Genomic DNA, 139,748 nt, shown 5'->3' on the forward strand with positions numbered 1-139,748 from the left:
CCCCAATCGGAGCTGCGCTCAGAGTAACCCTCGTCTTCGCATTCCATCCAGGACCTCCTGACTGAAGGCACCGTGCCTCCTAGAGGACGGCGGCTTGGGTTCTTACTGCCATGCAAGTCCTGTTCCTTCTTTGGCACCGCCGGCAGCCCCAGGCCCAGAGGAGCAGCTACGGCGTTCCTTGGTTGAGACCGTTCGCTGGATGCGGGACTCCCTACTTCGATAGGTTGACTCAGGGAAGGAAACACAGGGCAACCGGTGTCTCTTGGGACGCCTTAGAAACCACGGGGATGTACGCTGAGTGTGCCCATGAAAACGGGGGCCTGCTGGAACTAGCCCTGCTTTCCCATTTGGAGGGCGGCATTCATGCCTGCCTTGAAGCTCCCTGACATTCCCGGCTCCCGACAGGCCAGTGAGCCCTGGAAGAATGCTTCGGGGAAAATTGTGAGTTTGCTCTCTCTCAACCAGGGGCTTCCGTGGCCGCGGTGGCGGTCCGCATGACAGGCTCTAGAGCTAAAGGGAACCTCAGCGTGAGAACTCGCCTCCAGGTTAGGCCCTGAGTAGCCGTGCAGAAAGGGAGGCATGCAGCTCTTTCCAGGAGTTCTTAGTCGCTTTGCTTTAAAGGAAGTACGCGTCCGGGGACTCCTAGGCCCCACGGGTGTGCATCATTTTCCCTCCAAGGTCACTGAGTGCCTCCAGACAGACACCTGTGGGCCGGCTGAGCAACGTCGAGGTCCATTGGTTGATTGCCTCGGAGGACCCCTGAGCGTGCCGGGTGCTGGGCAACCACACACTGCGCGTTCCTTGAGGAGCGCTACATCTCCGGAGCCCTCGAACGCCCTCAGGACAGCATGGCTGGTGAGTGCCAAGTGCCCAGGAAGACTCTGTCATGGCCCTTTGTGTGAGCTGCCATGAGAGAACGCTGTGCTTGGAACACTGCGAGGCCCGCCCTCGTACCTGAAGTCACTCCGCTGGAGGAGAGAGTCAGCCTCTTAGCAGGCTGTGTGGCTCCCGGCACACCCAGCGTGAACCCGTGCCTGGAAGTAAGGCCCTGATTTGCCGTGCAGAAGCGGAGGCGTGCTGCAGCTTCCAGGAGGCGGTGGCCTCTGCCCTGCCTACCTTGCACGGCAGCACAGCTTTCTGGACACCTGGGAGGCTAGCCGGGGCACCCTGTTCCCGGCAGGAACACTGAGTAACCCCAGGCGCACCTGGGTCTGCTAAGCAACATCCGGGCCCGTGGCCCTTTAGAGCCCCTCTGCGCACGCCGAGCGTAGGGAAACGCACTGCCCTCTCTTTTGGAGCAGCTTGGTTTCCTCAGCACTCGCACACGTTCACGAACACCGTTCTGGCACATGCCACATGGCGCGGAGGTCTTACGCGTTGCCCCAATCGGAGCTGCGCTCAGAGTAACCCTCGTCTTCGCATTCCATCCAGGACCTCCTGACTGAAGGCACCGTGCCTCCTAGAGGACGGCGGCTTGGGTTCTTACTGCCATGCAAGTCCTGTTCCTTCTTTGGCACCGCCGGCAGCCCCAGGCCCAGAGGAGCAGCTACGGCGTTCCTTGGTTGAGACCGTTCGCTGGATGCGGGACTCCCTACTTCGATAGGTTGACTCAGGGAAGGAAACACAGGGCAACCGGTGTCTCTTGGGACGCCTTAGAAACCACGGGGATGTACGCTGAGTGTGCCCATGAAAACGGGGGCCTGCTGGAACTAGCCCTGCTTTCCCATTTGGAGGGCGGCATTCATGCCTGCCTTGAAGCTCCCTGACATTCCCGGCTCCCGACAGGCCAGTGAGCCGTGGAAGAATGCTTCGGGGAAAATTGTGAGTTTGCTCTCTCTCAACCAGGGGCTTCCGTGGCCGCGGTGGCGGTCCGCATGACAGGCTCTAGAGCTAAAGGGAACCTCAGCGTGAGAACTCGCCTCCAGGTTAGGCCCTGAGTAGCCGTGCAGAAAGGGAGGCATGCAGCTCTTTCCAGGAGTTCTTAGTCGCTTTGCTTTAAAGGAAGTACGCGTCCGGGGACTCCTAGGCCCCACGGGTGTGCATCATTTTCCCTCCAAGGTCACTGAGTGCCTCCAGACAGACACCTGTGGGCCGGCTGAGCAACGTCGAGGTCCATTGGTTGATTCCCTCGGAGGACCCCTGAGCGTGCCGGGTGCTGGGCAACCACACACTGCGCGTTCCTTGAGGAGCGCTACATCTCCGGAGCCCTCGAACGCCCTCAGGACAGCATGGCTGGTGAGTGCCAAGTGCCCAGGAAGACTCTGTCATGGCCCTTTGTGTGAGCTGCCATGAGAGAACGCTGTGCTTGGAACACTGCGAGGCCCGCCCTCGTACCTGAAGTCACTCCGCTGGAGGAGAGAGTCAGCCTCTTAGCAGGCTGTGTGGCTCCCGGCACACCCAGCGTGAACCCGTGCCTGGAAGTAAGGCCCTGATTTGCCGTGCAGAAGCGGAGGCGTGCTGCAGCTTCCAGGAGGCGGTGGCCTCTGCCCTGCCTACCTTGCACGGCAGCACAGCTTTCTGGACACCTGGGAGGCTAGCCGGGGCACCCTGTTCCCGGCAGGAACACTGAGTAACCCCAGGCGCACCTGGGTCTGCTAAGCAACATCCGGGCCCGTGGCCCTTTAGAGCCCCTCTGCGCACGCCGAGCGTAGGGAAACGCACTGCCCTCTCTTTTGGAGCAGCTTGGTTTCCTCAGCACTCGCACACGTTCACGAACACCGTTCTGGCACATCCCACATGGCGCGGAGGTCTTACGCGTTGCCCCAATCGGAGCTGCGCTCAGAGTAACCCTCGTCTTCGCATTCCATCCAGGACCTCCTGACTGAAGGCACCGTGCCTCCTAGAGGACGGCGGCTTGGGTTCTTACTGCCATGCAAGTCCTGTTCCTTCTTTGGCACCGCCGGCAGCCCCAGGCCCAGAGGAGCAGCTACGGCGTTCCTTGGTTGAGACCGTTCGCTGGATGCGGGACTCCCTACTTCGATAGGTTGACTCAGGGAAGGAAACACAGGGCAACCGGTGTCTCTTGGGACGCCTTAGAAACCACGGGGATGTACGCTGAGTGTGCCCATGAAAACGGGGGCCTGCTGGAACTAGCCCTGCTTTCCCATTTGGAGGGCGGCATTCATGCCTGCCTTGAAGCTCCCTGACATTCCCGGCTCCCGACAGGCCAGTGAGCCCTGGAAGAATGCTTCGGGGAAAATTGTGAGTTTGCTCTCTCTCAACCAGGGGCTTCCGTGGCCGCGGTGGCGGTCCGCATGACAGGCTCTAGAGCTAAAGGGAACCTCAGCGTGAGAACTCGCCTCCAGGTTAGGCCCTGAGTAGCCGTGCAGAAAGGGAGGCATGCAGCTCTTTCCAGGAGTTCTTAGTCGCTTTGCTTTAAAGGAAGTACGCGTCCGGGGACTCCTAGGCCCCACGGGTGTGCATCATTTTCCCTCCAAGGTCACTGAGTGCCTCCAGACAGACACCTGTGGGCCGGCTGAGCAACGTCGAGGTCCATTGGTTGATTCCCTCGGAGGACCCCTGAGCGTGCCGGGTGCTGGGCAACCACACACTGCGCGTTCCTTGAGGAGCGCTACATCTCCGGAGCCCTCGAACGCCCTCAGGACAGCATGGCTGGTGAGTGCCAAGTGCCCAGGAAGACTCTGTCATGGCCCTTTGTGTGAGCTGCCATGAGAGAACGCTGTGCTTGGAACACTGCGAGGCCCGCCCTCGTACCTGAAGTCACTCCGCTGGAGGAGAGAGTCAGCCTCTTAGCAGGCTGTGTGGCTCCCGGCACACCCAGCGTGAACCCGTGCCTGGAAGTAAGGCCCTGATTTGCCGTGCAGAAGCGGAGGCGTGCTGCAGCTTCCAGGAGGCGGTGGCCTCTGCCCTGCCTACCTTGCACGGCAGCACAGCTTTCTGGACACCTGGGAGGCTAGCCGGGGCACCCTGTTCCCGGCAGGAACACTGAGTAACCCCAGGCGCACCTGGGTCTGCTAAGCAACATCCGGGCCCGTGGCCCTTTAGAGCCCCTCTGCGCACGCCGAGCGTAGGGAAACGCACTGCCCTCTCTTTTGGAGCAGCTTGGTTTCCTCAGCACTCGCACACGTTCACGAACACCGTTCTGGCACATCCCACATGGCGCGGAGGTCTTACGCGTTGCCCCAATCGGAGCTGCGCTCAGAGTAACCCTCGTCTTCGCATTCCATCCAGGACCTCCTGACTGAAGGCACCGTGCCTCCTAGAGGACGGCGGCTTGGGTTCTTACTGCCATGCAAGTCCTGTTCCTTCTTTGGCACCGCCGGCAGCCCCAGGCCCAGAGGAGCAGCTACGGCGTTCCTTGGTTGAGACCGTTCGCTGGATGCGGGACTCCCTACTTCGATAGGTTGACTCAGGGAAGGAAACACAGGGCAACCGGTGTCTCTTGGGACGCCTTAGAAACCACGGGGATGTACGCTGAGTGTGCCCATGAAAACGGGGGCCTGCTGGAACTAGCCCTGCTTTCCCATTTGGAGGGCGGCATTCATGCCTGCCTTGAAGCTCCCTGACATTCCCGGCTCCCGACAGGCCAGTGAGCCCTGGAAGAATGCTTCGGGGAAAATTGTGAGTTTGCTCTCTCTCAACCAGGGGCTTCCGTGGCCGCGGTGGCGGTCCGCATGACAGGCTCTAGAGCTAAAGGGAACCTCAGCGTGAGAACTCGCCTCCAGGTTAGGCCCTGAGTAGCCGTGCAGAAAGGGAGGCATGCAGCTCTTTCCAGGAGTTCTTAGTCGCTTTGCTTTAAAGGAAGTACGCGTCCGGGGACTCCTAGGCCCCACGGGTGTGCATCATTTTCCCTCCAAGGTCACTGAGTGCCTCCAGACAGACACCTGTGGGCCGGCTGAGCAACGTCGAGGTCCATTGGTTGATTGCCTCGGAGGACCCCTGAGCGTGCCGGGTGCTGGGCAACCACACACTGCGCGTTCCTTGAGGAGCGCTACATCTCCGGAGCCCTCGAACGCCCTCAGGACAGCATGGCTGGTGAGTGCCAAGTGCCCAGGAAGACTCTGTCATGGCCCTTTGTGTGAGCTGCCATGAGAGAACGCTGTGCTTGGAACACTGCGAGGCCCGCCCTCGTACCTGAAGTCACTCCGCTGGAGGAGAGAGTCAGCCTCTTAGCAGGCTGTGTGGCTCCCGGCACACCCAGCGTGAACCCGTGCCTGGAAGTAAGGCCCTGATTTGCCGTGCAGAAGCGGAGGCGTGCTGCAGCTTCCAGGAGGCGGTGGCCTCTGCCCTGCCTACCTTGCACGGCAGCACAGCTTTCTGGACACCTGGGAGGCTAGCCGGGGCACCCTGTTCCCGGCAGGAACACTGAGTAACCCCAGGCGCACCTGGGTCTGCTAAGCAACATCCGGGCCCGTGGCCCTTTAGAGCCCCTCTGCGCACGCCGAGCGTAGGGAAACGCACTGCCCTCTCTTTTGGAGCAGCTTGGTTTCCTCAGCACTCGCACACGTTCACGAACACCGTTCTGGCACATGCCACATGGCGCGGAGGTCTTACGCGTTGCCCCAATCGGAGCTGCGCTCAGAGTAACCCTCGTCTTCGCATTCCATCCAGGACCTCCTGACTGAAGGCACCGTGCCTCCTAGAGGACGGCGGCTTGGGTTCTTACTGCCATGCAAGTCCTGTTCCTTCTTTGGCACCGCCGGCAGCCCCAGGCCCAGAGGAGCAGCTACGGCGTTCCTTGGTTGAGACCGTTCGCTGGATGCGGGACTCCCTACTTCGATAGGTTGACTCAGGGAAGGAAACACAGGGCAACCGGTGTCTCTTGGGACGCCTTAGAAACCACGGGGATGTACGCTGAGTGTGCCCATGAAAACGGGGGCCTGCTGGAACTAGCCCTGCTTTCCCATTTGGAGGGCGGCATTCATGCCTGCCTTGAAGCTCCCTGACATTCCCGGCTCCCGACAGGCCAGTGAGCCCTGGAAGAATGCTTCGGGGAAAATTGTGAGTTTGCTCTCTCTCAACCAGGGGCTTCCGTGGCCGCGGTGGCGGTCCGCATGACAGGCTCTAGAGCTAAAGGGAACCTCAGCGTGAGAACTCGCCTCCAGGTTAGGCCCTGAGTAGCCGTGCAGAAAGGGAGGCATGCAGCTCTTTCCAGGAGTTCTTAGTCGCTTTGCTTTAAAGGAAGTACGCGTCCGGGGACTCCTAGGCCCCACGGGTGTGCATCATTTTCCCTCCAAGGTCACTGAGTGCCTCCAGACAGACACCTGTGGGCCGGCTGAGCAACGTCGAGGTCCATTGGTTGATTGCCTCGGAGGACCCCTGAGCGTGCCGGGTGCTGGGCAACCACACACTGCGCGTTCCTTGAGGAGCGCTACATCTCCGGAGCCCTCGAACGCCCTCAGGACAGCATGGCTGGTGAGTGCCAAGTGCCCAGGAAGACTCTGTCATGGCCCTTTGTGTGAGCTGCCATGAGAGAACGCTGTGCTTGGAACACTGCGAGGCCCGCCCTCGTACCTGAAGTCACTCCGCTGGAGGAGAGAGTCAGCCTCTTAGCAGGCTGTGTGGCTCCCGGCACACCCAGCGTGAACCCGTGCCTGGAAGTAAGGCCCTGATTTGCCGTGCAGAAGCGGAGGCGTGCTGCAGCTTCCAGGAGGCGGTGGCCTCTGCCCTGCCTACCTTGCACGGCAGCACAGCTTTCTGGACACCTGGGAGGCTAGCCGGGGCACCCTGTTCCCGGCAGGAACACTGAGTAACCCCAGGCGCACCTGGGTCTGCTAAGCAACATCCGGGCCCGTGGCCCTTTAGAGCCCCTCTGCGCACGCCGAGCGTAGGGAAACGCACTGCCCTCTCTTTTGGAGCAGCTTGGTTTCCTCAGCACTCGCACACGTTCACGAACACCGTTCTGGCACATGCCACATGGCGCGGAGGTCTTACGCGTTGCCCCAATCGGAGCTGCGCTCAGAGTAACCCTCGTCTTCGCATTCCATCCAGGACCTCCTGACTGAAGGCACCGTGCCTCCTAGAGGACGGCGGCTTGGGTTCTTACTGCCATGCAAGTCCTGTTCCTTCTTTGGCACCGCCGGCAGCCCCAGGCCCAGAGGAGCAGCTACGGCGTTCCTTGGTTGAGACCGTTCGCTGGATGCGGGACTCCCTACTTCGATAGGTTGACTCAGGGAAGGAAACACAGGGCAACCGGTGTCTCTTGGGACGCCTTAGAAACCACGGGGATGTACGCTGAGTGTGCCCATGAAAACGGGGGCCTGCTGGAACTAGCCCTGCTTTCCCATTTGGAGGGCGGCATTCATGCCTGCCTTGAAGCTCCCTGACATTCCCGGCTCCCGACAGGCCAGTGAGCCCTGGAAGAATGCTTCGGGGAAAATTGTGAGTTTGCTCTCTCTCAACCAGGGGCTTCCGTGGCCGCGGTGGCGGTCCGCATGACAGGCTCTAGAGCTAAAGGGAACCTCAGCGTGAGAACTCGCCTCCAGGTTAGGCCCTGAGTAGCCGTGCAGAAAGGGAGGCATGCAGCTCTTTCCAGGAGTTCTTAGTCGCTTTGCTTTAAAGGAAGTACGCGTCCGGGGACTCCTAGGCCCCACGGGTGTGCATCATTTTCCCTCCAAGGTCACTGAGTGCCTCCAGACAGACACCTGTGGGCCGGCTGAGCAACGTCGAGGTCCATTGGTTGATTCCCTCGGAGGACCCCTGAGCGTGCCGGGTGCTGGGCAACCACACACTGCGCGTTCCTTGAGGAGCGCTACATCTCCGGAGCCCTCGAACGCCCTCAGGACAGCATGGCTGGTGAGTGCCAAGTGCCCAGGAAGACTCTGTCATGGCCCTTTGTGTGAGCTGCCATGAGAGAACGCTGTGCTTGGAACACTGCGAGGCCCGCCCTCGTACCTGAAGTCACTCCGCTGGAGGAGAGAGTCAGCCTCTTAGCAGGCTGTGTGGCTCCCGGCACACCCAGCGTGAACCCGTGCCTGGAAGTAAGGCCCTGATTTGCCGTGCAGAAGCGGAGGCGTGCTGCAGCTTCCAGGAGGCGGTGGCCTCTGCCCTGCCTACCTTGCACGGCAGCACAGCTTTCTGGACACCTGGGAGGCTAGCCGGGGCACCCTGTTCCCGGCAGGAACACTGAGTAACCCCAGGCGCACCTGGGTCTGCTAAGCAACATCCGGGCCCGTGGCCCTTTAGAGCCCCTCTGCGCACGCCGAGCGTAGGGAAACGCACTGCCCTCTCTTTTGGAGCAGCTTGGTTTCCTCAGCACTCGCACACGTTCACGAACACCGTTCTGGCACATCCCACATGGCGCGGAGGTCTTACGCGTTGCCCCAATCGGAGCTGCGCTCAGAGTAACCCTCGTCTTCGCATTCCATCCAGGACCTCCTGACTGAAGGCACCGTGCCTCCTAGAGGACGGCGGCTTGGGTTCTTACTGCCATGCAAGTCCTGTTCCTTCTTTGGCACCGCCGGCAGCCCCAGGCCCAGAGGAGCAGCTACGGCGTTCCTTGGTTGAGACCGTTCGCTGGATGCGGGACTCCCTACTTCGATAGGTTGACTCAGGGAAGGAAACACAGGGCAACCGGTGTCTCTTGGGACGCCTTAGAAACCACGGGGATGTACGCTGAGTGTGCCCATGAAAACGGGGGCCTGCTGGAACTAGCCCTGCTTTCCCATTTGGAGGGCGGCATTCCTGCCTGCCTTGAAGCTCCCTGACATTCCCGGCTCCCGACAGGCCAGTGAGCCCTGGAAGAATGCTTCGGGGAAAATTGTGAGTTTGCTCTCTCTCAACCAGGGGCTTCCGTGGCCGCGGTGGCGGTCCGCATGACAGGCTCTAGAGCTAAAGGGAACCTCAGCGTGAGAACTCGCCTCCAGGTTAGGCCCTGAGTAGCCGTGCAGAAAGGGAGGCATGCAGCTCTTTCCAGGAGTTCTTAGTCGCTTTGCTTTAAAGGAAGTACGCGTCCGGGGACTCCTAGGCCCCACGGGTGTGCATCATTTTCCCTCCAAGGTCACTGAGTGCCTCCAGACAGACACCTGTGGGCCGGCTGAGCAACGTCGAGGTCCATTGGTTGATTCCCTCGGAGGACCCCTGAGCGTGCCGGGTGCTGGGCAACCACACACTGCGCGTTCCTTGAGGAGCGCTACATCTCCGGAGCCCTCGAACGCCCTCAGGACAGCATGGCTGGTGAGTGCCAAGTGCCCAGGAAGACTCTGTCATGGCCCTTTGTGTGAGCTGCCATGAGAGAACGCTGTGCTTGGAACACTGCGAGGCCCGCCCTCGTACCTGAAGTCACTCCGCTGGAGGAGAGAGTCAGCCTCTTAGCAGGCTGTGTGGCTCCCGGCACACCCAGCGTGAACCCGTGCCTGGAAGTAAGGCCCTGATTTGCCGTGCAGAAGCGGAGGCGTGCTGCAGCTTCCAGGAGGCGGTGGCCTCTGCCCTGCCTACCTTGCACGGCAGCACAGCTTTCTGGACACCTGGGAGGCTAGCCGGGGCACCCTGTTCCCGGCAGGAACACTGAGTAACCCCAGGCGCACCTGGGTCTGCTAAGCAACATCCGGGCCCGTGGCCCTTTAGAGCCCCTCTGCGCACGCCGAGCGTAGGGAAACGCACTGCCCTCTCTTTTGGAGCAGCTTGGTTTCCTCAGCACTCGCACACGTTCACGAACACCGTTCTGGCACATGCCACATGGCGCGGAGGTCTTACGCGTTGCCCCAATCGGAGCTGCGCTCAGAGTAACCCTCGTCTTCGCATTCCATCCAGGACCTCCTGACTGAAGGCACCGTGCCTCCTAGAGGACGGCGGCTTGGGTTCTTACTGCCATGCAAGTCCTGTTCCTTCTTTGGCACCGCCGGCAGCCCCAGGCCCAGAGGAGCAGCTACGGCGTTCCTTGGTTGAGACCGTTCGCTGGATGCGGGACTCCCTACTTCGATAGGTTGACTCAGGGAAGGAAACACAGGGCAACCGGTGTCTCTTGGGACGCCTTAGAAACCACGGGGATGTACGCTGAGTGTGCCCATGAAAACGGGGGCCTGCTGGAACTAGCCCTGCTTTCCCATTTGGAGGGCGGCATTCATGCCTGCCTTGAAGCTCCCTGACATTCCCGGCTCCCGACAGGCCAGTGAGCCCTGGAAGAATGCTTCGGGGAAAATTGTGAGTTTGCTCTCTCTCAACCAGGGGCTTCCGTGGCCGCGGTGGCGGTCCGCATGACAGGCTCTAGAGCTAAAGGGAACCTCAGCGTGAGAACTCGCCTCCAGGTTAGGCCCTGAGTAGCCGTGCAGAAAGGGAGGCATGCAGCTCTTTCCAGGAGTTCTTAGTCGCTTTGCTTTAAAGGAAGTACGCGTCCGGGGACTCCTAGGCCCCACGGGTGTGCATCATTTTCCCTCCAAGGTCACTGAGTGCCTCCAGACAGACACCTGTGGGCCGGCTGAGCAACGTCGAGGTCCATTGGTTGATTCCCTCGGAGGACCCCTGAGCGTGCCGGGTGCTGGGCAACCACACACTGCGCGTTCCTTGAGGAGCGCTACATCTCCGGAGCCCTCGAACGCCCTCAGGACAGCATGGCTGGTGAGTGCCAAGTGCCCAGGAAGACTCTGTCATGGCCCTTTGTGTGAGCTGCCATGAGAGAACGCTGTGCTTGGAACACTGCGAGGCCCGCCCTCGTACCTGAAGTCACTCCGCTGGAGGAGAGAGTCAGCCTCTTAGCAGGCTGTGTGGCTCCCGGCACACCCAGCGTGAACCCGTGCCTGGAAGTAAGGCCCTGATTTGCCGTGCAGAAGCGGAGGCGTGCTGCAGCTTCCAGGAGGCGGTGGCCTCTGCCCTGCCTACCTTGCACGGCAGCACAGCTTTCTGGACACCTGGGAGGCTAGCCGGGGCACCCTGTTCCCGGCAGGAACACTGAGTAACCCCAGGCGCACCTGGGTCTGCTAAGCAACATCCGGGCCCGTGGCCCTTTAGAGCCCCTCTGCGCACGCCGAGCGTAGGGAAACGCACTGCCCTCTCTTTTGGAGCAGCTTGGTTTCCTCAGCACTCGCACACGTTCACGAACACCGTTCTGGCACATCCCACATGGCGCGGAGGTCTTACGCGTTGCCCCAATCGGAGCTGCGCTCAGAGTAACCCTCGTCTTCGCATTCCATCCAGGACCTCCTGACTGAAGGCACCGTGCCTCCTAGAGGACGGCGGCTTGGGTTCTTACTGCCATGCAAGTCCTGTTCCTTCTTTGGCACCGCCGGCAGCCCCAGGCCCAGAGGAGCAGCTACGGCGTTCCTTGGTTGAGACCGTTCGCTGGATGCGGGACTCCCTACTTCGATAAGTTGACTCAGGGAAGGAAACACAGGGCAACCGGTGTCTCTTGGGACGCCTTAGAAACCACGGGGATGTACGCTGAGTGTGCCCATGAAAACGGGGTCCTGCTGGAACTAGCCCTGCTTTCCCATTTGGAGGGCGGCATTCCTGCCTGCCTTGAAGCTCCCTGACATTCCCGGCTCCCGACAGGCCAGTGAGCCCTGGAAGAATGCTTCGGGGAAAATTGTGAGTTTGCTCTCTCTCAACCAGGGGCTTCCGTGGCCGCGGTGGCGGTCCGCATGACAGGCTCTAGAGCTAAAGGGAACCTCAGCGTGAGAACTCGCCTCCAGGTTAGGCCCTGAGTAGCCGTGCAGAAAGGGAGGCATGCAGCTCTTTCCAGGAGTTCTTAGTCGCTTTGCTTTAAAGGAAGTACGCGTCCGGGGACTCCTAGGCCCCACGGGTGTGCATCATTTTCCCTCCAAGGTCACTGAGTGCCTCCAGACAGACACCTGTGGGCCGGCTGAGCAACGTCGAGGTCCATTGGTTGATTCCCTCGGAGGACCCCTGAGCGTGCCGGGTGCTGGGCAACCACACACTGCGCGTTCCTTGAGGAGCGCTACATCTCCGGAGCCCTCGAACGCCCTCAGGACAGCATGGCTGGTGAGTGCCAAGTGCCCAGGAAGACTCTGTCATGGCCCTTTGTGTGAGCTGCCATGAGAGAACGCTGTGCTTGGAACACTGCGAGGCCCGCCCTCGTACCTGAAGTCACTCCGCTGGAGGAGAGAGTCAGCCTCTTAGCAGGCTGTGTGGCTCCCGGCACACCCAGCGTGAACCCGTGCCTGGAAGTAAGGCCCTGATTTGCCGTGCAGAAGCGGAGGCGTGCTGCAGCTTCCAGGAGGCGGTGGCCTCTGCCCTGCCTACCTTGCACGGCAGCACAGCTTTCTGGACACCTGGGAGGCTAGCCGGGGCACCCTGTTCCCGGCAGGAACACTGAGTAACCCCAGGCGCACCTGGGTCTGCTAAGCAACATCCGGGCCCGTGGCCCTTTAGAGCCCCTCTGCGCACGCCGAGCGTAGGGAAACGCACTGCCCTCTCTTTTGGAGCAGCTTGGTTTCCTCAGCACTCGCACACGTTCACGAACACCGTTCTGGCACATCCCACATGGCGCGGAGGTCTTACGCGTTGCCCCAATCGGAGCTGCGCTCAGAGTAACCCTCGTCTTCGCATTCCATCCAGGACCTCCTGACTGAAGGCACCGTGCCTCCTAGAGGACGGCGGCTTGGGTTCTTACTGCCATGCAAGTCCTGTTCCTTCTTTGGCACCGCCGGCAGCCCCAGGCCCAGAGGAGCAGCTACGGCGTTCCTTGGTTGAGACCGTTCGCTGGATGCGGGACTCCCTACTTCGATAAGTTGACTCAGGGAAGGAAACACAGGGCAACCGGTGTCTCTTGGGACGCCTTAGAAACCACGGGGATGTACGCTGAGTGTGCCCATGAAAACGGGGGCCTGCTGGAACTAGCCCTGCTTTCCCATTTGGAGGGCGGCATTCCTGCCTGCCTTGAAGCTCCCTGACATTCCCGGCTCCCGACAGGCCAGTGAGCCCTGGAAGAATGCTTCGGGGAAAATTGTGAGTTTGCTCTCTCTCAACCAGGGGCTTCCGTGGCCGCGGTGGCGGTCCGCATGACAGGCTCTAGAGCTAAAGGGAACCTCAGCGTGAGAACTCGCCTCCAGGTTAGGCCCTGAGTAGCCGTGCAGAAAGGGAGGCATGCAGCTCTTTCCAGGAGTTCTTAGTCGCTTTGCTTTAAAGGAAGTACGCGTCCGGGGACTCCTAGGCCCCACGGGTGTGCATCATTTTCCCTCCAAGGTCACTGAGTGCCTCCAGACAGACACCTGTGGGCCGGCTGAGCAACGTCGAGGTCCATTGGTTGATTCCCTCGGAGGACCCCTGAGCGTGCCGGGTGCTGGGCAACCACACACTGCGCGTTCCTTGAGGAGCGCTACATCTCCGGAGCCCTCGAACGCCCTCAGGACAGCATGGCTGGTGAGTGCCAAGTGCCCAGGAAGACTCTGTCATGGCCCTTTGTGTGAGCTGCCATGAGAGAACGCTGTGCTTGGAACACTGCGAGGCCCGCCCTCGTACCTGAAGTCACTCCGCTGGAGGAGAGAGTCAGCCTCTTAGCAGGCTGTGTGGCTCCCGGCACACCCAGCGTGAACCCGTGCCTGGAAGTAAGGCCCTGATTTGCCGTGCAGAAGCGGAGGCGTGCTGCAGCTTCCAGGAGGCGGTGGCCTCTGCCCTGCCTACCTTGCACGGCAGCACAGCTTTCTGGACACCTGGGAGGCTAGCCGGGGCACCCTGTTCCCGGCAGGAACACTGAGTAACCCCAGGCGCACCTGGGTCTGCTAAGCAACATCCGGGCCCGTGGCCCTTTAGAGCCCCTCTGCGCACGCCGAGCGTAGGGAAACGCACTGCCCTCTCTTTTGGAGCAGCTTGGTTTCCTCAGCACTCGCACACGTTCACGAACACCGTTCTGGCACATCCCACGTGGCGCGGAGGTCTTACGCGTTGCCCCAATCGGAGCTGCGCTCAGAGTAACCCTCGTCTTCGCATTCCATCCAGGACCTCCTGACTGAAGGCACCGTGCCTCCTAGAGGACGGCGGCTTGGGTTCTTACTGCCATGCAAGTCCTGTTCCTTCTTTGGCACCGCCGGCAGCCCCAGGCCCAGAGGAGCAGCTACAGCGTTCCTTGGTTGAGACCGTTCGCTGGATGCGGGACTCCCTACTTCGATAGGTTGACTCAGGGAAGGAAACACAGGGCAACCGGTGTCTCTTGGGACGCCTTAGAAACCACGGGGATGTACGCTGAGTGTGCCCATGAAAACGGGGGCCTGCTGGAACTAGCCCTGCTTTCCCATTTGGAGGGCGGCATTCCTGCCTGCCTTGAAGCTCCCTGACATTCCCGGCTCCCGACAGGCCAGTGAGCCCTGGAAGAATGCTTCGGGGAAAATTGTGAGTTTGCTCTCTCTCAACCAGGGGCTTCCGTGGCCGCGGTGGCGGTCCGCATGACAGGCTCTAGAGCTAAAGGGAACCTCAGCGTGAGAACTCGCCTCCAGGTTAGGCCCTGAGTAGCCGTGCAGAAAGGGAGGCATGCAGCTCTTTCCAGGAGTTCTTAGTCGCTTTGCTTTAAAGGAAGTACGCGTCCGGGGACTCCTAGGCCCCACGGGTGTGCATCATTTTCCCTCCAAGGTCACTGAGTACCTCCAGACAGACACCTGTGGGCCGGCTGAGCAACGTCGAGGTCCATTGGTTGATTCCCTCGGAGGACCCCTGAGCGTGCCGGGTGCTGGGCAACCACACACTGCGCGTTCCTTGAGGAGCGCTACATCTCCGGAGCCCTCGAACGCCCTCAGGACAGCATGGCTGGTGAGTGCCAAGTGCCCAGGAAGACTCTGTCATGGCCCTTTGTGTGAGCTGCCATGAGAGAACGCTGTGCTTGGAACACTGCGAGGCCCGCCCTCGTACCTGAAGTCACTCCGCTGGAGGAGAGAGTCAGCCTCTTAGCAGGCTGTGTGGCTCCCGGCACACCCAGCGTGAACCCGTGCCTGGAAGTAAGGCCCTGATTTGCCGTGCAGAAGCGGAGGCGTGCTGCAGCTTCCAGGAGGCGGTGGCCTCTGCCCTGCCTACCTTGCACGGCAGCACAGCTTTCTGGACACCTGGGAGGCTAGCCGGGGCACCCTGTTCCCGGCAGGAACACTGAGTAACCCCAGGCGCACCTGGGTCTGCTAAGCAACATCCGGGCCCGTGGCCCTTTAGAGCCCCTCTGCGCACGCCGAGCGTAGGGAAACGCACTGCCCTCTCTTTTGGAGCAGCTTGGTTTCCTCAGCACTCGCACACGTTCACGAACACCGTTCTGGCACATCCCACGTGGCGCGGAGGTCTTACGCGTTGCCCCAATCGGAGCTGCGCTCAGAGTAACCCTCGTCTTCGCATTCCATCCAGGACCTCCTGACTGAAGGCACCGTGCCTCCTAGAGGACGGCGGCTTGGGTTCTTACTGCCATGCAAGTCCTGTTCCTTCTTTGGCACCGCCGGCAGCCCCAGGCCCAGAGGAGCAGCTACGGCGTTCCTTGGTTGAGACCGTTCGCTGGATGCGGGACTCCCTACTTCGATAGGTTGACTCAGGGAAGGAAACACAGGGCAACCGGTGTCTCTTGGGACGCCTTAGAAACCACGGGGATGTACGCTGAGTGTGCCCATGAAAACGGGGGCCTGCTGGAACTAGCCCTGCTTTCCCATTTGGAGGGCGGCATTCCTGCCTGCCTTGAAGCTCCCTGACATTCCCGGCTCCCGACAGGCCAGTGAGCCCTGGAAGAATGCTTCGGGGAAAATTGTGAGTTTGCTCTCTCTCAACCAGGGGCTTCCGTGGCCGCGGTGGCGGTCCGCATGACAGGCTCTAGAGCTAAAGGGAACCTCAGCGTGAGAACTCGCCTCCAGGTTAGGCCCTGAGTAGCCGTGCAGAAAGGGAGGCATGCAGCTCTTTCCAGGAGTTCTTAGTCGCTTTGCTTTAAAGGAAGTACGCGTCCGGGGACTCCTAGGCCCCACGGGTGTGCATCATTTTCCCTCCAAGGTCACTGAGTGCCTCCAGACAGACACCTGTGGGCCGGCTGAGCAACGTCGAGGTCCATTGGTTGATTCCCTCGGAGGACCCCTGAGCGTGCCGGGTGCTGGGCAACCACACACTGCGCGTTCCTTGAGGAGCGCTACATCTCCGGAGCCCTCGAACGCCCTCAGGACAGCATGGCTGGTGAGTGCCAAGTGCCCAGGAAGACTCTGTCATGGCCCTTTGTGTGAGCTGCCATGAGAGAACGCTGTGCTTGGAACACTGCGAGGCCCGCCCTCGTACCTGAAGTCACTCCGCTGGAGGAGAGAGTCAGCCTCTTAGCAGGCTGTGTGGCTCCCGGCACACCCAGCGTGAACCCGTGCCTGGAAGTAAGGCCCTGATTTGCCGTGCAGAAGCGGAGGCGTGCTGCAGCTTCCAGGAGGCGGTGGCCTCTGCCCTGCCTACCTTGCACGGCAGCACAGCTTTCTGGACACCTGGGAGGCTAGCCGGGGCACCCTGTTCCCGGCAGGAACACTGAGTAACCCCAGGCGCACCTGGGTCTGCTAAGCAACATCCGGGACCGGGGCCCTTTAGAGCCCCTCTGCGCACGCCGAGCGTAGGGAAACGCACTGCCCTCTCTTTTGGAGCAGCTTGGTTTCCTCAGCACTCGCACACGTTCACGAACACCGTTCTGGCACATGCCACATGGCGCGGAGGTCTTACGCGTTGCCCCAATCGGAGCTGCGCTCAGAGTAACCCTCGTCTTCGCATTCCATCCAGGACCTCCTGACTGAAGGCACCGTGCCTCCTAGAGGACGGCGGCTTGGGTTCTTACTGCCATGCAAGTCCTGTTCCTTCTTTGGCACCGCCGGCAGCCCCAGGCCCAGAGGAGCAGCTACGGCGTTCCTTGGTTGAGACCGTTCGCTGAATGCGGGACTCCCTACTTCGATAGGTTGACTCAGGGAAGGAAACACAGGGCAACCGGTGTCTCTTGGGACGCCTTAGAAACCACGGGGATGTACGCTGAGTGTGCCCATGAAAACGGGGGCCTGCTGGAACTAGCCCTGCTTTCCCATTTGGAGGGCGGCATTCCTGCCTGCCTTGAAGCTCCCTGACATTCCCGGCTCCCGACAGGCCAGTGAGCCCTGGAAGAATGCTTCGGGGAAAATTGTGAGTTTGCTCTCTCTCAACCAGGGGCTTCCGTGGCCGCGGTGGCGGTCCGCATGACAGGCTCTAGAGCTAAAGGGAACCTCAGCGTGAGAACTCGCCTCCAGGTTAGGCCCTGAGTAGCCGTGCAGAAAGGGAGGCATGCAGCTCTTTCCAGGAGTTCTTAGTCGCTTTGCTTTAAAGGAAGTACGCGTCCGGGGACTCCTAGGCCCCACGGGTGTGCATCATTTTCCCTCCAAGGTCACTGAGTGCCTCCAGACAGACACCTGTGGGCCGGCTGAGCAACGTCGAGGTCCATTGGTTGATTCCCTCGGAGGACCCCTGAGCGTGCCGGGTGCTGGGCAACCACACACTGCGCGTTCCTTGAGGAGCGCTACATCTCCGGAGCCCTCGAACGCCCTCAGGACAGCATGGCTGGTGAGTGCCAAGTGCCCAGGAAGACTCTGTCATGGCCCTTTGTGTGAGCTGCCATGAGAGAACGCTGTGCTTGGAACACTGCGAGGCCCGCCCTCGTACCTGAAGTCACTCCGCTGGAGGAGAGAGTCAGCCTCTTAGCAGGCTGTGTGGCTCCCGGCACACCCAGCGTGAACCCGTGCCTGGAAGTAAGGCCCTGATTTGCCGTGCAGAAGCGGAGGCGTGCTGCAGCTTCCAGGAGGCGGTGGCCTCTGCCCTGCCTACCTTGCACGGCAGCACAGCTTTCTGGACACCTGGGAGGCTAGCCGGGGCACCCTGTTCCCGGCAGGAACACTGAGTAACCCCAGGCGCACCTGGGTCTGCTAAGCAACATCCGGGCCCGGGGCCCTTTAGAGCCCCTCTGCGCACGCCGAGCGTAGGGAAACGCACTGCCCTCTCTTTTGGAGCAGCTTGGTTTCCTCAGCACTCGCACACGTTCACGAACACCGTTCTGGCACATCCCACGTGGCGCGGAGGTCTTACGCGTTGCCCCAATCGGAGCTGCGCTCAGAGTAACCCTCGTCTTCGCATTCCATCCAGGACCTCCTGACTGAAGGCACCGTGCCTCCTAGAGGACGGCGGCTTGGGTTCTTACTGCCATGCAAGTCCTGTTCCTTCTTTGGCACCGCCGGCAGCCCCAGGCCCAGAGGAGCAGCTACGGCGTTCCTTGGTTGAGACCGTTCGCTGGATGCGGGACTCCCTACTTCGATAGGTTGACTCAGGGAAGGAAACACAGGGCAACCGGTGTCTCTTGGGACGCCTTAGAAACCACGGGGATGTACGCTGAGTGTGCCCATGAAAACGGGGGCCTGCTGGAACTAGCCCTGCTTTCCCATTTGGAGGGCGGCATTCCTGCCTGCCTTGAAGCTCCCTGACATTCCCGGCTCCCGACAGGCCAGTGAGCCCTGGAAGAATGCTTCGGGGAAAATTGTGAGTTTGCTCTCTCTCAACCAGGGGCTTCCGTGGCCGCGGTGGCGGTCCGCATGACAGGCTCTAGAGCTAAAGGGAACCTCAGCGTGAGAACTCGCCTCCAGGTTAGGCCCTGAGTAGCCGTGCAGAAAGGGAGGCATGCAGCTCTTTCCAGGAGTTCTTAGTCGCTTTGCTTTAAAGGAAGTACGCGTCCGGGGACTCCTAGGCCCCACGGGTGTGCATCATTTTCCCTCCAAGGTCACTGAGTGCCTCCAGACAGACACCTGTGGGCCGGCTGAGCAACGTCGAGGTCCATTGGTTGATTCCCTCGGAGGACCCCTGAGCGTGCCGGGTGCTGGGCAACCACACACTGCGCGTTCCTTGAGGAGCGCTACATCTCCGGAGCCCTCGAACGCCCTCAGGACAGCATGGCTGGTGAGTGCCAAGTGCCCAGGAAGACTCTGTCATGGCCCTTTGTGTGAGCTGCCATGAGAGAACGCTGTGCTTGGAACACTGCGAGGCCCGCCCTCGTACCTGAAGTCACTCCGCTGGAGGAGAGAGTCAGCCTCTTAGCAGGCTGTGTGGCTCCCGGCACACCCAGCGTGAACCCGTGCCTGGAAGTAAGGCCCTGATTTGCCGTGCAGAAGCGGAGGCGTGCTGCAGCTTCCAGGAGGCGGTGGCCTCTGCCCTGCCTACCTTGCACGGCAGCACAGCTTTCTGGACACCTGGGAGGCTAGCCGGGGCACCCTGTTCCCGGCAGGAACACTGAGTAACCCCAGGCGCACCTGGGTCTGCTAAGCAACATCCGGGCCCGTGGCCCTTTAGAGCCCCTCTGCGCACGCCGAGCGTAGGGAAACGCACTGCCCTCTCTTTTGGAGCAGCTTGGTTTCCTCAGCACTCGCACACGTTCACGAACACCGTTCTGGCACATGCCACATGGCGCGGAGGTCTTACGCGTTGCCCCAATCGGAGCTGCGCTCAGAGTAACCCTCGTCTTCGCATTCCATCCAGGACCTCCTGACTGAAGGCACCGTGCCTCCTAGAGGACGGCGGCTTGGGTTCTTACTGCCATGCAAGTCCTGTTCCTTCTTTGGCACCGCCGGCAGCCCCAGGCCCAGAGGAGCAGCTACGGCGTTCCTTGGTTGAGACCGTTCGCTGGATGCGGGACTCCCTACTTCGATAGGTTGACTCAGGGAAGGAAACACAGGGCAACCGGTGTCTCTTGGGACGCCTTAGAAACCACGGGGATGTACGCTGAGTGTGCCCATGAAAACGGGGGCCTGCTGGAACTAGCCCTGCTTTCCCATTTGGAGGGCGGCATTCCTGCCTGCCTTGAAGCTCCCTGACATTCCCGGCTCCCGACAGGCCAGTGAGCCCTGGAAGAATGCTTCGGGGAAAATTGTGAGTTTGCTCTCTCTCAACCAGGGGCTTCCGTGGCCGCGGTGGCGGTCCGCATGACAGGCTCTAGAGCTAAAGGGAACCTCAGCGTGAGAACTCGCCTCCAGGTTAGGCCCTGAGTAGCCGTGCAGAAAGGGAGGCATGCAGCTCTTTCCAGGAGTTCTTAGTCGCTTTGCTTTAAAGGAAGTACGCGTCCGGGGACTCCTAGGCCCCACGGGTGTGCATCATTTTCCCTCCAAGGTCACTGAGTGCCTCCAGACAGACACCTGTGGGCCGGCTGAGCAACGTCGAGGTCCATTGGTTGATTGCCTCGGAGGACCCCTGAGCGTGCCGGGTGCTGGGCAACCACACACTGCGCGTTCCTTGAGGAGCGCTACATCTCCGGAGCCCTCGAACGCCCTCAGGACAGCATGGCTGGTGAGTGCCAAGTGCCCAGGAAGACTCTGTCATGGCCCTTTGTGTGAGCTGCCATGAGAGAACGCTGTGCTTGGAACACTGCGAGGCCCGCCCTCGTACCTGAAGTCACTCCGCTGGAGGAGAGAGTCAGCCTCTTAGCAGGCTGTGTGGCTCCCGGCACACCCAGCGTGAACCCGTGCCTGGAAGTAAGGCCCTGATTTGCCGTGCAGAAGCGGAGGCGTGCTGCAGCTTCCAGGAGGCGGTGGCCTCTGCCCTGCCTACCTTGCACGGCAGCACAGCTTTCTGGACACCTGGGAGGCTAGCCGGGGCACCCTGTTCCCGGCAGGAACACTGAGTAACCCCAGGCGCACCTGGGTCTGCTAAGCAACATCCGGGCCCGTGGCCCTTTAGAGCCCCTCTGCGCACGCCGAGCGTAGGGAAACGCACTGCCCTCTCTTTTGGAGCAGCTTGGTTTCCTCAGCACTCGCACACGTTCACGAACACCGTTCTGGCACATGCCACATGGCGCGGAGGTCTTACGCGTTGCCCCAATCGGAGCTGCGCTCAGAGTAACCCTCGTCTTCGCATTCCATCCAGGACCTCCTGACTGAAGGCACCGTGCCTCCTAGAGGACGGCGGCTTGGGTTCTTACTGCCATGCAAGTCCTGTTCCTTCTTTGGCACCGCCGGCAGCCCCAGGCCCAGAGGAGCAGCTACGGCGTTCCTTGGTTGAGACCGTTCGCTGGATGCGGGACTCCCTACTTCGATAGGTTGACTCAGGGAAGGAAACACAGGGCAACCGGTGTCTCTTGGGACGCCTTAGAAACCACGGGGATGTACGCTGAGTGTGCCCATGAAAACGGGGGCCTGCTGGAACTAGCCCTGCTTTCCCATTTGGAGGGCGGCATTCATGCCTGCCTTGAAGCTCCCTGACATTCCCGGCTCCCGACAGGCCAGTGAGCCCTGGAAGAATGCTTCGGGGAAAATTGTGAGTTTGCTCTCTCTCAACCAGGGGCTTCCGTGGCCGCGGTGGCGGTCCGCATGACAGGCTCTAGAGCTAAAGGGAACCTCAGCGTGAGAACTCGCCTCCAGGTTAGGCCCTGAGTAGCCGTGCAGAAAGGGAGGCATGCAGCTCTTTCCAGGAGTTCTTAGTCGCTTTGCTTTAAAGGAAGTACGCGTCCGGGGACTCCTAGGCCCCACGGGTGTGCATCATTTTCCCTCCAAGGTCACTGAGTGCCTCCAGACAGACACCTGTGGGCCGGCTGAGCAACGTCGAGGTCCATTGGTTGATTCCCTCGGAGGACCCCTGAGCGTGCCGGGTGCTGGGCAACCACACACTGCGCGTTCCTTGAGGAGCGCTACATCTCCGGAGCCCTCGAACGCCCTCAGGACAGCATGGCTGGTGAGTGCCAAGTGCCCAGGAAGACTCTGTCATGGCCCTTTGTGTGAGCTGCCATGAGAGAACGCTGTGCTTGGAACACTGCGAGGCCCGCCCTCGTACCTGAAGTCACTCCGCTGGAGGAGAGAGTCAGCCTCTTAGCAGGCTGTGTGGCTCCCGGCACACCCAGCGTGAACCCGTGCCTGGAAGTAAGGCCCTGATTTGCCGTGCAGAAGCGGAGGCGTGCTGCAGCTTCCAGGAGGCGGTGGCCTCTGCCCTGCCTACCTTGCACGGCAGCACAGCTTTCTGGACACCTGGGAGGCTAGCCGGGGCACCCTGTTCCCGGCAGGAACACTGAGTAACCCCAGGCGCACCTGGGTCTGCTAAGCAACATCCGGGCCCGTGGCCCTTTAGAGCCCCTCTGCGCACGCCGAGCGTAGGGAAACGCACTGCCCTCTCTTTTGGAGCAGCTTGGTTTCCTCAGCACTCGCACACGTTCACGAACACCGTTCTGGCACATGCCACATGGCGCGGAGGTCTTACGCGTTGCCCCAATCGGAGCTGCGCTCAGAGTAACCCTCGTCTTCGCATTCCATCCAGGACCTCCTGACTGAAGGCACCGTGCCTCCTAGAGGACGGCGGCTTGGGTTCTTACTGCCATGCAAGTCCTGTTCCTTCTTTGGCACCGCCGGCAGCCCCAGGCCCAGAGGAGCAGCTACGGCGTTCCTTGGTTGAGACCGTTCGCTGGATGCGGGACTCCCTACTTCGATAAGTTGACTCAGGGAAGGAAACACAGGGCAACCGGTGTCTCTTGGGACGCCTTAGAAACCACGGGGATGTACGCTGAGTGTGCCCATGAAAACGGGGGCCTGCTGGAACTAGCCCTGCTTTCCCATTTGGAGGGCGGCATTCCTGCCTGCCTTGAAGCTCCCTGACATTCCCGGCTCCCGACAGGCCAGTGAGCCCTGGAAGAATGCTTCGGGGAAAATTGTGAGTTTGCTCTCTCTCAACCAGGGGCTTCCGTGGCCGCGGTGGCGGTCCGCATGACAGGCTCTAGAGCTAAAGGGAACCTCAGCGTGAGAACTCGCCTCCAGGTTAGGCCCTGAGTAGCCGTGCAGAAAGGGAGGCATGCAGCTCTTTCCAGGAGTTCTTAGTCGCTTTGCTTTAAAGGAAGTACGCGTCCGGGGACTCCTAGGCCCCACGGGTGTGCATCATTTTCCCTCCAAGGTCACTGAGTGCCTCCAGACAGACACCTGTGGGCCGGCTGAGCAACGTCGAGGTCCATTGGTTGATTCCCTCGGAGGACCCCTGAGCGTGCCGGGTGCTGGGCAACCACACACTGCGCGTTCCTTGAGGAGCGCTACATCTCCGGAGCCCTCGAACGCCCTCAGGACAGCATGGCTGGTGAGTGCCAAGTGCCCAGGAAGACTCTGTCATGGCCCTTTGTGTGAGCTGCCATGAGAGAACGCTGTGCTTGGAACACTGCGAGGCCCGCCCTCGTACCTGAAGTCACTCCGCTGGAGGAGAGAGTCAGCCTCTTAGCAGGCTGTGTGGCTCCCGGCACACCCAGCGTGAACCCGTGCCTGGAAGTAAGGCCCTGATTTGCCGTGCAGAAGCGGAGGCGTGCTGCAGCTTCCAGGAGGCGGTGGCCTCTGCCCTGCCTACCTTGCACGGCAGCACAGCTTTCTGGACACCTGGGAGGCTAGCCGGGGCACCCTGTTCCCGGCAGGAACACTGAGTAACCCCAGGCGCACCTGGGTCTGCTAAGCAACATCCGGGCCCGTGGCCCTTTAGAGCCCCTCTGCGCACGCCGAGCGTAGGGAAACGCACTGCCCTCTCTTTTGGAGCAGCTTGGTTTCCTCAGCACTCGCACACGTTCACGAACACCGTTCTGGCACATGCCACATGGCGCGGAGGTCTTACGCGTTGCCCCAATCGGAGCTGCGCTCAGAGTAACCCTCGTCTTCGCATTCCATCCAGGACCTCCTGACTGAAGGCACCGTGCCTCCTAGAGGACGGCGGCTTGGGTTCTTACTGCCATGCAAGTCCTGTTCCTTCTTTGGCACCGCCGGCAGCCCCAGGCCCAGAGGAGCAGCTACGGCGTTCCTTGGTTGAGACCGTTCGCTGGATGCGGGACTCCCTACTTCGATAAGTTGACTCAGGGAAGGAAACACAGGGCAACCGGTGTCTCTTGGGACGCCTTAGAAACCACGGGGATGTACGCTGAGTGTGCCCATGAAAACGGGGGCCTGCTGGAACTAGCCCTGCTTTCCCATTTGGAGGGCGGCATTCCTGCCTGCCTTGAAGCTCCCTGACATTCCCGGCTCCCGACAGGCCAGTGAGCCCTGGAAGAATGCTTCGGGGAAAATTGTGAGTTTGCTCTCTCTCAACCAGGGGCTTCCGTGGCCGCGGTGGCGGTCCGCATGACAGGCTCTAGAGCTAAAGGGAACCTCAGCGTGAGAACTCGCCTCCAGGTTAGGCCCTGAGTAGCCGTGCAGAAAGGGAGGCATGCAGCTCTTTCCAGGAGTTCTTAGTCGCTTTGCTTTAAAGGAAGTACGCGTCCGGGGACTCCTAGGCCCCACGGGTGTGCATCATTTTCCCTCCAAGGTCACTGAGTGCCTCCAGACAGACACCTGTGGGCCGGCTGAGCAACGTCGAGGTCCATTGGTTGATTGCCTCGGAGGACCCCTGAGCGTGCCGGGTGCTGGGCAACCACACACTGCGCGTTCCTTGAGGAGCGCTACATCTCCGGAGCCCTCGAACGCCCTCAGGACAGCATGGCTGGTGAGTGCCAAGTGCCCAGGAAGACTCTGTCATGGCCCTTTGTGTGAGCTGCCATGAGAGAACGCTGTGCTTGGAACACTGCGAGGCCCGCCCTCGTACCTGAAGTCACTCCGCTGGAGGAGAGAGTCAGCCTCTTAGCAGGCTGTGTGGCTCCCGGCACACCCAGCGTGAACCCGTGCCTGGAAGTAAGGCCCTGATTTGCCGTGCAGAAGCGGAGGCGTGCTGCAGCTTCCAGGAGGCGGTGGCCTCTGCCCTGCCTACCTTGCACGGCAGCACAGCTTTCTGGACACCTGGGAGGCTAGCCGGGGCACCCTGTTCCCGGCAGGAACACTGAGTAACCCCAGGCGCACCTGGGTCTGCTAAGCAACATCCGGGCCCGTGGCCCTTTAGAGCCCCTCTGCGCACGCCGAGCGTAGGGAAACGCACTGCCCTCTCTTTTGGAGCAGCTTGGTTTCCTCAGCACTCGCACACGTTCACGAACACCGTTCTGGCACATGCCACATGGCGCGGAGGTCTTACGCGTTGCCCCAATCGGAGCTGCGCTCAGAGTAACCCTCGTCTTCGCATTCCATCCAGGACCTCCTGACTGAAGGCACCGTGCCTCCTAGAGGACGGCGGCTTGGGTTCTTACTGCCATGCAAGTCCTGTTCCTTCTTTGGCACCGCCGGCAGCCCCAGGCCCAGAGGAGCAGCTACGGCGTTCCTTGGTTGAGACCGTTCGCTGGATGCGGGACTCCCTACTTCGATAGGTTGACTCAGGGAAGGAAACACAGGGCAACCGGTGTCTCTTGGGACGCCTTAGAAACCACGGGGATGTACGCTGAGTGTGCCCATGAAAACGGGGGCCTGCTGGAACTAGCCCTGCTTTCCCATTTGGAGGGCGGCATTCATGCCTGCCTTGAAGCTCCCTGACATTCCCGGCTCCCGACAGGCCAGTGAGCCCTGGAAGAATGCTTCGGGGAAAATTGTGAGTTTGCTCTCTCTCAACCAGGGGCTTCCGTGGCCGCGGTGGCGGTCCGCATGACAGGCTCTAGAGCTAAAGGGAACCTCAGCGTGAGAACTCGCCTCCAGGTTAGGCCCTGAGTAGCCGTGCAGAAAGGGAGGCATGCAGCTCTTTCCAGGAGTTCTTAGTCGCTTTGCTTTAAAGGAAGTACGCGTCCGGGGACTCCTAGGCCCCACGGGTGTGCATCATTTTCCCTCCAAGGTCACTGAGTGCCTCCAGACAGACACCTGTGGGCCGGCTGAGCAACGTCGAGGTCCATTGGTTGATTCCCTCGGAGGACCCCTGAGCGTGCCGGGTGCTGGGCAACCACACACTGCGCGTTCCTTGAGGAGCGCTACATCTCCGGAGCCCTCGAACGCCCTCAGGACAGCATGGCTGGTGAGTGCCAAGTGCCCAGGAAGACTCTGTCATGGCCCTTTGTGTGAGCTGCCATGAGAGAACGCTGTGCTTGGAACACTGCGAGGCCCGCCCTCGTACCTGAAGTCACTCCGCTGGAGGAGAGAGTCAGCCTCTTAGCAGGCTGTGTGGCTCCCGGCACACCCAGCGTGAACCCGTGCCTGGAAGTAAGGCCCTGATTTGCCGTGCAGAAGCGGAGGCGTGCTGCAGCTTCCAGGAGGCGGTGGCCTCTGCCCTGCCTACCTTGCACGGCAGCACAGCTTTCTGGACACCTGGGAGGCTAGCCGGGGCACCCTGTTCCCGGCAGGAACACTGAGTAACCCCAGGCGCACCTGGGTCTGCTAAGCAACATCCGGGCCCGTGGCCCTTTAGAGCCCCTCTGCGCACGCCGAGCGTAGGGAAACGCACTGCCCTCTCTTTTGGAGCAGCTTGGTTTCCTCAGCACTCGCACACGTTCACGAACACCGTTCTGGCACATGCCACATGGCGCGGAGGTCTTACGCGTTGCCCCAATCGGAGCTGCGCTCAGAGTAACCCTCGTCTTCGCATTCCATCCAGGACCTCCTGACTGAAGGCACCGTGCCTCCTAGAGGACGGCGGCTTGGGTTCTTACTGCCATGCAAGTCCTGTTCCTTCTTTGGCACCGCCGGCAGCCCCAGGCCCAGAGGAGCAGCTACGGCGTTCCTTGGTTGAGACCGTTCGCTGGATGCGGGACTCCCTACTTCGATAAGTTGACTCAGGGAAGGAAACACAGGGCAACCGGTGTCTCTTGGGACGCCTTAGAAACCACGGGGATGTACGCTGAGTGTGCCCATGAAAACGGGGGCCTGCTGGAACTAGCCCTGCTTTCCCATTTGGAGGGCGGCATTCATGCCTGCCTTGAAGCTCCCTGACATTCCCGGCTCCCGACAGGCCAGTGAGCCCTGGAAGAATGCTTCGGGGAAAATTGTGAGTTTGCTCTCTCTCAACCAGGGGCTTCCGTGGCCGCGGTGGCGGTCCGCATGACAGGCTCTAGAGCTAAAGGGAACCTCAGCGTGAGAACTCGCCTCCAGGTTAGGCCCTGAGTAGCCGTGCAGAAAGGGAGGCATGCAGCTCTTTCCAGGAGTTCTTAGTCGCTTTGCTTTAAAGGAAGTACGCGTCCGGGGACTCCTAGGCCCCACGGGTGTGCATCATTTTCCCTCCAAGGTCACTGAGTGCCTCCAGACAGACACCTGTGGGCCGGCTGAGCAACGTCGAGGTCCATTGGTTGATTCCCTCGGAGGACCCCTGAGCGTGCCGGGTGCTGGGCAACCACACACTGCGCGTTCCTTGAGGAGCGCTACATCTCCGGAGCCCTCGAACGCCCTCAGGACAGCATGGCTGGTGAGTGCCAAGTGCCCAGGAAGACTCTGTCATGGCCCTTTGTGTGAGCTGCCATGAGAGAACGCTGTGCTTGGAACACTGCGAGGCCCGCCCTCGTACCTGAAGTCACTCCGCTGGAGGAGAGAGTCAGCCTCTTAGCAGGCTGTGTGGCTCCCGGCACACCCAGCGTGAACCCGTGCCTGGAAGTAAGGCCCTGATTTGCCGTGCAGAAGCGGAGGCGTGCTGCAGCTTCCAGGAGGCGGTGGCCTCTGCCCTGCCTACCTTGCACGGCACCACAGCTTTCTGGACACCTGGGAGGCTAGCCGGGGCACCCTGTTCCCGGCAGGAACACTGAGTAACCCCAGGCGCACCTGGGTCTGCTAAGCAACATCCGGGCCCGTGGCCCTTTAGAGCCCCTCTGCGCACGCCGAGCGTAGGGAAACGCACTGCCCTCTCTTTTGGAGCAGCTTGGTTTCCTCAGCACTCGCACACGTTCACGAACACCGTTCTGGCACATGCCACATGGCGCGGAGGTCTTACGCGTTGCCCCAATCGGAGCTGCGCTCAGAGTAACCCTCGTCTTCGCATTCCATCCAGGACCTCCTGACTGAAGGCACCGTGCCTCCTAGAGGACGGCGGCTTGGGTTCTTACTGCCATGCAAGTCCTGTTCCTTCTTTGGCACCGCCGGCAGCCCCAGGCCCAGAGGAGCAGCTACGGCGTTCCTTGGTTGAGACCGTTCGCTGGATGCGGGACTCCCTACTTCGATAAGTTGACTCAGGGAAGGAAACACAGGGCAACCGGTGTCTCTTGGGACGCCTTAGAAACCACGGGGATGTACGCTGAGTGTGCCCATGAAAACGGGGGCCTGCTGGAACTAGCCCTGCTTTCCCATTTGGAGGGCGGCATTCATGCCTGCCTTGAAGCTCCCTGACATTCCCGGCTCCCGACAGGCCAGTGAGCCCTGGAAGAATGCTTCGGGGAAAATTGTGAGTTTGCTCTCTCTCAACCAGGGGCTTCCGTGGCCGCGGTGGCGGTCCGCATGACAGGCTCTAGAGCTAAAGGGAACCTCAGCGTGAGAACTCGCCTCCAGGTTAGGCCCTGAGTAGCCGTGCAGAAAGGGAGGCATGCAGCTCTTTCCAGGAGTTCTTAGTCGCTTTGCTTTAAAGGAAGTACGCGTCCGGGGACTCCTAGGCCCCACGGGTTTGCATCATTTTCCCTCCAAGGTCACTGAGTGCCTCCAGACAGACACCTGTGGGCCGGCTGAGCAACGTCGAGGTCCATTGGTTGATTCCCTCGGAGGACCCCTGAGCGTGCCGGGTGCTGGGCAACCACACACTGCGCGTTCCTTGAGGAGCGCTACATCTCCGGAGCCCTCGAACGCCCTCAGGACAGCATGGCTGGTGAGTGCCAAGTGCCCAGGAAGACTCTGTCATGGCCCTTTGTGTGAGCTGCCATGAGAGAACGCTGTGCTTGGAACACTGCGAGGCCCGCCCTCGTACCTGAAGTCACTCCGCTGGAGGAGAGAGTCAGCCTCTTAGCAGGCTGTGTGGCTCCCGGCACACCCAGCGTGAACCCGTGCCTGGAAGTAAGGCCCTGATTTGCCGTGCAGAAGCGGAGGCGTGCTGCAGCTTCCAGGAGGCGGTGGCCTCTGCCCTGCCTACCTTGCACGGCAGCACAGCTTTCTGGACACCTGGGAGGCTAGCCGGGGCACCCTGTTCCCGGCAGGAACACTGAGTAACCCCAGGCGCACCTGGGTCTGCTAAGCAACATCCGGGCCCGTGGCCCTTTAGAGCCCCTCTGCGCACGCCGAGCGTAGGGAAACGCACTGCCCTCTCTTTTGGAGCAGCTTGGTTTCCTCAGCACTCGCACACGTTCACGAACACCGTTCTGGCACATGCCACATGGCGCGGAGGTCTTACGCGTTGCCCCAATCGGAGCTGCGCTCAGAGTAACCCTCGTCTTCGCATTCCATCCAGGACCTCCTGACTGAAGGCACCGTGCCTCCTAGAGGACGGCGGCTTGGGTTCTTACTGCCATGCAAGTCCTGTTCCTTCTTTGGCACCGCCGGCAGCCCCAGGCCCAGAGGAGCAGCTACGGCGTTCCTTGGTTGAGACCGTTCGCTGGATGCGGGACTCCCTACTTCGATAAGTTGACTCAGGGAAGGAAACACAGGGCAACCGGTGTCTCTTGGGACGCCTTAGAAACCACGGGGATGTACGCTGAGTGTGCCCATGAAAACGGGGGCCTGCTGGAACTAGCCCTGCTTTCCCATTTGGAGGGCGGCATTCATGCCTGCCTTGAAGCTCCCTGACATTCCCGGCTCCCGACAGGCCAGTGAGCCCTGGAAGAATGCTTCGGGGAAAATTGTGAGTTTGCTCTCTCTCAACCAGGGGCTTCCGTGGCCGCGGTGGCGGTCCGCATGACAGGCTCTAGAGCTAAAGGGAACCTCAGCGTGAGAACTCGCCTCCAGGTTAGGCCCTGAGTAGCCGTGCAGAAAGGGAGGCATGCAGCTCTTTCCAGGAGTTCTTAGTCGCTTTGCTTTAAAGGAAGTACGCGTCCGGGGACTCCTAGGCCCCACGGGTGTGCATCATTTTCCCTCCAAGGTCACTGAGTGCCTCCAGACAGACACCTGTGGGCCGGCTGAGCAACGTCGAGGTCCATTGGTTGATTGCCTCGGAGGACCCCTGAGCGTGCCGGGTGCTGGGCAACCACACACTGCGCGTTCCTTGAGGAGCGCTACATCTCCGGAGCCCTCGAACGCCCTCAGGACAGCATGGCTGGTGAGTGCCAAGTGCCCAGGAAGACTCTGTCATGGCCCTTTGTGTGAGCTGCCATGAGAGAACGCTGTGCTTGGAACACTGCGAGGCCCGCCCTCGTACCTGAAGTCACTCCGCTGGAGGAGAGAGTCAGCCTCTTAGCAGGCTGTGTGGCTCCCGGCACACCCAGCGTGAACCCGTGCCTGGAAGTAAGGCCCTGATTTGCCGTGCAGAAGCGGAGGTGTGCTGCAGCTTCCAGGAGGCGGTGGCCTCTGCCCTGCCTACCTTGCACGGCAGCACAGCTTTCTGGACACCTGGGAGGCTAGCCGGGGCACCCTGTTCCCGGCAGGAACACTGAGTAACCCCAGGCGCACCTGGGTCTGCTAAGCAACATCCGGGCCCGTGGCCCTTTAGAGCCCCTCTGCGCACGCCGAGCGTAGGGAAACGCACTGCCCTCTCTTTTGGAGCAGCTTGGTTTCCTCAGCACTCGCACACGTTCACGAACACCGTTCTGGCACATCCCACATGGCGCGGAGGTCTTACGCGTTGCCCCAATCGGAGCTGCGCTCAGAGTAACCCTCGTCTTCGCATTCCATCCAGGACCTCCTGACTGAAGGCACCGTGCCTCCTAGAGGACGGCGGCTTGGGTTCTTACTGCCATGCAAGTCCTGTTCCTTCTTTGGCACCGCCGGCAGCCCCAGGCCCAGAGGAGCAGCTACGGCGTTCCTTGGTTGAGACCGTTCGCTGGATGCGGGACTCCCTACTTCGATAAGTTGACTCAGGGAAGGAAACACAGGGCAACCGGTGTCTCTTGGGACGCCTTAGAAACCACGGGGATGTACGCTGAGTGTGCCCATGAAAACGGGGGCCTGCTGGAACTAGCCCTGCTTTCCCATTTGGAGGGCGGCATTCATGCCTGCCTTGAAGCTCCCTGACATTCCCGGCTCCCGACAGGCCAGTGAGCCCTGGAAGAATGCTTCGGGGAAAATTGTGAGTTTGCTCTCTCTCAACCAGGGGCTTCCGTGGCCGCGGTGGCGGTCCGCATGACAGGCTCTAGAGCTAAAGGGAACCTCAGCGTGAGAACTCGCCTCCAGGTTAGGCCCTGAGTAGCCGTGCAGAAAGGGAGGCATGCAGCTCTTTCCAGGAGTTCTTAGTCGCTTTGCTTTAAAGGAAGTACGCGTCCGGGGACTCCTAGGCCCCACGGGTGTGCATCATTTTCCCTCCAAGGTCACTGAGTGCCTCCAGACAGACACCTGTGGGCCGGCTGAGCAACGTCGAGGTCCATTGGTTGATTCCCTCGGAGGACCCCTGAGCGTGCCGGGTGCTGGGCAACCACACACTGCGCGTTCCTTGAGGAGCGCTACATCTCCGGAGCCCTCGAACGCCCTCAGGACAGCATGGCTGGTGAGTGCCAAGTGCCCAGGAAGACTCTGTCATGGCCCTTTGTGTGAGCTGCCATGAGAGAACGCTGTGCTTGGAACACTGCGAGGCCCGCCCTCGTACCTGAAGTCACTCCGCTGGAGGAGAGAGTCAGCCTCTTAGCAGGCTGTGTGGCTCCCGGCACACCCAGCGTGAACCCGTGCCTGGAAGTAAGGCCCTGATTTGCCGTGCAGAAGCGGAGGCGTGCTGCAGCTTCCAGGAGGCGGTGGCCTCTGCCCTGCCTACCTTGAACGGCAGCACAGCTTTCTGGACACCTGGGAGGCTAGCCGGGGCACCCTGTTCCCGGCAGGAACACTGAGTAACCCCAGGCGCACCTGGGTCTGCTAAGCAACATCCGGGCCCGTGGCCCTTTAGAGCCCCTCTGCGCACGCCGAGCGTAGGGAAACGCACTGCCCTCTCTTTTGGAGCAGCTTGGTTTCCTCAGCACTCGCACACGTTCACGAACACCGTTCTGGCACATCCCACATGGCGCGGAGGTCTTACGCGTTGCCCCAATCGGAGCTGCGCTCAGAGTAACCCTCGTCTTCGCATTCCATCCAGGACCTCCTGACTGAAGGCACCGTGCCTCCTAGAGGACGGCGGCTTGGGTTCTTACTGCCATGCAAGTCCTGTTCCTTCTTTGGCACCGCCGGCAGCCCCAGGCCCAGAGGAGCAGCTACGGCGTTCCTTGGTTGAGACCGTTCGCTGGATGCGGGACTCCCTACTTCGATAAGTTGACTCAGGGAAGGAAACACAGGGCAACCGGTGTCTCTTGGGACGCCTTAGAAACCACGGGGATGTACGCTGAGTGTGCCCATGAAAACGGGGGCCTGCTGGAACTAGCCCTGCTTTCCCATTTGGAGGGCGGCATTCATGCCTGCCTTGAAGCTCCCTGACATTCCCGGCTCCCGACAGGCCAGTGAGCCCTGGAAGAATGCTTCGGGGAAAATTGTGAGTTTGCTCTCTCTCAACCAGGGGCTTCCGTGGCCGCGGTGGCGGTCCGCATGACAGGCTCTAGAGCTAAAGGGAACCTCAGCGTGAGAACTCGCCTCCAGGTTAGGCCCTGAGTAGCCGTGCAGAAAGGGAGGCATGCAGCTCTTTCCAGGAGTTCTTAGTCGCTTTGCTTTAAAGGAAGTACACGTCCGGGGACTCCTAGGCCCCACGGGTGTGCATCATTTTCCCTCCAAGGTCACTGAGTGCCTCCAGACAGACACCTGTGGGCCGGCTGAGCAACGTCGAGGTCCATTGGTTGATTCCCTCGGAGGACCCCTGAGCGTGCCGGGTGCTGGGCAACCACACACTGCGCGTTCCTTGAGGAGCGCTACATCTCCGGAGCCCTCGAACGCCCTCAGGACAGCATGGCTGGTGAGTGCCAAGTGCCCAGGAAGACTCTGTCATGGCCCTTTGTGTGAGCTGCCATGAGAGAACGCTGTGCTTGGAACACTGCGAGGCCCGCCCTCGTACCTGAAGTCACTCCGCTGGAGGAGAGAGTCAGCCTCTTAGCAGGCTGTGTGGCTCCCGGCACACCCAGCGTGAACCCGTGCCTGGAAGTAAGGCCCTGATTTGCCGTGCAGAAGCGGAGGTGTGCTGCAGCTTCCAGGAGGCGGTGGCCTCTGCCCTGCCTACCTTGAACGGCAGCACAGCTTTCTGGACACCTGGGAGGCTAGCCGGGGCACCCTGTTCCCGGCAGGAACACTGAGTAACCCCAGGCGCACCTGGGTCTGCTAAGCAACATCCGGGCCCGTGGCCCTTTAGAGCCCCTCTGCGCACGCCGAGCGTAGGGAAACGCACTGCCCTCTCTTTTGGAGCAGCTTGGTTTCCTCAGCACTCGCACACGTTCACGAACACCGTTCTGGCACATGCCACATGGCGCGGAGGTCTTACGCGTTGCCCCAATCGGAGCTGCGCTCAGAGTAACCCTCGTCTTCGCATTCCATCCAGGACCTCCTGACTGAAGGCACCGTGCCTCCTAGAGGACGGCGGCTTGGGTTCTTACTGCCATGCAAGTCCTGTTCCTTCTTTGGCACCGCCGGCAGCCCCAGGCCCAGAGGAGCAGCTACGGCGTTCCTTGGTTGAGACCGTTCGCTGGATGCGGGACTCCCTACTTCGATAAGTTGACTCAGGGAAGGAAACACAGGGCAACCGGTGTCTCTTGGGACGCCTTAGAAACCACGGGGATGTACGCTGAGTGTGCCCATGAAAACGGGGGCCTGCTGGAACTAGCCCTGCTTTCCCATTTGGAGGGCGGCATTCATGCCTGCCTTGAAGCTCCCTGACATTCCCGGCTCCCGACAGGCCAGTGAGCCCTGGAAGAATGCTTCGGGGAAAATTGTGAGTTTGCTCTCTCTCAACCAGGGGCTTCCGTGGCCGCGGTGGCGGTCCGCATGACAGGCTCTAGAGCTAAAGGGAACCTCAGCGTGAGAACTCGCCTCCAGGTTAGGCCCTGAGTAGCCGTGCAGAAAGGGAGGCATGCAGCTCTTTCCAGGAGTTCTTAGTCGCTTTGCTTTAAAGGAAGTACGCGTCCGGGGACTCCTAGGCCCCACGGGTGTGCATCATTTTCCCTCCAAGGTCACTGAGTGCCTCCAGACAGACACCTGTGGGCCGGCTGAGCAACGTCGAGGTCCATTGGTTGATTCCCTCGGAGGACCCCTGAGCGTGCCGGGTGCTGGGCAACCACACACTGCGCGTTCCTTGAGGAGCGCTACATCTCCGGAGCCCTCGAACGCCCTCAGGACAGCATGGCTGGTGAGTGCCAAGTGCCCAGGAAGACTCTGTCATGGCCCTTTGTGTGAGCTGCCATGAGAGAACGCTGTGCTTGGAACACTGCGAGGCCCGCCCTCGTACCTGAAGTCACTCCGCTGGAGGAGAGAGTCAGCCTCTTAGCAGGCTGTGTGGCTCCCGGCACACCCAGCGTGAACCCGTGCCTGGAAGTAAGGCCCTGATTTGCCGTGCAGAAGCGGAGGCGTGCTGCAGCTTCCAGGAGGCGGTGGCCTCTGCCCTGCCTACCTTGCACGGCAGCACAGCTTTCTGGACACCTGGGAGGCTAGCCGGGGCACCCTGTTCCCGGCAGGAACACTGAGTAACCCCAGGCGCACCTGGGTCTGCTAAGCAACATCCGGGCCCGTGGCCCTTTAGAGCCCCTCTGCGCACGCCGAGCGTAGGGAAACGCACCGCCCTCTCTTTTGGAGCAGCTTGGTTTCCTCAGCACTCGCACACGTTCACGAACACCGTTCTGGCACATCCCACATGGCGCGGAGGTCTTACGCGTTGCCCCAATCGGAGCTGCGCTCAGAGTAACCCTCGTCTTCGCATTCCATCCAGGACCTCCTGACTGAAGGCACCGTGCCTCCTAGAGGACGGCGGCTTGGGTTCTTACTGCCATGCAAGTCCTGTTCCTTCTTTGGCACCGCCGGCAGCCCCAGGCCCAGAGGAGCAGCTACGGCGTTCCTTGGTTGAGACCGTTCGCTGGATGCGGGACTCCCTACTTCGATAAGTTGACTCAGGGAAGGAAACACAGGGCAACCGGTGTCTCTTGGGACGCCTTAGAAACCACGGGGATGTACGCTGAGTGTGCCCATGAAAACGGGGGCCTGCTGGAACTAGCCCTGCTTTCCCATTTGGAGGGCGGCATTCATGCCTGCCTTGAAGCTCCCTGACATTCCCGGCTCCCGACAGGCCAGTGAGCCGTGGAAGAATGCTTCGGGGAAAATTGTGAGTTTGCTCTCTCTCAACCAGGGGCTTCCGTGGCCGCGGTGGCGGTCCGCATGACAGGCTCTAGAGCTAAAGGGAACCTCAGCGTGAGAACTCGCCTCCAGGTTAGGCCCTGAGTAGCCGTGCAGAAAGGGAGGCATGCAGCTCTTTCCAGGAGTTCTTAGTCGCTTTGCTTTAAAGGAAGTACGTGTCCGGGGACTCCTAGGCCCCACGGGTGTGCATCATTTTCCCTCCAAGGTCACTGAGTGCCTCCAGACAGACACCTGTGGGCCGGCTGAGCAACGTCGAGGTCCATTGGTTGATTCCCTCGGAGGACCCCTGAGCGTGCCGGGTGCTGGGCAACCACACACTGCGCGTTCCTTGAGGAGCGCTACATCTCCGGAGCCCTCGAACGCCCTCAGGACAGCATGGCTGGTGAGTGCCAAGTGCCCAGGAAGACTCTGTCATGGCCCTATGTGTGAGCTGCCATGAGAGAACGCTGTGCTTGGAACACTGCGAGGCCCGCCCTCGTACCTGAAGTCACTCCGCTGGAGGAGAGAGTCAGCCTCTTAGCAGGCTGTGTGGCTCCCGGCACACCCAGCGTGAACCCGTGCCTGGAAGTAAGGCCCTGATTTGCCGTGCAGAAGCGGAGGCGTGCTGCAGCTTCCAGGAGGCGGTGGCCTCTGCCCTGCCTACCTTGAACGGCAGCACAGCTTTCTGGACACCTGGGAGGCTAGCCGGGGCACCCTGTTCCCGGCAGGAACACTGAGTAACCCCAGGCGCACCTGGGTCTGCTAAGCAACATCCGGGCCCGTGGCCCTTTAGAGCCCCTCTGCGCACGCCGAGGGTAGGGAAACGCACTGCCCTCTCTTTTGGAGCAGCTTGGTTTCCTCAGCACTCGCACACGTTCACGAACACCGTTCTGGCACATCCCACATGGCGCGGAGGTCTTACGCGTTGCCCCAATCGGAGCTGCGCTCAGAGTAACCCTCGTCTTCGCATTCCATCCAGGACCTCCTGACTGAAGGCACCGTGCCTCCTAGAGGACGGCGGCTTGGGTTCTTACTGCCATGCAAGTCCTGTTCCTTCTTTGGCACCGCCGGCAGCCCCAGGCCCAGAGGAGCAGCTACGGCGTTCCTTGGTTGAGACCGTTCGCTGGATGCGGGACTCCCTACTTCGATAAGTTGACTCAGGGAAGGAAACACAGGGCAACCGGTGTCTCTTGGGACGCCTTAGAAACCACGGGGATGTACGCTGAGTGTGCCCATGAAAACGGGGGCCTGCTGGAACTAGCCCTGCTTTCCCATTTGGAGGGCGGCATTCATGCCTGCCTTGAAGCTCCCTGACATTCCCGGCTCCCGACAGGCCAGTGAGCCCTGGAAGAATGCTTCGGGGAAAATTGTGAGTTTGCTCTCTCTCAACCAGGGGCTTCCGTGGCCGCGGTGGCGGTCCGCATGACAGGCTCTAGAGCTAAAGGGAACCTCAGCGTGAGAACTCGCCTCCAGGTTAGGCCCTGAGTAGCCGTGCAGAAAGGGAGGCATGCAGCTCTTTCCAGGAGTTCTTAGTCGCTTTTCTTTAAAGGAAGTACGCGTCCGGGGACTCCTAGGCCCCACGGGTGTGCATCATTTTCCCTCCAAGGTCACTGAGTGCCTCCAGACAGACACCTGTGGGCCGGCTGAGCAACGTCGAGGTCCATTGGTTGATTCCCTCGGAGGACCCCTGAGCGTGCCGGGTGCTGGGCAACCACACACTGCGCGTTCCTTGAGGAGCGCTACATCTCCGGAGCCCTCGAACGCCCTCAGGACAGCATGGCTGGTGAGTGCCAAGTGCCCAGGAAGACTCTGTCATGGCCCTTTGTGTGAGCTGCCATGAGAGAACGCTGTGCTTGGAACACTGCGAGGCCCGCCCTCGTACCTGAAGTCACTCCGCTGGAGGAGAGAGTCAGCCTCTTAGCAGGCTGTGTGGCTCCCGGCACACCCAGCGTGAACCCGTGCCTGGAAGTAAGGCCCTGATTTGCCGTGCAGAAGCGGAGGCGTGCTGCAGCTTCCAGGAGGCGGTGGCCTCTGCCCTGCATACCTTGAACGGCAGCACAGCTTTCTGGACACCTGGGAGGCTAGCCGGGGCACCCTGTTCCCGGCAGGAACACTGAGTAACCCCAGGCGCACCTGGGTCTGCTAAGCAACATCCGGGCCCGTGGCCCTTTAGAGCCCCTCTGCGCACGCCGAGCGTAGGGAAACGCACTGCCCTCTCTTTTGGAGCAGCTTGGTTTCCTCAGCACTCGCACACGTTCACGAACACCGTTCTGGCACATCCCACATGGCGCGGAGGTCTTACGCGTTGCCCCAATCGGAGCTGCGCTCAGAGTAACCCTCGTCTTCGCATTCCATCCAGGACCTCCTGACTGAAGGCACCGTGCCTCCTAGAGGGCGGCGGCTTGGGTTCTTACTGCCATGCAAGTCCTGTTCCTTCTTTGGCACTGCCGGCAGCCCCAGGCCCAGAGGAGCAGCTATGGCGTTCCTTGGTTGAGACCGTTCGCTGGATGCGGGACTCCCTACTTCGATAAGTTGACTCAGGGAAGGAAACAAAGGGCAACCGGTGTCTCTTGGGACGCCTTAGAAACCACGGGGATGTACGCTGAGTGTGCCCATGAAAACGGGGGCCTGCTGGAACTAGCCCTGCTTTCCCATTTGGAGGGCGGCATTCATGCCTGCCTTGAAACTCCCTGACATTCCCGGCTCCCGACAGGCCAGTGAGCCCTGGAAGAATGCTTCGGGGAAAATTGTGAGTTTGCTCTCTCTCAACCAGGGGCTTCCGTGGCCGCGGTGGCGGTCCGCATGACAGGCTCTAGAGCTAAAGGGAACCTCAGCGTGAGAACTCGCCTCCAGGTTAGGCCCTGAGTAGCCGTGCAGAAAGGGAGGCATGCAGCTCTTTCCAGGAGTTCTTAGTCGCTTTGCTTTAAAGGAAGTACACGTCCGGGGACTCCTAGGCCCCACGGGTGTGCATCATTTTCCCTCCAAGGTCACTGAGTGCCTCCAGACAGACACCTGTGGGCCGGCTGAGCAACGTCGAGGTCCATTGGTTGATTCCCTCGGAGGACCCCTGAGCGTGCCGGGTGCTGGGCAACCACACACTGCGCGTTCCTTGAGGAGCGCTACATCTCCGGAGCCCTCGAACGCCCTCAGGACAGCATGGCTGGTGAGTGCCAAGTGCCCAGGAAGACTCTGTCATGGCCCTTTGTGTGAGCTGCCATGAGAGAACGCTGTGCTTGGAACACTGCGAGGCCCGCCCTCGTACCTGAAGTCACTCCGCTGGAGGAGAGAGTCAGCCTCTTAGCAGGCTGTGTGGCTCCCGGCACACCCAGCGTGAACCCGTGCCTGGAAGTAAGGCCCTGATTTGCCGTGCAGAAGCGGAGGCGTGCTGCAGCTTCCAGGAGGCGGTGGCCTCTGCCCTGCCTACCTTGAACGGCAGCACAGCTTTCTGGACACCTGGGAGGCTAGCCGGGGCACCCTGTTCCCGGCAGGAACACTGAGTAACCCCAGGCGCACCTGGGTCTGCTAAGCAACATCCGGGCCCGTGGCCCTTTAGAGCCCCTCTGCGCACGCCGAGGGTAGGGAAACGCACTGCCCTCTCTTTTGGAGCAGCTTGGTTTCCTCAGCACTCGCACACGTTCACGAACACCGTTCTGGCACATCCCACATGGCGCGGAGGTCTTACGCGTTGCCCCAATCGGAGCTGCGCTCAGAGTAACCCTCGTCTTCGCATTCCATCCAGGACCTCCTGACTGAAGGCACCGTGCCTCCTAGAGGACGGCGGCTTGGGTTCTTACTGCCATGCAAGTCCTGTTCCTTCTTTGGCACCGCCGGCAGCCCCAGGCCCAGAGGAGCAGCTACGGCGTTCCTTGGTTGAGACCGTTCGCTGGATGCGGGACTCCCTACTTCGATAAGTTGACTCAGGGAAGGAAACACAGGGCAACCGGTGTCTCTTGGGACGCCTTAGAAACCACGGGGATGTACGCTGAGTGTGCCCATGAAAACGGGGGCCTGCTGGAACTAGCCCTGCTTTCCCATTTGGAGGGCGGCATTCATGCCTGCCTTGAAGCTCCCTGACATTCCCGGCTCCCGACAGGCCAGTGAGCCCTGGAAGAATGCTTCGGGGAAAATTGTGAGTTTGCTCTCTCTCAACCAGGGGCTTCCGTGGCCGCGGTGGCGGTCCGCATGACAGGCTCTAGAGCTAAAGGGAACCTCAGCGTGAGAACTCGCCTCCAGGTTAGGCCCTGAGTAGCCGTGCAGAAAGGGAGGCATGCAGCTCTTTCCAGGAGTTCTTAGTCGCTTTGCTTTAAAGGAAGTACGCGTCCGGGGACTCCTAGGCCCCACGGGTGTGCATCATTTTCCCTCCAAGGTCACTGAGTGCCTCCAGACAGACACCTGTGGGCCGGCTGAGCAACGTCGAGGTCCATTGGTTGATTCCCTCGGAGGACCCCTGAGCGTGCCGGGTGCTGGGCAACCACACACTGCGCGTTCCTTGAGGAGCGCTACATCTCCGGAGCCCTCGAACGCCCTCAGGACAGCATGGCTGGTGAGTGCCAAGTGCCCAGGAAGACTCTGTCATGGCCCTTTGTGTGAGCTGCCATGAGAGAACGCTGTGCTTGGAACACTGCGAGGCCCGCCCTCGTACCTGAAGTCACTCCGCTGGAGGAGAGAGTCAGCCTCTTAGCAGGCTGTGTGGCTCCCGGCACACCCAGCGTGAACCCGTGCCTGGAAGTAAGGCCCTGATTTGCCGTGCAGAAGCGGAGGCGTGCTGCAGCTTCCAGGAGGCGGTGGCCTCTGCCCTGCATACCTTGAACGGCAGCACAGCTTTCTGGACACCTGGGAGGCTAGCCGGGGCACCCTGTTCCCGGCAGGAACACTGAGTAACCCCAGGCGCACCTGGGTCTGCTAAGCAACATCCGGGCCCGTGGCCCTTTAGAGCCCCTCTGCGCACGCCGAGCGTAGGGAAACGCACTGCCCTCTCTTTTGGAGCAGCTTGGTTTCCTCAGCACTCGCACACGTTCACGAACACCGTTCTGGCACATCCCACATGGCGCGGAGGTCTTACGCGTTGCCCCAATCGGAGCTGCGCTCAGAGTAACCCTCGTCTTCGCATTCCATCCAGGACCTCCTGACTGAAGGCACCGTGCCTCCTAGAGGGCGGCGGCTTGGGTTCTTACTGCCATGCAAGTCCTGTTCCTTCTTTGGCACTGCCGGCAGCCCCAGGCCCAGAGGAGCAGCTATGGCGATCCTTGGTTGAGACCGTTCGCTGGATGCGGGACTCCCTACTTCGATAAGTTGACTCAGGGAAGGAAACAAAGGGCAACCGGTGTCTCTTGGGACGCCTTAGAAACCACGGGGATGTACGCTGAGTGTGCCCATGAAAACGGGGGCCTGCTGGAACTAGCCCTGCTTTCCCATTTGGAGGGCGGCATTCATGCCTGCCTTGAAACTCCCTGACATTCCCGGCTCCCGACAGGCCAGTGAGCCCTGGAAGAATGCTTCGGGGAAAATTGTGAGTTTGCTCTCTCTCAACCAGGGGCTTCCGTGGCCGCGGTGGCGGTCCGCATGACAGGCTCTAGAGCTAAAGGGAACCTCAGCGTGAGAACTCGCCTCCAGGTTAGGCCCTGAGTAGCCGTGCAGATAGGGAGGCATGCAGCTCTTTCCAGGAGTTCTTAGTCGCTTTGCTTTAAAGGAAGTACGCGTCCGGGGACTCCTAGGCCCCACGGGTGTGCATCATTTTCCCTCCAAGGTCACTGAGTGCCTCCAGACAGACACCTGTGGGCCGGCTGAGCAACGTCGAGGTCCATTGGTTGATTCCCTCGGAGGACCCCTGAGCGTGCCGGGTGCTGGGCAACCACACACTGCGTGTTCCTTGAGGAGCGCTACATCTCCGGAGCCCTCGAACGCCCTCAGGACAGCATGGCTGGTGAGTGCCAAGTGCCCAGGAAGACTCTGTCATGGCCCTTTGTGTGAGCTGTCATGAGAGAACGCTGTGCTTGGAACACTGCGAGGCCCGCCCTCGTACCTGAAGTCACTCCGCTGGAGGAGAGAGTCAGCCTCTTAGCAGGCTGTGTGGCTCCCGGCACACCCAGCGTGAACCCGTGCCTGGAAGTAAGGCCCTGATTTGCCGTGCAGAAGCGGAGGCGTGCTGCAGCTTCCAGGAGGCGGTGGCCTCTGCCCTGCTTACCTTGAACGGCAGCACAGCTTTCTGGACACCTGGGAGGCTAGCCGGGGCACCCTGTTCCCGGCAGGAACACTGAGTAACCCCAGGCGCACCTGGGTCTGCTAAGCAACATCCGGGCCCGTGGCCCTTTAGAGCCCCTCTGCGCACGCCGAGCGTAGGGAAACGCACTGCCCTCTCTTTTGGAGCAGCTTGGTTTCCTCAGCACTCGCACACGTTCACGAACACCGTTCTGGCACATCCCACATGGCGCGGAGGTCTTACGCGTTGCCCCAATCGGAGCTGCGCTCAGAGTAACCCTCGTCTTCGCATTCCATCCAGGACCTCCTGACTGAAGGCACCGTGCCTCCTAGAGGACGGCGGCTTGGGTTCTTACTGCCATGCAAGTCCTGTTCCTTCTTTGGCACCGCCGGCAGCCCCAGGCCCAGAGGAGCAGCTACGGCGTTCCTTGGTTGAGACCGTTCGCTGGATGCGGGACTCCCTACTTCGATAAGTTGACTCAGGGAAGGAAACACAGGGCAACCGGTGTCTCTTGGGACGCCTTAGAAAGCACGGGGATGTACGCTGAGTGTGCCCATGAAAACGGGGGCCTGCTGGAACTAGCCCTGCTTTCCCATTTGGAGGGCGGCATTCATGCCTGCCTTGAAGCTCCCTGACATTCCCGGCTCCCGACAGGCCAGTGAGCCCTGGAAGAATGCTTCGGGGAAAATTGTGAGTTTGCTCTCTCTCAACCAGGGGCTTCCGTGGCCGCGGTGGCGGTCCGCATGACAGGCTCTAGAGCTAAACGGAACCTCAGCGTGATAACTCGCCTCCAGGTTAGGCCCTGAGTAGCCGTGCAGAAAGGGAGGCATGCAGCTCTTTCCAGGAGTTCTTAGTCGCTTTGCTTTAAAGGAAGTACGCATCCGGGGACTCCTAGGCCCCACGGGTGTGCATCATTTTCCCTCCAAGGTCACTGAGTGCCTCCAGACAGACACCTGTGGGCCGGCTGAGCAACGTCGAGGTCCATTGGTTGATTCCCTCGGAGGACCCCTGAGCGTGCCGGGTGCTGGGCAACCACACACTGCGCGTTCCTTGAGGAGCGCTACATCTCCGGAGCCCTCGAACGCCCTCAGGACAGCATGGCTGGTGAGTGCCAAGTGCCCAGGAAGACTCTGTCATGGCCCTTTGTGTGAGCTGCCATGAGAGAACGCTGTGCTTGGAACACTGCGAGGCCCGCCCTCGTACCTGAAGTCACTCCGCTGGAGGAGAGAGTCAGCCTCTTAGCAGGCTGTGTGGCTCCCGGCACACCCAGCGTGAACCCGTGCCTGGAAGTAAGGCCCTGATTTGCCGTGCAGAAGCGGAGGCGTGCTGCAGCTTCCAGGAGGCGGTGGCCTCTGCCCTGCCTACCTTGCACGGCAGCACAGCTTTCTGGACACCTGGGAGGCTAGCCGGGGCACCCTGTTCCCGGCAGGAACACTGAGTAACCCCAGGCGCACCTGGGTCTGCTAAGCAACATCCGGGCCCGTGGCCCTTTAGAGCCCCTCTGCGCACGCCGAGCGTAGGGAAACGCACTGCCCTCTCTTTTGGAGCAGCTTGGTTTCCTCAGCACTCGCACACGTTCACGAACACCGTTCTGGCACATGCCACACGGCGCGGAGGTCTTACGCGTTGCCCCAATCGGAGCTGCGCTCAGAGTAACCCTCGTCTTCGCATTCCATCCAGGACCTCCTGACTGAAGGCACCGTGCCTCCTAGAGGACGGCGGCTTGGGTTCTTACTGCCATGCAAGTCCTGTTCCTTCTTTGGCACCGCCGGCAGCCCCAGGCCCAGAGGAGCAGCTACGGCGTTCCTTGGTTGAGACCGTTCGCTGGATGCGGGACTCCCTACTTCGATAAGTTGACTCAGGGAAGGAAACACAGGGCAACCGGTGTCTCTTGGGACGCCTTAGAAACCACGGGGATGTACGCTGAGTGTGCCCATGAAAACGGGGGCCTGCTGGAACTAGCCCTGCTTTCCCATTTGGAGGGCGGCATTCATGCCTGCCTTGAAGCTCCCTGACATTCCCGGCTCCCGACAGGCCAGTGAGCCCTGGAAGAATGCTTCGGGGAAAATTGTGAGTTTGCTCTCTCTCAACCAGGGGCTTCCGTGGCCGCGGTGGCGGTCCGCATGACAGGCTCTAGAGCTAAAGGGAACCTCAGCGTGAGAACTCACCTCCAGGTTAGGCCCTGAGTAGCCGTGCAGAAAGGGAGGCATGCAGCTCTTTCCAGGAGTTCTTAGTCGCTTTGCTTTAAAGGAAGTACGCGTCCGGGGACTCCTAGGCCCCACGGGTGTGCATCATTTTCCCTCCAAGGTCACTGAGTGCCTCCAGACAGACACCTGTGGGCCGGCTGAGCAACGTCGAGGTCCATTGGTTGATTCCCTCGGAGGACCCCTGAGCGTGCCGGGTGCTGGGCAACCACACACTGCGCGTTCCTTGAGGAGCGCTACATCTCCGGAGCCCTCGAACGCCCTCAGGACAGCATGGCTGGTGAGTGCCAAGTGCCCAGGAAGACTCTGTCATGGCCCTTTGTGTGAGCTGCCATGAGAGAACGCTGTGCTTGGAACACTGCGAGGCCCGCCCTCGTACCTGAAGTCACTCCGCTGGAGGAGAGAGTCAGCCTCTTAGCAGGCTGTGTGGCTCCCGGCACACCCAGCGTGAACCCGTGCCTGGAAGTAAGGCCCTGATTTGCCGTGCAGAAGCGGAGGCGTGCTGCAGCTTCCAGGAGGCGGTGGCCTCTGCCCTGCCTACCTTGAACGGCAGCACAGCTTTCTGGACACCTGGGAGGCTAGCCGGGGCACCCTGTTCCCGGCAGGAACACTGAGTAACCCCAGGCGCACCTGGGTCTGCTAAGCAACATCCGGGCCCGTGGCCCTTTAGAGCCCCTCTGCGCACGCCGAGCGTAGGGAAACGCACTGCCCTCTCTTTTGGAGCAGCTTGGTTTCCTCAGCACTCGCACACGTTCACGAACACCGTTCTGGCACATCCCACATGGCGCGGAGGTCTTACGCGTTGCCCCAATCGGAGCTGCGCTCAGAGTAACCCTCGTCTTCGCATTCCATCCAGGACCTCCTGACTGAAGGCACCGTGCCTCCTAGAGGACGGCGGCTTGGGTTCTTACTGCCATGCAAGTCCTGTTCCTTCTTTGGCACCGCCGGCAGCCCCAGGCCCAGAGCAGCAGCTACGGCGTTCCTTGGTTGAGACCGTTCGCTGGATGCGGGACTCCCTACTTCGATAAGTTGACTCAGGGAAGGAAACACAGGGCAACCGGTGTCTCTTGGGACGCCTTAGAAACCACGGGGATGTACGCTGAGTGTGCCCATGAAAACGGGGGCCTGCTGGAACTAGCGCTGCTTTCCCATTTGGAGGGCGGCATTCATGCCTGCCTTGAAGCTCCCTGACATTCCCGGCTCCCGACAGGCCAGTGAGCCCTGGAAGAATGCTTCGGGGAAAATTGTGAGTTTGCTCTCTCTCAACCAGGGGCTTCCGTGGCCGCGGTGGCGGTCCGCATGACAGGCTCTAGAGCTAAAGGGAACCTCAGCGTGAGAACTCGCCTCCAGGTTAGGCCCTGAGTAGCCGTGCAGAAAGGGAGGCATGCAGCTCTTTCCAGGAGTTCTTAGTCGCTTTGCTTTAAAGGAAGTACGCGTCCGGGGACTCCTAGGCCCCACGGGTGTGCATCATTTTCCCTCCAAGGTCACTGAGTGCCTCCAGACAGACACCTGTGGGCCGGCTGAGCAACGTCGAGGTCCATTGGTTGATTCCCTCGGAGGACCCCTGAGCGTGCCGGGTGCTGGGCAACCACACACTGCGCGTTCCTTGAGGAGCGCTACATCTCCGGAGCCCTCGAACGCCCTCAGGACAGCATGGTTGGTGAGTGCCAAGTGCCCAGGAAGACTCTGTCATGGCCCTTTGTGTGAGCTGCCATGAGAGAACGCTGTGCTTGGAACACTGCGAGGCCCGCCCTCGTACCTGAAGTCACTCCGCTGGAGGAGAGAGTCAGCCTCTTAGCAGGCTGTGTGGCTCCCGGCACACCCAGCGTGAACCCGTGCCTGGAAGTAAGGCCCTGATTTGCCGTGCAGAAGCGGAGGCGTGCTGCAGCTTCCAGGAGGCGGTGGCCTCTGCCCTGCCTACCTTGAACGGCAGCACAGCTTTCTGGACACCTGGGAGGCTAGCCGGGGCACCCTGTTCCCGGCAGGAACACTGAGTAACCCCAGGCGCACCTGGGTCTGCTAAGCAACATCCGGGCCCGTGGCCCTTTAGAGCCCCTCTGCGCACGCCGAGCATAGGGAAACGCACTGCCCTCTCTTTTGGAGCAGCTTGGTTTCCTCAGCACTCGCACACGTTCACGAACACCGTTCTGCAACATCCCACATGGTGCGGAGGTCTTACGCGTTGCCCCAATCGGAGCTGCGCTCAGAGTAACCCTCGTCTTCGCATTCCACCCAGGACCTCCTGACTGAAGGCACCGTGCCTCCTAGAGGACGGCGGCTTGGGTTCTTACTGCCATGCAAGTCCTGTTCCTTCTTTGGCACCGCCGGCAGCCCCAGGCCCAGAGGAGCAGCTACGGCGTTCCTTGGTTGAGACCGTTCGCTGGATGCGGGACTCCCTACTTCGATAAGTTGACTCAGGGAAGGAAACACAGGGTAACCGGTGTCTCTTGGGACGCCTTAGAAACCACGGGGATGTACGCTGAGTGTGCCCATGAAAACGGGGGCCTGCTGGAACTAGCCCTGCTTTCCCATTTGGAGGGCGGCATTCATGCCTGCCTTGAAGCTCCCTGACATTCCCGGCTCCCGACAGGCCAGTGAGCCCTGGAAGAATGCTTCGGGGAAAATTGTGAGTTTGCTCTCTCTCAACCAGGGGCTTCCGTGGCCGCGGTGGCGGTCCGCATGACAGGCTCTAGAGCTAAAGGGAACCTCAGCGTGAGAACTCGCCTCCAGGTTAGGCCCTGAGTAGCCGTGCAGAAAGGGAGGCATGCAGCTCTTTCCAGGAGTTCTTAGTCGCTTTGCTTTAAAGGAAGTACGCGTCCGGGGACTCCTAGGCCCCACGGGTGTGCATCATTTTCCCTCCAAGGTCACTGAGTGCCTCCAGACAGACACCTGTGGGCAGGCTGAGCAACGTCGAGGTCCATTGATTGATTCCCTCGGAGGACCCCTGAGCGTGCCGGGTGCTGGGCAAGCACACACTGCGCGTTTCTTGAGGAGCGCTACATCTCCGGAGCCCTCGAACGCCCTCAGGACAGCATGGCTGGTGAGTGCCAAGTGCCCAGGAAGACTCTGTCATGGCCCTTTGTGTGAGCTGCCATGAGAGAACGCTGTGCTTGGAACACTGCGAGGCCCGCCCTCGTACCTGAAGTCACTCCGCTGGAGGAGAGAGTCAGCCTCTTAGCAGGCTGTGTGGCTCCCGGCACACCCAGCGTGAACCCGTGCCTGGAAGTAAGGCCCTGATTTGCCGTGCAGAAGCGGAGGCGTGCTGCAGCTTCCAGGAGGCGGTGGCCTCTGCCCTGCATACCTTGAACGGCAGCACAGCTTTCTGGACACCTGGGAGGCTAGCCGGGGCACCCTGTTCCCGGCAGGAACACTGAGTAACCCCAGGCGCACCTGGGTCTGCTAAGCAACATCCGGGCCGGTGGCCCTTTAGAGTCCCTCTGCGCACGCCGAGCGTAGGGAAACGCACTGCCCTCTCTTTTGGAGCAGCTTGGTTTCCTCAGCACTCGCACACGTTCACGAACACCGTTCTGGCACATCCCACATGGCGCGGAGGTCTTACGCGTTGCCCCAATCGGAGCTGCGCTCAGAGTAACCCTCGTCTTCGCATTCCATCCAGGACCTCCTGACTGAAGGCACCGTGCCTCCTAGAGGACGGCGGCTTGGGTTCTTACTGCCATGCAAGTCCTGTTCCTTCTTTGGCACCGCCGGCAGCCCCAGGCCCAGAGGAGCAGCTACGGCGTTCCTTGGTTGAGACCGTTCGCTGGATGCGGGACTCCCTACTTCGATATGTTGACTCAGGGAAGGAAACACAGGGCAACCGGTGTCTCTTGGGACGCCTTAGAAACCACGGGGATGTACGCTGAGTGTGCCCATGAAAACGGGGGCCTGCTGGAACTAGCCCTGCTTTCCCATTTGGAGGGCGGCATTCATGCCTGCCTTGAAGCTCCCTGACATTCCCGGCTCCCGACAGGCCAGTGAGCCCTGGAAGAATGCTTCGGGGAAAATTGTGAGTTTGCTCTCTCTCAACCAGGGGCTTCCGTGGCCGCGGTGGCGGTCCGCATGACAGGCTCTAGAGCTAAAGGGAACCTCAGCGTGAGAACTCGCCTCCAGGTTAGGCCCTGAGTAGCCGTGCAGAAAGGGAGGCATGCAGCTCTTTCCAGGAGTTGTTAGTCGCTTTGCTTTAAAGGAAGTACGCGTCCGGGGACTCCTAGGCCCCACGGGTGTGCATCATTTTCCCTCCAAGGTCACTGAGTGCCTCCAGACAGACACCTGTGGGCAGGCTGAGCAACGTCGAGGTCCATTGGTTGATTCCCTCGGAGGACCCCTGAGCGTGCCGGGTGCTGGGCAACCACACACTGCGCGTTCCTTGAGGAGCGCTACATCTCCGGAGCCCTCGAACGCCCTCAGGACAGCATGGCTGGTGAGTGCCAAGTGCCCAGGAAGACTCTGTCATGGCCCTTTGTGTGAGCTGCCATGAGAGAACGCTGTGCTTGGAACACTGCGAGGCCCGCCCTCGTACCTGAAGTCACTCCGCTGGAGGAGAGAGTCAGCCTCTTAGCAGGCTGTGTGGCTCCCGGCACACCCAGCGTGAACCCGTGCCTGGAAGTAAGGCCCTGATTTGCCGTGCAGAAGCGGAGGCGTGCTGCAGCTTCCAGGAGGCGGTGGCCTCTGCCCTGCCTACCTTGAACGGCAGCACAGCTTTCTGGACACCTGGGAGGCTAGCCGGGGCACCCTGTTCCCGGCAGGAACACTGAGTAACCCCAGGCGCACCTGGGTCTGCTAAGCAACATCCGGGCCCGTGGCCCTTTAGAGCCCCTCTGCGCACGCCGAGCGTAGGGAAACGCACTGCCCTCTCTTTTGGAGCAGCTTGGTTTCCTCAGCACTCGCACACGTTCACGAGCACCGTTCTGGCACATCCCACATGGCGCGGAGGTCTTACGCGTTGCCCCAATCGGAGCTGCGCTCAGAGTAACCCTCGTCTTCGCATTCCATCCAGGACCTCCTGACTGAAGGCACCGTGCCTCCTAGAGGACGGCGGCTTGGGTTCTTACTGCCATGCAAGTCCTGTTCCTTCTTTGGCACCGCCGGCAGCCCCAGGCCCAGAGGAGCAGCTACGGCGTTCCTTGGTTGAGACCGTTCGCTGGATGCGGGACTCCCTACTTCGATATGTTGACTCAAGGAAGGAAACACAGGGCAACCGGTGTCTCTTGGGACGCCTTAGAAACCACGGGGATGTACGCTGAGTGTGCCCATGAAAATGGGGGCCTGCTGGAACTAGCCCTGCTTTCCCATTTGGAGGGCGGCATTCATGCCTGCCTTGAAGCTCCCTGACATTCCCGGCTCCCGACAGGCCAGTGAGCCCTGGAAGAATGCTTCGGGGAAAATTGTGAGTTTGCTCTCTCTCAACCAGGGGCTTCCGTGGCCGCGGTGGCGGTCCGCATGACAGGCTCTAGAGCTAAAGGGAACCTCAGCGTGAGAACTCGCCTCCAGGTTAGGCCCTGAGTAGCCGTGCAGAAAGGGAGGCATGCAGCTCTTTCCAGGATTTCTTAGTCGCTTTGCTTTAAAGGAAGTACGCGTCCGGGGACTCCTAGGCCCCACGGGTGTGCATCATTTTCCCTCCAAGGTCACTGAGTGCCTCCAGACAGACACCTGTGGGCCGGCTGAGCAACGTCGAGGTCCATTGGTTGATTCCCTCGGAGGACCCCTGAGCGTGCCGGGTGCTGGGCAACCACACACTGCGCGTTCCTTGAGGAGCGCTACATCTCCGGAGCCCTCGAACGCCCTCAGGACAGCATGGCTGGTGAGTGCCAAGTGCCGAGGAAGACTCTGTCATGGCCCTTTGTGTGAGCTGCCATGAGAGAACGCTGTGCTTGGAACACTGCGAGGCCCGCCCTCGTACCTGAAGTCACTCCGCTGGAGGAGAGAGTCAGCCTCTTAGCAGGCTGTGTGGCTCCCGGCACACCCAGCGTGAACCCGTGCCTGGAAGTAAGGCCCTGATTTGCCGTGCAGAAGCGGAGGCGTGCTGCAGCTTCCAGGAGGCGGTGGCCTCTGCCCTGCATACCTTGAACGGCAGCACAGCTTTCTGGACACCTGGGAGGCTAGCCGGGGCACCCTGTTCCCGGCAGGAACACTGAGTAACCCCAGGCGCACCTGGGTCTGCTAAGCAACATCCGGGCCCGTGGCCCTTTAGAGCCCCTCTGCGCACGCCGAGCGTAGGGAAACGCACTGCCCTCTCTTTTGGAGCAGCTTGGTTTCCTCAGCACTCGCACACGTTCACGAACACCGTTCTGGCACATCCCACATGGCGCGGAGGTCTTACGCGTTGCCCCAATCGGAGCTGCGCTCAGAGTAACCCTCGTCTTCGCATTCCATCCAGGACCTCCTGACTGAAGGCACCGTGCCTCCTAGAGGACGGCGGCTTGGGTTCTTACTGCCATGCAAGTCCTGTTCCTTCTTTGGCACCGCCGGCAGCCCCAGGCCCAGAGGAGCAGCTACGGCGTTCCTTGGTTGAGACCGTTCGCTGGATGCGGGACTCCCTACTTCGATAAGTTGACTCAGGGAAGGAAACACAGGGCAACCGGTGTCTCTTGGGACGCCTTAGAAACCACGGGGATGTACGCTGAGTGTGCCCATGAAAACGGGGGCCTGCTGGAACTAGCGCTGCTTTCCCATTTGGAGGGCGGCATTCATGCCTGCCTTGAAGCTCCCTGACATTCCCGGCTCCCGACAGGCCAGTGAGCCCTGGAAGAATGCTTCGGGGAAAATTGTGAGTTTGCTCTCTCTCAACCAGGGGCTTCCGTGGCCGCGGTGGCGGTCCGCATGACAGGCTCTAGAGCTAAAGGGAACCTCAGCGTGAGAACTCGCCTCCAGGTTAGGCCCTGAGTAGCCGTGCAGAAAGGGAGGCATGCAGCTCTTTCCAGGAGTTCTTAGTCGCTTTGCTTTAAAGGAAGTACGCGTCCGGGGACTCCTAGGCCCCACGGGTGTGCATCATTTTCCCTCCAAGGTCACTGAGTGCCTCCAGACAGACACCTGTGGGCCGGCTGAGCAACGTCGAGGTCCATTGGTTGATTCCCTCGGAGGACCCCTGAGCGTGCCGGGTGCTGGGCAACCACACACTGCGCGTTCCTTGAGGAGCGCTACATCTCCGGAGCCCTCGAACGCCCTCAGGACAGCATGGCTGGTGAGTGCCAAGTGCCCAGGAAGACTCTGTCATGGCCCTTTGTGTGAGCTGCCATGAGAGAACGCTGTGCTTGGAACACTGCGAGGCCCGCCCTCGTACCTGAAGTCACTCCGCTGGAGGAGAGAGTCAGCCTCTTAGCAGGCTGTGTGGCTCCCGGCACACCCAGCGTGAACCCGTGCCTGGAAGTAAGGCCCTGATTTGCCGTGCAGAAGCGGAGGCGTGCTGCAGCTTCCAGGAGGCGGTGGCCTCTGCCCTGCATACCTTGAACGGCAGCACAGCTTTCTGGACACCTGGGAGGCTAGCCGGGGCACCCTGTTCCCGGCAGGAACACTGAGTAACCCCAGGCGCACCTGGGTCTGCTAAGCAACATCCGGGCCCGTGGCCCTTTAGAGCCCCTCTGCGCACGCCGAGCGTAGGGAAACGCACTGCCCTCTCTTTTGGAGCAGCTTGGTTTCCTCAGCACTCGCACACGTTCACGAACACCGTTCTGGCACATCCCACATGGCGCGGAGGTCTTACGCGTTGCCCCAATCGGAGCTGCGCTCAGAGTAACCCTCGTCTTCGCATTCCATCCAGGACCTCCTGACTGAAGGCACCGTGCCTCCTAGAGGACGGCGGCTTGGGTTCTTACTGCCATGCAAGTCCTGTTCCTTCTTTGGCACCGCCGGCAGCCCCAGGCCCAGAGGAGCAGCTACGGCGTTCCTTGGTTGAGACCGTTCGCTGGATGCGGGACTCCCTACTTCGATAAGTTGACTCAGGGAAGGAAACACAGGGCAACCGGTGTCTCTTGGGACGCCTTAGAAACCACGGGGATGTACGCTGAGTGTGCCCTTGAAAACGGGGGCCTGCTGGAACTAGCGCTGCTTTCCCATTTGGAGGGCGGCATTCATGCCTGCCTTGAAGCTCCCTGACATTCCCGGCTCCCGACAGGCCAGTGAGCCCTGGAAGAATGCTTCGGGGAAAATTGTGAGTTTGCTCTCTCTCAACCAGGGGCTTCCGTGGCCGCGGTGGCGGTCCGCATGACAGGCTCTAGAGCTAAAGGGAACCTCAGCGTGAGAACTCGCCTCCAGGTTAGGCCCTGAGTAGCCGTGCAGAAAGGGAGGCATGCAGCTCTTTCCAGGAGTTCTTAGTCGCTTTGCTTTAAAGGAAGTACGCGTCCGGGGACTCCTAGGCCCCACGGGTGTGCATCATTTTCCCTCCAAGGTCACTGAGTGCCTCCAGACAGACACCTGTGGGCCGGCTGAGCAACGTCGAGGTCCATTGGTTGATTCCCTCGGAGGACCCCTGAGCGTGCCGGGTGCTGGGCAACCACACACTGCGCGTTCCTTGAGGAGCGCTACATCTCCGGAGCCCTCGAACGCCCTCAGGACAGCATGGCTGGTGAGTGCCAAGTGCCCAGGAAGACTCTGTCATGGCCCTTTGTGTGAGCTGCCATGAGAGAACGCTGTGCTTGGAACACTGCGAGGCCCGCCCTCGTACCTGAAGTCACTCCGCTGGAGGAGAGAGTCAGCCTCTTAGCAGGCTGTGTGGCTCCCGGCACACCCGGCGTGAACCCGTGCCTGGAAGTAAGGCCCTGATTTGCCGTGCAGAAGCGGAGGCGTGCTGCAGCTTCCAGGAGGCGGTGGCCTCTGCCCTGCATACCTTGAACGGCAGCACAGCTTTCTGGACACCTGGGAGGCTAGCCGGGGCACCCTGTTCCCGGCAGGAACACTGAGTAACCCCAGGCGCACCTGGGTCTGCTAAGCAACATCCGGGCCCGTGGCCCTTTAGAGCCCCTCTGCGCACGCCGAGCGTAGGGAAACGCACTGCCCTCTCTTTTGGAGCAGCTTGGTTTCCTCAGCACTCGCACACGTTCACGAACACCGTTCTGGCACATCCCACATGGCGCGGAGGTCTTACGCGTTGCCCCAATCGGAGCTGCGCTCAGAGTAACCCTCGTCTTCGCATTCCATCCAGGACCTCCTGACTGAAGGCACCGTGCCTCCTAGAGGACGGCGGCTTGGGTTCTTACTGCCATGCAAGTCCTGTTCCTTCTTTGGCACCGCCGGCAGCCCCAGGCCCAGAGGAGCAGCTACGGCGTTCCTTGGTTGAGACCGTTCGCTGGATGCGGGACTCCCTACTTCGATAAGTTGACTCAGGGAAGGAAACACAGGGCAACCGGTGTCTCTTGGGACGCCTTAGAAACCACGGGGATGTACGCTGAGTGTGCCCATGAAAACGGGGGCCTGCTGGAACTAGCGCTGCTTTCCCATTTGGAGGGCGGCATTCATGCCTGCCTTGAAGCTCCCTGACATTCCCGGCTCCCGACAGGCCAGTGAGCCCTGGAAGAATGCTTCGGGGAAAATTGTGAGTTTGCTCTCTCTCAACCAGGGGCTTCCGTGGCCGCGGTGGCGGTCCGCATGACAGGCTCTAGAGCTAAAGGGAACCTCAGCGTGAGAACTCGCCTCCAGGTTAGGCCCTGAGTAGCCGTGCAGAAAGGGAGGCATGCAGCTCTTTCCAGGAGTTCTTAGTCGCTTTGCTTTAAAGGAAGTACGCGTCCGGGGACTCCTAGGCCCCACGGGTGTGCATCATTTTCCCTCCAAGGTCACTGAGTGCCTCCAGACAGACACCTGTGGGCCGGCTGAGCAACGTCGAGGTCCATTGGTTGATTCCCTCGGAGGACCCCTGAGCGTGCCGGGTGCTGGGCAACCACACACTGCGCGTTCCTTGAGGAGCGCTACATCTCCGGAGCCCTCGAACGCCCTCAGGACAGCATGGCTGGTGAGTGCCAAGTGCCCAGGAAGACTCTGTCATGGCCCTTTGTGTGAGCTGCCATGAGAGAACGCTGTGCTTGGAACACTGCGAGGCCCGCCCTCGTACCTGAAGTCACTCCGCTGGAGGAGAGAGTCAGCCTCTTAGCAGGCTGTGTGGCTCCCGGCACACCCAGCGTGAACCCGTGCCTGGAAGTAAGGCCCTGATTTGCCGTGCAGAAGCGGAGGCGTGCTGCAGCTTCCAGGAGGCGGTGGCCTCTGCCCTGCATACCTTGAACGGCAGCACAGCTTTCTGGACACCTGGGAGGCTAGCCGGGGCACCCTGTTCCCGGCAGGAACACTGAGTAACCCCAGGCGCACCTGGGTCTGCTAAGCAACATCCGGGCCCGTGGCCCTTTAGAGCCCCTCTGCGCACGCCGAGCGTAGGGAAACGCACTGCCCTCTCTTTTGGAGCAGCTTGGTTTCCTCAGCACTCGCACACGTTCACGAACACCGTTCTGGCACATCCCACATGGCGCGGAGGTCTTACGCGTTGCCCCAATCGGAGCTGCGCTCAGAGTAACCCTCGTCTTCGCATTCCATCCAGGACCTCCTGACTGAAGGCACCGTGCCTCCTAGAGGACGGCGGCTTGGGTTCTTACTGCCATGCAAGTCCTGTTCCTTCTTTGGCACCGCCGGCAGCCCCAGGCCCAGAGGAGCAGCTACGGCGTTCCTTGGTTGAGACCGTTCGCTGGATGCGGGACTCCCTACTTCGATAAGTTGACTCAGGGAAGGAAACACAGGGCAACCGGTGTCTCTTGGGACGCCTTAGAAACCACGGGGATGTACGCTGAGTGTGCCCATGAAAACGGGGGCCTGCTGGAACTAGCGCTGCTTTCCCATTTGGAGGGCGGCATTCATGCCTGCCTTGAAGCTCCCTGACATTCCCGGCTCCCGACAGGCCAGTGAGCCCTGGAAGAATGCTTCGGGGAAAATTGTGAGTTTGCTCTCTCTCAACCAGGGGCTTCCGTGGCCGCGGTGGCGGTCCGCATGACAGGCTCTAGAGCTAAAGGGAACCTCAGCGTGAGAACTCGCCTCCAGGTTAGGCCCTGAGTAGCCGTGCAGAAAGGGAGGCATGCAGCTCTTTCCAGGAGTTCTTAGTCGCTTTGCTTTAAAGGAAGTACGCGTCCGGGGACTCCTAGGCCCCACGGGTGTGCATCATTTTCCCTCCAAGGTCACTGAGTGCCTCCAGACAGACACCTGTGGGCCGGCTGAGCAACGTCGAGGTCCATTGGTTGATTCCCTCGGAGGACCCCTGAGCGTGCCGGGTGCTGGGCAACCACACACTGCGCGTTCCTTGAGGAGCGCTACATCTCCGGAGCCCTCGAACGCCCTCAGGACAGCATGGCTGGTGAGTGCCAAGTGCCCAGGAAGACTCTGTCATGGCCCTTTGTGTGAGCTGCCATGAGAGAACGCTGTGCTTGGAACACTGCGAGGCCCGCCCTCGTACCTGAAGTCACTCCGCTGGAGGAGAGAGTCAGCCTCTTAGCAGGCTGTGTGGCTCCCGGCACACCCAGCGTGAACCCGTGCCTGGAAGTAAGGCCCTGATTTGCCGTGCAGAAGCGGAGGCGTGCTGCAGCTTCCAGGAGGCGGTGGCCTCTGCCCTGCATACCTTGAACGGCAGCACAGCTTTCTGGACACCTGGGAGGCTAGCCGGGGCACCCTGTTCCCGGCAGGAACACTGAGTAACCCCAGGCGCACCTGAGTCTGCTAAGCAACATCCGGGCCCGTGGCCCTTTAGAGCCCCTCTGCGCACGCCGAGCGTAGGGAAACGCACTGCCCTCTCTTTTGGAGCAGCTTGGTTTCCTCAGCACTCGCACACGTTCACGAACACCGTTCTGGCACATCCCACATGGCGCGGAGGTCTTACGCGTTGCCCCAATCGGAGCTGCGCTCAGAGTAACCCTCGTCTTCGCATTCCATCCAGGACCTCCTGACTGAAGGCACCGTGCCTCCTAGAGGACGGCGGCTTGGGTTCTTACTGCCATGCAAGTCCTGTTCCTTCTTTGGCACCGCCGGCAGCCCCAGGCCCAGAGGAGCAGCTACGGCGTTCCTTGGTTGAGACCGTTCGCTGGATGCGGGACTCCCTACTTCGATAAGTTGACTCAGGGAAGGAAACACAGGGCAACCGGTGTCTCTTGGGACGCCTTAGAAACCACGGGGATGTACGCTGAGTGTGCCCTTGAAAACGGGGGCCTGCTGGAACTAGCGCTGCTTTCCCATTTGGAGGGCGGCATTCATGCCTGCCTTGAAGCTCCCTGACATTCCCGGCTCCCGACAGGCCAGTGAGCCCTGGAAGAATGCTTCGGGGAAAATTGTGAGTTTGCTCTCTCTCAACCAGGGGCTTCCGTGGCCGCGGTGGCGGTCCGCATGACAGGCTCTAGAGCTAAAGGGAACCTCAGCGTGAGAACTCGCCTCCAGGTTAGGCCCTGAGTAGCCGTGCAGAAAGGGAGGCATGCAGCTCTTTCCAGGAGTTCTTAGTCGCTTTGCTTTAAAGGAAGTACGCGTCCGGGGACTCCTAGGCCCCACGGGTGTGCATCATTTTCCCTGCAAGGTCACTGAGTGCCTCCAGACAGACACCTGTGGGCCGGCTGAGCAACGTCGAGGTCCATTGGTTGATTCCCTCGGAGGACCCCTGAGCGTGCCGGGTGCTGGGCAACCACACACTGCGCGTTCCTTGAGGAGCGCTACATCTCCGGAGCCCTCGAACGCCCTCAGGACAGCATGGCTGGTGAGTGCCAAGTGCCCAGGAAGACTCTGTCATGGCCCTTTGTGTGAGCTGCCATGAGAGAACGCTGTGCTTGGAACACTGCGAGGCCCGCCCTCGTACCTGAAGTCACTCCGCTGGAGGAGAGAGTCAGCCTCTTAGCAGGCTGTGTGGCTCCCGGCACACCCGGCGTGAACCCGTGCCTGGAAGTAAGGCCCTGATTTGCCGTGCAGAAGCGGAGGCGTGCTGCAGCTTCCAGGAGGCGGTGGCCTCTGCCCTGCATACCTTGAACGGCAGCACAGCTTTCTGGACACCTGGGAGGCTAGCCGGGGCACCCTGTTCCCGGCAGGAACACTGAGTAACCCCAGGCGCACCTGGGTCTGCTAAGCAACATCCGGGCCCGTGGCCCTTTAGAGCCCCTCTGCGCACGCCGAGCGTAGGGAAACGCACTGCCCTCTCTTTTGGAGCAGCTTGGTTTCCTCAGCACTCGCACACGTTCACGAACACCGTTCTGGCACATCCCACATGGCGCGGAGGTCTTACGCGTTGCCCCAATCGGAGCTGCGCTCAGAGTAACCCTCGTCTTCGCATTCCATCCAGGACCTCCTGACTGAAGGCACCGTGCCTCCTAGAGGACGGCGGCTTGGGTTCTTACTGCCATGCAAGTCCTGTTCCTTCTTTGGCACCGCCGGCAGCCCCAGGCCCAGAGGAGCAGCTACGGCGTTCCTTGGTTGAGACCGTTCGCTGGATGCGGGACTCCCTACTTCGATAAGTTGACTCAGGGAAGGAAACACAGGGCAACCGGTGTCTCTTGGGACGCCTTAGAAACCACGGGGATGTACGCTGAGTGTGCCCATGAAAACGGGGGCCTGCTGGAACTAGCCCTGCTTTCCCATTTGGAGGGCGGCATTCATGCCTGCCTTGAAGCTCCCTGACATTCCCGGGTCCCGACAGGCCAGTGAGCCCTGGAAGAATGCTTCGGGGAAAATTGTGAGTTTGCTCTCTCTCAACCAGGGGCTTCCGTGGCCGCGGTGGCGGTCCGCATGACAGGCTCTAGAGCTAAAGGGAACCTCAGCGTGAGAACTCGCCTCCAGGTTAGGCCCTGAGTAGCCGTGCAGAAAGGGAGGCATGCAGCTCTTTCCAGGAGTTCTTAGTCGCTTTGCTTTAAAGGAAGTACGCGTCCGGGGACTCCTAGGCCCCACGGGTGTGCATCATTTTCCCTCCAAGGTCACTGAGTGCCTCCAGACAGACACCTGTGGGCCGGCTGAGCAACGTCGAGGTCCATTGGTTGATTCCCTCGGAGGACCCCTGAGCGTGCCGGGTGCTGGGCAACCACACACTGCGCGTTCCTTGAGGAGCGCTACATCTCCGGAGCCCTCGAACGCCCTCAGGACAGCATGGCTGGTGAGTGCCAAGTGCCCAGGAAGACTCTGTCATGGCCCTTTGTGTGAGCTGCCATGAGAGAACGCTGTGCTTGGAACACTGCGAGGCCCGCCCTCGTACCTGAAGTCACTCCGCTGGAGGAGAGAGTCAGCCTCTTAGCAGGCTGTGTGGCTCCCGGCACACCCGGCGTGAACCCGTGCCTGGAAGTAAGGCCCTGATTTGCCGTGCAGAAGCGGAGGCGTGCTGCAGCTTCCAGGAGGCGGTGGCCTCTGCCCTGCATACCTTGAACGGCAGCACAGCTTTCTGGACACCTGGGAGGCTAGCCGGGGCACCCTGTTCCCGGCAGGAACACTGAGTAACCCCAGGCGCACCTGGGTCTGCTAAGCAACATCCGGGCCCGTGGCCCTTTAGAGCCCCTCTGCGCACGCCGAGCGTAGGGAAACGCACTGCCCTCTCTTTTGGAGCAGCTTGGTTTCCTCAGCACTCGCACACGTTCACGAACACCGTTCTGGCACATCCCACATGGCGCGGAGGTCTTACGCGTTGCCCCAATCGGAGCTGCGCTCAGAGTAACCCTCGTCTTCGCATTCCATCCAGGACCTCCTGACTGAAGGCACCGTGCCTCCTAGAGGACGGCGGCTTGGGTTCTTACTGCCATGCAAGTCCTGTTCCTTCTTTGGCACCGCCGGCAGCCCCAGGCCCAGAGGAGCAGCTACGGCGTTCCTTGGTTGAGACCGTTCGCTGGATGCGGGACTCCCTACTTCGATAAGTTGACTCAGGGAAGGAAACACAGGGCAACCGGTGTCTCTTGGGACGCCTTAGAAACCACGGGGATGTACGCTGAGTGTGCCCATGAAAACGGGGGCCTGCTGGAACTAGCGCTGCTTTCCCATTTGGAGGGCGGCATTCATGCCTGCCTTGAAGCTCCCTGACATTCCCGGCTCCCGACAGGCCAGTGAGCCCTGGAAGAATGCTTCGGGGAAAATTGTGAGTTTGCTCTCTCTCAACCAGGGGCTTCCGTGGCCGCGGTGGCGGTCCGCATGACAGGCTCTAGAGCTAAAGGGAACCTCAGCGTGAGAACTCGCCTCCAGGTTAGGCCCTGAGTAGCCGTGCAGAAAGGGAGGCATGCAGCTCTTTCCAGGAGTTCTTAGTCGCTTTGCTTTAAAGGAAGTACGCGTCCGGGGACTCCTAGGCCCCACGGGTGTGCATCATTTTCCCTCCAAGGTCACTGAGTGCCTCCAGACAGACACCTGTGGGCCGGCTGAGCAACGTCGAGGTCCATTGGTTGATTCCCTCGGAGGACCCCTGAGCGTGCCGGGTGCTGGGCAACCACACACTGCGCGTTCCTTGAGGAGCGCTACATCTCCGGAGCCCTCGAACGCCCTCAGGACAGCATGGCTGGTGAGTGCCAAGTGCCCAGGAAGACTCTGTCATGGCCCTTTGTGTGAGCTGCCATGAGAGAACGCTGTGCTTGGAACACTGCGAGGCCCGCCCTCGTACCTGAAGTCACTCCGCTGGAGGAGAGAGTCAGCCTCTTAGCAGGCTGTGTGGCTCCCGGCACACCCGGCATGAACCCGTGCCTGGAAGTAAGGCCCTGATTTGCCGTGCAGAAGCGGAGGCGTGCTGCAGCTTCCAGGAGGCGGTGGCCTCTGCCCTGCATACCTTGAACGGCAGCACAGCTTTCTGGACACCTGGGAGGCTAGCCGGGGCACCCTGTTCCCGGCAGGAACACTGAGTAACCCCAGGCGCACCTGGGTCTGCTAAGCAACATCCGGGCCCGTGGCCCTTTAGAGCCCCTCTGCGCACGCCGAGCGTAGGGAAACGCACTGCCCTCTCTTTTGGAGCAGCTTGGTTTCCTCAGCACTCGCACACGTTCACGAACACCGTTCTGGCACATCCCACATGGCGCGGAGGTCTTACGCGTTGCCCCAATCGGAGCTGCGCTCAGAGTAACCCTCGTCTTCGCATTCCATCCAGGACCTCCTGACTGAAGGCACCGTGCCTCCTAGAGGACGGCGGCTTGGGTTCTTACTGCCATGCAAGTCCTGTTCCTTCTTTGGCACCGCCGGCAGCCCCAGGCCCAGAGGAGCAGCTACGGCGTTCCTTGGTTGAGACCGTTCGCTGGATGCGGGACTCCCTACTTCGATAAGTTGACTCAGGGAAGGAAACACAGGGCAACCGGTGTCTCTTGGGACGCCTTAGAAACCACGGGGATGTACGCTGAGTGTGCCCATGAAAACGGGGGCCTGCTGGAACTAGCGCTGCTTTCCCATTTGGAGGGCGGCATTCATGCCTGCCTTGAAGCTCCCTGACATTCCCGGCTCCCGACAGGCCAGTGAGCCCTGGAAGAATGCTTCGGGGAAAATTGTGAGTTTGCTCTCTCTCAACCAGGGGCTTCCGTGGCCGCGGTGGCGGTCCGCATGACAGGCTCTAGAGCTAAAGGGAACCTCAGCGTGAGAACTCGCCTCCAGGTTAGGCCCTGAGTAGCCGTGCAGAAAGGGAGGCATGCAGCTCTTTCCAGGAGTTCTTAGTCGCTTTGCTTTAAAGGAAGTACGCGTCCGGGGACTCCTAGGCCCCACGGGTGTGCATCATTTTCCCTCCAAGGTCACTGAGTGCCTCCAGACAGACACCTGTGGGCCGGCTGAGCAACGTCGAGGTCCATTGGTTGATTCCCTCGGAGGACCCCTGAGCGTGCCGGGTGCTGGGCAACCACACACTGCGCGTTCCTTGAGGAGCGCTACATCTCCGGAGCCCTCGAACGCCCTCAGGACAGCATGGCTGGTGAGTGCCAAGTGCCCAGGAAGACTCTGTCATGGCCCTTTGTGTGAGCTGCCATGAGAGAACGCTGTGCTTGGAACACTGCGAGGCCCGCCCTCGTACCTGAAGTCACTCCGCTGGAGGAGAGAGTCAGCCTCTTAGCAGGCTGTGTGGCTCCCGGCACACCCGGCATGAACCCGTGCCTGGAAGTAAGGCCCTGATTTGCCGTGCAGAAGTGGAGGCGTGCTGCAGCTTCCAGGAGGCGGTGGCCTCTGCCCTGCATACCTTGAACGGCAGCACAGCTTTCTGGACACCTGGGAGGCTAGCCGGGGCACCCTGTTCCCGGCAGGAACACTGAGTAACCCCAGGCGCACCTGGGTCTGCTAAGCAACATCCGGGCCCGTGGCCCTTTAGAGCCCCTCTGCGCACGCCGAGCGTAGGGAAACGCACTGCCCTCTCTTTTGGAGCAGCTTGGTTTCCTCAGCACTCGCACACGTTCACGAACACCGTTCTGGCACATGCCACATGGCGCGGAGGTCTTACGCGTTGCCCCAATCGGAGCTGCGCTCAGAGTAACCCTCGTCTTCGCATTCCATCCAGGACCTCCTGACTGAAGGCACCGTGCCTCCTAGAGGACGGCGGCTTGGGTTCTTACTGCCATGCAAGTCCTGTTCCTTCTTTGGCACCGCCGGCAGCCCCAGGCCCAGAGGAGCAGCTACGGCGTTCCTTGGTTGAGACCGTTCGCTGGATGCGGGACTCCCTACTTCGATAAGTTGACTCAGGGAAGGAAACACAGGGCAACCGGTGTCTCTTGGGACGCCTTAGAAACCACGGGGATGTACGCTGAGTGTGCCCATGAAAACGGGGGCCTGCTGGAACTAGCGCTGCTTTCCCATTTGGAGGGCGGCATTCATGCCTGCCTTGAAGCTCCCTGACATTCCCGGCTCCCGACAGGCCAGTGAGCCCTGGAAGAATGCTTCGGGGAAAATTGTGAGTTTGCTCTCTCTCAACCAGGGGCTTCCGTGGCCGCGGTGGCGGTCCGCATGACAGGCTCTAGAGCTAAAGGGAACCTCAGCGTGAGAACTCGCCTCCAGGTTAGGCCCTGAGTAGCCGTGCAGAAAGGGAGGCATGCAGCTCTTTCCAGGAGTTCTTAGTCGCTTTGCTTTAAAGGAAGTACGCGTCCGGGGACTCCTAGGCCCCACGGGTGTGCATCATTTTCCCTGCAAGGTCACTGAGTGCCTCCAGACAGACACCTGTGGGCCGGCTGAGCAACGTCGAGGTCCATTGGTTGATTCCCTCGGAGGACCCCTGAGCGTGCCGGGTGCTGGGCAACCACACACTGCGCGTTCCTTGAGGAGCGCTACATCTCCGGAGCCCTCGAACGCCCTCAGGACAGCATGGCTGGTGAGTGCCAAGTGCCCAGGAAGACTCTGTCATGGCCCTTTGTGTGAGCTGCCATGAGAGAACGCTGTGCTTGGAACACTGCGAGGCCCGCCCTCGTACCTGAAGTCACTCCGCTGGAGGAGAGAGTCAGCCTCTTAGCAGGCTGTGTGGCTCCCGGCACACCCGGCGTGAACCCGTGCCTGGAAGTAAGGCCCTGATTTGCCGTGCAGAAGCGGAGGCGTGCTGCAGCTTCCAGGAGGCGGTGGCCTCTGCCCTGCATACCTTGAACGGCAGCACAGCTTTCTGGACACCTGGGAGGCTAGCCGGGGCACCCTGTTCCCGGCAGGAACACTGAGTAACCCCAGGCGCACCTGGGTCTGCTAAGCAACATCCGGGCCCGTGGCCCTTTAGAGCCCCTCTGCGCACGCCGAGCGTAGGGAAACGCACTGCCCTCTCTTTTGGAGCAGCTTGGTTTCCTCAGCACTCGCACACGTTCACGAACACCGTTCTGGCACATGCCACATGGCGCGGAGGTCTTACGCGTTGCCCCAATCGGAGCTGCGCTCAGAGTAACCCTCGTCTTCGCATTCCATCCAGGACCTCCTGACTGAAGGCACCGTGCCTCCTAGAGGACGGCGGCTTGGGTTCTTACTGCCATGCAAGTCCTGTTCCTTCTTTGGCACCGCCGGCAGCCCCAGGCCCAGAGGAGCAGCTACGGCGTTCCTTGGTTGAGACCGTTCGCTGGATGCGGGACTCCCTACTTCGATAAGTTGACTCAGGGAAGGAAACACAGGGCAACCGGTGTCTCTTGGGACGCCTTAGAAACCACGGGGATGTACGCTGAGTGTGCCCATGAAAACGGGGGCCTGCTGGAACTAGCGCTGCTTTCCCATTTGGAGGGCGGCATTCATGCCTGCCTTGAAGCTCCCTGACATTCCCGGCTCCCGACAGGCCAGTGAGCCCTGGAAGAATGCTTCGGGGAAAATTGTGAGTTTGCTCTCTCTCAACCAGGGGCTTCCGTGGCCGCGGTGGCGGTCCGCATGACAGGCTCTAGAGCTAAAGGGAACCTCAGCGTGAGAACTCGCCTCCAGGTTAGGCCCTGAGTAGCCGTGCAGAAAGGGAGGCATGCAGCTCTTTCCAGGAGTTCTTAGTCGCTTTGCTTTAAAGGAAGTACGCGTCCGGGGACTCCTAGGCCCCACGGGTGTGCATCATTTTCCCTCCAAGGTCACTGAGTGCCTCCAGACAGACACCTGTGGGCCGGCTGAGCAACGTCGAGGTCCATTGGTTGATTCCCTCGGAGGACCCCTGAGCGTGCTGGGTGCTGGGCAACCACACACTGCGCGTTCCTTGAGGAGCGCTACATCTCCGGAGCCCTCGAACGCCCTCAGGACAGCATGGCTGGTGAGTGCCAAGTGCCCAGGAAGACTCTGTCATGGCCCTTTGTGTGAGCTGCCATGAGAGAACGCTGTGCTTGGAACACTGCGAGGCCCGCCCTCGTACCTGAAGTCACTCCGCTGGAGGAGAGAGTCAGCCTCTTAGCAGGCTGTGTGGCTCCCGGCACACCCGGCGTGAAACCGTGCCTGGAAGTAAGGCCCTGATTTGCCGTGCAGAAGCGGAGGCGTGCTGCAGCTTCCAGGAGGCGGTGGCCTCTGCCCTGCATACCTTGAACGGCAGCACAGCTTTCTGGACACCTGGGAGGCTAGCCGGGGCACCCTGTTCCCGGCAGGAACACTGAGTAACCCCAGGCGCACCTGGGTCTGCTAAGCAACATCCGGGCCCGTGGCCCTTTAGAGCCCCTCTGCGCACGCCGAGCGTAGGGAAACGCACTGCCCTCTCTTTTGGAGCAGCTTGGTTTCCTCAGCACTCGCACACGTTCACGAACACCGTTCTGGCACATCCCACATGGCGCGGAGGTCTTACGCGTTGCCCCAATCGGAGCTGCGCTCAGAGTAACCCTCGTCTTCGCATTCCATCCAGGACCTCCTGACTGAAGGCACCGTGCCTCCTAGAGGACGGCGGCTTGGGTTCTTACTGCCATGCAAGTCCTGTTCCTTCTTTGGCACCGCCGGCAGCCCCAGGCCCAGAGGAGCAGCTACGGCGTTCCTTGGTTGAGACCGTTCGCTGGATGCGGGACTCCCTACTTCGATAAGTTGACTCAGGGAAGGAAACACAGGGCAACCGGTGTCTCTTGGGACGCCTTAGAAACCACGGGGATGTACGCTGAGTGTGCCCATGAAAACGGGGGCCTGCTGGAACTAGCGCTGCTTTCCCATTTGGAGGGCGGCATTCATGCCTGCCTTGAAGCTCCCTGACATTCCCGGCTCCCGACAGGCCAGTGAGCCCTGGAAGAATGCTTCGGGGAAAATTGTGAGTTTGCTCTCTCTCAACCAGGGGCTTCCGTGGCCGCGGTGGCGGTCCGCATGACAGGCTCTAGAGCTAAAGGGAACCTCAGCGTGAGAACTCGCCTCCAGGTTAGGCCCTGAGTAGCCGTGCAGAAAGGGAGGCATGCAGCTCTTTCCAGGAGTTCTTAGTCGCTTTGCTTTAAAGGAAGTACGCGTCCGGGGACTCCTAGGCCCCACGGGTGTGCATCATTTTCCCTGCAAGGTCACTGAGTGCCTCCAGACAGACACCTGTGGGCCGGCTGAGCAACGTCGAGGTCCATTGGTTGATTCCCTCGGAGGACCCCTGAGCGTGCCGGGTGCTGGGCAACCACACACTGCGCGTTCCTTGAGGAGCGCTACATCTCCGGAGCCCTCGAACGCCCTCAGGACAGCATGGCTGGTGAGTGCCAAGTGCCCAGGAAGACTCTGTCATGGCCCTTTGTGTGAGCTGCCATGAGAGAACGCTGTGCTTGGAACACTGCGAGGCCCGCCCTCGTACCTGAAGTCACTCCGCTGGAGGAGAGAGTCAGCCTCTTAGCAGGCTGTGTGGCTCCCGGCACACCCAGCGTGAACCCGTGCCTGGAAGTAAGGCCCTGATTTGCCGTGCAGAAGCGGAGGCGTGCTGCAGCTTCCAGGAGGCGGTGGCCTCTGCCCTGCCTACCTTGCACGGCAGCACAGCTTTCTGGACACCTGGGAGGCTAGCCGGGGCACCCTGTTCCCGGCAGGAACACTGAGTAACCCCAGGCGCACCTGGGTCTGCTAAGCAACATCCGGGCCCGTGGCCCTTTAGAGCCCCTCTGCGCACGCCGAGCGTAGGGAAACGCACTGCCCTCTCTTTTGGAGCAGCTTGGTTTCCTCAGCACTCGCACACGTTCACGAACACCGTTCTGGCACATCCCACATGGCGCGGAGGTCTTACGCGTTGCCCCAATCGGAGCTGCGCTCAGAGTAACCCTCGTCTTCGCATTCCATCCAGGACCTCCTGACTGAAGGCACCGTGCCTCCTAGAGGACGGCGGCTTGGGTTCTTACTGCCATGCAAGTCCTGTTCCTTCTTTGGCACCGCCGGCAGCCCCAGGCCCAGAGGAGCAGCTACGGCGTTCCTTGGTTGAGACCGTTCGCTGGATGCGGGACTCCCTACTTCGATAAGTTGACTCAGGGAAGGAAACACAGGGCAACCGGTGTCTCTTGGGACGCCTTAGAAACCACGGGGATGTACGCTGAGTGTGCCCATGAAAACGGGGGCCTGCTGGAACTAGCGCTGCTTTCCCATTTGGAGGGCGGCATTCATGCCTGCCTTGAAGCTCCCTGACATTCCCGGCTCCCGACAGGCCAGTGAGCCCTGGAAGAATGCTTCGGGGAAAATTGTGAGTTTGCTCTCTCTCAACCAGGGGCTTCCGTGGCCGCGGTGGCGGTCCGCATGACAGGCTCTAGAGCTAAAGGGAACCTCAGCGTGAGAACTCGCCTCCAGGTTAGGCCCTGAGTAGCCGTGCAGAAAGGGAGGCATGCAGCTCTTTCCAGGAGTTCTTAGTCGCTTTGCTTTAAAGGAAGTACGCGTCCGGGGACTCCTAGGCCCCACGGGTGTGCATCATTTTCCCTCCAAGGTCACTGAGTGCCTCCAGACAGACACCTGTGGGCCGGCTGAGCAACGTCGAGGTCCATTGGTTGATTCCCTCGGAGGACCCCTGAGCGTGCCGGGTGCTGGGCAACCACACACTGCGCGTTCCTTGAGGAGCGCTACATCTCCGGAGCCCTCGAACGCCCTCAGGACAGCATGGCTGGTGAGTGCCAAGTGCCCAGGAAGACTCTGTCATGGCCCTTTCTGTGAGCTGCCATGAGAGAACGCTGTGCTTGGAACACTGCGAGGCCCGCCCTCGTACCTGAAGTCACTCCGCTGGAGGAGAGAGTCAGCCTCTTAGCAGGCTGTGTGGCTCCCGGCACACCCAGCGTGAACCCGTGCCTGGAAGTAAGGCCCTGATTTGCCGTGCAGAAGCGGAGGCGTGCTGCAGCTTCCAGGAGGCGGTGGCCTCTGCCCTGCCTACCTTGAACGGCAGCACAGCTTTCTGGACACCTGGGAGGCTAGCCGGGGCACCCTGTTCCCGGCAGGAACACTGAGTAACCCCAGGCGCACCTGGGTCTGCTAAGCAACATCCGGGCCCGTGGCCCTTTAGAGCCCCTCTGCGCACGCCGAGCGTAGGGAAACGCACTGCCCTCTCTTTTGGAGCAGCTTGGTTTCCTCAGCACTCGCACACGTTCACGAACACCGTTCTGGCACATGCCACATGGCGCGGAGGTCTTACGCGTTGCCCCAATCGGAGCTGCGCTCAGAGTAACCCTCGTCTTCGCATTCCATCCAGGACCTCCTGACTGAAGGCACCGTGCCTCCTAGAGGACGGCGGCTTGGGTTCTTACTGCCATGCAAGTCCTGTTCCTTCTTTGGCACCGCCGGCAGCCCCAGGCCCAGAGGAGCAGCTACGGCGTTCCTTGGTTGAGACCGTTCGCTGGATGCGGGACTCCCTACTTCGATAAGTTGACTCAGGGAAGGAAACACAGGGCAACCGGTGTCTCTTGGGACGCCTTAGAAACCACGGGGATGTACGCTGAGTGTGCCCATGAAAACGGGGGCCTGCTGGAACTAGCGCTGCTTTCCCATTTGGAGGGCGGCATTCATGCCTGCCTTGAAGCTCCCTGACATTCCCGGCTCCCGACAGGCCAGTGAGCCCTGGAAGAATGCTTCGGGGAAAATTGTGAGTTTGCTCTCTCTCAACCAGGGGCTTCCGTGGCCGCGGTGGCGGTCCGCATGACAGGCTCTAGAGCTAAAGGGAACCTCAGCGTGAGAACTCGCCTCCAGGTTAGGCCCTGAGTAGCCGTGCAGAAAGGGAGGCATGCAGCTCTTTCCAGGAGTTCTTAGTCGCTTTGCTTTAAAGGAAGTACGCGTCCGGGGACTCCTAGGCCCCACGGATGTGCATCATTTTCCCTGCAAGGTCACTGAGTGCCTCCAGACAGACACCTGTGGGCCGGCTGAGCAACGTCGAGGTCCATTGGTTGATTCCCTCGGAGGACCCCTGAGCGTGCCGGGAGCTGGGCAACCACACACTGCGCGTTCCTTGAGGAGCGCTACATCTCCGGAGCCCTCGAACGCCCTCAGGACAGCATGGCTGGTGAGTGCCAAGTGCCCAGGAAGACTCTGTCATGGCCCTTTGTGTGAGCTGCCATGAGAGAACGCTGTGCTTGGAACACTGCGAGGCCCGCCCTCGTACCTGAAGTCACTCCGCTGGAGGAGAGAGTCAGCCTCTTAGCAGGCTGTGTGGCTCCCGGCACACCCAGCGTGAACCCGTGCCTGGAAGTAAGGCCCTGATTTGCCGTGCAGAAGCGGAGGCGTGCTGCAGCTTCCAGGAGGCGGTGGCCTCTGCCCTGCCTACCTTGAACGGCAGCACAGCTTTCTGGACACCTGGGAGGCTAGCCGGGGCACCCTGTTCCCGGCAGGAACACTGAGTAACCCCAGGCGCACCTGGGTCTGCTAAGCAACATCCGGGCCCGTGGCCCTTTAGAGCCCCTCTGCGCACGCCGAGCGTAGGGAAACGCACTGCCCTCTCTTTTGGAGCAGCTTGGTTTCCTCAGCACTCGCACACGTTCACGAACACCGTTCTGGCACATGCCACATGGCGCGGAGGTCTTACGCGTTGCCCCAATCGGAGCTGCGCTCAGAGTAACCCTCGTCTTCGCATTCCATCCAGGACCTCCTGACTGAAGGCACCGTGCCTCCTAGAGGACGGCGGCTTGGGTTCTTACTGCCATGCAAGTCCTGTTCCTTCTTTGGCACCGCCGGCAGCCCCAGGCCCAGAGGAGCAGCTACGGCGTTCCTTGGTTGAGACCGTTCGCTGGATGCGGGACTCCCTACTTCGATAAGTTGACTCAGGGAAGGAAACACAGGGCAACCGGTGTCTCTTGGGACGCCTTAGAAACCACGGGGATGTACGCTGAGTGTGCCCATGAAAACGGGGGCCTGCTGGAACTAGCCCTGCTTTCCCATTTGGAGGGCGGCATTCATGCCTGCCTTGAAGCTCCCTGACATTCCCGGCTCCCGACAGGCCAGTGAGCCCTGGAAGAATGCTTCGGGGAAAATTGTGAGTTTGCTCTCTCTCAACCAGGGGCTTCCGTGGCCGCGGTGGCGGTCCGCATGACAGGCTCTAGAGCTAAAGGGAACCTCAGCGTGAGAACTCGCCTCCAGGTTAGGCCCTGAGTAGCCGTGCAGAAAGGGAGGCATGCAGCTCTTTCCAGGAGTTCTTAGTCGCTTTGCTTTAAAGGAAGTACGCGTCCGGGGACTCCTAGGCCCCACGGGTGTGCATCATTTTCCCTCCAAGGTCACTGAGTGCCTCCAGACAGACACCTGTGGGCCGGCTGAGCAACGTCGAGGTCCATTGGTTGATTCCCTCGGAGGACCCCTGAGCGTGCCGGGTGCTGGGCAACCACACACTGCGCGTTCCTTGAGGAGCGCTACATCTCCGGAGCCCTCGAACGCCCTCAGGACAGCATGGCTGGTGAGTGCCAAGTGCCCAGGAAGACTCTGTCATGGCCCTTTGTGTGAGCTGCCATGAGAGAACGCTGTGCTTGGAACACTGCGAGGCCCGCCCTCGTACCTGAAGTCACTCCGCTGGAGGAGAGAGTCAGCCTCTTAGCAGGCTGTGTGGCTCCCGGCACACCCAGCGTGAACCCGTGCCTGGAAGTAAGGCCCTGATTTGCCGTGCAGAAGCGGAGGCGTGCTGCAGCTTCCAGGAGGCGGTGGCCTCTGCCCTGCATACCTTGAACGGCAGCACAGCTTTCTGGACACCTGGGAGGCTAGCCGGGGCACCCTGTTCCCGGCAGGAACACTGAGTAACCCCAGGCGCACCTGGGTCTGCTAAGCAACATCCGGGCCCGTGGCCCTTTAGAGCCCCTCTGCACACGCCGAGCGTAGGGAAACGCACTGCCCTCTCTTTTGGAGCAGCTTGGTTTCCTCAGCACTCGCACACGTTCACGAACACCGTTCTGGCACATCCCACATGGCGCGGAGGTCTTACGCGTTGCCCCAATCGGAGCTGCGCTCAGAGTAACCCTCGTCTTCGCATTCCATCCAGGACCTCCTGACTGAAGGCACCGTGCCTCCTAGAGGACGGCGGCTTGGGTTCTTACTGCCATGCAAGTCCTGTTCCTTCTTTGGCACCGCCGGCAGCCCCAGGCCCAGAGGAGCAGCTACGGCGTTCCTTGGTTGAGACCGTTCGCTGGATGCGGGACTCCCTACTTCGATAAGTTGACTCAGGGAAGGAAACACAGGGCAACCGGTGTCTCTTGGGACGCCTTAGAAACCACGGGGATGTACGCTGAGTGTGCCCATGAAAACGGGGGCCTGCTGGAACTAGCGCTGCTTTCCCATTTGGAGGGCGGCATTCATGCCTGCCTTGAAGCTCCCTGACATTCCCGGCTCCCGACAGGCCAGTGAGCCCTGGAAGAATGCTTCGGGGAAAATTGTGAGTTTGCTCTCTCTCAACCAGGGGCTTCCGTGGCCGCGGTGGCGGTCCGCATGACAGGCTCTAGAGCTAAAGGGAACCTCAGCGTGAGAACTCGCCTCCAGGTTAGGCCCTGAGTAGCCGTGCAGAAAGGGAGGCATGCAGCTCTTTCCAGGAGTTCTTAGTCGCTTTGCTTTAAAGGAAGTACGCGTCCGGGGACTCCTAGGCCCCACGGGTGTGCATCATTTTCCCTGCAAGGTCACTGAGTGCCTCCAGACAGACACCTGTGGGCCGGCTGAGCAACGTCGAGGTCCATTGGTTGATTCCCTCGGAGGACCCCTGAGCGTGCCGGGTGCTGGGCAACCACACACTGCGCGTTCCTTGAGGAGCGCTACATCTCCGGAGCCCTCGAACGCCCTCAGGACAGCATGGCTGGTGAGTGCCAAGTGCCCAGGAAGACTCTGTCATGGCCCTTTGTGTGAGCTGCCATGAGAGAACGCTGTGCTTGGAACACTGCGAGGCCCGCCCTCGTACCTGAAGTCACTCCGCTGGAGGAGAGAGTCAGCCTCTTAGCAGGCTGTGTGGCTCCCGGCACACCCAGCGTGAACCCGTGCCTGGAAGTAAGGCCCTGATTTGCCGTGCAGAAGCGGAGGCGTGCTGCAGCTTCCAGGAGGCGGTGGCCTCTGCCCTGCATACCTTGAACGGCAGCACAGCTTTCTGGACACCTGGGAGGCTAGCCGGGGCACCCTGTTCCCGGCAGGAACACTGAGTAACCCCAGGCGCACCTGGGTCTGCTAAGCAACATCCGGGCCCGTGGCCCTTTAGAGCCCCTCTGCGCACGCCGAGCGTAGGGAAACGCACTGCCCTCTCTTTTGGAGCAGCTTGGTTTCCTCAGCACTCGCACACGTTCACGAACACCGTTCTGGCACATCCCACATGGCGCGGAGGTCTTACGCGTTGCCCCAATCGGAGCTGCGCTCAGAGTAACCCTCGTCTTCGCATTCCATCCAGGACCTCCTGACTGAAGGCACCGTGCCTCCTAGAGGACGGCGGCTTGGGTTCTTACTGCCATGCAAGTCCTGTTCCTTCTTTGGCACCGCCGGCAGCCCCAGGCCCAGAGGAGCAGCTACGGCGTTCCTTGGTTGAGACCGTTCGCTGGATGCGGGACTCCCTACTTCGATAAGTTGACTCAGGGAAGGAAACACAGGGCAACCGGTGTCTCTTGGGACGCCTTAGAAACCACGGGGATGTACGCTGAGTGTGCCCATGAAAACGGGGGCCTGCTGGAACTAGCCCTGCTTTCCCATTTGGAGGGCGGCATTCATGCCTGCCTTGAAGCTCCCTGACATTCCCGGCTCCCGACAGGCCAGTGAGCCCTGGAAGAATGCTTCGGGGAAAATTGTGAGTTTGCTCTCTCTCAACCAGGGGCTTCCGTGGCCGCGGTGGCGGTCCGCATGACAGGCTCTAGAGCTAAAGGGAACCTCAGCGTGAGAACTCGCCTCCAGGTTAGGCCCTGAGTAGCCGTGCAGAAAGGGAGGCATGCAGCTCTTTCCAGGAGTTCTTAGTCGCTTTGCTTTAAAGGAAGTACGCGTCCGGGGACTCCTAGGCCCCACGGGTGTGCATCATTTTCCCTCCAAGGTCACTGAGTGCCTCCAGACAGACACCTGTGGGCCGGCTGAGCAACGTCGAGGTCCATTGGTTGATTCCCTCGGAGGACCCCTGAGCGTGCCGGGTGCTGGGCAACCACACACTGCGCGTTCCTTGAGGAGCGCTACATCTCCGGAGCCCTCGAACGCCCTCAGGACAGCATGGCTGGTGAGTGCCAAGTGCCCAGGAAGACTCTGTCATGGCCCTTTGTGTGAGCTGCCATGAGAGAACGCTGTGCTTGGAACACTGCGAGGCCCGCCCTCGTACCTGAAGTCACTCCGCTGGAGGAGAGAGTCAGCCTCTTAGCAGGCTGTGTGGCTCCCGGCACACCCGGCGTGAACCCGTGCCTGGAAGTAAGGCCCTGATTTGCCGTGCAGAAGCGGAGGCGTGCTGCAGCTTCCAGGAGGCGGTGGCCTCTGCCCTGCATACCTTGAACGGCAGCACAGCTTTCTGGACACCTGGGAGGCTAGCCGGGGCACCCTGTTCCCGGCAGGAACACTGAGTAACCCCAGGCGCACCTGGGTCTGCTAAGCAACATCCGGGCCCGTGGCCCTTTAGAGCCCCTCTGCGCACGCCGAGCGTAGGGAAACGCACTGCCCTCTCTTTTGGAGCAGCTTGGTTTCCTCAGCACTCGCACACGTTCACGAACACCGTTCTGGCACATCCCACATGGCGCGGAGGTCTTACGCGTTGCCCCAATCGGAGCTGCGCTCAGAGTAACCCTCGTCTTCGCATTCCATCCAGGACCTCCTGACTGAAGGCACCGTGCCTCCTAGAGGACGGCGGCTTGGGTTCTTACTGCCATGCAAGTCCTGTTCCTTCTTTGGCACCGCCGGCAGCCCCAGGCCCAGAGGAGCAGCTACGGCGTTCCTTGGTTGAGACCGTTCGCTGGATGCGGGACTCCCTACTTCGATAAGTTGACTCAGGGAAGGAAACACAGGGCAACCGGTGTCTCTTGGGACGCCTTAGAAACCACGGGGATGTACGCTGAGTGTGCCCATGAAAACGGGGGCCTGCTGGAACTAGCGCTGCTTTCCCATTTGGAGGGCGGCATTCATGCCTGCCTTGAAGCTCCCTGACATTCCCGGCTCCCGACAGGCCAGTGAGCCCTGGAAGAATGCTTCGGGGAAAATTGTGAGTTTGCTCTCTCTCAACCAGGGGCTTCCGTGGCCGCGGTGGCGGTCCGCATGACAGGCTCTAGAGCTAAAGGGAACCTCAGCGTGAGAACTCGCCTCCAGGTTAGGCCCTGAGTAGCCGTGCAGAAAGGGAGGCATGCAGCTCTTTCCAGGAGTTCTTAGTCGCTTTGCTTTAAAGGAAGTACGCGTCCGGGGACTCCTAGGCCCCACGGGTGTGCATCATTTTCCCTGCAAGGTCACTGAGTGCCTCCAGACAGACAACTGTGGGCCGGCTGAGCAACGTCGAGGTCCATTGGTTGATTCCCTCGGAGGACCCCTGAGCGTGCCGGGTGCTGGGCAACCACACACTGCGCGTTCCTTGAGGAGCGCTACATCTCCGGAGCCCTCGAACGCCCTCAGGACAGCATGGCTGGTGAGTGCCAAGTGCCCAGGAAGACTCTGTCATGGCCCTTTGTGTGAGCTGCCATGAGAGAACGCTGTGCTTGGAACACTGCGAGGCCCGCCCTCGTACCTGAAGTCACTCCGCTGGAGGAGAGAGTCAGCCTCTTAGCAGGCTGTGTGGCTCCCGGCACACCCAGCGTGAACCCGTGCCTGGAAGTAAGGCCCTGATTTGCCGTGCAGAAGCGGAGGCGTGCTGCAGCTTCCAGGAGGCGGTGGCCTCTGCCCTGCATACCTTGAACGGCAGCACAGCTTTCTGGACACCTGGGAGGCTAGCCGGGGCACCCTGTTCCCGGCAGGAACACTGAGTAACCCCAGGCGCACCTGGGTCTGCTAAGCAACATCCGGGCCCGTGGCCCTTTAGAGCCCCTCTGCGCACGCCGAGCGTAGGGAAACGCACTGCCCTCTCTTTTGGAGCAGCTTGGTTTCCTCAGCACTCGCACACGTTCACGAACACCGTTCTGGCACATGCCACATGGCGCGGAGGTCTTACGCGTTGCCCCAATCGGAGCTGCGCTCAGAGTAACCCTCGTCTTCGCATTCCATCCAGGACCTCCTGACTGAAGGCACCGTGCCTCCTAGAGGACGGCGGCTTGGGTTCTTACTGCCATGCAAGTCCTGTTCCTTCTTTGGCACCGCCGGCAGCCCCAGGCCCAGAGGAGCAGCTACGGCGTTCCTTGGTTGAGACCGTTCGCTGGATGCGGGACTCCCTACTTCGATAAGTTGACTCAGGGAAGGAAACACAGGGCAACCGGTGTCTCTTGGGACGCCTTAGAAACCACGGGGATGTACGCTGAGTGTGCCCATGAAAACGGGGGCCTGCTGGAACTAGCCCTGCTTTCCCATTTGGAGGGCGGCATTCATGCCTGCCTTGAAGCTCCCTGACATTCCCGGCTCCCGACAGGCCAGTGAGCCCTGGAAGAATGCTTCGGGGAAAATTGTGAGTTTGCTCTCTCTCAACCAGGGGCTTCCGTGGCCGCGGTGGCGGTCCGCATGACAGGCTCTAGAGCTAAAGGGAACCTCAGCGTGAGAACTCGCCTCCAGGTTAGGCCCTGAGTAGCCGTGCAGAAAGGGAGGCATGCAGCTCTTTCCAGGAGTTCTTAGTCGCTTTGCTTTAAAGGAAGTACGCGTCCGGGGACTCCTAGGCCCCACGGGTGTGCATCATTTTCCCTCCAAGGTCACTGAGTGCCTCCAGACAGACACCTGTGGGCCGGCTGAGCAACGTCGAGGTCCATTGGTTGATTCCCTCGGAGGACCCCTGAGCGTGCCGGGTGCTGGGCAACCACACACTGCGCGTTCCTTGAGGAGCGCTACATCTCCGGAGCCCTCGAACGCCCTCAGGACAGCATGGCTGGTGAGTGCCAAGTGCCCAGGAAGACTCTGTCATGGCCCTTTGTGTGAGCTGCCATGAGAGAACGCTGTGCTTGGAACACTGCGAGGCCCGCCCTCGTACCTGAAGTCACTCCGCTGGAGGAGAGAGTCAGCCTCTTAGCAGGCTGTGTGGCTCCCGGCACACCCGGCGTGAACCCGTGCCTGGAAGTAAGGCCCTGATTTGCCGTGCAGAAGCGGAGGCGTGCTGCAGCTTCCAGGAGGCGGTGGCCTCTGCCCTGCATACCTTGAACGGCAGCACAGCTTTCTGGACACCTGGGAGGCTAGCCGGGGCACCCTGTTCCCGGCAGGAACACTGAGTAACCCCAGGCGCACCTGGGTCTGCTAAGCAACATCCGGGCCCGTGGCCCTTTAGAGCCCCTCTGCGCACGCCGAGCGTAGGGAAACGCACTGCCCTCTCTTTTGGAGCAGCTTGGTTTCCTCAGCACTCGCACACGTTCACGAACACCGTTCTGGCACATCCCACATGGCGCGGAGGTCTTACGCGTTGCCCCAATCGGAGCTGCGCTCAGAGTAACCCTCGTCTTCGCATTCCATCCAGGACCTCCTGACTGAAGGCACCGTGCCTCCTAGAGGACGGCGGCTTGGGTTCTTACTGCCATGCAAGTCCTGTTCCTTCTTTGGCACCGCCGGCAGCCCCAGGCCCAGAGGAGCAGCTACGGCGTTCCTTGGTTGAGACCGTTCGCTGGATGCGGGACTCCCTACTTCGATAAGTTGACTCAGGGAAGGAAACACAGGGCAACCGGTGTCTCTTGGGACGCCTTAGAAACCACGGGGATGTACGCTGAGTGTGCCCATGAAAACGGGGGCCTGCTGGAACTAGCGCTGCTTTCCCATTTGGAGGGCGGCATTCATGCCTGCCTTGAAGCTCCCTGACATTCCCGGCTCCCGACAGGCCAGTGAGCCCTGGAAGAATGCTTCGGGGAAAATTGTGAGTTTGCTCTCTCTCAACCAGGGGCTTCCGTGGCCGCGGTGGCGGTCCGCATGACAGGCTCTAGAGCTAAAGGGAACCTCAGCGTGAGAACTCGCCTCCAGGTTAGGCCCTGAGTAGCCGTGCAGAAAGGGAGGCATGCAGCTCTTTCCAGGAGTTCTTAGTCGCTTTGCTTTAAAGGAAGTACGCGTCCGGGGACTCCTAGGCCCCACGGGTGTGCATCATTTTCCCTGCAAGGTCACTGAGTGCCTCCAGACAGACACCTGTGGGCCGGCTGAGCAACGTCGAGGTCCATTGGTTGATTCCCTCGGAGGACCCCTGAGCGTGCCGGGTGCTGGGCAACCACACACTGCGCGTTCCTTGAGGAGCGCTACATCTCCGGAGCCCTCGAACGCCCTCAGGACAGCATGGCTGGTGAGTGCCAAGTGCCCAGGAAGACTCTGTCATGGCCCTTTGTGTGAGCTGCCATGAGAGAACGCTGTGCTTGGAACACTGCGAGGCCCGCCCTCGTACCTGAAGTCACTCCGCTGGAGGAGAGAGTCAGCCTCTTAGCAGGCTGTGTGGCTCCCGGCACACCCGGCATGAACCCGTGCCTGGAAGTAAGGCCCTGATTTGCCGTGCAGAAGCGGAGGCGTGCTGCAGCTTCCAGGAGGCGGTGGCCTCTGCCCTGCATACCTTGAACGGCAGCACAGCTTTCTGGACACCTGGGAGGCTAGCCGGGGCACCCTGTTCCCGGCAGGAACACTGAGTAACCCCAGGCGCACCTGGGTCTGCTAAGCAACATCCGGGCCCGTGGCCCTTTAGAGCCCCTCTGCGCACGCCGAGCGTAGGGAAACGCACTGCCCTCTCTTTTGGAGCAGCTTGGTTTCCTCAGCACTCGCACACGTTCACGAACACCGTTCTGGCACATCCCACATGGCGCGGAGGTCTTACGCGTTGCCCCAATCGGAGCTGCGCTCAGAGTAACCCTCGTCTTCGCATTCCATCCAGGACCTCCTGACTGAAGGCACCGTGCCTCCTAGAGGACGGCGGCTTGGGTTCTTACTGCCATGCAAGTCCTGTTCCTTCTTTGGCACCGCCGGCAGCCCCAGGCCCAGAGGAGCAGCTACGGCGTTCCTTGGTTGAGACCGTTCGCTGGATGCGGGACTCCCTACTTCGATAAGTTGACTCAGGGAAGGAAACACAGGGCAACCGGTGTCTCTTGGGACGCCTTAGAAACCACGGGGATGTACGCTGAGTGTGCCCATGAAAACGGGGGCCTGCTGGAACTAGCGCTGCTTTCCCATTTGGAGGGCGGCATTCATGCCTGCCTTGAAGCTCCCTGACATTCCCGGCTCCCGACAGGCCAGTGAGCCCTGGAAGAATGCTTCGGGGAAAATTGTGAGTTTGCTCTCTCTCAACCAGGGGCTTCCGTGGCCGCGGTGGCGGTCCGCATGACAGGCTCTAGAGCTAAAGGGAACCTCAGCGTGAGAACTCGCCTCCAGGTTAGGCCCTGAGTAGCCGTGCAGAAAGGGAGGCATGCAGCTCTTTCCAGGAGTTCTTAGTCGCTTTGCTTTAAAGGAAGTACGCGTCCGGGGACTCCTAGGCCCCACGGGTGTGCATCATTTTCCCTCCAAGGTCACTGAGTGCCTCCAGACAGACACCTGTGGGCCGGCTGAGCAACGTCGAGGTCCATTGGTTGATTCCCTCGGAGGACCCCTGAGCGTGCCGGGTGCTGGGCAACCACACACTGCGCGTTCCTTGAGGAGCGCTACATCTCCGGAGCCCTCGAACGCCCTCAGGACAGCATGGCTGGTGAGTGCCAAGTGCCCAGGAAGACTCTGTCATGGCCCTTTGTGTGAGCTGCCATGAGAGAACGCTGTGCTTGGAACACTGCGAGGCCCGCCCTCGTACCTGAAGTCACTCCGCTGGAGGAGAGAGTCAGCCTCTTAGCAGGCTGTGTGGCTCCCGGCACACCCGGCATGAACCCGTGCCTGGAAGTAAGGCCGTGATGTGCCGTGCAGAAGCGGAGGCGTGCTGCAGCTTCCAGGAGGCGGTGGCCTCTGCCCTGCATACCTTGAACGGCAGCACAGCTTTCTGGACACCTGGGAGGCTAGCCGGGGCACCCTGTTCCCGGCAGGAACACTGAGTAACCCCAGGCGCACCTGGGTCTGCTAAGCAACATCCGGGCCCGTGGCCCTTTAGAGCCCCTCTGCGCACGCCGAGCGTAGGGAAACGCACTGCCCTCTCTTTTGGAGCAGCTTGGTTTCCTCAGCACTCGCACACGTTCACGAACACCGTTCTGGCACATCCCACATGGCGCGGAGGTCTTACGCGTTGCCCCAATCGGAGCTGCGCTCAGAGTAACCCTCGTCTTCGCATTCCATCCAGGACCTCCTGACTGAAGGCACCGTGCCTCCTAGAGGACGGCGGCTTGGGTTCTTACTGCCATGCAAGTCCTGTTCCTTCTTTGGCACCGCCGGCAGCCCCAGGCCCAGAGGAGCAGCTACGGCGTTCCTTGGTTGAGACCGTTCGCTGGATGCGGGACTCCCTACTTCGATAAGTTGACTCAGGGAAGGAAACACAGGGCAACCGGTGTCTCTTGGGACGCCTTAGAAACCACGGGGATGTACGCTGAGTGTGCCCATGAAAACGGGGGCCTGCTGGAACTAGCGCTGCTTTCCCATTTGGAGGGCGGCATTCATGCCTGCCTTGAAGCTCCCTGACATTCCCGGCTCCCGACAGGCCAGTGAGCCCTGGAAGAATGCTTCGGGGAAAATTGTGAGTTTGCTCTCTCTCAACCAGGGGCTTCCGTGGCCGCGGTGGCGGTCCGCATGACAGGCTCTAGAGCTAAAGGGAACCTCAGCGTGAGAACTCGCCTCCAGGTTAGGCCCTGAGTAGCCGTGCAGAAAGGGAGGCATGCAGCTCTTTCCAGGAGTTCTTAGTCGCTTTGCTTTAAAGGAAGTACGCGTCCGGGGACTCCTAGGCCCCACGGGTGTGCATCATTTTCCCTGCAAGGTCACTGAGTGCCTCCAGACAGACACCTGTGGGCCGGCTGAGCAACGTCGAGGTCCATTGGTTGATTCCCTCGGAGGACCCCTGAGCGTGCCGGGTGCTGGGCAACCACACACTGCGCGTTCCTTGAGGAGCGCTACATCTCCGGAGCCCTCGAACGCCCTCAGGACAGCATGGCTGGTGAGTGCCAAGTGCCCAGGAAGACTCTGTCATGGCCCTTTGTGTGAGCTGCCATGAGAGAACGCTGTGCTTGGAACACTGCGAGGCCCGCCCTCGTACCTGAAGTCACTCCGCTGGAGGAGAGAGTCAGCCTCTTAGCAGGCTGTGTGGCTCCCGGCACACCCGGCGTGAAACCGTGCCTGGAAGTAAGGCCCTGATTTGCCGTGCAGAAGCGGAGGCGTGCTGCAGCTTCCAGGAGGCGGTGGCCTCTGCCCTGCATACCTTGAACGGCAGCACAGCTTTCTGGACACCTGGGAGGCTAGCCGGGGCACCCTGTTCCCGGCAGGAACACTGAGTAACCCCAGGCGCACCTGGGTCTGCTAAGCAACATCCGGGCCCGTGGCCCTTTAGAGCCCCTCTGCGCACGCCGAGCGTAGGGAAACGCACTGCCCTCTCTTTTGGAGCAGCTTGGTTTCCTCAGCACTCGCACACGTTCACGAACACCGTTCTGGCACATGCCACATGGCGCGGAGGTCTTACGCGTTGCCCCAATCGGAGCTGCGCTCAGAGTAACCCTCGTCTTCGCATTCCATCCAGGACCTCCTGACTGAAGGCACCGTGCCTCCTAGAGGACGGCGGCTTGGGTTCTTACTGCCATGCAAGTCCTGTTCCTTCTTTGGCACCGCCGGCAGCCCCAGGCCCAGAGGAGCAGCTACGGCGTTCCTTGGTTGAGACCGTTCGCTGGATGCGGGACTCCCTACTTCGATAAGTTGACTCAGGGAAGGAAACACAGGGCAACCGGTGTCTCTTGGGACGCCTTAGAAACCACGGGGATGTACGCTGAGTGTGCCCATGAAAACGGGGGCCTGCTGGAACTAGCGCTGCTTTCCCATTTGGAGGGCGGCATTCATGCCTGCCTTGAAGCTCCCTGACATTCCCGGCTCCCGACAGGCCAGTGAGCCCTGGAAGAATGCTTCGGGGAAAATTGTGAGTTTGCTCTCTCTCAACCAGGGGCTTCCGTGGCCGCGGTGGCGGTCCGCATGACAGGCTCTAGAGCTAAAGGGAACCTCAGCGTGAGAACTCGCCTCCAGGTTAGGCCCTGAGTAGCCGTGCAGAAAGGGAGGCATGCAGCTCTTTCCAGGAGTTCTTAGTCGCTTTGCTTTAAAGGAAGTACGCGTCCGGGGACTCCTAGGCCCCACGGGTGTGCATCATTTTCCCTCCAAGGTCACTGAGTGCCTCCAGACAGACACCTGTGGGCCGGCTGAGCAACGTCGAGGTCCATTGGTTGATTCCCTCGGAGGACCCCTGAGCGTGCCGGGTGCTGGGCAACCACACACTGCGCGTTCCTTGAGGAGCGCTACATCTCCGGAGCCCTCGAACGCCCTCAGGACAGCATGGCTGGTGAGTGCCAAGTGCCCAGGAAGACTCTGTCATGGCCCTTTGTGTGAGCTGCCATGAGAGAACGCTGTGCTTGGAACACTGCGAGGCCCGCCCTCGTACCTGAAGTCACTCCGCTGGAGGAGAGAGTCAGCCTCTTAGCAGGCTGTGTGGCTCCCGGCACACCCGGCGTGAAACCGTGCCTGGAAGTAAGGCCCTGATTTGCCGTGCAGAAGCGGAGGCGTGCTGCAGCTTCCAGGAGGCGGTGGCCTCTGCCCTGCATACCTTGAACGGCAGCACAGCTTTCTGGACACCTGGGAGGCTAGCCGGGGCACCCTGTTCCCGGCAGGAACACTGAGTAACCCCAGGCGCACCTGGGTCTGCTAAGCAACATCCGGGCCCGTGGCCCTTTAGAGCCCCTCTGCGCACGCCGAGCGTAGGGAAACGCACTGCCCTCTCTTTTGGAGCAGCTTGGTTTCCTCAGCACTCGCACACGTTCACGAACACCGTTCTGGCACATCCCACATGGCGCGGAGGTCTTACGCGTTGCCCCAATCGGAGCTGCGCTCAGAGTAACCCTCGTCTTCGCATTCCATCCAGGACCTCCTGACTGAAGGCACCGTGCCTCCTAGAGGACGGCGGCTTGGGTTCTTACTGCCATGCAAGTCCTGTTCCTTCTTTGGCACCGCCGGCAGCCCCAGGCCCAGAGGAGCAGCTACGGCGTTCCTTGGTTGAGACCGTTCGCTGGATGCGGGACTCCCTACTTCGATAAGTTGACTCAGGGAAGGAAACACAGGGCAACCGGTGTCTCTTGGGACGCCTTAGAAACCACGGGGATGTACGCTGAGTGTGCCCATGAAAACGGGGGCCTGCTGGAACTAGCGCTGCTTTCCCATTTGGAGGGCGGCATTCATGCCTGCCTTGAAGCTCCCTGACATTCCCGGCTCCCGACAGGCCAGTGAGCCCTGGAAGAATGCTTCGGGGAAAATTGTGAGTTTGCTCTCTCTCAACCAGGGGCTTCCGTGGCCGCGGTGGCGGTCCGCATGACAGGCTCTAGAGCTAAAGGGAACCTCAGCGTGAGAACTCGCCTCCAGGTTAGGCCCTGAGTAGCCGTGCAGAAAGGGAGGCATGCAGCTCTTTCCAGGAGTTCTTAGTCGCTTTGCTTTAAAGGAAGTACGCGTCCGGGGACTCCTAGGCCCCACGGGTGTGCATCATTTTCCCTGCAAGGTCACTGAGTGCCTCCAGACAGACACCTGTGGGCCGGCTGAGCAACGTCGAGGTCCATTGGTTGATTCCCTCGGAGGACCCCTGAGCGTGCCGGGTGCTGGGCAACCACACACTGCGCGTTCCTTGAGGAGCGCTACATCTCCGGAGCCCTCGAACGCCCTCAGGACAGCATGGCTGGTGAGTGCCAAGTGCCCAGGAAGACTCTGTCATGGCCCTTTGTGTGAGCTGCCATGAGAGAACGCTGTGCTTGGAACACTGCGAGGCCCGCCCTCGTACCTGAAGTCACTCCGCTGGAGGAGAGAGTCAGCCTCTTAGCAGGCTGTGTGGCTCCCGGCACACCCAGCGTGAACCCGTGCCTGGAAGTAAGGCCCTGATTTGCCGTGCAGAAGCGGAGGCGTGCTGCAGCTTCCAGGAGGCGGTGGCCTCTGCCCTGCCTACCTTGCACGGCAGCACAGCTTTCTGGACACCTGGGAGGCTAGCCGGGGCACCCTGTTCCCGGCAGGAACACTGAGTAACCCCAGGCGCACCTGGGTCTGCTAAGCAACATCCGGGCCCGTGGCCCTTTAGAGCCCCTCTGCGCACGCCGAGCGTAGGGAAACGCACTGCCCTCTCTTTTGGAGCAGCTTGGTTTCCTCAGCACTCGCACACGTTCACGAACACCGTTCTGGCACATCCCACATGGCGCGGAGGTCTTACGCGTTGCCCCAATCGGAGCTGCGCTCAGAGTAACCCTCGTCTTCGCATTCCATCCAGGACCTCCTGACTGAAGGCACCGTGCCTCCTAGAGGACGGCGGCTTGGGTTCTTACTGCCATGCAAGTCCTGTTCCTTCTTTGGCACCGCCGGCAGCCCCAGGCCCAGAGGAGCAGCTACGGCGTTCCTTGGTTGAGACCGTTCGCTGGATGCGGGACTCCCTACTTCGATAAGTTGACTCAGGGAAGGAAACACAGGGCAACCGGTGTCTCTTGGGACGCCTTAGAAACCACGGGGATGTACGCTGAGTGTGCCCATGAAAACGGGGGCCTGCTGGAACTAGCGCTGCTTTCCCATTTGGAGGGCGGCATTCATGCCTGCCTTGAAGCTCCCTGACATTCCCGGCTCCCGACAGGCCAGTGAGCCCTGGAAGAATGCTTCGGGGAAAATTGTGAGTTTGCTCTCTCTCAACCAGGGGCTTCCGTGGCCGCGGTGGCGGTCCGCATGACAGGCTCTAGAGCTAAAGGGAACCTCAGCGTGAGAACTCGCCTCCAGGTTAGGCCCTGAGTAGCCGTGCAGAAAGGGAGGCATGCAGCTCTTTCCAGGAGTTCTTAGTCGCTTTGCTTTAAAGGAAGTACGCGTCCGGGGACTCCTAGGCCCCACGGGTGTGCATCATTTTCCCTCCAAGGTCACTGAGTGCCTCCAGACAGACACCTGTGGGCCGGCTGAGCAACGTCGAGGTCCATTGGTTGATTCCCTCGGAGGACCCCTGAGCGTGCCGGGTGCTGGGCAACCACACACTGCGCGTTCCTTGAGGAGCGCTACATCTCCGGAGCCCTCGAACGCCCTCAGGACAGCATGGCTGGTGAGTGCCAAGTGCCCAGGAAGACTCTGTCATGGCCCTTTCTGTGAGCTGCCATGAGAGAACGCTGTGCTTGGAACACTGCGAGGCCCGCCCTCGTACCTGAAGTCACTCCGCTGGAGGAGAGAGTCAGCCTCTTAGCAGGCTGTGTGGCTCCCGGCACACCCAGCGTGAACCCGTGCCTGGAAGTAAGGCCCTGATTTGCCGTGCAGAAGCGGAGGCGTGCTGCAGCTTCCAGGAGGCGGTGGCCTCTGCCCTGCCTACCTTGCACGGCAGCACAGCTTTCTGGACACCTGGGAGGCTAGCCGGGGCACCCTGTTCCCGGCAGGAACACTGAGTAACCCCAGGCGCACCTGGGTCTGCTAAGCAACATCCGGGCCCGTGGCCCTTTAGAGCCCCTCTGCGCACGCCGAGCGTAGGGAAACGCACTGCCCTCTCTTTTGGAGCAGCTTGGTTTCCTCAGCACTCGCACACGTTCACGAACACCGTTCTGGCACATGCCACATGGCGCGGAGGTCTTACGCGTTGCCCCAATCGGAGCTGCGCTCAGAGTAACCCTCGTCTTCGCATTCCATCCAGGACCTCCTGACTGAAGGCACCGTGCCTCCTAGAGGACGGCGGCTTGGGTTCTTACTGCCATGCAAGTCCTGTTCCTTCTTTGGCACCGCCGGCAGCCCCAGGCCCAGAGGAGCAGCTACGGCGTTCCTTGGTTGAGACCGTTCGCTGGATGCGGGACTCCCTACTTCGATAAGTTGACTCAGGGAAGGAAACACAGGGCAACCGGTGTCTCTTGGGACGCCTTAGAAACCACGGGGATGTACGCTGAGTGTGCCCATGAAAACGGGGGCCTGCTGGAACTAGCGCTGCTTTCCCATTTGGAGGGCGGCATTCATGCCTGCCTTGAAGCTCCCTGACATTCCCGGCTCCCGACAGGCCAGTGAGCCCTGGAAGAATGCTTCGGGGAAAATTGTGAGTTTGCTCTCTCTCAACCAGGGGCTTCCGTGGCCGCGGTGGCGGTCCGCATGACAGGCTCTAGAGCTAAAGGGAACCTCAGCGTGAGAACTCGCCTCCAGGTTAGGCCCTGAGTAGCCGTGCAGAAAGGGAGGCATGCAGCTCTTTCCAGGAGTTCTTAGTCGCTTTGCTTTAAAGGAAGTACGCGTCCGGGGACTCCTAGGCCCCACGGGTGTGCATCATTTTCCCTGCAAGGTCACTGAGTGCCTCCAGACAGACACCTGTGGGCCGGCTGAGCAACGTCGAGGTCCATTGGTTGATTCCCTCGGAGGACCCCTGAGCGTGCCGGGTGCTGGGCAGCCACACACTGCGCGTTCCTTGAGGAGCGCTACATCTCCGGAGCCCTCGAACGCCCTCAGGACAGCATGGCTGGTGAGTGCCAAGTGCCCAGGAAGACTCTGTCATGGCCCTTTCTGTGAGCTGCCATGAGAGAACGCTGTGCTTGGAACACTGCGAGGCCCGCCCTCGTACCTGAAGTCACTCCGCTGGAGGAGAGAGTCAGCCTCTTAGCAGGCTGTGTGGCTCCCGGCACACCCAGCGTGAACCCGTGCCTGGAAGTAAGGCCCTGATTTGCCGTGCAGAAGCGGAGGCGTGCTGCAGCTTCCAGGAGGCGGTGGCCTCTGCCCTGCCTACCTTGAACGGCAGCACAGCTTTCTGGACACCTGGGAGGCTAGCCGGGGCACCCTGTTCCCGGCAGGAACACTGAGTAACCCCAGGCGCACCTGGGTCTGCTAAGCAACATCCGGGCCCGTGGCCCTTTAGAGCCCCTCTGCGCACGCCGAGCGTAGGGAAACGCACTGCCCTCTCTTTTGGAGCAGCTTGGTTTCCTCAGCACTCGCACACGTTCACGAACACCGTTCTGGCACATGCCACATGGCGCGGAGGTCTTACGCGTTGCCCCAATCGGAGCTGCGCTCAGAGTAACCCTCGTCTTCGCATTCCATCCAGGACCTCCTGACTGAAGGCACCGTGCCTCCTAGAGGACGGCGGCTTGGGTTCTTACTGCCATGCAAGTCCTGTTCCTTCTTTGGCACCGCCGGCAGCCCCAGGCCCAGAGGAGCAGCTACGGCGTTCCTTGGTTGAGACCGTTCGCTGGATGCGGGACTCCCTACTTCGATAAGTTGACTCAGGGAAGGAAACACAGGGCAACCGGTGTCTCTTGGGACGCCTTAGAAACCACGGGGATGTACGCTGAGTGTGCCCATGAAAACGGGGGCCTGCTGGAACTAGCGCTGCTTTCCCATTTGGAGGGCGGCATTCATGCCTGCCTTGAAGCTCCCTGACATTCCCGGCTCCCGACAGGCCAGTGAGCCCTGGAAGAATGCTTCGGGGAAAATTGTGAGTTTGCTCTCTCTCAACCAGGGGCTTCCGTGGCCGCGGTGGCGGTCCGCATGACAGGCTCTAGAGCTAAAGGGAACCTCAGCGTGAGAACTCGCCTCCAGGTTAGGCCCTGAGTAGCCGTGCAGAAAGGGAGGCATGCAGCTCTTTCCAGGAGTTCTTAGTCGCTTTGCTTTAAAGGAAGTACGCGTCCGGGGACTCCTAGGCCCCACGGGTGTGCATCATTTTCCCTGCAAGGTCACTGAGTGCCTCCAGACAGACACCTGTGGGCCGGCTGAGCAACGTCGAGGTCCATTGGTTGATTCCCTCGGAGGACCCCTGAGCGTGCCGGGTGCTGGGCAACCACACACTGCGCGTTCCTTGAGGAGCGCTACATCTCCGGAGCCCTCGAACGCCCTCAGGACAGCATGGCTGGTGAGTGCCAAGTGCCCAGGAAGACTCTGTCATGGCCCTTTGTGTGAGCTGCCATGAGAGAACGCTGTGCTTGGAACACTGCGAGGCCCGCCCTCGTACCTGAAGTCACTCCGCTGGAGGAGAGAGTCAGCCTCTTAGCAGGCTGTGTGGCTCCCGGCACACCCAGCGTGAACCCGTGCCTGGAAGTAAGGCCCTGATTTGCCGTGCAGAAGCGGAGGCGTGCTGCAGCTTCCAGGAGGCGGTGGCCTCTGCCCTGCCTACCTTGCACGGCAGCACAGCTTTCTGGACACCTGGGAGGCTAGCCGGGGCACCCTGTTCCCGGCAGGAACACTGAGTAACCCCAGGCGCACCTGGGTCTGCTAAGCAACATCCGGGCCCGTGGCCCTTTAGAGCCCCTCTGCGCACGCCGAGCGTAGGGAAACGCACTGCCCTCTCTTTTGGAGCAGCTTGGTTTCCTCAGCACTCGCACACGTTCACGAACACCGTTCTGGCACATGCCACATGGCGCGGAGGTCTTACGCGTTGCCCCAATCGGAGCTGCGCTCAGAGTAACCCTCGTCTTCGCATTCCATCCAGGACCTCCTGACTGAAGGCACCGTGCCTCCTAGAGGACGGCGGCTTGGGTTCTTACTGCCATGCAAGTCCTGTTCCTTCTTTGGCACCGCCGGCAGCCCCAGGCCCAGAGGAGCAGCTACGGCGTTCCTTGGTTGAGACCGTTCGCTGGATGCGGGACTCCCTACTTCGATAAGTTGACTCAGGGAAGGAAACACAGGGCAACCGGTGTCTCTTGGGACGCCTTAGAAACCACGGGGATGTACGCTGAGTGTGCCCATGAAAACGGGGGCCTGCTGGAACTAGCCCTGCTTTCCCATTTGGAGGGCGGCATTCATGCCTGCCTTGAAGCTCCCTGACATTCCCGGCTCCCGACAGGCCAGTGAGCCCTGGAAGAATGCTTCGGGGAAAATTGTGAGTTTGCTCTCTCTCAACCAGGGGCTTCCGTGGCCGCGGTGGCGGTCCGCATGACAGGCTCTAGAGCTAAAGGGAACCTCAGCGTGAGAACTCGCCTCCAGGTTAGGCCCTGAGTAGCCGTGCAGAAAGGGAGGCATGCAGCTCTTTCCAGGAGTTCTTAGTCGCTTTGCTTTAAAGGAAGTACGCGTCCGGGGACTCCTAGGCCCCACGGGTGTGCATCATTTTCCCTCCAAGGTCACTGAGTGCCTCCAGACAGACACCTGTGGGCCGGCTGAGCAACGTCGAAGTCCATTGGTTGATTCCCTCGGAGGACCCCTGAGCGTGCCGGGTGCTGGGCAACCACACACTGCGCGTTCCTTGAGGAGCGCTACATCTCCGGAGCCCTCGAACGCCCTCAGGACAGCATGGCTGGTGAGTGCCAAGTGCCCAGGAAGACTCTGTCATGGCCCTTTGTGTGAGCTGCCATGAGAGAACGCTGTGCTTGGAACACTGCGAGGCCCGCCCTCGTACCTGAAGTCACTCCGCTGGAGGAGAGAGTCAGCCTCTTAGCAGGCTGTGTGGCTCCCGGCACACCCAGCGTGAACCCGTGCCTGGAAGTAAGGCCCTGATTTGCCGTGCAGAAGCGGAGGCGTGCTGCAGCTTCCAGGAGGCGGTGGCCTCTGCCCTGCCTACCTTGAACGGCAGCACAGCTTTCTGGACACCTGGGAGGCTAGCCGGGGCACCCTGTTCCCGGCAGGAACACTGAGTAACCCCAGGCGCACCTGGGTCTGCTAAGCAACATCCGGGCCCGTAGCCCTTTAGAGCCCCTCTGCGCACGCCGAGCGTAGGGAAACGCACTGCCCTCTCTTTTGGAGCAGCTTGGTTTCCTCAGCACTCGCACACGTTCACGAACACCGTTCTGGCACATCCCACATGGCGCGGAGGTCTTACGCGTTGCCCCAATCGGAGCTGCGCTCAGAGTAACCCTCGTCTTCGCATTCCATCCAGGACCTCCTGACTGAAGGCACCGTGCCTCCTAGAGGACGGCGGCTTGGGTTCTTACTGCCATGCAAGTCCTGATCCTTCTTTGGCACCGCCGGCAGCCCCAGGCCCAGAGGAGCAGCTACGGCGTTCCTTGGTTGAGACCGTTCGCTGGATGCGGGACTCCCTACTTCGATAAGTTGACTCAGGGAAGGAAACACAGGGCAACCGGTGTCTCTTGGGACGCCTTAGAAACCACGGGGATGTACGCTGAGTGTGCCCATGAAAACGGGGGCCTGCTGGAACTAGCCCTGCTTTCCCATTTGGAGGGCGGCATTCATGCCTGCCTTGAAGCTCCCTGACATTCCCGGCTCCCGACAGGCCAGTGAGCCCTGGAAGAATGCTTCGGGGAAAATTGTGAGTTTGCTCTCTCTCAACCAGGGGCTTCCGTGGCCGCGGTGGCGGTCCGCATGACAGGCTCTAGAGCTAAAGGGAACCTCAACGTGAGAACTCGCCTCCAGGTTAGGCCCTGAGTAGCCGTGCAGAAAGGGAGGCATGCAGCTCTTTCCAGGAGTTCGTAGTCGCTTTGCTTTAAAGGAAGTACACGTCCGGGGACTCCTAGGCCCCACGGGTGTGCATCATTTTCCCTCCAAGGCCACTGAGTGCCTCCAGACAGACACCTGTGGGCCGGCTGAGCAACGTCGAGGTCCATTGGTTGATTCCCTCGGAGCACCCCTGAGCGTGCCGGGTGCTGGGCAACCACACCCTGCGCGTTCCTTGAGGAGCGCTACATCTCCAGAGCCCTCGAACGCCCTCAGGACAGCATGGCTGGTGAGTGCCAAGTGCCCAGGAAGACTCTGTCATGGCCCTTTGTGTGAGCTGCCATGAGAGAACGCTGTGCTTGGAACACTGCGAGGCCCGCCCTCGTACCTGAAGTCACTCCGCTGGAGGAGAGAGTCAGCCTCTTAGCAGGCTGTGTGGCTTCCGGCACACCCGGCCTGAACCCGTGCCTGGAAGTAAGGCCCTGATTTGCCGTGCAGAAGCGGAGGCGTGCTGCAGCTTCCAGGAGGCGGTGGCCTCTGCCCTGCATACCTTGAACGGCAGCACAGCTTTCTGGACACCTGGGAGGCTAGCCGGGGCACCCTGTTCCCGGCAGGAACACTGAGTAACCCCAGGCGCACCTGGGTCTGCTAAGCAACATCCGGGCCCGAAGCCCTTTAGAGCCCCTCTGCGCACGCCGAGCGTAGGGAAACGCACTGCCCTCTCTTTTGGAGCAGCTTGGTTTCCTCAGCACTCGCACAGGTTCACGAACACCGTTCTGGCACATGCCACATGGCGCGGAGGTCTTACGCGTTTCCCCAATCGGAGCTGCGCTCAGAGTAACCCTCGTCTTCGCATTCCATCCAGGACCTCCTGACTGAAGGCACCGTGCCTCCTAGAGGACGGCGGCTTGGGTTCTTACTGCCATGCAAGTCCTGTTCCTTCTTTGGCACCGCCGGCAGCCCCAGGCCCAGAGGAGCAGCTACGGCGTTCCTTGGTTGAGACCGTTCGCTGGATGCGGGACTCCCTACTTCGATAAGTTGACTCAGGGAAGGAAACACAGGGCAACCGGTGTCTCTTGGGACGCCTTAGAAACCACGGGGATGTACGCTAAGTGTGCCCATGAAAACGGGGGCCTGCTGGAACTAGCCCTGCTTTCCCATTTGGAGGGCGGCATTCATGCCTGCCTTGAAGCTCCCTGACATTCCCGGCTCCCGACAGGCCAGTGAGCCCTGGAAGAATGCTTCGGGGATAATTGTGAGTTTGCTCTCTCTCAACCAGGGGCTTCCGTGGCCGCGGTGGCGGTTCGCATGACAGGCTCTAGAGCTAAAGGGAACCTCAACGTGAGAACTCGCCTCCAGGTTAGGCCCTGAGTAGCCGTGCAGAAAGGGAGGCATGCAGCTCTTTCCAGGAGTTCGTAGTCGCTTTGCTTTAAAGGAAGTACACGTCCGGGGACTCCTAGGCCCCACGGGTGTGCATCATTTTCCCTCCAAGGCCACTGAGTGCCTCCAGACAGACACCTGTGGGCCGGCTGAGCAACGTCGAGGTCCATTGGTTGATTCCCTCGGAGGACCCCTGAGCGTGCCGGGTGCTGGGCAACCACACCCTGCGCGTTTCTTGAGGAGCGCTACATCTCCAGAGCCCTCGAACGCCCTCAGGACAGCATGGCTGGTGAGTGCCAAGTGCCCAGGAAGACTCTGTCATGGCCCTTTGTGTGAGCTGCCATGAGAGAACGCTGTGCTTGGAACACTGCGAGGCCCGCCCTCGTACCTGAAGTCACTCCGCTGGAGGAGAGAGTCAGCCTCTTAGCAGGCTGTGTGGCTCCCGGCACACCCGGCGTGAACCCGTGCCTGGAAGTAAGGCCCTGATTTGCCGTGCAGAAGCGGAGGCGTGCTGCAGCTTCCAGGAGGCGGTGGCCTCTGCCCTGCATACCTTGAACGGCAGCACAGCTTTCTGGACACCTGGGAGGCTAGCCGGGGCACCCTGTTCCCGGCAGGAACACTGAGTAACCCCAGGCGCACCTGGGTCTGCTAAGCAACATCCGGGCCCGTAGCCCTTTAGAGCCCCTCTGCGCACGCCGAGCGTAGGGAAACGCACTGCCCTCTCTTTTGGAGCAGCTTGGTTTCCTCAGCACTCGCACACGTTCACGAACACCGTTCTGGCACATCCCACATGGCGCGGAGGTCTTACGCGTTGCCCCAATCGGAGCTGCGCTCAGAGTAACCCTCGTCTTCGCATTCCATCCAGGACCTCCTGACTGAAGGCACCGTGCCTCCTAGAGGACGGCGGCTTGGGTTCTTACTGCCATGCAAGTCCTGTTCCTTCTTTGGCACCGCCGGCAGCCCCAGGCCCAGAGGAGCAGCTACGGCGTTCCTTGGTTGAGACCGTTCGCTGGATGCGGGACTCCCTACTTCGATAAGTTGACTCAGGGAAGGAAACACAGGGCAACCGGTGTCTCTTGGGATGCCTTAGAAACCACGGGGATGTACGCTGAGTGTGCCCATGAAAACGGGGGCCTGCTGGAACTAGCCCTGCTTTCCCATTTGGAGGGCGGCATTCATGCCTGCCTTGAAGCTCCCTGACATTCCCGGCTCCCGACAGGCCAGTGAGCCCTGGAAGAATGCTTCGGGGAAAATTGTGAGTTTGCTCTCTCTCAACCAGGGGCTTCCGTGGCCGCGGTGGCGGTCCGCATGACAGGCTCTAGAGCTAAAGGGAACCTCAACGTGAGAACTCGCCTCCAGGTTAGGCCCTGAGTAGCCGTGCAGAAAGGGAGGCATGCAGCTCTTTCCAGGAGTTCGTAGTCGCTTTGCTTTAAAGGAAGTACACGTCCGGGGACTCCTAGGCCCCACGGGTGTGCATCATTTTCCCTCCAAGGTCACTGAGTGCCTCCAGACAGACACCTGTGGGCCGGCTGAGCAACGTCGAGGTCCATTGGTTGATTCCCTCGGAGGACCCCTGAGCGTGCCGGGTGCTGGGCCACCACACCCTGCGCGTTCCTTGAGGAGCGCTACATCTCCAGAGCCCTCGAACGCCCTCAGGACAGCATGGCTGGTGAGTGCCAAGTGCCCAGGAAGACTCTGTCATGGCCCTTTGTGTGAGCTGCCATGAGAGAACGCTGTGCTTGGAACACTGCGAGGCCCGCCCTCGTACCTGAAGTCACTCCGCTGGAGGAGAGAGTCAGCCTCTTAGCAGGCTGTGTGGCTCCCGGCACACCCGGCGTGAACCCGTGCCTGGAAGTAAGGCCCTGATTTGCCGTGCAGAAGCGGAGGCGTGCTGCAGCTTCCAGGAGGCGGTGGCCTCTGCCCTGCATACCTTGAACGGCAGCACAGCTTTCTGGACACCTGGGAGGCTAGCCGGGGCACCCTGTTCCCGGCAGGAACACTGAGTAACCCCAGGCGCACCTGGGTCTGCTAAGCAACATCCGGGCCCGTAGCCCTTTAGAGCCCCTCTGCGCACGCCGAGCGTAGGGAAACGCACTGCCCTCTCTTTTGGAGCAGCTTGGTTTCCTCAGCACTCGCACACGTTCACGAACACCGTTCTGGCACATCCCACATGGCGCGGAGGTCTTACGCGTTGCCCCAATCGGAGCTGCGCTCAGAGTAACCCTCGTCTTCGCATTCCATCCAGGACCTCCTGACTGAAGGCACCGTGCCTCCTAGAGGACGGCGGCTTGGGTTCTTACTGCCATGCAAGTCCTGTTCCTTCTTTGGCACCGCCGGCAGCCCCAGGCCCAGAGGAGCAGCTACGGCGTTCCTTGGTTGAGACCGTTCGCTGGATGCGGGACTCCCTACTTCGATAAGTTGACTCAGGGAAGGAAACACAGGGCAACCGGTGTCTCTTGGGACGCCTTAGAAACCACGGGGATGTACGCTGAGTGTGCCCATGAAAACGGGGGCCTGCTGGAACTAGCCCTGCTTTCCCATTTGGAGGGCGGCATTCATGCCTGCCTTGAAGCTCCCTGACATTCCCGGCTCCCGACAGGCCAGTGAGCCCTGGAAGAATGCTTCGGGGAAAATTGTGAGTTTGCTCTCTCTCAACCAGGGGCTTCCGTGGCCGCGGTGGCGGTCCGCATGACAGGCTCTAGAGCTAAAGGGAACCTCAACGTGAGAACTTGCCTCCAGGTTAGTCCCTGAGTAGCCGTGCAGAAAGGGAGGCATGCAGTTCTTTCCAGGAGTTCGTAGTCGCTTTGCTTTAAAGGAAGTACACGTCCGGGGACTCCTAGGCCCCACGGGTGTGCATCATTTTCCCTCCAAGGTCACTGAGTGCCTCCAGACAGACACCTGTGGGCCGGCTGAGCAACGTCGAGGTCCATTGGTTGATTCCCTCGGAGGACCCCTGAGCGTGCCGGGTGCTGGGCCACCACACCCTGCGCGTTCCTTGAGGAGCGCTACATCTCCGGAGCCCTCGAACGCCCTCAGGACAGCATGGCTGGTGAGTGCCAAGTGCCCAGGAAGACTCTGTCATGGCCCTTTGTGTGAGCTGCCATGAGAGAACGCTGTGCTTGGAACACTGCGAGGCCCGCCCTCGTACCTGAAGTCACTCCGCTGGAGGAGAGAGTCAGCCTCTTAGCAGGCTGTGTGGCTCCCGGCACACCCAGCGTGAACCCGTGCCTGGAAGTAAGGCCCTGATTTGCCGTGCAGAAGCGGAGGCGTGCTGCAGCTTCCAGGAGGCGGTGGCCTCTGCCCTGCATACCTTGAACGGCAGCACAGCTTTCTGGACACCTGGGAGGCTAGCCGGGGCACCCTGTTCCCGGCAGGAACACTGAGTAACCCCAGGCGCACCTGGGTCTGCTAAGCAACATCCGGGCCCGTAGCCCTTTAGAGCCCCTCTGCGCACGCCGAGCGTAGGGAAACGCACTGCCCTCTCTTTTGGAGCAGCTTGGTTTCCTCAGCACTCGCACACGTTCACGAACACCGTTCTGGCACATGCCACATGGCGCGGAGGTCTTACGCGTTGCCCCAATCGGAGCTGCGCTCAGAGTAACCCTCGTCTTCGCATTCCATCCAGGACCTCCTGACTGAAGGCACCGTGCCTCCTAGAGGACGGCGGCTTGGGTTCTTACTGCCATGCAAGTCCTGTTCCTTCTTTGGCACCGCCGGCAGCCCCAGGCCCAGAGGAGCAGCTACGGCGTTCCTTGGTTGAGACCGTTCGCTGGATGCGGGACTCCCTACTTCGATAAGTTGACTCAGGGAAGGAAACACAGGGCAACCGGTGTCTCTTGGGACGCCTTAGAAACCACGGGGATGTACGCTGAGTGTGCCCATGAAAACGGGGGCCTGCTGGAACTAGCCCTGCTTTCCCATTTGGAGGGCGGCATTCATGCCTGCCTTGAAGCTCCCTGACATTCCCGGCTCCCGACAGGCCAGTGAGCCCTGGAAGAATGCTTCAGGGAAAATTGTGAGTTTGCTCTCTCTCAACCAGGGGCTTCCGTGGCCGCGGTGGCGGTCCGCATGACAGGCTCTAGAGCTAAAGGGAACCTCAACGTGAGAACTCGCCTCCAGGTTAGGCCCTGAGTAGCCGTGCAGAAAGGGAGGCATGCAGCTCTTTCCAGGAGTTCGTAGTCGCTTTGCTTTAAAGGAAGTACACGTCCGGGGACTCCTAGGCCCCACGGGTGTGCATCATTTTCCCTCCAAGGTCACTGAGTGCCTCCAGACAGACAGCTGTGGGCCGGCTGAGCAACGTCGAGGTCCATTGGTTGATTCCCTCGGAGGACCCCTGAGCGTGCCGGGTGCTGGGCCACCACACCCTGCGCGTTCCTTGAGGAGCGCTACATCTCCAGAGCCCTCGAACGCCCTCAGGACAGCAAGGCTGGTGAGTGCCAAGTGCCCAGGAAGACTCTGTCATGGCCCTTTGTGTGAGCTGCCATGAGAGAACGCTGTGCTTGGAACACTGCGAGGCCCGCCCTCTTACCTGAAGTCACTCCGCTGGAGGAGAGAGTCAGCCTCTTAGCAGGCTGTGTGGCTCCCGGCACACCCAGCGTGAACCCGTGCCTGGAAGTAAGGCCCTGATTTGCCGTGCAGAAGCGGAGGCGTGCTGCAGCTTCCAGGAGGCGGTGGCCTCTGCCCTGCATACCTTGAACGGCAGCACAGCTTTCTGGACACCTGGGAGGCTAGCCGGGGCACCCTGTTCCCGGCAGGAACACTGAGTAACCCCAGGCGCACCTGGGTCTGCTAAGCAACATCCGGGCCCGTAGCCCTTTAGAGCCCCTCTGCGCACGCCGAGCGTAGGGAAACGCACTGCCCTCTCTTTTGGAGCAGCTTGGTTTCCTCAGCACTCGCACACGTTCACGAACACCGTTCTGGCACATCCCACATGGCGCGGAGGTCTTACGCGTTGCCCCAATCGGAGCTGCGTTCAGAGTAACCCTCGTCTTCGCATTCCATCCAGGACCTCCTGACTGAAGGCACCGTGCCTCCTAGAGGACGGCGGCTTGGGTTCTTACTGCCATGCAAGTCCTGTTCCTTCTTTGGCACCGCCGGCAGCCCCAGGCCCAGAGGAGCAGCTACGGCGTTCCTTGGTTGAGACCGTTCGCTGGATGCGGGACTCCCTACTTCGATAAGTTGACTCAGGGAAGGAAACACAGGGCAACCGGTGTCTCTTGGGACGCCTTAGAAACCACGGGGATGTACGCTGAGTGTGCCCATGAAAACGGGGGCCTGCTGGAACTAGCCCTGCTTTCCCATTTGGAGGGCGGCATTCATGCCTGCCTTGAAGCTCCCTGACATTCCCGGCTCCCGACAGGCCAGTGAGCCCTGGAAGAATGCTTCGGGGAAAATTGTGACTTTGCTCTCTCTCAACCAGGGGCTTCCGTGGCCGCGGTGGCGGTCCGCATGACAGGCTCTAGAGCTAAAGGGAACCTCAACGTGAGAACTCGCCTCCAGGTTAGGCCCTGAGTAGCCGTGCAGAAAGGGAGGCATGCAGCTCTTTCCAGGAGTTCGTAGTCGCTTTGCTTTAAAGGAAGTACACGTCCGGGGACTCCTAGGCCCCACGGGTGTGCATCATTTTCCCTCCAAGGTCACTGAGTGCCTCCAGACAGACAGCTGTGGGCCGGCTGAGCAACGTCGAGGTCCATTGGTTGATTCCCTCGGAGGACCCCTGAGCGTGCCGGGTGCTGGGCCACCACACCCTGCGCGTTCCTTGAGGAGCGCTACATCTCCAGAGCCCTCGAACGCCCTCAGGACAGCATGGCTGGTGAGTGCCAAGTGCCCAGGAAGACTCTGTCATGGCCCTTTGTGTGAGCTGCCATGAGAGAACGCTGTGCTTGGAACACTGCGAGGCCCGCCCTCGTACCTGAAGTCACTCCGCTGGAGGAGAGAGTCAGCCTCTTAGCAGGCTGTGTGGCTCCCGGCACACCCAGCGTGAACCCGTGCCTGGAAGTAAGGCCCTGATTTGCCGTGCAGAAGCGGAGGCGTGCTGCAGCTTCCAGGAGGCGGTGGCCTCTGCCCTGCATACCTTGAACGGCAGCACAGCTTTCTGGACACCTGGGAGGCTAGCCGGGGCACCCTGTTCCCGGCAGGAACACTGAGTAACCCCAGGCGCACCTGGGTCTGCTAAGCAACATCCGGGCCCGTAGCCCTTTAGAGCCCCTCTGCGCACGCCGAGCGTAGGGAAACGCACTGCCCTCTCTTTTGGAGCAGCTTGGTTTCCTCAGCACTCGCACACGTTCACGAACACCGTTCTGGCACATGCCACATGGCGCGGAGGTCTTACGCGTTGCCCCAATCGGAGCTGCGCTCAGAGTAACCCTCGTCTTCGCATTCCATCCAGGACCTCCTGACTGAAGGCACCGTGCCTCCTAGAGGACGGCGGCTTGGGTTCTTACTGCCATGCAAGTCCTGTTCCTTCTTTGGCACCGCCGGCAGCCCCAGGCCCAGAGGAGCAGCTACGGCGTTCCTTGGTTGAGACCGTTCGCTGGATGCGGGACTCCCTACTTCGATAAGTTGACTCAGGGAAGGAAACACAGGGCAACCGGTGTCTCTTGGGACGCCTTAGAAACCACGGGGATGTACGCTGAGTGTGCCCATGAAAACGGGGGCCTGCTGGAACTAGCCCTGCTTTCCCATTTGGAGGGCGGCATTCATGCCTGCCTTGAAGCTCCCTGACATTCCCGGCTCCCGACAGGCCAGTGAGCCCTGGAAGAATGCTTCGGGGAAAATTGTGAGTTTGCTCTCTCTCACCCAGGGGCTTCCGTGGCCGCGGTGGCGGTCCGCATGACAGGCTCTAGAGCTAAAGGGAACCTCAACGTGAGAACTCGCCTCCAGGTTAGGCCCTGAGTAGCCGTGCAGAAAGGGAGGCATGCAGTTATTTCCAGGAGTTCGTAGTCGCTTTGCTTTAAAGGAAGTACACGTCCGGGGACTCCTAGGCCCCACGGGTGTGCATCATTTTCCCTCCAAGGTCACTGAGTGCCTCCAGACAGACACCTGTGGGCCGGCTGAGCAACGTCGAGGTCCATTGGTTGATTCCCTTGGAGGACCCCTGAGCGTGCCGGATGCTGGGCCACCACACCCTGCGCGTTCCTTGAGGAGCGCTACATCTCTGGAGCCCTCGAACGCCCTCAGGACAGCATGGCTGGTGAGTGCCAAGTGCCCAGGAAGACTCTGTCATGGCCCTTTGTGTGAGCTGCCATGAGAGAACGCTGTGCTTGGAACACTGCGAGGCCCGCCCTCGTACCTGAAGTCACTCCGCTGGAGGAGAGAGTCAGCCTCTTAGCAGGCTGTGTGGCTCCCGGCACACCCAGCGTGAACCCGTGCCTGGAAGTAAGGCCCTGATTTGCCGTGCAGAAGCGGAGGCGTGCTGCAGCTTCCAGGAGGCGGTGGCCTCTGCCCTGCATACCTTGAACGGCAGCACAGCTTTCTGGACACCTGGGAGGCTAGCCGGGGCACCCTGTTCCCGGCAGGAACACTGAGTAACCCCAGGCGCACCTGGGTCTGCTAAGCAACATCCGGGCCCGTAGCCCTTTAGAGCCCGTCTGCGCACGCCGAGCGTAGGGAAACGCACTGCCCTCTCTTTTGGAGCAGCTTGGTTTCCTCAGCACTCGCACACGTTCACGAACACCGTTCTGGCACATGCCACATGGCGCGGAGGTCTTACGCGTTGCCCCAATCGGAGCTGCGCTCAGAGTAACCCTCGTCTTCGCATTCCATCCAGGACCTCCTGACTGAAGGCACCGTGCCTCCTAGAGGACGGCGGCTTGGGTTCTTACTGCCATGCAAGTCCTGTTCCTTCTTTGGCACCGCCGGCAGCCCCAGGCCCAGAGGAGCAGCTACGGCGTTCCTTGGTTGAGACCGTTCGCTGGATGCGGGACTCCCTACTTCGATAAGTTGACTCAGGGAAGGAAACACAGGGCAACCGGTGTCTCTTGGGACGCCTTAGAAACCACGGGGATGTACGCTGAGTGTGCCCATGAAAACGGGGGCCTGCTGGAACTAGCCCTGCTTTCCCATTTGGAGGGCGGCATTCATGCCTGCCTTGAAGCTCCCTGACATTCCCGGCTCCCGACAGGCCAGTGAGCCCTGGAAGAATGCTTCGGGGAAAATTGTGAGTTTGCTCTCTCTCACCCAGGGGCTTCCGTGGCCGCGGTGGCGGTCCGCATGACAGGCTCTAGAGCTAAAGGGAACCTCAACGTGAGAACTCGCCTCCAGGTTAGGCCCTGAGTAGCCGTGCAGAAAGGGAGGCATGCAGTTCTTTCCAGGAGTTCGTAGTCGCTTTGCTTTAAAGGAAGTACACGTCCGGGGACTCCTAGGCCCCACGGGTGTGCATCATTTTCCCTCCAAGGTCACTGAGTGCCTCCAGACAGACACCTGTGGGCCGGCTGAGCAACGTCGAGGTCCATTGGTTGATTCCCTCGGAGGACCCCTGAGCGTGCCGGATGCTGGGCCACCACACCCTGCGCGTTCCTTGAGGAGCGCTACATCTCCGGAGCCCTCGAACGCCCTCAGGACAGCATGGCTGGTGAGTGCCAAGTGCCCAGGAAGACTCTGTCATGGCCCTTTGTGTGAGCTGCCATGAGAGAACGCTGTGCTTGGAACACTGCGAGGCCCGCCCTCGTACCTGAAGTCACTCCGCTGGAGGAGAGAGTCAGCCTCTTAGCAGGCTGTGTGGCTCCCGGCACACCCAGCGTGAACCCGTGCCTGGAAGTAAGGCCCTGATTTGCCGTGCAGAAGCGGAGGCGTGCTGCAGCTTCCAGGAGGCGGTGGCCTCTGCCCTGCATACCTTGAACGGCAGCACAGCTTTCTGGACACCTGGGAGGCTAGCCGGGGCACCCTGTTCCCGGCAGGAACACTGAGTAACCCCAGGCGCACCTGGGTCTGCTAAGCAACATCCGGGCCCGTAGCCCTTTAGAGCCCCTCTGCGCACGCCGAGCGTAGGGAAACGCACTGCCCTCTCTTTTGGAGCAGCTTGGTTTCCTCAGCACTCGCACACGTTCACGAACACCGTTCTGGCACATGCCACATGGCGCGGAGGTCTTACGCGTTGCCCCAATCGGAGCTGCGCTCAGAGTAACCCTCGTCTTCGCATTCCATCCAGGACCTCCTGACTGAAGGCACCGTGCCTCCTAGAGGACGGCGGCTTGGGTTCTTACTGCCATGCAAGTCCTGTTCCTTCTTTGGCACCGCCGGCAGCCCCAGGCCCAGAGGAGCAGCTACGGCGTTCCTTGGTTGAGACCGTTCGCTGGATGCGGGACTCCCTACTTCGATAAGTTGACTCAGGGAAGGAAACACAGGGCAACCGGTGTCTCTTGGGACGCCTTAGAAACCACGGGGATGTATGCTGAGTGTGCCCATGAAAACGGGGGCCTGCTGGAACTAGCCCTGCTTTCCCATTTGGAGGGCGGCATTCATGCCTGCCTTGAAGCTCCCTGACATTCCCGGCTCCCGACAGGCCAGTGAGCCCTGGAAGAATGCTTCGGGGAAAATTGTGAGTTTGCTCTCTCTCAACCAGGGGCTTCCGTGGCCGCGGTGGCGGTCCGCATGACAGGCTCTAGAGCTAAAGGGAACCTCAACGTGAGAACTCGCCTCCAGGTTAGGCCCTGAGTAGCCGTGCAGAAAGGGAGGCATGCAGCTCTTTCCAGGAGTTCGTAGTCGCTTTGCTTTAAAGGAAGTACACGTCCGGGGACTCCTAGGCCCCACGGGTGTGCATCATTTTCCCTCCAAGGCCACTGAGTGCCTCCAGACAGACACCTGTGGGCCGGCTGAGCAACGTCGAGGTCCATTGGTTGATTCCCTCGGAGGACCCCTGAGCGTGCCGGGTGCTGGGCAACCACACCCTGCGCGTTCCTTGAGGAGCGCTACATCTCCGGAGCCCTCGAACGCCCTCAGGACAGCATGGCTGGTGAGTGCCAAGTGCCCAGGAAGACTCTGTCATGGCCCTTTGTGTGAGCTGCCATGAGAGAACGCTGTGCTTGGAACACTGCGAGGCCCGCCCTCGTACCTGAAGTCACTCCGCTGGAGGAGAGAGTCAGCCTCTTAGCAGGCTGTGTGGCTCCCGGCACACCCGGCGTGAACCCGTGCCTGGAAGTAAGGCCCTGATTTGCCGTGCAGAAGCGGAGGCGTGCTGCAGCTTCCAGGAGGCGGTGGCCTCTGCCCTGCATACCTTGAACGGCAGCACAGCTTTCTGGACACCTGGGAGGCTAGCCGGGGCACCCTGTTCCCGGCAGGAACACTGAGTAACCCCAGGCGCACCTGGGTCTGCTAAGCAACATCCGGACCCGTAGCCCTTTAGAGCCCCTCTGCGCACGCCGAGCGTAGGGAAACGCACTGCCCTCTCTTTTGGAGCAGCTTGGTTTCCTCAGCACTCGCACACGTTCACGAACACCGTTCTGGCACATGCCACATGGCGCGGAGGTCTTACGCGTTGCCCCAATCGGAGCTGCGCTCAGAGTAACCCTCGTCTTCGCATTCCATCCAGGACCTCCTGACTGAAGGCACCGTGCCTCCTAGAGGACGGCGGCTTGGGTTCTTACTGCCATGCAAGTCCTGTTCCTTCTTTGGCACCGCCGGCAGCCCCAGGCCCAGAGGAGCAGCTACGGCGTTCCTTGGTTGAGACCGTTCGCTGGATGCGGGACTCCCTACTTCGATAAGTTGACTCAGGGAAGGAAACACAGGGCAACCGGTGTCTCTTGGGACGCCTTAGAAACCACGGGGATGTACGCTGAGTGTGCCCATGAAAACGGGGGCCTGCTGGAACTAGCCCTGCTTTCCCATTTGGAGGGCGGCATTCATGCCTGCCTTGAAGCTCCCTGACATTCCCGGCTCCCGACAGGCCAGTGAGCCCTGGAAGAATGCTTCGGGGAAAATTGTGACTTTGCTCTCTCTCAACCAGGGGCTTCCGTGGCCGCGGTGGCGGTCCGCATGACAGGCTCTAGAGCTAAAGGGAACCTCAACGTGAGAACTCGCCTCCAGGTTAGGCCCTGAGTAGCCGTGCAGAAAGGGAGGCATGCAGCTCTTTCCAGGAGTTCGTAGTCGCTTTGCTTTAAAGGAAGTACACGTCCGGGGACTCCTAGGCCCCACGGGTGTGCATCATTTTCCCTCCAAGGCCACTGAGTGCCTCCAGACAGACACCTGTGGGCCGGCTGAGCAACGTCGAGGTCCATTGGTTGATTCCCTCGGAGGACCCCTGAGCGTGCCGGGTGCTGGGCAACCACACCCTGCGCGTTCCTTGAGGAGCGCTACATCTCCAGAGGCCTCGAACGCCCTCAGGACAGCATGGCTGGTGAGTGCCAAGTGCCCAGGAAGACTCTGTCATGGCCCTTTGTGTGAGCTGCCATGAGAGAACGCTGTGCTTGGAACACTGCGAGGCCCGCCCTCGTACCTGAAGTCACTCCGCTGGAGGAGAGAGTCAGCCTCTTAGCAGGCTGTGTGGCTCCCGGCACACCCGGCGTGAACCCGTGCCTGGAAGTAAGGCCCTGATTTGCCGTGCAGAAGCGGAGGCGTGCTGCAGCTTCCAGGAGGCGGTGGCCTCTGCCCTGCATACCTTGAACGGCAGCACAGCTTTCTGGACACCTGGGAGGCTAGCCGGGGCACCCTGTTCCCGGCAGGAACACTGAGTAACCCCAGGCGCACCTGGGTCTGCTAAGCAACATCCGGGCCCGTAGCCCTTTAGAGCCCCTCTGCGCACGCCGAGCGTAGGGAAACGCACTGCCCTCTCTTTTGGAGCAGCTTGGTTTCCTCAGCACTCGCACACGTTCACGAACACCGTTCTGGCACATGCCACATGGCGCGGAGGTCTTACGCGTTGCCCCAATCGGAACTGCGCTCAGAGTAACCCTCGTCTTCGCATTCCATCCAGGACCTCCTGACTGAAGGCACCGTGCCTCCTAGAGGACGGCGGCTTGGGTTCTTACTGCCATGCAAGTCCTGTTCCTTCTTTGGCACCGCCGGCAGCCCCAGGCCCAGAGGAGCAGCTACGGCGTTCCTTGGTTGAGACCGTTCGCTGGATGCGGGACTCCCTACTTCGATAAGTTGACTCAGGGAAGGAAACACAGGGCAACCGGTGTCTCTTGGGACGCCTTAGAAACCACGGGGATGTACGCTGAGTGTGCCCATGAAAACGGGGGCCTGCTGGAACTAGCCCTGCTTTCCCATTTGGAGGGCGGCATTCATGCCTGCCTTGAAGCTCCCTGACATTCCCGGCTCCCGACAGGCCAGTGAGCCCTGGAAGAATGCTTCGGGGAAAATTGTGACTTTGCTCTCTCTCAACCAGGGGCTTCCGTGGCCGCGGTGGCGGTCCGCATGACAGGCTCTAGAGCTAAAGGGAACCTCAACGTGAGAACTCGCCTCCAGGTTAGGCCCTGAGTAGCCGTGCAGAAAGGGAGGCATGCAGCTCTTTCCAGGAGTTCGTAGTCGCTTTGCTTTAAAGGAAGTACACGTCCGGGGACTCCTAGGCCCCACGGGTGTGCATCATTTTCCCTCCAAGGCCACTGAGTGCCTCCAGACAGACACCTGTGGGCCGGCTGAGCAACGTCGAGGTCCATTGGTTGATTCCCTCGGAGGACCCCTGAGCGTGCCGGGTGCTGGGCAACCACACCCTGCGCGTTCCTTGAGGAGCAATACATCTCCAGAGCCCTCGAACGCCCTCAGGACAGCATGGCTGGTGAGTGCCAAGTGCCCAGGAAGACTCTGTCATGGCCCTTTGTGTGAGCTGCCATGAGAGAACGCTGTGCTTGGAACACTGCGAGGCCCGCCCTCGTACCTGAAGTCACTCCGCTGGAGGAGAGAGTCAGCCTCTTAGCAGGCTGTGTGGCTCCCGGCACACCCGGCGTGAACCCGTGCCTGGAAGTAAGGCCCTGAATTGTCGTGCAGAAGCGGAGGCGTGCTGCAGCTTCCAGGAGGCGGTGGCCTCTGCCCTGCATACCTTGAACGGCAGCACAGCTTTCTGGACACCTGGGAGGCTAGCCGGGGCACCCTGTTCCCGGCAGGAACACTGAGTAACCCCAGGCGCACCTGGGTCTGCTAAGCAACATCCGGGCCCGTAGCCCTTTAGAGCCCCTCTGCGCACGCCGAGCGTAGGGAAACGCACTGCCCTCTCTTTTGGAGCAGCTTGGTTTCCTCAGCACTCGCACACGTTCACGAACACCGTTCTGGCACATGCCACATGGCGCGGAGGTCTTACGCGTTGCCCCAATCGGAGCTGCGCTCAGAGTAACCCTCGTCTTCGCATTCCATCCAGGACCTCCTGACTGAAGGCACCGTGCCTCCTAGAGGACGGCGGCTTGGGTTCTTACTGCCATGCAAGTCCTGTTCCTTCTTTGGCACCGCCGGCAGCCCCAGGCCCAGAGGAGCAGCTACGGCGTTCCTTGGTTGAGACCGTTCGCTGGATGCGGGACTCCCTACTTCGATAAGTTGACTCAGGGAAGGAAACACAGGGCAACCGGTGTCTCTTGGGACGCCTTAGAAACCACGGGGATGTACGCTGAGTGTGCCCATGAAAACGGGGGCCTGCTGGAACTAGCCCTGCTTTCCCATTTGGAGGGCGGCATTCATGCCTGCCTTGAAGCTCCCTGACATTCCCGGCTCCCGACAGGCCAGTGAGCCCTGGAAGAATGCTTCGGGGAAAATTGTGAGTTTGCTCTCTCTCAACCAGGGGCTTCCGTGGCCGCGGTGGCGGTCCGCATGACAGGCTCTAGAGCTAAAGGGAACCTCAACGTGAGAACTCGCCTCCAGGTTAGGCCCTGAGTAGCCGTGCAGAAAGGGAGGCATGCAGCTCTTTCCAGGAGTTCGTAGTCGCTTTGCTTTAAAGGAAGTACACGTCCGGGGACTCCTAGGCCCCACGGGTGTGCATCATTTTCCCTCCAAGGTCACTGAGTGCCTCCAGACAGACACCTGTGGGCCGGCTGAGCAACGTCGAGGTCCATTGGTTGATTCCCTCGGAGGACCCCTGAGCGTGCCGGGTGCTGGGCAACCACACCCTGCGCGTTCCTTGAGGAGCGCTACATCTCCAGAGCCCTCGAACGCCCTCAGGACAGCATGGCTGGTGAGTGCCAAGTGCCCAGGAAGACTCTGTCATGGCCCTTTGTGTGAGCTGCCATGAGAGAACGCTGTGCTTGGAACACTGCGAGGCCCGCCCTCGTACCTGAAGTCACTCCGCTGGAGGAGAGAGTCAGCCTCTTAGCAGGCTGTGTGGCTCCCGGCACACCCGGCGTGAACCCGTGCCTGGAAGTAAGGCCCTGATTTGCCGTGCAGAAGCGGAGGCGTGCTGCAGCTTCCAGGAGGCGGTGGCCTCTGCCCTGCATACCTTGAACGGCAGCACAGCTTTCTGGACACCTGGGAGGCTAGCCGGGGCACCCTGTTCCCGGCAGGAACACTGAGTAACCCCAGGCGCACCTGGGTCTGCTAAGCAACATCCGGGCCCGTAGCCCTTTAGAGCCCCTCTGCGCACGCCGAGCGTAGGGAAACGCACTGCCCTCTCTTTTGGAGCAGCTTGGTTTCCTCAGCACTCGCACACGTTCACGAACACCGTTCTGGCACATCCCACATGGCGCGGAGGTCTTACGCGTTGCCCCAATCGGAGCTGCGCTCAGAGTAACCCTCGTCTTCGCATTCCATCCAGGACCTCCTGACTGAAGGCACCGTGCCTCCTAGAGGACGGCGGCTTGGGTTCTTACTGCCATGCAAGTCCTGTTCCTTCTTTGGCACCGCCGGCAGCCCCAGGCCCAGAGGAGCAGCTACGGCGTTCCTTGGTTGAGACCGTTCGCTGGATGCGGGACTCCCTACTTCGATAAGTTGACTCAGGGAAGGAAACACAGGGCAACCGGTGTCTCTTGGGACGCCTTAGAAACCACGGGGATGTACGCTGAGTGTGCCCATGAAAACGGGGGCCTGCTGGAACTAGCCCTGCTTTCCCATTTGGAGGGCGGCATTCATGCCTGCCTTGAAGCTCCCTGACATTCCCGGCTCCCGACAGGCCAGTGAGCCCTGGAAGAATGCTTCGGGGAAAATTGTGAGTTTGCTCTCTCTCAACCAGGGGCTTCCGTGGCCGCGGTGGCGGTCCGCATGACAGGCTCTAGAGCTAAAGGGAACCTCAACGTGAGAACTCGCCTCCAGGTTAGGCCCTGAGTAGCCGTGCAGAAAGGGAGGCATGCAGCTCTTTCCAGGAGTTCGTAGTCGCTTTGCTTTAAAGGAAGTACACGTCCGGGGACTCCTAGGCCCCACGGGTGTGCATCATTTTCCCTCCAAGGTCACTGAGTGCCTCCAGACAGACACCTGTGGGCCGGCTGAGCAACGTCGAGGTCCATTGGTTGATTCCCTCGGAGGACCCCTGAGCGTGCCGGGTGCTGGGCAACCACACCCTGCGCGTTCCTTGAGGAGCGCTACATCTCCAGAGGCCTCGAACGCCCTCAGGACAGCATGGCTGGTGAGTGCCAAGTGCCCAGGAAGACTCTGTCATGGCCCTTTGTGTGAGCTGCCATGAGAGAACGCTGTGCTTGGAACACTGCGAGGCCCGCCCTCGTACCTGAAGTCACTCCGCTGGAGGAGAGAGTCAGCCTCTTAGCAGGCTGTGTGGCTCCCGGCACACCCAGCGTGACCCCGTGCCTGGAAGTAAGGCCCTGATTTGCCGTGCAGAAGCGGAGGCGTGCTGCAGCTTCCAGGAGGCGGTGGCCTCTGCCCTGCATACCTTGAACGGCAGCACAGCTTTCTGGACACCTGGGAGGCTAGCCGGGGCACCCTGTTCCCGGCAGGAACACTGAGTAACCCCAGGCGCACCTGGGTCTGCTAAGCAACATCCGGGCCCGTAGCCCTTTAGAGCCCCTCTGCGCACGCCGAGCGTAGGGAAACGCACTGCCCTCTCTTTTGGAGCAGCTTGGTTTCCTCAGCACTCGCACACGTTCACGAACACCGTTCTGGCACATGCCACATGGCGCGGAGGTCTTACGCGTTGCCCCAATCGGAGCTGCGCTCAGAGTAACCCTCGTCTTCGCATTCCATCCAGGACCTCCTGACTGAAGGCACCGTGCCTCCTAGAGGACGGCGGCTTGGGTTCTTACTGCCATGCAAGTCCTGTTCCTTCTTTGGCACCGCCGGCAGCCCCAGGCCCAGAGGAGCAGCTACGGCGTTCCTTGGTTGAGACCGTTCGCTGGATGCGGGACTCCCTACTTCGATAAGTTGACTCAGGGAAGGAAACACAGGGCAACCGGTGTCTCTTGGGACGCCTTAGAAACCACGGGGATGTACGCTGAGTGTGCCCATGAAAACGGGGGCCTGCTGGAACTAGCCCTGCTTTCCCATTTGGAGGGCGGCATTCATGCCTGCCTTGAAGCTCCCTGACATTCCCGGCTCCCGACAGGCCAGTGAGCCCTGGAAGAATGCTTCGGGGAAAATTGTGACTTTGCTCTCTCTCAACCAGGGGCTTCCGTGGCCGCGGTGGCGGTCCGCATGACAGGCTCTAGAGCTAAAGGGAACCTCAACGTGAGAACTCGCCTCCAGGTTAGGCCCTGAGTAGCCGTGCAGAAAGGGAGGCATGCAGCTCTTTCCAGGAGTTCGTAGTCGCTTTGCTTTAAAGGAAGTACACGTCCGGGGACTCCTAGGCCCCACGGGTGTGCATCATTTTCCCTCCAAGGCCACTGAGTGCCTCCAGACAGACACCTGTGGGCCGGCTGAGCAACGTCGAGGTCCATTGGTTGATTCCCTCGGAGGACCCCTGAGCGTGCCGGGTGCTGGGCCACCACACCCTGCGCGTTCCTTGAGGAGCGCTACATCTCCGGAGCCCTCGAACGCCCTCAGGACAGCATGGCTGGTGAGTGCCAAGTGCCCAGGAAGACTCTGTCATGGCCCTTTGTGTGAGCTGCCATGAGAGAACGCTGTGCTTGGAACACTGCGAGGTCCGCCCTCGTACCTGAAGTCACTCCGCTGGAGGAGAGAGTCAGCCTCTTAGCACGCTGTGTGGCTCCCGGCACACCCAGCGTGAACCCGTGCCTGGAAGTAAGGCCCTGATTTGCCGTGCAGAAGCGGAGGCGTGCTGCAGCTTCCAGGAGGCGGTGGCCTCTGCCCTGCATACCTTGAACGGCAGCACAGCTTTCTGGACACCTGGGAGGCTAGCCGGGGCACCCTGTTCCCGGCAGGAACACTGAGTAACCCCAGGCGCACCTGGGTCTGCTAAGCAACATCCGGGCCCGTAGCCCTTTAGAGCCCCTCTGCGCACGCCGAGCGTAGGGAAACGCACTGCCCTCTCTTTTGGAGCAGCTTGGTTTCCTCAGCACTCGCACACGTTCACGAACACCGTTCTGGCACATGCCACATGGCGCGGAGGTCTTACGCGTTGCCCCAATCGGAGCTGCGCTCAGAGTAACCCTCGTCTTCGCATTCCATCCAGGACCTCCTGACTGAAGGCACCGTGCCTCCTAGAGGACGGCGGCTTGGGTTCTTACTGCCATGCAAGTCCTGTTCCTTCTTTGGCACCGCCGGCAGCCCCAGGCCCAGAGGAGCAGCTACGGCGTTCCTTGGTTGAGACCGTTCGCTGGATGCGGGACTCCCTACTTCGATAAGTTGACTCAGGGAAGGAAACACAGGGCAACCGGTGTCTCTTGGGACGCCTTAGAAACCACGGGGATGTACGCTGAGTGTGCCCATGAAAACGGGGGCCTGCTGGAACTAGCCCTGCTTTCCCATTTGGAGGGCGGCATTCATGCCTGCCTTGAAGCTCCCTGACATTCCCGGCTCCCGACAGGCCAGTGAGCCCTGGAAGAATGCTTCGGGGAAAATTGTGAGTTTGCTCTCTCTCAACCAGGGGCTTCCGTGGCCGCGGTGGCGGTCCGCATGACAGGCTCTAGAGCTAAAGGGAACCTCAACGTGAGAACTCGCCTCCAGGTTAGGCCCTGAGTAGCCGTGCAGAAAGGGAGGCATGCAGCTCTTTCCAGGAGTTCGTAGTCGCTTTGCTTTAAAGGAAGTACACGTCCGGGGACTCCTAGGCCCCACGGGTGTGCATCATTTTCCCTCCAAGGTCACTGAGTGCCTCCAGACAGACACCTGTGGGCCGGCTGAGCAACGTCGAGGTCCATTGGTTGATTCCCTCGGAGGACCCCTGAGCGTGCCGGGTGCTGGGCAACCACACCCTGCGCGTTCCTTGAGGAGCGCTACATCTCCAGAGCCCTCGAACGCCCTCAGGACAGCATGGCTGGTGAGTGCCAAGTGCCCAGGAAGACTCTGTCATGGCCCTTTGTGTGAGCTGCCATGAGAGAACGCTGTGCTTGGAACACTGCGAGGCCCGCCCTCGTACCTGAAGTCACTCCGCTGGAGGAGAGAGTCAGCCTCTTAGCAGGCTGTGTGGCTCCCGGCACACCCGGCGTGAACCCGTGCCTGGAAGTAAGGCCCTGATTTGCCGTGCAGAAGCGGAGGCGTGCTGCAGCTTCCAGGAGGCGGTGGCCTCTGCCCTGCATACCTTGAACGGCAGCACAGCTTTCTGGACACCTGGGAGGCTAGCCGGGGCACCCTGTTCCCGGCAGGAACACTGAGTAACCCCAGGCGCACCTGGGTCTGCTAAGCAACATCCGGGCCCGTAGCCCTTTAGAGCCCCTCTGCGCACGCCGAGCGTAGGGAAACGCACTGCCCTCTCTTTTGGAGCAGCTTGGTTTCCTCAGCACTCGCACACGTTCACGAACACCGTTCTGGCACATCCCACATGGCGCGGAGGTCTTACGCGTTGCCCCAATCGGAGCTGCGCTCAGAGTAACCCTCGTCTTCACATTCCATCCAGGACCTCCTGACTGAAGGCACCGTGCCTCCTAGAGGACGGCGGCTTGGGTTCTTACTGCCATGCAAGTCCTGTTCCTTCTTTGGCACCGCCGGCAGCCCCAGGCCCAGAGGAGCAGCTACGGCGTTCCTTGGTTGAGACCGTTCGCTGGATGCGGGACTCCCTACTTCGATAAGTTGACTCAGGGAAGGAAACACAGGGCAACCGGTGTCTCTTGGGACGCCTTAGAAACCACGGGGATGTACGCTGAGTGTGCCCATGAAAACGGGGGCCTGCTGGAACTAGCCCTGCTTTCCCATTTGGAGGGCGGCATTCATGCCTGCCTTGAAGCTCCCTGACATTCCCGGCTCCCGACAGGCCAGTGAGCCCTGGAAGAATGCTTCGGGGAAAATTGTGAGTTTGCTCTCTCTCAACCAGGGGCTTCCGTGGCCGCGGTGGCGGTCCGCATGACAGGCTCTAGAGCTAAAGGGAACCTCAACGTGAGAACTCGCCTCCAGGTTAGGCCCTGAGTAGCCGTGCAGAAAGAGAGGCATGCAGCTCTTTCCAGGAGTTCGTAGTCGCTTTGCTTTAAAGGAAGTACACGTCCGGGGACTCCTAGGCCCCACGGGTGTGCATCATTTTCCCTCCAAGGTCACTGAGTGCCTCCAGACAGACACCTGTGGGCCGGCTGAGCAACGTCGAGGTCCATTGGTTGATTCCCTCGGAGGACCCCTGAGCGTGCCGGGTGCTGGGCAACCACACCCTGCGCGTTCCTTGAGGAGCGCTACATCTCCAGAGCCCTCGAACGCCCTCAGGACAGCATGGCTGGTGAGTGCCAAGTGCCCAGGAAGACTCTGTCATGGCCCTTTGTGTGAGCTGCCATGAGAGAACGCTGTGCTTGGAACACTGCGAGGCCCGCCCTCGTACCTGAAGTCACTCCGCTGGAGGAGAGAGTCAGCCTCTTAGCACGCTGTGTGGCTCCCGGCACACCCAGCGTGAACCCGTGCCTGGAAGTAAGGCCCTGATTTGCCGTGCAGAAGCGGAGGCGTGCTGCAGCTTCCAGGAGGCGGTGGCCTCTGCCCTGCATACCTTGAACGGCAGCACAGCTTTCTGGACACCTGGGAGGCTAGCCGGGGCACCCTGTTCCCGGCAGGAACACTGAGTAACCCCAGGCGCACCTGGGTCTGCTAAGCAACATCCGGGCCCGTAGCCCTTTAGAGCCCCTCTGCGCACGCCGAGCGTAGGGAAACGCACTGCCCTCTCTTTTGGAGCAGCTTGGTTTCCTCAGCACTCGCACACGTTCACGAACACCGTTCTGGCACATGCCACATGGCGCGGAGGTCTTACGCGTTGCCCCAATCGGAGCTGCGCTCAGAGTAACCCTCGTCTTCGCATTCCATCCAGGACCTCCTGACTGAAGGCACCGTGCCTCCTAGAGGACGGCGGCTTGGGTTCTTACTGCCATGCAAGTCCTGTTCCTTCTTTGGCACCGCCGGCAGCCCCAGGCCCAGAGGAGCAACTACGGCGTTCCTTGGTTGAGACCGTTCGCTGGATGCGGGACTCCCTACTTCGATAAGTTGACTCAGGGAAGGAAACACAGGGCAACCGGTGTCTCTTGGGACGCCTTAGAAACCACGGGGATGTACGCTGAGTGTGCCCATGAAAACGGGGGCCTGCTGGAACTAGCCCTGCTTTCCCATTTGGAGGGCGGCATTCATGCCTGCCTTGAAGCTCCCTGACATTCCCGGCTCCCGACAGGCCAGTGAGCCCTGGAAGAATGCTTCGGGGAAAATTGTGACTTTGCTCTCTCTCAACCAGGGGCTTCCGTGGCCGCGGTGGCGGTCCGCATGACAGGCTCTAGAGCTAAAGGGAACCTCAACGTGAGAACTCGCCTCCAGGTTAGGCCCTGAGTAGCCGTGCAGAAAGGGAGGCATGCAGCTCTTTCCAGGAGTTCGTAGTCGCTTTGTTTTAAAGGAAGTACGCGTCCGGGGACTCCTAGGCCCCACGGGTGTGCATCATTTTCCCTCCAAGGTCACTGAGTGCCTCCAGACAGACACCTGTGGGCCGGCTGAGCAACGTCGAGGTCCATTGGTTGATTCCCTCGGAGGACCCCTGAGCGTGCCGGGTGCTGGGCAACCACACCCTGCGCGTTCCTTGAGGAGCGCTACATCTCCGGAGCCCTCGAACGCCCTCAGGACAGCATGGCTGGTGAGTGCCAAGTGCCCAGGAAGACTCTGTCATGGCCCTTTGTGTGAGCTGCCATGAGAGAACGCTGTGCTTGGAACACTGCGAGGCCCGCCCTCGTACCTGAAGTCACTCCGCTGGAGGAGAGAGTCAGCCTCTTAGCACGCTGTGTGGTTCCCGGCACACCCAGCGTGAACCCGTGCCTGGAAGTAAGGCCCTGATTTGCCGTGCAGAAGCGGAGGCGTGCTGCAGCTTCCAGGAGGCGGTGGCCTCTGCCCTGCATACCTTGAACGGCAGCACAGCTTTCTGGACACCTGGGAGGCTAGCCGGGGCACCCTGTTCCCGGCAGGAACACTGAGTAACCCCAGGCGCACCTGGGTCTGCTAAGCAACATCCGGGCCCGTAGCCCTTTAGAGCCCCTCTGCGCACGCCGAGCGTAGGGAAACGCACTGCCCTCTCTTTTGGAGCAGCTTGGTTTCCTCAGCACTCGCACACGTTCACGAACACCGTTCTGGCACATGCCACATGGCGCGGAGGTCTTACGCGTTGCCCCAATCGGAGCTGCGCTCAGAGTAACCCTCGTCTTCGCATTCCATCCAGGACCTCCTGACTGAAGGCACCGTGCCTCCTAGAGGACGGCGGCTTGGGTTCTTACTGCCATGCAAGTCCTGTTCCTTCTTTGGCACCGCCGGCAGCCCCAGGCCCAGAGGAGCAGCTACGGCGTTCCTTGGTTGAGACCGTTCGCTGGATGCGGGACTCCCTACTTCGATAAGTTGACTCAGGGAAGGAAACACAGGGCAACCGGTGTCTCTTGGGACGCCTTAGAAACCACGGGGATGTACGCTGAGTGTGCCCATGAAAACGGGGGCCTGTTGGAACTAGCCCTGCTTTCCCATTTGGAGGGCGGCATTCATGCCTGCCTTGAAGCTCCCTGACATTCCCGGCTCCTGACAGGCCAGTGAGCCCTGGAAGAATGCTTCGGGGAAAATTGTGACTTTGCTCTCTCTCAACCAGGGGCTTCCGTGGCCGCGGTGGCGGTCCGCATGACAGGCTCTAGAGCTAAAGGGAACCTCAACGTGAGAACTCGCCTCCAGGTTAGGCCCTGAGTAGCCGTGCAGAAAGGGAGGCATGCAGCTCTTTCCAGGAGTTCGTAGTCGCTTTGCTTTAAAGGAAGTACACGTCCGGGGACTCCTAGGCCCCACGGGTGTGCATCATTTTCCCTCCAAGGTCACTGAGTGCCTCCAGACAGACACCTGTGGGCCGGCTGAGCAACGTCGAGGTCCATTGGTTGATTCCCTCGGAGGACCCCTGAGCGTGCCGGGTGCTGGGCAACCACACCCTGCGCGTTCCTTGAGGAGCGCTACATCTCCGGAGCCCTCGAACGCCCTCAGGACAGCATGGCTGGTGAGTGCCAAGTGCCCAGGAAGACTCTGTCATGGCCCTTTGTGTGAGCTGCCATGAGAGAACGCTGTGCTTGGAACACTGCGAGGCCCGCCCTCGTACCTGAAGTCACTCCGCTGGAGGAGAGAGTCAGCCTCTTAGCAGGCTGTGTGGCTCCCGGCACACCCAGCGTGAACCCGTGCCTGGAAGTAAGGCCCTGATTTGCCGTGCAGAAGCGGAGGCGTGCTGCAGCTTCCAGGAGGCGGTGGCCTCTGCCCTGCATACCTTGAACGGCAGCACAGCTTTCTGGACACCTGGGAGGCTAGCCGGGGCACCCTGTTCCCGGCAGGAACACTGAGTAACCCCAGGCGCACCTGGGTCTGCTAAGCAACATCCGGGCCCGTGGCCCTTTAGAGCCCCTCTGCGCACGCCGAGCGTAGGGAAACGCACTGCCCTCTCTTTTGGAGCAGCTTGGTTTCCTCAGCACTCGCACACGTTCACGAACACCGTTCTGGCACATCCCACATGGCGCGGAGGTCTTACGCGTTGCCCCAATCGGAGCTGCGCTCAGAGTAACCCTCGTCTTCGCATTCCATCCAGGACCTCCTGACTGAAGGCACCGTGCCTCCTAGAGGACGGCGGCTTGGGTTCTTACTGCCATGCATGTCCTGTTCCTTCTTTGGCACCGCCGGCAGCCCCAGGCCCAGAGGAGCAGCTACGGCGTTCCTTGGTTGAGACCGTTCGCTGGATGCGGGACTCCCTACTTCGATAAGTTGACTCAGGGAAGGAAACACAGGGCAACCGGTGTCTCTTGGGACGCCTTAGAAACCACGGGGATGTACGCTGAGTGTGCCCATGAAAACGGGGGCCTGCTGGAACTAGCCCTGCTTTCCCATTTGGTGGGCGGCATTCATGCCTGCCTTGAAGCTCCCTGACATTCCCGGCTCCCGACAGGCCAGTGAGCCCTGGAAGAATGCTTCGGGGAAAATTGTGAGTTTGCTCTCTCTCAACCAGGGGCTTCCGTGGCCAGGGTGGCGGTCCGCATGACAGGCTCTAGAGCTAAAGGGAACCTCAACGTGAGAACTCGCCTCCAGGTTAGGCCCTGAGTAGCCGTGCAGAAAGGGAGGCATGCAGCTCTTTCCAGGAGTTCGTAGTCGCTTTGCTTTAAAGGAAGTACACGTCCGGGACTCCTAGGCCCCACGGGTGTGCATCATTTTCCCTCCAAGGTCACTGAGTGCCTCCAGACAGACACCTGTGGGCCGGCTGAGCAACGTCGAGGTCCATTGGTTGATTCCCTCGGAGGACCCCTGAGCGTGCCGGGTGCTGGGCAACCACACACTGCGCGTTCCTTGAGGAGCGCTACATCTCCAGAGCCCTCGAACGCCCTCAGGACAGCATGGCTGGTGAGTGCCAAGTGCCCAGGAAGACTCTGTCATGGCCCTTTGTGTGAGCTACCATGAGAGAACGCTGTGCTTGGAACACTGCGAGGCCCGCCCTCGTACCTGAAGTCACTCCGCTGGAGGAGTCAGCCTCTTAGCAGGCTGTGTGGCTCCCGGCACACCCAGCGTGAACCCGTGCCTGGAAGTAAGGCCCTGATTTGCCGTGCAGAAGCGGAGGCGTGCTGCAGCTTCCAGGAGGCGGTGGCCTCTGCCCTGCATACCTTGAACGGCAGCACAGCTTTCTGGACACCTGGGAGGCTAGCCGGGGCACCCTGTTCCCGGCAGGAACACTGAGTAACCCCAGGCGCACCTGGGTCTGCTAAGCAACATCCGGGCCCGTGGCCCTTTAGAGCCCCTCTGCGCACGCCGAGCGTAGGGAAACGCACTGCCCTCTCTTTTGGAGCAGCTTGGTTTCCTCAGCACTCGCACACGTTCACGAACACCGTTCTGGCACATCCCACATGGCGCGGAGGTCTTACGCGTTGCCCCAATCGGAGCTGCGCTCAGAGTAACCCTCGTCTTCGCATTCCATCCAGGACCTCCTGACTGAAGGCACCGTGCCTCCTAGAGGACGGCGGCTTGGGTTCTTACTGCCATGCAAGTCCTGCTCCTTCTTTGGCACCGCCGGCAGCCCCAGGCCCAGAGGAGCAGCTACGGCGTTCCTTGGTTGAGACCGTTCGCTGGATGCGGGACTCCCTACTTCGATAAGTTGACTCAGGGAAGGAAACACAGGGCAACCGGTGTCTCTTGGGACGCCTTAGAAACCACGGGGATGTACGCTGAGTGTGCCCATGAAAACGGGGGCCTGCTGGAACTAGCCCTGCTTTCCCATTTGGAGGGCGGCATTCATGCCTGCCCTGAAGCTCCCTGACATTCCCGGCTCCCGACAGGCCAGTGAGCCCTGGAAGAATGCTTCGGGGAAAATTGTGAGTTTGCTCTCTCTCAACCAGGGGCTTCCGTGGCCGCGGTGGCGGTCCGCATGACAGGCTCTAGAGCTAAAGGGAACCTCAACGTGAGAACTCGCCTCCAGGTTAGGCCCTGAGTAGCCGTGCAGAAAGGGAGGCATGCAGTTCTTTCCAGGAGTTCGTAGTCGCTTTGCTTTAAAGGAAGTACACGTCCGGGGACTCCTAGGCCCCACGGGTGTGCATCATTTTCCCTCCAAGGCCACTGAGTGCCTCCAGACAGACACCTGTGGGCCGGCTGAGCAACGTCGAGGTCCATTGGTTGATTCCCTCGGAGGACCCCTGAGCGTGCCGGGTGCTGGGCAACCACACCCTGCGCGTTCCTTGAGGAGCGCTACATCTCCAGAGCCCTCGAACGCCCTCAGGACAGCATGGCTGGTGAGTGCCAAGTGCCCAGGAAGACTCTGTCATGGCCCTTGTGTGAGCTGCCATGAGAGAACGCTGTGCTTGGAACACTGCGAGGCCCGCCCTCGTACCTGAAGTCACTCCGCTGGAGGAGAGAGTCAGCCTCTTAGCACGCTGTGTGGCTCCCGGCACACCCAGCGTGAACCCGTGCCTGGAAGTAAGGCCCTGATTTGCCGTGCAGAAGCGGAGGCGTGCTGCAGCTTCCAGGAGGCGGTGGCCTCTGCCCTGCATACCTTGAACGGCAGCACAGCTTTCTGGACACCTGGGAGGCTAGCCGGGGCACCCTGTTCCCGGCAGGAACACTGAGTAACCCCAGGCGCACCTGGGTCTGCTAAGCAACATCCGGGCCCGTAGCCCTTTAGAGCCCCTCTGTGCACGCCGAGCATAGGGAAACGCACTGCCCTCTCTTTTGGAGCAGCTTGGTTTCCTCAGCACTCGCACACGTTCACGAACACCGTTCTGGCACATGCCACATGGCGCGGAGGTCTTACGCGTTGCCCCAATCGGAGCTGCGCTCAGAGTAACCCTCGTCTTCGCATTCCATCCAGGACCTCCTGACTGAAGGCACCGTGCCTCCTAGAGGACGGCGGCTTGGGTTCTTACTGCCATGCAAGTCCTGTTCCTTCTTTGGCACCGCCGGCAGCCCCAGGCCCAGAGGAGCAGCTACGGCGTTCCTTGGTTGAGACCGTTCGCTGGATGCGGGACTCCCTACTTCGATAAGTTGACTCAGGGAAGGAAACACAGGGCAACCGGTGTCTCTTGGGACGCCTTAGAAACCACGGGGATGTACGCTGAGTGTGCCCATGAAAACGGGGGCCTGCTGGAACTGGCCCTGCTTTCCCATTTGGAGGGCTGCATTCATGCCTGCCCTGAAGCTCCCTGACATTCCCGGCTCCCGACAGGCCAGTGAGCCCTGGAAGAATGCTTCGGGGAAAATTGTGAGTTTGCTCTCTCTCACCCAGGGGCTTCCGTGGCCGCGGTGGCGGTCCGCATGACAGGCTCTAGAGCTAAAGGGAACCTCAACGTGAGAACTCGCCTCCAGGTTAGGCCCTGAGTAGCCGTGCAGAAAGGGAGGCATGCAGCTCTTTCCAGGAGTTCGTAGTCGCTTTGCTTTAAAGGAAGTACACGTCCGGGGACTCCTAGGCCCCACGGGTGTGCATCATTTTCCCTCCAAGGTCACTGAGTGCCTCCAGACAGACACCTGTGGGCCGGCTGAGCAACGTCGAGGTCCATTGGTTGATTCCCTCGGAGGACCCCTGAGCGTGCCGGGTGCTGGGCAACCACACACTGCGCGTTCCTTGAGGAGCGCTACATCTCCAGAGCCCTCGAACGCCCTCAGGACAGCATGGCTGGTGAGTGCCAAGTGCCCAGGAAGACTCTGTCATGGCCCTTTGTGTGAGCTACCATGAGAGAACGCTGTGCTTGGAACACTGCGAGGCCCGCCCTCGTACCTGAAGTCACTCCGCTGGAGGAGTCAGCCTCTTAGCAGGCTGTGTGGCTCCCGGCACACCCAGCGTGAACCCGTGCCTGGAAGTAAGGCCCTGATTTGCCGTGCAGAAGCGGAGGCGTGCTGCAGCTTCCAGGAGGCGGTGGCCTCTGCCCTGCATACCTTGAACGGCAGCACAGCTTTCTGGACAACTGGGAGGCTAGCCGGGGCACCCTGTTCCCGGCAGGAACACTGAGTAACCCCAGGCGCACCTGGGTCTGCTAAGCAACATCCGGGCCCGTGGCCCTTTAGAGCCCCTCTGCGCACGCCGAGCGTAGGGAAACGCACTGCCCTCTCTTTTGGAGCAGCTTGGTTTCCTCAGCACTCGCACACGTTCACGAACACCGTTCTGGCACATCCCACATGGCGCGGAGGTCTTACGCGTTGCCCCAATCGGAGCTGCGCTCAGAGTAACCCTCGTCTTCGCATTCCATCCAGGACCTCCTGACTGAAGGCACCGTGCCTCCTAGAGGACGGCGGCTTGGGTTCTTACTGCCATGCAAGTCCTGTTCCTTCTTTGGCACCGCCGGCAGCCCCAGGCCCAGAGGAGCAGCTACGGCGTTCCTTGGTTGAGACCGTTCGCTGGATGCGGGACTCCCTACTTCGATAAGTTGACTCAGGGAAGGAAACACAGGGCAACCGGTGTCTCTTGGGACGCCTTAGAAACCACGGGGATGTACGCTGAGTGTGCCCATGAAAACGGGGGCCTGCTGGAACTGGCCCTGCTTTCCCATTTGGAGGGCTGCATTCATGCCTGCCCTGAAGCTCCCTGACATTCCCGGCTCCCGACAGGCCAGTGAGCCCTGGAAGAATGCTTCGGGGAAAATTGTGAGTTTGCTCTCTCTCACCCAGGGGCTTCCGTGGCCGCGGTGGCGGTCCGCATGACAGGCTCTAGAGCTAAAGGGAACCTCAACGTGAGAACTCGCCTCCAGGTTAGGCCCTGAGTAGCCGTGCAGAAAGGGAGGCATGCAGCTCTTTCCAGGAGTTCGTAGTCGCTTTGCTTTAAAGGAAGTACACGTCCGGGGACTCCTAGGCCCCACGGGTGTGCATCATTTTCCCTCCAAGGTCACTGAGTGCCTCCAGACAGACACCTGTGGGCCGGCTGAGCAACGTCGAGGTCCATTGGTTGATTCCCTCGGAGGACCCCTGAGCGTGCCGGGTGCTGGGCAACCACACACTGCGCGTTCCTTGAGGAGCGCTACATCTCCAGAGCCCTCGAACGCCCTCAGGACAGCATGGCTGGTGAGTGCCAAGTGCCCAGGAAGACTCTGTCATGGCCCTTTGTGTGAGCTACCATGAGAGAACGCTGTGCTTGGAACACTGCGAGGCCCGCCCTCGTACCTGAAGTCACTCCGCTGGAGGAGTCAGCCTCTTAGCAGGCTGTGTGGCTCCCGGCACACCCAGCGTGAACCCGTGCCTGGAAGTAAGGCCCTGATTTGCCGTGCAGAAGCGGAGGCGTGCTGCAGCTTCCAGGAGGCGGTGGCCTCTGCCCTGCATACCTTGAACGGCAGCACAGCTTTCTGGACACCTGGGAGGCTAGCCGGGGCACCCTGTTCCCAGCAGGAACACTGAGTAACCCCAGGCGCACCTGGGTCTGCTAAGCAACATCCGGGCCCGTGGCCCTTTAGAGCCCCTTTGCACACGCCGAGCGTAGGGAAACGCACTGCCCTCTCTTTTGGAGCAGCTTGGTTTCCTCAGCACTCGCACACGTTCACGAACACCGTTCTGGCACATCCCACATGGCGCGGAGGTCTTACGCGTTGCCCCAATCGGAGCTGCGCTCAGAGTAACCCTCGTCTTCGCATTCCATCCAGGACCTCCTGACTGAAGGCACCGTGCCTCCTAGAGGACGGCGGCTTGGGTTCTTACTGCCATGCAAGTCCTGTTCCTTCTTTGGCACCGCCGGCAGCCCCAGGCCCAGAGGAGCAGCTACGGCGTTCCTTGGTTGAGACCGTTCGCTGGATGCGGGACTCCCTACTTCGATAAGTTGACTCAGGGAAGGAAACACAGGGCAACCGGTGTCTCTTGGGACGCCTTAGAAACCACGGGGATGTACGCTGAGTGTGCCCATGAAAACGGGGGCCTGCTGGAACTGGCCCTGCTTTCCCATTTGGAGGGCTGCATTCATGCCTGCCCTGAAGCTCCCTGACATTCCCGGCTCCCGACAGGCCAGTGAGCCCTGGAAGAATGCTTCGGGGAAAATTGTGAGTTTGCTCTCTCTCACCCAGGGGCTTCCGTGGCCGCGGTGGCGGTCCGCATGACAGGCTCTAGAGCTAAAGGGAACCTCAACGTGAGAACTCGCCTCCAGGTTAGGCCCTGAGTAGCCGTGCAGAAAGGGAGGCATGCAGCTCTTTCCAGGAGTTCGTAGTCGCTTTGCTTTAAAGGAAGTACACGTCCGGGGACTCCTAGGCCCCACGGGTGTGCATCATTTTCCCTCCAAGGTCACTGAGTGCCTCTAGACAGACACCTGTGGGCCGGCTGAGCAACGTCGAGGTCCATTGGTTGATTCCCTCGGAGGACCCCTGAGCGTGCCGGGTGCTGGGCAACCACACACTGCGCGTTCCTTGAGGAGCGCTACATCTCCAGAGCCCTCGAACGCCCTCAGGACAGCATGGCTGGTGAGTGCCAAGTGCCCAGGAAGACTCTGTCATGGCCCTTTGTGTGAGCTACCATGAGAGAACGCTGTGCTTGGAACACTGCGAGGCCCGCCCTCGTACCTGAACTCACTCCGCTGGAGGAGTCAGCCTCTTAGCAGGCTGTGTGGCTCCCGGCACACCCAGCGTGAACCCGTGCCTGGAAGTAAGGCCCTGATTTGCCGTGCAGAAGCGGAGGCTTGCTGCAGCTTCCAGGAGGCGGTGGCCTCTGCCCTGCATACCTTGAACGGCAGCACAGCTTTCTGGACACCTGGGAGGCTAGCCGGGGCACCCTGTTCCCGGCAGGAACACTGAGTAACCCCAGGCGCACCTGGGTCTGCTAAGCAACATCCGGGCCCGTGGCCCTTTAGAGCCCCTCTGCGCACGCCGAGCGTAGGGAAACGCACTGCCCTCTCTTTTGGAGCAGCTTGGTTTCCTCAGCACTCGCACACGTTCACGAACACCGTTCTGGCACATCCCACATGGCGCGGAGGTCTTACGCGTTGCCCCAATCGGAGCTGCGCTCAGAGTAACCCTCGTCTTCGCATTCCATCCAGGACCTCCTGACTGAAGGCACCGTGCCTCCTAGAGGACGGCGGCTTGGGTTCTTACTGCCATGCAAGTCCTGCTCCTTCTTTGGCACCGCCGGCAGCCCCAGGCCCAGAGGAGCAGCTACGGCGTTCCTTGGTTGAGACCGTTCGCTGGATGCGGGACTCCCTACTGCGATAAGTTGACTCAGGGAAGGAAACACAGGGCAACCGGTGTCTCTTGGGACGCCTTAGAAACCACGGGGATGTACGCTGAGTGTGCCCATGAAAACGGGGGCCTGCTGGAACTAGCCCTGCTTTCCCATTTGGAGGGCGGCATTCATGCCTGCCCTGAAGCTCCCTGACATTCCCGGCTCCCGACAGGCCAGTGAGCCCTGGAAGAATGCTTCGGGGAAAATTGTGAGTTTGCTCTCTCTCAACCAGGGGCTTCCGTGGCCGCGGTGGCGGTCCGCATGACAGGCTCTAGAGCTAAAGGGAACCTCAACGTGAGAACTCGCCTCCAGGTTAGGCCCTGAGTAGCCGTGCAGAAAGGGAGGCATGCAGCTCTTTCCAGGAGTTCGTAGTCGCTTTGCTTTAAAGGAAGTACACGTCCGGGGACTCCTAGGCCCCACGGGTGTGCATCATTTTCCCTCCAAGGCCACTGAGTGCCTCCAGACAGACACCTGTGGGCCGGCTGAGCAACGTCGAGGTCCATTGGTTGATTCCCTCGGAGGACCCCTGAGCGTGCCGGGTGCTGGGCAACCACACCCTGCGCGTTCCTTGAGGAGCGCTACATCTCCAGAGCCCTCGAACGCCCTCAGGACAGCATGGCTGGTGAGTGCCAAGTGCCCAGGAAGACTCTGTCATGGCCCATTGTGTGAGCTGCCATGAGAGAACGCTGTGCTTGGAACACTGCGAGGCCCGCCCTCGTACCTGAAGTCACTCCGCTGGAGGAGAGAGTCAGCCTCTTAGCACGCTGTGTGGCTCCCGGCACACCCAGCGTGAACCCGTGCCTGGAAGTAAGGCCCTGATTTGCCGTGCAGAAGCGGAGGCGTGCTGCGGCTTCCAGGAGGCGGTGGCCTCTGCCCTGCATACCTTGAACGGCAGCACAGCTTTCTGGACACCTGGGAGGCTAGCCGGGGCACCCTGTTCCCGGCAGGAACACTGAGTAACCCCAGGCGCACCTGGGTCTGCTAAGCAACATCCGGGCCCGTAGCCCTTTAGAGCCCCTCTGCGCACGCCGAGCGTAGGGAAACGCACTGCCCTCTCTTTTGGAGCAGCTTGGTTTCCTCAGCACTCGCACACGTTCACGAACACCGTTCTGGCACATGCCACATGGCGCGGAGGTCTTACGCGTTGCCCCAATCGGAGCTGCGCTCAGAGTAACCCTCGTCTTCGCATTCCATCCAGGACCTCCTGACTGAAGGCACCGTGCCTCCTAGAGGACGGCGGCTTGGGTACTTACTGCCATGCAAGTCCTGTTCCTTCTTTGGCACCGCCGGCAGCCCCAGGCCCAGAGGAGCAGCTACGGCGTTCCTTGGTTGAGACCGTTTGCTGGATGCGGGACTCCCTACTTCGATAAGTTGACTCAGGGAAGGAAACACAGGGCAACCGGTGTCTCTTGGGACGCCTTAGAAACCACGGGGATGTACGCTGAGTGTGCCCATGAAAACGGGGGCCTGCTGGAACTAGCCCTGCTTTCCCATTTGGAGGGCGGCATTCATGCCTGCCTTGAAGCTCCCTGACATTCCCGGCTCCCGACAGGCCAGTGAGCCCTGGAAGAAGGCTTTGGGGAAAATTGTGAGTTTGCTCTCTCTCAACCAGGGGCTTCCGTGGCCGCGGTGGCGGTCCGCATGACAGGCTCTAGAGCTAAAGGGAACCTCAACGTGAGAACTCGCCTCCAGGTTAGGCCCTGAGTAGCCGTGCAGAAAGGGAGGCATGCAGCTCTTTCCAGGAGTTCTTAGTCGCTTTGCTTTAAAGGAAGTACACGTCCGGGGACTCCTAGGCCCCACGGGTGTGCATCATTTTCCCTCCAAGGTCACTGAGTGCCTCCAGACAGACACCTGTGGGCCGGCTGAGCAACGTCGAGGTCCATTGGTTGATTCCCTCGGAGGACCCCTGAGCGTGCCGGGTGCTGGAAAACCACACCCTGCGCGTTCCTTGAGGAGCGCTACATCTCCGGAGCCCTCGAACGCCCTCAGGACAGCATGGCTGGTGAGTGCCAAGTGCCCAGGAAGACTCTGTCATGGCCCTTTGTGTGAGCTGCCATGAGAGAACACTGTGCTTGGAACACTGCGAGGCCCGCCCTCGTACCTGAAGTCACTCCGCTGGAGGAGAGAGTCAGCCTCTTAGCAGGCTGTGTGGCTCCCGGCACACCCAGCGTGAACCCGTGCCTGGAAGTAAGGCCCTGATTTGCCGTGCAGAAGCGGAGGCGTGCTGCAGCTTCCAGGAGGCGGTGGCCTCTGCCCTGCATACCTTGAACGGCAGCACAGCTTTCTGGACACCTGGGAGGCTAGCCGGGGCACCCTGTTCCCGGCAGGAACACTGAGTAACCCCAGGCGCACCTGGGTCTGCTAAGCAACATCCGGGCCCGTAGCCCTTTAGAGCCCCTCTGCGCACGCCGAGCGTAGGGAAACGCACTGCCCTCTCTTTTGGAGCAGCTTGGTTTCCTCAGCACTCGCACACGTTCACGAACACCGTTCTGGCACATGCCACATGGCGCGGAGGTCTTACGCGTTGCCCCAATCGGAGCTGCGCTCAGAGTAACCCTCGTCTTCGCATTCCATCCAGGACCTCCTGACTGAAGGCACCGTGCCTCCTAGAGGACGGCGGCTTGGGTACTTACTGCCATGCAAGTCCTGTTCCTTCTTTGGCACCGCCGGCAGCCCCAGGCCCAGAGGAGCAGCTACGGCGTTCCTTGGTTGAGACCGTTCGCTGGATGCGGGACTCCCTACTTCGATAAGTTGACTCAGGGAAGGAAACACAGGGCAACCGGTGTCTCTTGGGACGCCTTAGAAACCACGGGGATGTACGCTGAGTGTGCCCATGAAAACGGGGGCCTGCTGGAACTAGCCCTGCTTTCCCATTTGGAGGGCGGCATTCATGCCTGCCTTGAAGCTCCCTGACATTCCCGGCTCCCGACAGGCCAGTGAGCCCTGGAAGAAGGCTTTGGGGAAAATTGTGAGTTTGCTCTCTCTGAACCAGGGGCTTCCGTGGCCGCGGTGGCGGTCCGCATGACAGGCTCTAGAGCTAAAGGGAACCTCAACGTGAGAACTCGCCTCCAGGTTAGGCCCTGAGTAGCCGTGCAGAAAGGGAGGCATGCAGCTCTTTCCAGGAGTTCGTAGTCGCTTTGCTTTAAAGGAAGTACACGTCCAGGGACTCCTAGGCCCCACGGGTGTGCATCATTTTCCCTCCAAGGTCACTGAGTGCCTCCAGACAGACACCTGTGGGCCGGCTGAGCAACGTCGAGGTCCATTGGTTGATTCCCTCGGAGGACCCCTGAGCGTGCCGGGTGCTGGGCAACCACACCCTGCGCGTTCCTTGAGGAGCGCTACATCTCCGGAGCCCTCGAACGCCCTCAGGACAGCATGGCTGGTGAGTGCCAAGTGCCCAGGAAGACTCTGTCATTGTCCTTTGTGTGAGCTGCCATGAGAGAACGCTGTGCTTGGAACACTGCGAGGCCCGCCCTCGTACCTGAAGTCACTCCGCTGGAGGAGAGAGTCAGCCTCTTAGCAGGCTGTGTGGCTCCCGGCACACCCAGCGTGAACCCGTGCCTGGAAGTAAGGCCCTGATTTGCCGTGCAGAAGCGGAGGCGTGCTGCAGCTTCCAGGAGGCGGTGGCCTCTGCCCTGCATACCTTGAACGGCAGCACAGCTTTCTGGACACCTGGGAGGCTAGCCGGGGCACCCTGTTCCCGGCAGGAACACTGAGTAACCCCAGGCGCACCTGGGTCTGCTAAGCAACATCCGGGCCCGTAGCCCTTTAGAGCCCCTCTGCGCACGCCGAGCGTAGGGAAACGCACTGCCCTCTCTTTTGGAGCAGCTTGGTTTCCTCAGCACTCGCACACGTTCACGAACACCGTTCTGGCACATCCCACATGGCGCGGATGTCTTACGCGTTGCCCCAATCGGAGCTGCGCTCAGAGTAACCCTCGTCTTCGCATTCCATCCAGGACCTCCTGACTGAAGGCACCGTGCCTCCTAGAGGACGGCGGCTTGGGTTCTTACTGCCATGCAAGTCCTGTTCCTTCTTTGGCACCGCCGGCAGCCCCAGGCCCAGAGGAGCAGCTACGGCGTTCCTTGGTTGAGACCGTTCGCTGGATGCGGGACTCCCTACTTCGATAAGTTGACTCAGGGAAGGAAACACAGGGCAACCGGTGTCTCTTGGGACGCCTTAGAAACCACGGGGATGTACGCTGAGTGTGCCCATGAAAACGGGGGCCTGCTGGAACTGGCCCTGCTTTCCCATTTGGAGGGCTGCATTCATGCCTGCCCTGAAGCTCCCTGACATTCCCGGCTCCCGACAGGCCAGTGAGCCCTGGAAGAATGCTTCGGGGAAAATTGTGAGTTTGCTCTCTCTCACCCAGGGGCTTCCGTGGCCGCGGTGGCGGTCTGCATGACAGGCTCTAGAGCTAAAGGGAACCTCAACGTGAGAACTCGCCTCCAGGTTAGGCCCTGAGTAGCCGTGCAGAAAGGGAGGCATGTAGCTCTTTCCAGGAGTTCGTAGTCGCTTTGCTTTAAAGGAAGTACACGTCCGGGGACTCCTAGGCCCCACGGGTGTGCATCATTTTCCCTCCAAGGCCACTGAGTGCCTCCAGACAGACACCTGTGGGCCGGCTGAGCAACGTCGAGGTCCATTGGTTGATTCCCTCGGAGGACCCCTGAGCGTGCCGGGTGCTGGGCAACCACACCCTGCGCGTTCCTTGAGGAGCGCTACATCTCCGGAGCCCTCGAACGCCCTCAGGACAGCATGGCTGGTGAGTGCCAAGTGCCCAGGAAGACTCTGTCATGGCCCTTGTGTGAGCTGCAATGAGAGAACGCTGTGCTTGGAACACTGCGAGGCCCGCCCTCGTACCTGAAGTCACTCCGCTGGAGGAGACAGTCAGCCTCTTAGCAGGCTGTGTGGCTCCCGGCACACCCAGCGTGAACCCGTGCCTGGAAGTAAGGCCCTGATTTGCCGTGCAGAAGCGGAGGCGTGCTGCAGCTTCCAGGAGGCGGTGGCCTCTGCCCTGCATACCTTGAACGGCAGCACAGCTTTCTGGACACCTGGGAGGCTAGCCGGGGCACCCTGTTCCCGGCAGGAACACTGAGTAACCCCAGGCGCACCTGGGTCTGCTAAGCAACATCCGGGCCCGTAGCCCTTTAGAGCCCCTCTGCGCATGCCGAGCGTAGGGAAACGCACTGCCCTCTCTTTTGGAGCAGCTTGGTTTCCTCAGCACTCGCACACGTTCACGAACACCGTTCTGGCACATCCCACATGGCGCGGAGGTCTTACGCGTTGCCCCAATCGGAGCTGCGCTCAGAGTAACCCTCGTCTTCGCATTCCATCCAGGACCTCCTGACTGAAGGCACCGTGCCTCCTAGAGGACGGCGGCTTGGGTTCTTACTGCCATGCAAGTCCTGTTCCTTCTTTGGCACCGCCGGCAGCCCCAGGCCCAGAGGAGCAGCTACGGCGTTCCTTGGTTGAGACCGTTCGCTGGATGCGGGACTCCCTACTTCGATAAGTTGACTCAGGGAAGGAAACACAGGGCAACCGGTGTCTCTTGGGACGCCTTAGAAACCACGGGGATGTACGCTGAGTGTGCCCATGAAAACGGGGGCCTGCTGGAACTAGCCCTGCTTTCCCATTTGGAGGGCGGCATTCATGCCTGCCTTGAAGCTCCCTGACATTCCCGGCTCCCGACAGGCCAGTGAGCCCTGGAAGAATGCTTCGGGGAAAATTGTGAGTTTGCTCTCTCACACCCAGGGGCTTCCGTGGCCGCGGTGGCGGTCCGCATGACAGGCTCTAGAGCTAAAGGGAACCTCAACGTGAGAACTCGCCTCCAGGTTAGGCCCTGAGTAGCCGTGCAGAAAGGGAGGCATGCAGCTCTTTCCAGGAGTTCGTAGTCGCTTTGCTTTAAAGGAAGTACACGTCCGGGGACTCCTAGGCCCCACGGGTGTGCATCATTTTCCCTCCAAGGTCACTGAGTGCCTCCAGACAGACACCTGTGGGCCGGCTGAGCAACGTCGAGGTCCATTGGTTGATTCCCTCGGAGGACCCCTGAGCGTGCCGGGTGCTGGGCAACCACACCCTGCGCGTTCCTTGAGGAGCGCTACATCTCCGGAGCCCTCGAACGCCCTCAGGACAGCATGGCTGGTGAGTGCCAAGTGCCCAGGAAGACTCTGTCATGGCCCTTTGTGTGAGCTGCCATGAGAGAACGCTGTGCTTGGAACACTGCGAGGCCCGCCCTCGTACCTGAAGTCACTCCGCTGGAGGAGAGAGTCAGCCTCTTAGCAGGCTGTGTGGCTCCCGGCACACCCAGCGTGAACCCGTGCCTGGAAGTAAGGCCCTGATTTGCCGTGCAGAAGCGGAGGCGTGCTGCAGCTTCCAGGAGGCGGTGGCCTCTGCCCTGCATACCTTGAACGGCAGCACAGCTTTCTGGACACCTGGGAGGCTAGCCGGGGCACCCTGTTCCCGGCAGGAACACTGAGTAACCCCAGGCGCACCTGAGTCTGCTAAGCAACATCCGGGCCCGTGGCCCTTTAGAGCCCCTCTGCGCACGCCGAGCGTAGGGAAACGCACTGCCCTCTCTTTTGGAGCAGCTTGGTTTCCTCAGCACTCGCACACGTTCACGAACACCGTTCTGGCACATCCCACATGGCGCGGAGGTCTTACGCGTTGCCCCAATCGGAGCTGCGCTCAGAGTAACCCTCGTCTTCGCATTCCATCCAGGACCTCCTGACTGAAGGCACCGTGCCTCCTAGAGGACGGCGGCTTGGGTTCTTACTGCCATGCAAGTCCTGTTCCTTCTTTGGCACCGCCGGCAGCCCCAGGCCCAGAGGAGCAGCTACGGCGTTCCTTGGTTGAGACCGTTCGCTGGATGCGGGACTCCCTACTTCGATAAGTTGACTCAGGGAAGGAAACACAGGGCAACCGGTGTCTCTTGGGACGCCTTAGAAACCACGGGGATGTACGCTGAGTGTGCCCATGAAAACGGGGGCCTGCTGGAACTAGCCCTGCTTTCCCATTTGGAGGGCGGCATTCATGCCTGCCTTGAAGCTCCCTGACATTCCCGGCTCCCGACAGGCCAGTGAGCCCTGGAAGAATGCTTCGGGGAAAATTGTGAGTTTGCTCTCTCTCACCCAGGGGCTTCCGTGGCCGCGGTGGCGGTCCGCATGACAGGCTCTAGAGCTAAAGGGAACCTCAACGTGAGAACTCGCCTCCAGGTTAGGCCCTGAGTAGCCGTGCAGAAAGGGAGGCATGCAGCTCTTTCCAGGAGTTCGTAGTCGCTTTGCTTTAAAGGAAGTACACGTCCGGGGACTCCTAGGCCCCACGGGTGTGCATCATTTTCCCTCCAAGGTCACTGAGTGCCTCCAGAAAGACACCTGTGGGCCGGCTGAGCAACGTCGAGGTCCATTGGTTGATTCCCTCGGAGGACCCCTGAGCGTGCCGGGTGCTGGGCAACCACACCCTGCGCGTTCCTTGAGGAGCGCTACATCTCCGGAGCCCTCGAACGCCCTCAGGACAGCATGGCTGGTGAGTGCCAAGTGCCCAGGAAGACTCTGTCATGGCCCTTTGTGTGAGCTGCCATGAGAGAACGCTGTGCTTGGAACACTGCGAGGCCCGCCCTCGTACCTGAAGTCACTCCGCTGGAGGAGAGAGTCAGCCTCTTAGCAGGCTGTGTGGCTCCCGGCACACCCAGCGTGAACCCGTGCCTGGAAGTAAGGCCCTGATTTGCCGTGCAGAAGCGGAGGCGTGCTGCAGCTTCCAGGAGGCGGTGGCCTCTGCCCTGCATACCTTGAACGGCAGCACAGCTTTCTGGACACCTGGGAGGCTAGCCGGGGCACCCTGTTCCCGGCAGGAACACTGAGTAACCCCAGGCGCACCTGGGTCTGCTAAGCAACATCCGGGCCCGTAGCCCTTTAGAGCCCCTCTGCGCACGCCGAGCGTAGGGAAACGCACTGCCCTCTCTTTTGGAGCAGCTTGGTTTCCTCAGCACTCGCACACGTTCACGAACACCGTTCTGGCACATGCCACATGGCGCGGAGGTCTTACGCGTTGCCCCAATCGGAGCTGCGCTCAGAGTAACCCTCGTCTTCGCATTCCATCCAGGACCTCCTGACTGAAGGCACCGTGCCTCCTAGAGGACGGCGGCTTGGGTTCTTACTGCCATGCAAGTCCTGTTCCTTCTTTGGCACCGCCGGCAGCCCCAGGCCCAGAGGAGCAGCTACGGCGTTCCTTGGTTGAGACCGTTCGCTGGATGCGGGACTCCCTACTTCGATAAGTTGACTCAGGGAAGGAAACACAGGGCAACCGGTGTCTCTTGGGACGCCTTAGAAACCACGGGGATGTACGCTGAGTGTGCCCATGAAAAAGGGGGCCTGCTGGAACTAGCCCTGCTTTCCCATTTGGAGGGCGGCATTCATGCCTGCCTTGAAGCTCCCTGACATTCCCGGCTCCCGACAGGCCAGTGAGCCCTGGAAGAATGCTTCGGGGAAAATTGTGAGTTTGCTCTCTCTCAACCAGGGGCTTCCGTGGCCGCGGTGGCGGTCCGCATGACAGGCTCTAGAGCTAAAGGGAACCTCAACGTGAGAACTCGCCTCCAGGTTAGGCCCTGAGTAGCCGTGCAGAAAGGGAGGCATGCAGCTCTTTCCAGGAGTTCGTAGTCGCTTTGCTTTAAAGGAAGTACACGTCCGGGGACTCCTAGGCCCCACGGGTGTGCATCATTTTCCCTCCAAGGTCACTGAGTGCCTCCAGACAGACACCTGTGGGCCGGCTGAGCAACGTCGAGGTCCATTGGTTGATTCCCTCGGAGGACCCCTGAGCGTGCCGGGTGCTGGGCAACCACACCCTGCGCGTTCCTTGAGGAGCGCTACATCTCCGGAGCCCTCGAACGCCCTCAGGACAGCATGGCTGGTGAGTGCCAAGTGCCCAGGAAGACTCTGTCATGGCCCTTTGTGTGAGCTGCCATGAGAGAACGCTGTGCTTGGAACACTGCGAGGCCCGCCCTCGTACCTGAAGTCACTCCGCTGGAGGAGAGAGTCAGCCTCTTAGCACGCTGTGTGGCTCCCGGCACACCCAGCGTGAACCCGTGCCTGGAAGTAAGGCCCTGATTTGCCGTGCAGAAGCGGAGGCGTGCTGCAGCTTCCAGGAGGCGGTGGCCTCTGCCCTGCATACCTTGAACGGCAGCACAGCTTTCTGGACACCTGGGAGGCTAGCCGGGGCACCCTGTTCCCGGCAGGAACACTGAGTAACCCCAGGCGCACCTGGGTCTGCTAAGCAACATCCGGGCCCGTAGCCCTTTAGAGCCCCTCTGCGCACGCCGAGCGTAGGGAAACGCACTGCCCTCTCTTTTGGAGCAGCTTGGTTTCCTCAGCACTCGCACACGTTCACGAACACCGTTCTGGCACATGCCACATGGCGCGGAGGTCTTACGCGTTGCCCCAATCGGAGCTGCGCTCAGAGTAACCCTCGTCTTCGCATTCCATCCAGGACCTCCTGACTGAAGGCACCGTGCCTCCTAGAGGACGGCGGCTTGGGTTCTTACTGCCATGCAAGTCCTGTTCCTTCTTTGGCACCGCCGGCAGCCCCAGGCCCAGAGGAGCAGCTACGGCGTTCCTTGGTTGAGACCGTTCGCTGGATGCGGGACTCCCTACTTCGATAAGTTGACTCAGGGAAGGAAACACAGGGCAACCGGTGTCTCTTGGGACGCCTTAGAAACCACGGGGATGTACGCTGAGTGTGCCCATGAAAACGGGGGTCTGCTGGAACTAGCCCTGCTTTCCCATTTGGAGGGCGGCATTCATGCCTGCCTTGAAGCTCCCTGACATTCCCGGCTCCCGACAGGCCAGTGAGCCCTGGAAGAAGGCTTCGGGGAAAATTGTGAGTTTGCTCTCTCTCAACCAGGGGCTTCCGTGGCCGCGGTGGCGGTCCGCATGACAGGCTCTAGAGCTAAAGGGAACCTCAACGTGAGAACTCGCCTCCAGGTTAGGCCCTGAGTAGCCGTGCAGAAAGGGAGGCATGCAGCTCTTTCCAGGAGTTCGTAGTCGCTTTGCTTTAAAGGAAGTACACGTCCGGGGACTCCTAGGCCCCACGGGTGTGCATCATTTTCCCTCCAAGGTCACTGAGTGCCTCCAGACAGACACCTGTGGGCCGGCTGAGCAACGTCGAGGTCCATTGGTTGATTCCCTCGGAGGACCCCTGAGCGTGCCGGGTGCTGGGCAACCACACCCTGCGCGTTCCTTGAGGAGCGCTACATCTCCGGAGCCCTCGAACGCCCTCAGGACAGCATGGCTGGTGAGTGCCAAGTGCCCAGGAAGACTCTGTCATGGCCCTTTGTGTGAGCTGCCATGAGAGAACGCTGTGCTTGGAACACTGCGAGGCCCGCCCTCGTACCTGAAGTCACTCCGCTGGAGGAGAGAGTCAGCCTCTTAGCAGGCTGTGTGGCTCCCGGCACACCCAGCGTGAACCCGTGCCTGGAAGTAAGGCCCTGATTTGCCGTGCAGAAGCGGAGGCGTGCTGCAGCTTCCAGGAGGCGGTGGCCTCTGCCCTGCATACCTTGAACGGCAGCACAGCTTTCTGGACACCTGGGAGGCTAGCCGGGGCACCCTGTTCCCGGCAGGAACACTGAGTAACCCCAGGCGCACCTGGGTCTGCTAAGCAACATCCGGGCCCGTGGCCCTTTAGAGCCCCTCTGCGCACGCCGAGCGTAGGGAAACGCACTGCCCTCTCTTTTGGAGCAGCTTGGTTTCCTCAGCACTCGCACACGTTCACGAACACCGTTCTGGCACATGCCACATGGCGCGGAGGTCTTACGCGTTGCCCCAATCGGAGCTGCGCTCAGAGTAACCCTCGTCTTCGCATTCCATCCAGGACCTCCTGACTGAAGGCACCGTGCCTCCTAGAGGACGGCGGCTTGGGTTCTTACTGCCATGCAAGTCCTGTTCCTTCTTTGGCACCGCCGGCAGCCCCAGGCCCAGAGGAGCAGCTACGGCGTTCCTTGGTTGAGACCGTTCGCTGGATGCGGGACTCCCTACTTCGATAAGTTGACTCAGGGAAGGAAACACAGGGCAACCGGTGTCTCTTGGGACGCCTTAGAAACCACGGGGATGTACGCTGAGTGTGCCCATGAAAACGGGGGCCTGCTGGAACTAGCCCTGCTTTCCCATTTGGAGGGCGGCATTCATGCCTGCCTTGAAGCTCCCTGACATTCCCGGCTCCCGACAGGCCAGTGAGCCCTGGAAGAATGCTTCGGGGAAAATTGTGAGTTTGCTCTCTCTCAACCAGGGGCTTCCGTGGCCGCGGTGGCGGTCCGCATGACAGGCTCTAGAGCTAAAGGGAACCTCAACGTGAGAACTCGCCTCCAGGTTAGGCCCTGAGTAGCCGTGCAGAAAGGGAGGCATGCAGCTCTTTCCAGGAGTTCTTAGTCGCTTTGCTTTAAAGGAAGTACACGTCCGGGGACTCCTAGGCCCCACGGGTGTGCATCATTTTCCCTCCAAGGTCACTGAGTGCCTCCAGACAGACACCTGTGGGCCGGCTAAACAACGTCGAGGTCCATTGGTTGATTCCCTCGGAGGACCCCTGAGCGTGCCGGGTGCTGGGCAACCACACCCTGCGCGTTCCTTGAGGAGCGCTACATCTCCGGAGCCCTCGAACGCCCTCAGGACAGCATGGCTGGTGAGTGCCAAGTGCCCAGGAAGACTCTGTCATGGCCCTTTGTGTGAGCTGCCATGAGAGAACGCTGTGCTTGGAACACTGCGAGGCCCGCCCTCGTACCTGAAGTCACTCCGCTGGAGGAGAGAGTCAGCCTCTTAGCAGGCTGTGTGGCTCCCGGCACACCCAGCGTGAACCCGTGCCTGGAAGTAAGGCCCTGATTTGCCGTGCAGAAGCGGAGGCGTGCTGCAGCTTCCAGGAGGCGGTGGCCTCTGCCCTGCATACCTTGAACGGCAGCACAGCTTTCTGGACACCTGGGAGGCTAGCCGGGGCACCCTGTTCCCGGCAGGAACACTGAGTAACCCCAGGCGCACCTGGGTCTGCTAAGCAACATCCGGGCCCGTAGCCCTTTAGAGCCCCTCTGCGCACGCCGAGCGTAGGGAAACGCACTGCCCTCTCTTTTGGAGCAGCTTGGTTTCCTCAGCACTCGCACACGTTCACGAACACCGTTCTGGCACATGCCACATGGCGCGGAGGTCTTACGCGTTGCCCCAATCGGAGCTGCGCTCAGAGTAACCCTCGTCTTCGCATTCCATCCAGGACCTCCTGACTGAAGGCACCGTGCCTCCTAGAGGACGGCGGCTTGGGTTCTTACTGCCATGCAAGTCCTGTTCCTTCTTTGGCACCGCCGGCAGCCCCAGGCCCAGAGGAGCAGCTACGGCGTTCCTTGGTTGAGACCGTTCGCTGGATGCGGGACTCCCTACTGCGATAAGTTGACTCAGGGAAGGAAACACAGGGCAACCGGTGTCTCTTGGGACGCCTTAGAAACCACGGGGATGTACGCTGAGTGTGCCCATGAAAACGGGGGCCTGCTGGAACTAGCCCTGCTTTCCCATTTGGAGGGCGGCATTCATGCCTGCCCTGAAGCTCCCTGACATTCCCGGCTCCCGACAGGCCAGTGAGCCCTGGAAGAATGCTTCGGGGAAAATTGTGAGTTTGCTCTCTCTCAACCAGGGGCTTCCGTGGCCGCGGTGGTGGTCCGCATGACAGGCTCTAGAGCTAAAGGGAACCTCAACGTGAGAACTCGCCTCCAGGTTAGGCCCTGAGTAGCCGTGCAGAAAGGGAGGCATGCAGCTCTTTCCAGGAGTTCGTAGTCGCTTTGCTTTAAAGGAAGTACACGTCCGGGGACTCCTAGGCCCCACGGGTGTGCATCATTTTCCCTCCAAGGCCACTGAGTGCCTCCAGACAGACACCTGTGGGCCGGCTGAGCAACGTCGAGGTCCATTGGTTGATTCCCTCGGAGGACCCCTGAGCGTGCCGGGTGCTGGGCAACCACACCCTGCGCGTTCCTTGAGGAGCGCTACATCTCCAGAGCCCTCGAACGCCCTCAGGACAGCATGGCTGGTGAGTGCCAAGTGCCCAGGAAGACTCTGTCATGGCCCTTGTGTGAGCTGCCATGAGAGAACGCTGTGCTTGGAACACTGCGAGGCCCGCCCTCGTACCTGAAGTCACTCCGCTGGAGGAGAGAGTCAGCCTCTTAGCACGCTGTGTGGCTCCCGGCACACCCAGCGTGAACCCGTGCCTGGAAGTAAGGCCCTGATTTGCCGTGCAGAAGCGGAGGCGTGCTGCAGCTTCCAGGAGGCGGTGGCCTCTGCCCTGCATACCTTGAACGGCAGCACAGCTTTCTGGACACCTGGGAGGCTAGCCGGGGCACCCTGTTCCCGGCAGGAACACTGAGTAACCCCAGGCGCACCTGGGTCTGCTAAGCAACATCCGGGCCCGTGGCCCTTTAGAGCCCCTCTGCGCACGCCGAGCGTAGGGAAACGCACTGCCCTCTCTTTTGGAGCAGCTTGGTTTCCTCAGCACTCGCACACGTGCACGAACACCGTTCTGGCACATGCCACATGGCGCGGAGGTCTTACGCGTTGCCCCAATCGGAGCTGCGCTCAGAGTAACCCTCGTCTTCGCATTCCATCCAGGACCTCCTGACTGAAGGCACCGTGCCTCCTAGAGGACGGCGGCTTGGGTTCTTACTGCCATGCAAGTCCTGTTCCTTCTTTGGCACCGCCGGCAGCCCCAGGCCCAGAGGAGCAGCTACGGCGTTCCTTGGTTGAGACCGTTCGCTGGATGCGGGACTCCCTACTTCGATAAGTTGACTCAGGGAAGGAAACACAGGGCAACCGGTGTCTCTTGGGACGCCTTAGAAACCACGGGGATGTACGCTGAGTGTGCCCATGAAAACGGGGGCCTGCTGGAACTAGCCCTGCTTTCCCATTTGGAGGGCGGCATTCATGCCTGCCCTGAAGCTCCCTGACATTCCCGGCTCCCGACAGGCCAGTGAGCCCTGGAAGAATGCTTCGGGGAAAATTGTGAGTTTGCTCTCTCTCAACCAGGGGCTTCCGTGGCCGCGGTGGCGGTCCGCATGACAGGCTCTAGAGCTAAAGGGAACCTCAACGTGAGAACTCGCCTCCAGGTTAGGCCCTGAGTAGCCGTGCAGAAAGGGAGGCATGCAGCTCTTTCCAGGAGTTCGTAGTCGCTTTGCTTTAAAGGAAGTACACGTCCGGGGACTCCTAGGCCCCACGGGTGTGCATCATTTTCCCTCCAAGGCCACTGAGTGCCTCCAGACAGACACCTGTGGGCCGGCTGAGCAACGTCGAGGTCCATTGGTTGATTCCCTCGGAGGACCCCTGAGCGTGCCGGGTGCTGGGCAACCACACCCTGCGCGTTCCTTGAGGAGCGCTACATCTCCGGAGCCCTCGAACGCCCTCAGGACAGCATGGCTGGTGAGTGCCAAGTGCCCAGGAAGACTCTGTCATGGCCCTTGTGTGAGCTGCCATGAGAGAACGCTGTGCTTGGAACACTGCGAGGCCCGCCCTCGTACCTGAAGTCACTCCGCTGGAGGAGAGAGTCAGCCTCTTAGCACGCTGTGTGGCTCCCGGCACACCCAGCGTGAACCCGTGCCTGGAAGTAAGGCCCTGATTTGCCGTGCAGAAGCGGAGGCGTGCTGCAGCTTCCAGGAGGCGGTGGCCTCTGCCCTGCATACCTTGAACGGCAGCACAGCTTTCTGGACACCTGGGAGGCTAGCCAGGGCACCCTGTTCCCGGCAGGAACACTGAGTAACCCCAGGCGCACCTGGGTCTGCTAAGCAACATCCGGGCCCGTAGCCCTTTAGAGCCCCTCTGCGCACGCCGAGCGTAGGGAAACGCACTGCCCTCTCTTTTGGAGCAGCTTGGTTTCCTCAGCACTCGCACACGTTCACGAACACCGTTCTGGCACATCCCACATGGCGCGGAGGTCTTACGCGTTGCCCCAATCGGAGCTGCGCTCAGAGTAACCCTCGTCTTCGCATTCCATCCAGGACCTCCTGACTGAAGGCACCGTGCCTCCTAGAGGACAGCGGGTTGGGTTCTTACTGCCATGCAAGTCCTGTTCCTTCTTTGGCACCGCCGGCAGCCCCAGGCCCAGAGGAGCAGCTACGGCGTTCCTTGGTTGAGACCGTTCGCTGGATGCGGGACTCCCTACTTCGATAAGTTGACTCAGGGAAGGAAACACAGGGCAACCGGTGTCTCTTGGGACGCCTTAGAAACCACGGGGATGTACGCTGAGTGTGCCCATGAAAACGGGGGCCTGCTGGAACTAGCCCTGCTTTCCCATTTGGAGGGCGGCATTCATGCCTGCCCTGAAGCTCCCTGACATTCCCGGCTCCCGACAGGCCAGTGAGCCCTGGAAGAATGCTTCGGGGAAAATTGTGAGTTTGCTCTCTCTCAACCAGGGGCTTCCGTGGCCGCGGTGGCGGTCCGCATGACAGGCTCTAGAGCTAAAGGGAACCTCAACGTGAGAACTCGCCTCCAGGTTAGGCCCTGAGTAGCCGTGCAGAAAGGGAGGCATGCAGCTCTTTCCAGGAGTTCGTAGTCGCTTTGCTTTAAAGGAAGTACACGTCCGGGGACTCCTAGGCCCCACGGGTGTGCATCATTTTCCCTCCAAGGTCACTGAGTGCCTCCAGACAGACACCTGTGGGCCGGCTGAGCAACGTCGAGGTCCATTGGTTGATTCCCTCGGAGGACCCCTGAGCGTGCCGGGTGCTGGGCAACCACACCCTGCGCGTTCCTTGAGGAGCGCTACATCTCCAGAGCCCTCGAACGCCCTCAGGACAGCATGGCTGGTGAGTGCCAAGTGCCCAGGAAGACTCTGTCATGGCCCTTGTGTGAGCTGCCATGAGAGAACGCTGTGCTTGGAACACTGCGAGGCCCGCCCTCGTACCTGAAGTCACTCCGCTGGAGGAGAGAGTCAGCCTCTTAGCACGCTGTGTGGCTCCCGGCACACCCAGCGTGAACCCGTGCCTGGAAGTAAGGCCCTGATTTGCCGTGCAGAAGCGGAGGCGTGCTGCAGCTTCCAGGAGGCGGTGGCCTCTGCCCTGCATACCTTGAACGGCAGCACAGCTTTCTGGACACCTGGGAGGCTAGCCGGGGCACCCTGTTCCCGGCAGGAACACTTAGTAACCCCAGGCGCACCTGGGTCTGCTAAGCAACATCCGGGCCCGTGGCCCTTTAGAGCCCCTCTGCGCACGCCGAGCGTAGGGAAACGCACTGCCCTCTCTTTTGGAGCAGCTTGGTTTCCTCAGCACTCGCACACGTTCACGAACACCGTTCTGGCACATCCCACATGGCGCGGAGGTCTTACGCGTTGCCCCAATCGGAGCTGCGCTCAGAGTAACCCTCGTCTTCGCATTCCATCCAGGACCTCCTGACTGAAGGCACCGTGCCTCCTAGAGGACGGCGGCTTGGGTTCTTACTGCCATGCAAGTCCTGTTCCTTCTTAGGCACCGCCGGCAGCCCCAGGCCCAGAGGAGCAGCTACGGCGTTCCTTGGTTGAGACCGTTCGCTGGATGCGGGACTCCCTACTGCGATAAGTTGACTCAGGGAAGGAAACACAGGGCAACCGGTGTCTCTTGGGACGCCTTAGAAACCACGGGGATGTACGCTGAGTGTGCCCATGAAAACGGGGGCCTGCTGGAACTAGCCCTGCTTTCCCATTTGGAGGGCGGCATTCATGCCTGCCCTGAAGCTCCCTGACATTCCCGGCTCCCGACAGGCCAGTGAGCCCTGGAAGAATGCTTCGGGGAAAATTGTGAGTTTGCTCTCTCTCAACCAGGGGCTTCCGTGGCCGTGGTGGCGGTCCGCATGACAGGCTCTAGAGCTAAAGGGAACCTCAACGTGAGAACTCGCCTCCAGGTTAGGCCCTGAGTAGCCGTGCAGAAAGGGAGGCATGCAGCTCTTTCCAGGAGTTCGTAGTCGCTTTGCTTTAAAGGAAGTACACGTCCGGGGACTCCTAGGCCCCACGGGTGTGCATCATTTTCCCTCCAAGGCAACTGAGTGCCTCCAGACAGACACCTGTGGGCCGGCTGAGCAACGTCGAGGTCCATTGGTTGATTCCCTCGGAGGACCCCTGAGCGTGCCGGGTGCTGGGCAACCACACCCTGCGCGTTCCTTGAGGAGCGCTACATCTCCAGAGCCCTCGAACGCCCTCAGGACAGCATGGCTTGTGAGTGCCAAGTGCCCAGGAAGACTCTGTCATGGCCCTTGTGTGAGCTGCCATGAGAGAACGCTGTGCTTGGAACACTGCGAGGCCCGCCCTCGTACCTAAAGTCACTCCGCTGGAGGAGAGAGTCAGCCTCTTAGCACGCTGTGTGGCTCCCGGCACACCCAGCGTGAACCCGTGCCTGGAAGTAAGGCCCTGATTTGCCGTGCAGAAGCGGAGGCGTGCTGCAGCTTCCAGGAGGCGGTGGCCTCTGCCCTGCATACCTTGAATGGCAGCACAGCTTTCTGGACACCTGGGAGGCTAGCCGGGGCACCCTGTTCCCGGCAGGAACACTGAGTAACCCCAGGCGCACCTGGGTCTGCTAAGCAACATCCGGGCCCGTGGCCCTTTAGAGCCCCTCTGCGCACGCCGAGCATAGGGAAACGCAATGCCCTCTCTTTTGGAGCAGCTTGGTTTCCTCAGCACTCGCACACGTTCACGAACACCGTTCTGGCACATCCCACATGGCGCGGAGGTCTTACGCGTTGCCCCAATCGGAGCTGCGCTCAGAGTAACCCTCGTCTTCGCATTCCATCCAGGACCTCCTGACTGAAGGCACCGTGCCTCCTAGAGGACGGCGGCTTGGGTTCTTACTGCCATGCAAGTCCTGTTCCTTCTTTGGCACCGCCGGCAGCCCCAGGCCCAGAGGAGCAGCTACGGCGTTCCTTGGTTGAGACCGTTCGCTGGATGCGGGACTCCCTACTTCGATAAGTTGACTCAGGGAAGGAAACACAGGGCAACCGGTGTCTCTTGGGACGCCTTAGAAACCACGGGGATGTACGCTGAGTGTGCCCATGAAAACGGGGGCCTGCTGGAACTAGCCCTGCTTTCCCATTTGGAGGGCGGCATTCATGCCTGCCCTGAAGCTCCCTGACATTCCCGGCTCCCGACAGGCCAGTGAGCCCTGGAAGAATGCTTCGGGGAAAATTGTGAGTTTGCTCTCTCTCAACCAGGGGCTTCCGTGGCCGCGGTGGCGGTCCGCATGACAGGCTCTAGAGCTAAAGGGAACCTCAACGTGAGAACTCGCCTCCAGGTTAGGCCCTGAGTAGCCGTGCAGAAAGGGAGGCATGCAGCTCTTTCCAGGAGTTCGTAGTCGCTTTGCTTTAAAGGAAGTACACGTCCGGGGACTCCTAGGCCCCACGGGTGTGCATCATTTTCCCTCCAAGGCCACTGAGTGCCTCCAGACAGACACCTGTGGGCCGGCTGAGCAACGTCGAGGTCCATTGGTTGATTCCCTCGGAGGACCCCTGAGCGTGCCGGGTGCTGGGCAACCACACCCTGCGCGTTCCTTGAGGAGCGCTACATCTCCGGAGCCCTCGAACGCCCTCAGGACAGCATGACTGGTGAGTGCCAAGTGCCCAGGAAGACTCTGTCATGGCCCTTGTGTGAGCTGCCATGAGAGAACGCTGTGCTTGGAACACTGCGAGGCCCGCCCTCGTACCTGAAGTCACTCCGCTGGAGGAGAGAGTCAGCCTCTTAGCACGCTGTGTGGCTCCCGGCACACCCAGCGTGAACCCGTGCCTGGAAGTAAGGCCCTGATTTGCCGTGCAGAAGCGGAGGCGTGCTGCAGCTTCCAGGAGGCGGTGGCCTCTGCCCTGCATACCTTGAACGGCAGCACAGCTTTCTGGACACCTGGGAGGCTAGCCGGGGCACCCTGTTCCCGGCAGGAACACTGAGTAACCCCAGGCGCACCTGGGTCTGCTAAGCAACATCCGGGCCCGTAGCCCTTTAGAGCCCCTCTGCGCACGCCGAGCGTAGGGAAACGCACTGCCCTCTCTTTTGGAGCAGCTTGGTTTCCTCAGCACTCGCACACGTTCACGAACACCGTTCTGGCACATCCCACATGGCGCGCAGGTCTTACGCGTTGCCCCAATCGGAGCTGCGCTCAGAGTAACCCTCGTCTTCGCATTCCATCCAGGACCTCCTGACTGAAGGCACCGTGCCTCCTAGAGGACGGCGGCTTGGGTTCTTACTGCCATGCAAGTCCTGTTCCTTCTTTGGCACCGCCGGCAGCCCCAGGCCCAGAGGAGCAGCTACGGCGTTCCTTGGTTGAGACCGTTCGCTGGATGCGGGACTCCCTACTTCGATAAGTTGACTCAGGGAAGGAAACACAGGGCAACCGGTGTCTCTTGGGACGCCTTAGAAACCACGGGGATGTACGCTGAGTGTGCCCATGAAAACGGGGGCCTGCTGGAACTAGCCCTGCTTTCCATTTGGAGGGCGGCATTCATGCCTGCCTTGAAGCTCCCTGACATTCCCGGCTCCCGACAGGCCAGTGAGCCCTGGAAGAATGCTTCGGGGAAAATTGTGAGTTTGCTCTCTCTCAACCAGGGGCTTCCGTGGCCGCGGTGGCGGTCCGCATGACAGGCTCTAGAGCTAAATGGAACCTCAACGTGAGAACTCGCCTCCAGGTTAGGCCCTGAGTAGCCGTGCAGAAAGGGAGGCATGCAGCTCTTTCCAGGAGTTCTTAGTCGCTTTGCTTTAAAGGAAGTACACGTCCGGGGACTCCTAGGCCCCACGGGTGTGCATCATTTTCCCTCCAAGGTCACTGAGTGCCTCCAGACAGACACCTGTGGGCCGGCTGAGCAACGTCGAGGTCCACTGGTTGATTCCCTCGGAGGACCCCTGAGCGTGCCGGGTGCTGGGCAACCACACACTGCGCGTTCCTTGAGGAGCGCTACATCTCCGGAGCCCTCGAACGCCCTCAGGACAGCATGGCTGGTGAGTGCCAAGTGCCCAGGAAGACTCTGTCATGGCCCTTGTGTGAGCTGCCATGAGAGAACGCTGTGCTTGGAACACTGCGAGGCCCGCCCTCGTACCTGAAGTCATTCCGCTGGAGGAGAGAGTCAGCCTCTTAGCACGCTGTGTGGCTCCCGGCACACCCAGCGTGAACCCGTGCCTGGAAGTAAGGCCCTGATTTGCCGTGCAGAAGCGGAGGCGTGCTGCAGCTTCCAGGAGGCGGTGGCCTCTGCCCTGCATACCTTGAACGGCAGCACAGCTTTCTGGACACCTGGGAGGCTAGCCGGGGCACCCTGTTCCCGGCAGGAACACTGAGTAACCCCAGGCGCACCTGGGTCTGCTAAGCAACATCCGGGCCCGTAGCCCTTTAGAGCCCCTCTGCGCACGCCGAGCGTAGGGAAACGCACTGCCCTCTCTTTTGGAGCAGCTTGGTTTCCTCAGCACTCGCACACGTTCACGAACACCGTTCTGGCACATCCCACATGGCGCGGAGGTCTTACGCGTTGCCCCAATCGGAGCTGCGCTCAGAGTAACCCTCGTCTTCGCATTCCATCCAGGACCTCCTGACTGAAGGCACCGTGCCTCCTAGAGGACGGCGGCTTGGGTTCTTACTGCCATGCAAGTCCTGTTCCTTCTTAGGCACCGCCGGCAGCCCCAGGCCCAGAGGAGCAGCTACGGCGTTCCTTGGTTGAGACCGTTCGCTGGATGCGGGACTCCCTACTGCGATAAGTTGACTCAGGGAAGGAAACACAGGGCAACCGGTGTCTCTTGGGACGCCTTAGAAACCACGGGGATGTACGCTGAGTGTGCCCATGAAAACGGGGGCCTGCTGGAACTAGCCCTGCTTTCCCATTTGGAGGGCGGCATTCATGCCTGCCCTGAAGCTCCCTGACATTCCCG

This window comes from Globicephala melas, unplaced genomic scaffold (genome assembly GCF_963455315.2).
Source record: "Globicephala melas unplaced genomic scaffold, mGloMel1.2 SCAFFOLD_53, whole genome shotgun sequence".
NCBI classification, from domain to species: Eukaryota; Metazoa; Chordata; class Mammalia; order Artiodactyla; family Delphinidae; genus Globicephala; species Globicephala melas.